The sequence below is a fragment of the Tetrao urogallus genome (genome assembly GCF_951394365.1).
Source record: "Tetrao urogallus genome assembly, chromosome: Z".
Taxonomy (NCBI): Eukaryota; Metazoa; Chordata; class Aves; order Galliformes; family Phasianidae; genus Tetrao; species Tetrao urogallus.
This window is the reverse complement of record NC_136816.1, coordinates 10153591-10297769: the sequence shown is the minus strand read 5'-3', so window position 1 is coordinate 10297769 and position 144179 is coordinate 10153591. Positions and strand designations below refer to the sequence as shown.

General features: G+C 40.7%; 3 protein-coding genes across 4 annotated transcripts; 1 reads left to right on the top strand and 2 right to left on the bottom strand.

Annotated features, from left to right (window-relative positions):
• Positions 1 to 28171: 28171 nt before the first annotated feature.
• FEM1C (fem-1 homolog C) lies at positions 28172 to 40904 on the bottom strand (the record flags this gene model as incomplete). The annotated part of the gene is made up of 2 exons (XM_079549015.1): positions 28172 to 29481; positions 40361 to 40904. The coding sequence occupies 2 exons, from the start codon at positions 40902 to 40904 to the stop codon at positions 28172 to 28174; spliced, it is 1854 nt and encodes a 617-aa protein (XP_079405141.1).
• A 20108-nt stretch (positions 40905 to 61012) lies between these two features.
• Positions 61013 to 78748, top strand: ALDH7A1 (aldehyde dehydrogenase 7 family member A1; the record flags this gene model as incomplete). Of its 2 annotated transcripts, XM_079548933.1 has the most annotated exons (18): positions 61013 to 61198; positions 61321 to 61374; positions 61570 to 61635; positions 63028 to 63108; positions 64747 to 64870; positions 65422 to 65554; positions 66196 to 66240; positions 68997 to 69074; positions 69769 to 69866; positions 70817 to 70858; positions 73487 to 73581; positions 74407 to 74491; positions 74769 to 74875; positions 76181 to 76297; positions 76711 to 76808; positions 76972 to 77045; positions 77992 to 78067; positions 78694 to 78748. In XM_079548933.1, the coding sequence occupies 18 exons, from the start codon at positions 61013 to 61015 to the stop codon at positions 78746 to 78748; spliced, it is 1614 nt and encodes a 537-aa protein (XP_079405059.1). The 2 variants fall into 2 exon arrangements, with proteins under 2 accessions (XP_079405059.1, XP_079405060.1); XM_079548934.1 differs by lacking the exons at positions 74407 to 74491; positions 74769 to 74875 and having other exon boundaries at positions 61088 to 61198.
• A 14293-nt stretch (positions 78749 to 93041) lies between these two features.
• Positions 93042 to 124527, bottom strand: GRAMD2B (GRAM domain containing 2B; the record flags this gene model as incomplete). Its single annotated transcript, XM_079548485.1, has 14 exons — positions 93042 to 93083; positions 96352 to 96445; positions 98213 to 98314; positions 98717 to 98804; positions 98994 to 99116; positions 100241 to 100352; positions 101004 to 101084; positions 101205 to 101276; positions 102367 to 102462; positions 106519 to 106622; positions 107282 to 107348; positions 107640 to 107727; positions 109328 to 109450; positions 124436 to 124527. The coding sequence occupies 14 exons, from the start codon at positions 124525 to 124527 to the stop codon at positions 93042 to 93044; spliced, it is 1284 nt and encodes a 427-aa protein (XP_079404611.1).
• Positions 124528 to 144179: the final 19652 nt, after the last annotated feature.

Here is a 144179-nt window from a genome sequence, read left to right as displayed (position 1 = left end):
GCTGTAATGAGAAGCAGAAGGCATATCAGTACAGAGCTGGCAAAGTTCAGCCCTCTGCAAATTGGGGTTACTGACTGATCCCCAACCTGCAGCCATCCTGCCCACGCAGATCTCTTGGGTGGTGGTTCTGCCTTTCTAAGGGACAGTGACTTGCTTCATCTCATGCCTTGCCAGGAGATGGAGGGAGACGTCTGCCCCAGGGCTGCAGTGGGGGGAAGCCCAGCCCAGTCTTTCTGTTGAGGATACCCCAGCAAGGGTGAAGGGCTTCTACAGCAGCCTCTTGGGTTTTTTACTTACCAGCTGGTAGCTCTGCTATAGTGAAAAGGCACCAAAATGACTAAGGTACTATTAAATGTAATAGTTGTGTTGTGGAACATGTAGCAATAAGGCTATGAATTGTCAATATACACATATTCTGAGTCACTGCCTTTAGAGAAAGGAAAGAATTTGGGTCATAGTAAGGCAGAAAAATATATATATATTTTTTCCCCGTGATGTCTGAAACTAGTTGAATGCACACACATGCAAAAAAGAACTCTTCTCAATTAAGGAACCAACTGAACTCACTTTCCCACATCACTAAGAAATGAAGACCTTCACCCTTACTGGGTGTCATACTCCCTGTGTCTTCCCTCTTTGCTGTTGATTCCTTGCTCTTGCTGTCTCTTGTTTTCTTTCCTAGCTTTCCTCCCCCCTCAAGCTTTCTCCATTGCTCAGAGATGCAGGCAGCAAACACCTCCATCCTTACCAGGTGTGGCTGCTGCTTTTCCCATTCACCTGTCCCAGTTTCATCTCATGCTGAGCTACTGGCAAGAAGAGACGTCAATCTTGGAGACAGAAACAGTGCAAGGAATTGAATTGGCAGCCCTTCCCTGGAGCAACCATACCTGTGTGATGTATCTTCTCAATACATGTTGCTGATGGCTATAAGAGGAAAGAAAAACACCTATTGTTTCCCTTTCTTGCTCTCTACTTTCCCAGTGATATTTACTTACTGTGGCTTTTATCCACCTTCAGTAACAGTTCACAGGGAGGGCTCTTCATATAGGAGTCTGGGAAGAACTGTTTAAACATATCAGCTGCAGGCTTGAATGTGTTACATACCAGAAAAAGTCAGCTAGGCATTATTTTTCCACACTGAAGCAATCAGTAATTCCTGGCAAATACTTCTCTTGCATGGTGCATATAAAACAATCTCAGACATTATAACTATGAAACAGCAACGTGTGCCTTTCCTTTTCAAAAAGCTCTTCACACTCCTTGTCTGTCTTCTCAAAATCTGAAACTGACAACCAAACCTTGGAAATGTGAAAACAAAGGTCCAGGATAATAAAAGTTGAATGGGCATAAGCAATACCCCCGACCCTGGGGTGTTCAAGGAGAGACTGGATGTTGTGTTGAGGGACATGGTTTAGTGGGAGCTATTGGTAATAAGTGAACGGTTGGACTGGATGATCTTTTAGGTCTTTTCCAACCTTGGTGATTCTATGATTCTATGATTCTATGAATACCAAAGGTGTCACTTATCAGCTTTGGATAGGAGTACATTTGGACCCAATTGACTACGGTTTACTAAAACTCTGTAGTAGATTCTCAGCAAAAAGAGATTGAGAAATACAAGCAACACACACATCATAGAATCACAGAATGTTTTGGGTTGGAGGAGACTGTTAAGATCACTTAGTTCCAATCCCCTGCTGTAGGCAGGGATACCTCCCTCTAGACCAGGTTGCTCACAGCCCCTTACAGCCTGGTCTTGAGTGCTTCCTTGAAGGGGGCATCCACAACCCCTCTAGACGATCTGTTCCAGTGTCTCACCACCCTCACAGTAACGATTTTCTTCCTAATATCTAGTCTAAATCTACCCTCTTCCAGTTTAAAACCATTTCTCCCTATTCTGTCACTAAATGTCCTTATAAAAAGTCCCTCCCCAGCTTTCCTGTAGGGTCCCTTCATGTACTGGAAGGCTGCTATGACGTCCCCTGGAGCCTTCTCTTCTGCAGGCTGAGATATCTGTGATACTACTTAATAAAAATGTCAGAACAGGCACTTTTTAAGTGGAGAACATTCATTTTTCAATGCTGTCATTCTGTGTTTTTTATTCGGACAGAGTTTTGGCATCTTTCCTGGGTTCTACTGATGCAGCAAATGTCTGCTGTAGAGAAGAACTGGTTTTTTTTGGCCACCAGGGTCCTAGCTGTGGGCTGCTTTGGTGTAGATGGCAGCAATGATAGCAAGGCCTATCTGTGAGATAGGACGCAGCACTTGCAGAGGTGCAGACACTGAAGCTGCAGATGACCTCACTTAAGGGTTCGCAGAAAGGCAGGCAGCCCTAATCCCCCCTGGGAACACCGGGCTGAGAATAGCAGCATGGGCACTGAACCCAAGCACTGCCTGGGGTGCTCAGCTCCTCCCAGCTGCCTGTTTTTCAGAATCTTGTAAGGTATATTTGATTCCAAAGCATTAATCAGCTACAAGAGGTGCCATTTTGTGGCTAACATTCGCTGGTTGGGATACACCAGGCTACTTGCAGGGCAAACTGCACTGCGTTGGGTGCAGGGTCTACTGCTGGCATTGTCCTTCGATTTGGTTAGCTAGATTTTTAACACTGCATCAGCCAGTCAATGAGTAAAGAAAAGAAATGCACTTGATGTTAGGTTAACAACATCAGTCCATTTTCTCCTTCCTCCAATTAACACATTATTTTTATCTCCCTGACGCATGCATAGTTCTCTTGTTTGGGAGGAATTAGTTGGTGAACATAAGTGCTACATTTCTTCAGTTATGCTAGGCTTGTTTTGTGAAGTCCTTTGCTATTGCTTGACATAAAATGCCTATTGCCATGTTATTATGGAAAACTGCAGAACAAAACGGGTATCTCTCTAATGCTATTACCCTTCGTGTCATTGCCTGTAGACCCCATGGTAGGAAATAAATCTCTGACTTGAGGTGAAGTGCTTTGTATAGTGGTTTCAAAACTGGATAAACAAGTTTTATGAGCATTCTCTTCTTAACTCATTTGGCATTACGCACAAAATTAAGTTCACCTTTTGCTAATTCAGTGACTTTAATAATGCCAAAGGTACTTTTCTTTCAGATAAAGCGTTGCATGTACAAATATGTGCATGTGTATCTATCATCTGTACACAGTACAAATGTACTACAGCTCAGGTTTCCCATTCCATACGTCTGAGATGATCGCTTTCTTCAGATGAAAAACATCTATCAGTGTGTATCCAATTAGACACAGGCACAAAAATCTTCTGAGCTTTTGGTCACATCAGCTGTTCTCTGAGCATTAATTTCTCTCCCAAGAAGAACTACTAAAATGCATACAACTCTATGTTCACTTTAGATTACATGAAACCAGATGGTTCAACTCTCCTGTCCTGTCCAGAAACATACCTGTATCCTTGTGGAGAGTAGGGGCATCTCCTTGATGTTGAACTTGAGTTTGAGAGAGGTAGAGGATTTTTAAAAGGGCACAGGCTTTTTCTGGTCACAGGATGCCACAACAACATCACCAACAGGGGCTGGGGAAGGTTTTGTTTGGCAAGGATCATAGAATCATAAAATGGCCTGGGTTAAAAATGACCACAATGATCAAATAGTTCCAACCCCTTGCCATGTGCAGGGTCACCAACCAGCAGACCAGGCTGCCCAGAGCCACATCCAGCCTGGCCTTGAATGCCTTCAGGGATGGGGCATCCACAGCCTCCTCGGGCAACCTGTTCCAGTGCCTCACCACCCTCTGTGTGAAAAAAAATTCCTCCTAACTGGATCTAGTGGATGGCTGGGGCCATGCACAAGGGCTTAAAAGCCACAATCACAACTGATCTCAGGTTAAAGCATCACCACCACCTCTCCAACTGTAGCTCGGGTGATATCCCATGGGAAGACACAGCAATTGCCAGTGTATTGCAGCAAATGAACTGCAGAGCATATCTGTGAAGGAATGGCACTTCTTCAGCTGGTCTTGCTGTTTTTCTGTCTCTGCTTTGCTAAAGATGGTGGTTTCTTTAGGTTTCTTCATGCTCCTGGGAGGGGGAGAAGCAGATAAACAGTGAAATGAAATGCTAGGCTAGTCAGTAGTGAGTAACAAGTCATTGCATCACCCACAGGAAGAGCACTTTCAGGCAGGTATATTAGATATACTTGACACCCATCTGCAAGTATACCCACAGTTATGAAATGATACGTTATGTTTAACAACGGCTGCATATCCATGCACAGGAGTGCTCTGCATGCTAGATGGGCTATTACACCAGAGAGCTTCATTGAGCATGAAGGTGAGGAATGTTTTTCCTTTTTCAAACTGTGTTGTAATCAAATTCTAGGTAGAAGGGGGATTGATTTTTTCCCTTTCTGTAACGAAAGAGATAGGAGATAGATCTGAGAAACAAGTGGGACTACTTTATTTTGAGAAAGCTTCACTTTGGTAGGACTAAGTCTGCTTCAGTTGCTCTATTAAATTCCATCCCAAATTTGAGCAAACAGGGATGTACAGTTAACAGAGCAATGGAAGATTCGTTTTGCTTGAAGCATGGCAGTGTACTTATGGAAAATGATGAAATAAAGATGCAGGAGAAAGCTTGTCATGAAAAGCAGCAACAAGAGAGCATGGTGGGCAGTGTGGTACAGGCAACATTTCGTGGAAGAGCCGGAATGACTTTTGCTTGGATTACTGCAGTTTGTCATGTACGTGGCTTATGGTGGCCATGTTAGAGGAGGTTTTGCAGACCACAGTTCTCTGGAAACTGTTGAAATAAAGTGTTCGTGACTCCCACGGAGGGAGACAGAAAAAATGTACAATTTCAGTATGCAGAACCGTCAACATGCTTTTATTTATTCTGTTGTTTACTCAAAGGCAACTTCATTCGTGATGCCAAGTTGAGCACTTTGGAGGCCCATCCTGGCAGCTGGCAACCTGTTTACTTCAGCTATAATGGTGAGATATTTTTAAACATAGCAGAAGGAACAGTGCAGTGACCTTGCCTTGGATCAGCACTGCATTTTCAGAAGATCAGGAAAGTATTTTTGCCCTTGGAAGGGGAATATTAGAAATCATCTTTTCCAGTACAAGTATCTTGAAGTAACAGAGATACAATATCTTGCTTGGTTTCCATAAAGAAGCTGCAGCTGAGAGCACACTGTTCAGAAAGCCCAAGAGACCTTGGCTTCCTTCCTCCCACTCCTTAAAGTTTCCTGTGTCTTCTGGCCAACTGACTATTTCTGTGATCCTGGATTCTTTGTCTATCAGTAAAATGACAGTATTTCTCCTGAGGATGTTTTGTGACTTAAATAATTTGCTTTAAGACTCTTGGATGAAAGGCTCCAAAAAGTCTGGTGATAAATACATACAGCCAAGACTGCAATTCAATTAAAGCATTCCAATTATTCATGGAAAGAGGAAATGTAAACCAGAAGCTGCCAGATGTCCTCTGCACTCCTTCCAAAATCTTCCTATCAATAATACAGCATGATTTTGTGCTGCAGAGATTCTTCATGCATTCATCATTGGAAAGAAATCTCAATCGGAGCACTACCAGCTCTGTGATAGTTCTCTGCAGATCTATAATCCTCTATAGTAGATATTGGCATCAAGAAAATATCTACTGATGTTTAGCCTGGGAAAAACATCACCATTTGTTACTCAGCCCAGATCAGGTGCGAGGGTGTATTTACACACTTTCCTTAAAAATTCAACCTAGTCGTGGAGATAAGTGTGTGCCACAGGAATGGAAGCGAGAACATGCATCCACATTGGAAGAAGTTAAATAAACATTTGTGAATAGCAGTGTGCTTGATGATCTGTTCTTCCATGTATGCTGCTTCCACGAACTGCTGCAGCATTGCAGCCCTGAAAGTTGTGATGCTGGGCTGTGGAGATCTCAGCACAGGGTGAATGCAAAGCATGCATCCCCTGTGCCGCCTGGAGTTTGAGGTGGTCTGCTTCTGGCCCTTGGGGTCACCACCAAAAGTCAATCAAAGCAATGTCAAGGCTGGAATTTGCTCCCCAGTCCTGGTGCAGATGTTATGCAGCTAGCAGCTGTCACAGCAACTGTCCTGGGCTGCCTGTACACTGCTCTTGCAGTGTATTTCCTTTGCAGGTGACAAGTCATATAGTTAGGAAGGTATGGCCAAAATCTCCAGTAGTGACCATGCATCAAAGAGAGCCCTAAGAAATGCTGCCTTACATAAAAAGAACAGGTGGTTATTTTCCCAGCAAAGATTGGCTTGGAAGAGAAGCAAAGGCAAATAGCCAGGAAACGATCGTGTTTCACTTTGGGAGATCTTTCTAGCTGGCTTACGTGTTATGGATAACAACCAGGAGGCTGGAATTAGACTGCTAGGATACATGCAAACCTTTCATTATAAATTCCAGCCTATTAATGATAGTTTAATTTATTTTGGTGAGGCTCTTGGCTACCTTTGGAAATTCCTACGTAGTTTCCACAGGGCAAAGACTCTGAAGTGTCCATGTGTCCTGCTAGTCTGAGAATGCAATGGTGTGTGCAAGATGAGGAGCTTCCTTTCGGAGAGACAGGGTCTATCCACTTGATAATCTATTGATTTCAAACTTAGAAAATAAGTAATAAGTAGCAATCTCTGTTTTTTCCCACCCGCTCTTAAGAAAAATAATTTGGAGCAACAATGGGTTCAACAGACCTGCTGCTTAGGAAGCCCAGAAGCCCTGACAGCTCACGTCACCCTGAGTCTGCTCAGCTTTATACTTGCACAGTGCAGTAAGGACATTTTATCTCTGTGATCATGCACGTTCCAGGTTTCACATGTGGAGATCAGTACAAAACACTTCTGCTGTGCGGCGTCCCACTCCTACACCTTCAGTTCACCGAGCCAAGGTCTTCAACAGCAAAGATCTCAGTGACTTAACACAGAGTTTACTCGAAGCCCAGCTCACCTTGTCACTGCAGCCCTTGCCATCTGCAGTTCAGGTACTAAACAAGATCCAAGGTTCAGGCCTCAAATATCTGGAGAAAAACTCTCCCAAGAACAGAATCCAACCTTTGGACTTTTTTCCAAGGAAGTTCTGCTTGTGCTACAGTGCGGTTATCACTGCCTCAAAGTGCATCACATGTCCCATAAGGGCAAATGATACGCAATAAAATCCACGTACAGATCCACGTACATATTGTTACATATTACATAACATTACATAAGAGGGGAACACCACTTAACAAATCCCTCCCTTTTCTCACAGACTGCTCCATCACAGCTCTGTGTGTTACTTACACTGGCAGAGGTGTTCACCATGAAGTGGGACGGGGGAAGGCTCTTCTAACAAACCAAGTCTGGATGATTCTCCCTTGACCTTTATTCAGCATTTTTACTGACAGATTTTTAAAGGCAGTCTAAGACCTTCATGTGCTGTTTTGAAATTCTGTGTAGGAGGCTTACTTACTGCTTCAGTTACTTCTATTTCCAAGCCCTTTTCCTTATTTGCGTGCATACTCTAGACAGGAAAGTCTGAAAGTGACCTTCAACAGGTCACTGCAGCTCCCTCTGCTCACTGCCTTGCAACTCTTTACATGGGATTTCATTAGTACCTAGTAACTCAATTTGCATGGCCAAAGTAGGTCATTCCAAATTTAGTCACTGCCCTCTTTTTGTACAGACCCAACCTCTTTACGTTCCTGCAGCTATACCATGCTCTGCTCACTGTGAGGCACAGCTGTGGGACCCTGACCTTCCACCCCATATCAATGTGAGCTCTGTACAAACAGAATAACAGAATCACAGAATCACAAACCTTGTGGGAAGCTGAGGCCACTGCCAACAAGGCCTTAAGATCTAAATAAACAGCACAAGAATGAGAGGTGGTCTTCATTTTACCATTGGAAAAATGAGGCAGTAAGGGATACCCAAGCCCGTGGCAGAGTTCGGAGCATTCACCAGACCTGTCCCAGTACTGTAGCACTTTCTATCATGATTTCCTAATACAGGTTTTGATTTTCCAGCCAGCTCTCCAGTCACTTAAAATATACTTGTTCTTTCTGTGCACTCACTTTGCTCTGGAGACCCCTGTCTTGGGCTGCCTGACCATTGCAGGGGAAGGATCCAGGCAGGGAGCTGTTGAAATCTGTTGGAAAGGTGAAAGGGTCAGAAACAGCATCCTACACTGGATATCATGCTCAGGTGCTACATGACTGATTATTGTAGGGATGAGATGAAATGAACTCAATTGCTGGAATAAGAACTTCACTAATTGCTCATCTTGGGGCTTCTGTCCACCTTTCATAGCTTTCAGACATTGGTTGTAGCAGGAGGGAATGGTCTAGATTTGGGGAGTATGTGCAGGGCAATCCAGGCTCTGATTTGACATAAAGAACATAGAAGAGAAAGCCCTTTCTCAGGCACAGAGCCATTGCTGAACAGTACTGGCACAGATGAGGCCCTGAATTATCAATTTAATTCATCTAATCCCATTCTGGACCCAGTTGTACTTTTAGTCCCTCAGCACTGTGGCAAAGTAGCACAGGTAGCACTGATGTCCAGCACTGCTGCTGCTGATGTTTACTTCTGACTGCTTCATCTCCAGCAATGATGCAGCTTCACTAACAGCTTCAGAGTCCTCTTTCCCTGCCTGGAGCTTCAGTCGCCTTCATCTGAGTGCCAGCAAGGAAATACTGCTTTTAAATTATTCAAGAGAAGCATTCCTCTTCCTGGAAAGCTTCCAACTCCCAAGTCCACTGGAATAGAGAGCAGGTTTCTCACACTGAACTGGGGAATTTATACTCATAAAAGCGTCTTTCAACAATATAACCTTCAGACTAGTTTGTTCTGAAGCTCATGAATTGCTTGACTTAGTAAATAATGCTCTCTTCTGACCGCTAGTTGGTGTCAAATAGGGCAAAACATTAATTCCAGCTGATGTATTGAATGCATTTATTTATTATTGCTTCACCTAATCAAGTTGTTAACAAATTCATTTCCAGAAGGTAGCAATGAAGTGCCATACTTCCCAGTATAATCATAGAATCACAGAATGGCCTGGGTTAAAAAGGACCACAGTGCTCATCCAGTTCCAACCCCCTGCCATGTGCAGGATCACCACCCAGCAGACCAGGCTGCCCAGAGCCACATCCAGCCTGGCCTTGAATGCCTCCAGGGATGGGGCATCCACAGCCTCCTTGTGCAACCTGTTCCAGTGCTTCACCACTCTCTGAGTGAAAAACTTCCTCCTAATATCTAACCTAACCCTCCCTTTCCCCCTTGTCCTATCACTATCCACCCTCTTAAACAGCCATTCCCAATCCTGTTCGTATGCTGCCTTCAAGTACTGGAAGCCCACAGTGAGGTCTCCCAAGAGGCTATGTGCTGGGCTGTTCTTGTCATTTTACATTACAGCAGGAATCACATTCAGAAGCTTTGTTCATGGAAATCTAGGAACATGCTCTAGAGGTATTTCAACTGTTTTTCTAGATCAATTGATTTTTGTGCCTGATCTAACACCCACACTGCTGTTAATAAGGCTATCTTCCTCTACGTTCATACCACCCATTTTTAGCTGAGGACAGAGTGGAAAATTTCAACCTAAAAAGCAAATCTTGTGCTTTCTATCAGGTCAAATATTGTCAAAAGTTTAAGAAATGCTTGGGAAAAGGTGCCACAATGCAATTGAAGCATAAACTAATCAATTTCCTAGCATCCTGAGAAGTGAACATGCATAGCTATCGCTCTGTGTCGTAGTTATTGAGAAAATAGAACCAGCAGTGGAGAACTGACCCCAAAGATGTGCGAGTTTCTTTCTATTTTGCTTTTATGTTCCATTTCTGAAGGATCGTTGTGCACACATGGCACAAGATTAGCAACAAGATTCACTCCCCAGCAACATTCCATGTACAAACAACCAGCAGTCAGAATTGTTAATAATTTACATAATAATATATATTACATGATATATGTGGTGATACATATGATAATATTCTGTATATCCATAACAGCTTGCACATGTCTGTCCAGGTGCCCAAGCCTGCCTGAGTTCTGTGCCCTTACAGAGTGGGGTGCAGACAGATGGAACAAGCAGGCAATGGAAGCTATGAAAGCTGCAAGAACAGCAACGTGCTCCTGAGCCTCTGTAGCACAAATACCAGAGCCTGCTCCTTTGCCACACTTTGCAGAACATCATATGTGTGCTGACTGCAGGATTTTCCCTTTCAAGGAAAGCTTTTGAAAGATAAACAAATCACGTTTTCTCCACTGCATTATTCCCTTCTGGACCATCTAAGAAGCACTGGTACTGTGGAAATAAAAGCAGACATGCAGGAATAGTAAAGAAAGGATCGCACTAAAATTGAAAATACAAGTCTAGTGCTGTTGTAATTTCTGCTGCAACTCACACTGAACTATTTTCATTTTAAAAGTCTGCTTTTTATAGGGAATGCTGATCCCAAGCCCTCAGCACTACCAATAAGGAAACACATCAAGAGGTAGCAAAATGGGTTTTTTTAATCACTAATATCTTTAAGTCTTTTCACCCACTCTGTTCATCACTCCCACGGATGTCTTTCATCCCCTCTGCCCAGCCTGCAGTATCCCAGAGCTCTGCTTGCCCAGCCTTGCTTCCCACTGACGTTTTTGGAGTGTTTCACTTTTCCAAACTAGGGGTGCATGAACTGAGGCAAACAAAATAGGGAGATACATTTGATATTAATGGACTTGTCTAACTGACCAGAAGTCAGCAGGTTCAGGTGCGAGATGACCAGCTCTAGACAGCAGAGTCCCTGGCCTTACCCACTGCCCTGCTGCAGTGAGGGAGGCATGTGAGAAGCCCACCACAGCCTGTGTGGATGCACCTGTAAACCAGAATGCTGCTGGAAGCATCATCCTGGTAGGTGGGAGAGTCAGGAGGCACAACCAAGCAGCTGTTCCATCAGAAGTTCAGATTTATCTTTGCTCCTTTATAATCTCCCACTATGGCACCAAGCACTGACTGTGCTGGTGCTTACGAAAGGCATTCTAAGAAGTGATCTTAAAAGTGAAAGTGTAAATGCAAGATGTACCATCATCTATCTCACAAATTCATCTTTCTGCAGCAGTCTTGTAAAACTGCCATGTCCATTCCAGTTAATACCTGGTAGTAATCTTTTGAATTCAGAGTTTCTTCCTTCCTTGTGTCGCACTGCTTTCACATCACACATGCAGTGTACTGGGGCGCATGTCCTGCTCTTATTGAGGAGGAATGGGGAGCAACAAAGAAATCTTTCACTTTCAAACATCTCTACACTCAAGTAACTTCTGTTTTATAAAATGCAAATATGCTAAAACACACTATGGCAACACTGGGGTGTGACATCACTGAAGAATTACACACTCCTTGCTTCTTTTGTTACAAAAATCACAGTGCCATGACCATGCAAGCCAGCATCCAGCTTTCCTACTAGTGCCAATGCATTTTAGTGTGTAAGTGCTCTTAAGTGACTCCACAGTGCTTTTTCACTAATGTTCCTAGGATAAATTTCAGCATTACTGTTTACTCCTTCCAGCTATTCATACCACTTGTGGCCACTCATTCTCCACAGTAGCTCACTGCTATCAGCAAAGGCGAGGTGAAAAGCTGTTTTTGCTCAGTTGCTTCGCTCTAGTATTTGTCTAGCCTTGTAGCAACAAAAAACGCACTCTAGGTCGCTTTAAAGCACCTTAAGACCACTGGGTTCTGAAGGTTGCAGCTCCTGTGCAAAGGGCAGAATTGAGTACCTCACAGCAGTCCGGAACGAAGCTCCCCTGCTGGTTCACCAGCAACACATCCTGCTGATCACAAAGGTGTTTGTAGGACACAGGCAAAGTTGTAACTACATCCTAAGCCCCCACCTGCAGCAGGCTCCACTGGCATCCTGAGCAGAGATGTTGCTGTCAGAGTCTCAGAGATTTTAGGAGTGAGTTTATGTCCCTCGTGACGAACGACCCTAGTTTGCTTCACTAAGCTAAATTTTGCATGACCGACTGCTAAGGTTAAGTCTTACAGATGCTGGAGCATTGCTCCCAGAGGGAAAAGTGGCCAAGGATGTAACTTTATTCTGTTTTCAGTCACACAGTTTTGCACCTTGTATATTTTACATGCACTCAAAATTCTGGAAGATATTGTTTGGTTTTTTTCCTTCCAACAGTTTTTCGGGCAGCTTGGTTGCCCAGGAAGCACTGTGGGGACCACACATGCAGTGCTGACTGTACTGCAAAGTACTGCAGAGGCTACACCACATTGCAGCCCAGGGGCAGCAGCACGGGTTGCTGGGTGACCTGTCACCAAACAGATGCAGTCACTTGGGTATTTAAAGCACAGCCCCTCGTCAGAGACCCGTGGTTTTGCTGAGACACCTGTTACTTGCATGTTTGAAATTTCTGCCCTGAACTGACAGGCTCAATATCACGCTCTAGCTAGTTAGTGCTTTTTATAAGGAGATCGTGCAAGATGTGTGCAGTCCTCCCTGACCTGTGATACACCACTGTTACTTAAATCAGACTCAATGTGCACACTACCAAATGGACTGCAGGAGCAGTCTGTCCCTTCCCAAATGAATGGCAGTTTATGCATCTGTTTGTGTTTCCCAGTGCTTGGTGGGAACTGAAGGTGAGCTGCATGCTTCCTACCAAAATACACCATTCAGTAGCAGGAGAACAAATGCTTGTTTGTCCTTGTTTGCAGTATCTGAAGGAGAACATTTTCTACCAAGATGGGCAGAAATTGTACTGCAGCATCAAAACACTCTAACTACTAGCGATAGAGCTGACAGCTGAATTCCCCCACCTGCTCTGTGTGCTCTCTGCCCCATAAAGGCCTCATCTCATGTGTTGTGGATGGAAACTAAGTGACAGATCAAAGGGATGAACTGAAGGTACGGGGCAGCCAATGCAAGCTCCAGAAGCAGAAGATTCCAATTACGAAATCAAAAGCCTCACAGGAAACCTTACTTCAGTTCTTCTGATTATGCACTTGATGGGAACCGAGGTGGTGACCACTTCTGCTGGAAGACTGGGGCCATGAGAATGATTCCTCTGGTTTAGACATGGAAAGTGAGAAGCAGGAGGGCAGAAAGGAGGACTGACCCTGGAGGCAAGCATCGAGGGCTCTACAGCACCAACAGCTCCCACACAGAACAGCAGTCACATTTTTCAGTATGCTACCCTGACTCACATTCAAAATCACATCTGCTCAATGCACAGATGCAAGGGGACAAATTCAGCTCAGATAATGCTCCCAGTTTGTGCATTCTTGGAGCTTACTCTGCAGAGGCTACTGCACTGAGCCAGCCAAGACAAAGCAGAATTCCACATACCACATCCTGACTTGGGTAAAGCACATACGTGACTATACTAAGATCAGAACTGAGGAGTTTTTTTTTTTCACCAGACACTCAGCAGAGGGTTAAGATGTAAGATTCACATACCACCCAAATTTGCAGGACCCAACTGGGTGCAGCCTGAGGCAACCTGGCCTGACTTAATAGCTGACCATGCTTTCAGTTAGAGGTTGAACAAGAAAGATCTCAAGCTCCCTTCCAAGCTGGGCTATCACAGAAAAGACACCGAATGGAACCAACAGCTAGAAAACATGCAGTGTCTGATGAACACTTAGCATCTGGCTGAGAGTCAAACATAAAGTACATCTCCAGTCTCCTTGGCAGCAGCAGGGCTATTCACAGGAAAAAGCTGAGCAGAATCACACTCAGCTATCAGCCTGGTACAAACAGAACCGGATGGGCTGTGGTAATGTAAAACACACTGTCCCAAGGCTACTCCAATCTCTAAGCTTCCAACAGTATTACAAGGATGAAAGTTATCCATGAAGCCATCAAAGACAGTAGTCTGCCAAGGAAAGACAAGAATGTTTATGCTGCAAATACATTTTGAAAGGTTTTTGTGTGCTTGAAAACACAACTGGGGCTTTATTATACATTCCACGTCCTCTTTGACAACATAGATTTTATGTTATTAAAAGGCTGATCATGCCGATGCCTGGAAAAATACAGCTTTGCACAGTGCTTTACTTATTCCTATCTCTGTATGAACAATTTAATCCTGCTTTGAAGGATTGATGAGTGCCCTGATAAGGATTGAGCACACCAGCAGCTAAGCATCTTGCCTCATCCCTTGCAGCTGCAGTGGTCACCCAGGAGTGAGAGGGGAGGAAGGCAATCCCACAGCCTCTCCCCTGCCTATCTTACAGGTGCCCTGGAGGGACCACGAGAACCATTATAGGAAGCATCCTCCTCAGAAACTTCTCCCCCATGTCTGCTGGCATGCTGTTCCTGACTCCCCCTTTTGCTGGGCATCTGCTCTCTACCACATCGGGTGCAGGAATGTAATCAGAAAAAAGCAATCCAGCCACTTCTGGCCCTTCTGACTTATTAACCTTGCAGGGGAGCTGTGCCAAACTGCTAAGCACAAGGGTTCCCCCATGGTTTGTGAAGCCTTAAGCCCACCAGTAGAAGAGAGACATACTGCTGCAGAGCTGCCACATCCCCTTCCCTCCCCAACTTCACTGCATTGTTATTGTCTTGTGTGTTTACTCTCCTTGGCAAAATCTCTTGGCCAGCAAGGATAGAGTGGTGATTGTCCCCCTCTACTCAGCTCTTATGAGGCCCCATCTGGAGTACAGGAAAGACATGGAGATCTTAGAGGAGGTTCAGAGGAAGGCCACTAAGATGATAAGGGGCTGGAGTACCTGTCCTATGAAGAAAGGTTGAGGGAATTGGGATTGTTTAGCTTGGGAAAGTGAAGGCTTCAGGGAGACCTTACTGTGGCCTTCCAATTCTTGAAGGGAGTATATAAACAGGAGGGAGAAAAACTGTTTATAAGGGTGGTTACAAGGTAGTGATAGGACAAGGGGGAATTGTTTTAAATTGAGACAGGAGAGGTTTGGGTTGGATATTAGGAAGAAGTTTTTCACTCAGAGAGTGGTGACGCACTGGAACAGGTTGCACAAGGAGGCTGTGGATGCCCCATCCCTGGAGGCATTCAAGGCCAGGCTGGATGTGGCTCTGGGCAGTCTGGCCTGCTGGTTGGTGACCCTGCACATGGCAGGGGTTTGGAACTGGATGAGCATTGTGGTCCTTTTCAACGCAGGCCATTCTGTGATTCTGTGATTTGTCTCCAGAATACTCTGAAGCAGTAAGAAATAACCTGAACTCCTGGAGGACAGGGAACATGCCATCAACCTGCTGCTGAAGTACCAAGTATTTTGATGGCAATAACTTCCCTTTGTTGGCAAGCCCTTACACAATGTGGATGTTCTTTCACAACAGTCTTCACCTCAGATGACAGTAAAGGAGAGACTTTAGAGAGCACTGCACATTGTCAGCAAGCAGTCAGTGATGTTTGTGGCAGAAAGAAGCACACAGCACAGATGTCTTTCGAAAGGATGTCACCCTTCCAGAGCAAGCAGAAACAAGCCCCCAGGGAATGCACCTCACCCAAATGCAGACTTTTGGGAGACCCCCTTTGGAATGTGTCCACAGCACCAGGACAGCAGGAATTAGGCAAGATAAGAATGATAGTGCTCTGCTAATTTTGAATGACTGCTGGAAGCCAACAGTATTAATAATCCTGATGCTTCTTTGCCTTTTGTAGTTACTTGGACTGGCATCTAACTTGAAAACTAGGTAAATATAATATTACTGTGAGCTTTCACAATTGTCACACTTGAGAGATGGCTGAAAAACAACTCAGTTTTGAATGCTGAAGCTCCAGACAGTCTGCAAACATGAGATTTGTAGTTTAATGCTGGTTCACTTCCGAATGCAAGTGTCACATCCACAAACATTAACATCTTCATCCAATTTTATAAAACAAAAGTCTAAAATTAGGGATCAGGGGCACGAGAGAGAGGTGCTTGTTCTGAAAGCTTCCCACTGCTAACTCCTACATGTGTAATTTGCCTTCTTTCAGAGGTGTCAAGCACAAGTTCTGCAGCATAAAACAAAGCTAGGAACATATCTGAGTAACAGTAATTGTGTACTGAGGTGAATCCTAACTAAACCACACTCTCTCTCTGCTACCACTTTCCATTGAGCAGGGTGGGGAATTATTGCGCTCTGGATGCTCTCATATCCCTGAGATGAGCCAGAAAGATTTCTAATGCTCTAGACAAGTTCTCAATTGAGTTCTGTAAGTTTAGTTTTGCAAGTGAACTGTCAGATTTCATACAGGACCTCTCTCTACTGAGGGAGCAGTCAAAGCGCGTGCGCTGGCATGTGAAATGCTCACAGCAGGAAAGGAAACAAAGGTAGGCATGGATTACTTTTCCTCTAAATATTAAGTTATCACACACACAACCACACCAAAACAGAAAAATAGTGTCTATCTATCTATATACACGGTTGCATCAAATGTCCGAGTGCATAAAACCAAGGAATCTCATGAAAATCAGTTTTTTGCTCAGTGAATAACTCTGTCCACTCACAGTTGTTTTGGTTTGTTTTTTTTTCAGCAGCATCAAAGACAAAAGCTGCAACAGAGACATTTTTACATTTCTTCTTCTCTTAGTGCCTCAGCTTAGCTAGCTGTGATCTCTGAGTTTGCCACTTCAAGATTTAAAAGTGGCTTTTCTTGCTACTTACTGCAAATTCAAGGAGATGCATTAAAATCATCGTTAATTACTCAGGAAAGTTCACAGCTCCTGCAACAGTTTGCTTCCCTATTTGTAGGGGCATGCCTAGGCACTGTCCATCACACCAAATACGCACATGCATATTTATGCAATGAGCTATACAAAAATTTTTACTTAAGGCAGGCGCACTTGCTGCCTTGCGTTTTTAATGGCAAAGGAATGTTTTCAGCATGTTTCAAGCTGTTTTTCAGCACCCGCCTTCCTCCATCCCCAGTTGCTAAGTGCTGGAGCTTCAGGACACATTGCAGCAGGTGGGAGAACTTACATGCTCAGATTGGAGAGAGAGACTACCATTTCTAGGAAAATTTTTGATTTGTAAGTCTATCTGGCGCTATTGATTAATAAAAATCCCACTTCCACATGGAAGCTGCCCATCTCCCTGATTTAGTTAGCAACAGCAACATTCCCAGAATTCATCAGCCTAATTGGACAGTTATTGAACAGTATTCCACTGAACGCCAAAAGCACTTTCTGGAAGAAGCACCATAAATCATCTTCCAGAGAACATACAATAAAATATCTGAACAATCTCAGCTATCATTCTTCTGGAGGTCTCTAGCCAATTTTTACAGATGATGGAAATGTTTTTTTGTTTTTTTTTTTTCCAGCTGCTAATCATTAAAATAATGATGTGCTTTTATCTCTGAATTGGAGACATATGGGTTCAAAAGGTGGATTATTTGGTTGATAAGGAATTGGTTGGAAGGTCACAGCTGGAGAGCTGTGGTCAGTGGCTCTGTGTCCAGGTGGAGGCCAGTCATGAGCGCTGTCCTCCAAGCTCTGTCTTGGGACCAGTACTCTTTTCTACCTTTGTCAGAGTCCTGGGTGATGGCACTGAGTGCACCCTCAGCAAGTTTGCAGGTGGCACTGAGTTGAGTGGTGCAGTTGACACGACAGAAGGAAGGGATGCCATCGAGAGGGACCTGAACAGCCTTGCGTCCATGTAAAGCTCATGATGTTCACTGAGGCCAAGTGCACTTGGCTCAGCGCCGTCCCAGCTATGAGTAGAGACTGGGAGAGGAGCTCCTTGAGAGTTGACCGGCTGAGAAGGACCTGGGGGTCCTGGCAGATGACAAACCACATGAGCCAGCAGTGTGTGCTTGCAGCTGGAAAGCCAACGCTCTCCCAGGATGCATTAAAAGAGTGGCCAGGAGGGCAGTGGAGGCAATTGTCCCTCTGTGCTCTGCTCTTGTAAGGCCCGACTGATGGAAAAGTTTCAAGAGCAGCAGCTGTTTGCTGATGGATCTACAGTATGTAGTACAAATAGCTTTGTGGATCCTACTCTAAAAGCCAGCAAAATATTTAATCATTGAAGCACTTGTGAGTCCAGTATTACTAATGTATTTTGTCTTTAGCCCTGACAGATGACAAACAACATGAGCCAGCAGTGTGTGCTTGCAGCCTGGAAAACCAACAGCGTCTCAGGCTGAATCAGAAGAGTGGCCAGGAGGACAATGGAGGTGATCATCTTTCTATACTCTGCCTTTTTCAGGCACCATCCAGAGTACTGTGCCTAATTGTGGTGCCTGCAACACAGAAAAGGTGTGGAGCTTTTGGAAAGGGTCTGGAGGAGGCCCACAAAGAGGGCTGGACTTCTACAGACACACTGAGAGAGTTGGTCTGGTTTATCTTGGCGTTCTGGAGAGATCTCACTGTGGCCTTCCAGTACTTCAAGAGAGCTTATAAACAGTAGGGGTCTGACAGTGATAAGAGAACGGGGAATGGCTTTAAACTAAAAGAGTGGAGATTTAGTTTAGATGTTAAAAGAAATTTTTTACTCAGACAGTGGTGAGTAACTGAAACAAATTGTCCAGAGAAGCTGTTGATGCACCATTCCTGGAGGCATTCAAGGTCTGATTGGATGGAAGCTGGGCAGCCTCATCTGATCACTTGTAACCCTGCCCACGGCAAGGGAGTTGAAACTAGATTTAAGATGCCCTCCAGCATAAGCCATTCTGTTGTACACCCAGAGAAGCCGTCAATGCTCTCCATTTCTGGAGGTGTTCAATGTGAGGCTGGGTGGGAGCTCTTGGCAAACTGATCTAGAGCTTGATCTAGCTGTTGGCAACCCTTCCCATGGCAGGGCTTAGGTCTAGGTGAACTTTGTGGTCTTTCCAACTCAAGCCATTCTATGATTCTATGTATGTTTCTTTCTACCTTCTGAACAATAATTTATTCAGCATTGAGTTGCTTGCAGGAACAAAGTTTGTACTGAGTGGTCCATTACAGAAAACACTACAGTGATTTAGCATCTGTTGTGGTGGAGATTTTAGCACCATACCAGAGAATGGTTTGATGACTACGCATAAAATCTTAGTTGCTAGAGAAGACAAAGCTAGATTTGCACTTACATCTTTTTTGGTTTTGAAGCTTGCTAAAATTACTGCAATAATTTCTAGCCTGGCAGTTTACTGTATGTGAACAGAGACACCAGTACTCTATCTATAGTAGCTGCCTTGTGTTGCTTTTTGCCACTGGTACAGTAATGACACTTCATTTTCCCACCGATCGTTTTTCCAGCATCCTCTCACAGCTGAAATAAAACATACAACTGCCTGCTAAACCAGCCTGGTTTGAGGTAGCTGCATGCTCTTCATTCACTTTCCTTCTGTTCATGTACAACCATGTTGCACGGTTGAAGACTAAGTCAGCTGGGTATAGAAAAGAGTAGCACCCCTCCAGTTTGTCTCAATACTATTACAGAAAGACCAACACTTTCAGGCACCCTGACTATTACTGCATCCCAGCTTAGATGATGGCCCAGCTCAAAGTGGAGAGCTACCTGTGCCAGCACACTGTTTCCACAGCATCTGCTTCAACAGCAGAAAAGCAAGGCTGTTGCGTGCATGAGATGAAAGGAGTGCTGGCCACAGCAGCAAGAGCTGAAGTGTGCCTCTTGGCCTTGTCCCTTGCTCACAGTGCAGTAGAATCAAGCCCAGAGCTTTGCCCAACAGCATGAAAGATGACAAGGAAAGACTACTCCAAGGAGCTGATGAACAAGGGCTGACAATAGGCATCTGTCCATCTAATTCCCTAATTCACGTATAGCCTCTGAAAGTCCAACTGCCCAGCACATCCTCCTCCTTCCTAAAAGCTCTTTCTAAGTCCTTCTTCCTTCCCCTATTCTAAAACACAGCTGTCTACCAGTCTGAGATCGGATTTTCTTTTGCCTGCTTTACTGAGGAGCCTTTGGGAGGTCTGTGCAATCAGTGCTATTTACTGTACAGCCAGAGATGTTATTATCCAGCCAGAATGAAGCTGGCAATAAGCAATGGTGTGAGCATGTTCAGGGCTCAGACAAAAGTGCATTTATATGCTTCTCCAGACCCACCAGCAGGTGCCTGTATCTTGGGTTAAGGCGCAATCACTGCACACACAGTGCTTCACTTCCTGCAAGCATGCCCAGCTGTCTTTTTTTCCCTCCTTTGGATGTAGAGAAAATAGTTCCATATTTAATTCCAGTATGGGAAACCACAAACTGCAGAATCAGCAAGTTTGAAAACATAGGACTGGCTGTTTCAACAGAGGGCAAAATTTTATATACCTGCATGGGAAGAAATCCAATGCTACTGACTCTGGAATGAGATTTGCTTACAGAATCACCACAGCTTACACCATCAACAACTGCTCTGTATGCAAGCAGTCTCACACAAGGCATAACACATCGTGTGAAGAAACAATCAACAGTCAGAGGGTCTCATTTTGTCCATCTCAGCCAACTTTTGTGTTTGTTCTTCACCATCATGAAATTAAGAGAAATCGAACTATAACCCCATTGGTCAGATAGCTCCACCTGGATGAGCAAGTGGAAGGATTATGTGACATGTGGCGTAACAAATATACAAACTGCCCTGACCAGCAACTGCAGCTGCTGCTGTCTAATAACAAGTGGGATACCAAAGGCTTCTCCTGTGGTTGTGAGTAATCTAGCCCTATCTGGATGGTCTCACACTTAGTAACAGCCGAGCTTGTGCCAGTTCTACAGTGGAAACTGCTGTCAGGATCTCTGCCTTCTGTGCAGCCTACTGAGAAAATTACTGACACTTTCAAGGCTGTCTTATTTCTGCTGAATATACTAAACTGGCTGAACATGTTAGAAAACTATTAAGGATAGACATGTACAGTACGACGATGCGGTGGTATCAGCCTCACTTCCCTAAGAAGTGAATCTAAAGAAACAGATGAGAACTTTTTATTTTTCCTCAGAGTCTCTGTATGTGAAATCACCAAGGCCATAACATACCAGCTGCAAAGGGTCTCAAAAGTAACATTCCCAGAGCCGGATAAACTGAGCACTTGCTACAGGCAAGCTTCCCAGGGTCATTTTGAGAGAGCTCTGAACCCGTGCCTTGGTTTCTGCATTTCTGTAATAGGGCACATACTTCTTAATATCACACTGGCAGCATTTGCATTAAGGTCAATCATGCTGTCAGGCACGTACAGTACGGCTGATTCATTTTCCAACAGCTAATGATGTGGTAGGTCTACCATAGCAATCAAGCACATTATCTCATTTTCCAGTTCAAACCATTGCACAAATTACAGGGTGTTATGTTGGAAATGCAGTAACCACTTAAAAGGAAGAGGAAAAAACACCAAACAATGTGTCAACCTGCATTTAAGGCAGGAAGAGAAACAAAATTATGACTATGTTTGTGTTAGGAAGGAGTAGATCTGCAGAACAGAGCTGGTGCCAAGAACCAGAAGTTATACAGCACACTTCTGGGGTAAAGAAGGGAAAAATGAGAGGAAAAAGTGCTCATTTCAGAACGACTTAGCATCTAACCCCACAAACTGAACACCCCATTAGTGCTAAGTGCCTGTTATGTGAGCTTGCAAAAGAACATTTTTCAGCTTAGCTTCATTTAAAAGGAATCCAGGACAGGGAATAAAACAACCATGTGATGTGAACAAAAGCACAGAAAGAGAAGGCAAATGGCAAAGTTGCTTCAGAAGCATGCTCACTCAGCATGGGCCAGCTATGCTGCAGGACAACTTGCCCTTTGGCTCCATGGTTAACATGAGTTGGGACTGAAATAAGCCATATGCTGGTTTAGCAACTGGCTGACTATCTCCCTCAGTGAGAATTTTAATATTTAACAGGTCCCGATTTACTTATTTTCGGCTCCTTGAAGTTTATACTAAATGTGATGAAACAAAAGCATGATGAATGAAGCCAGAAAGCAGCACACAGATAGTTTAGAACTTAATTATACAGGTTAGCAAATAGAGAATTGCCAGACTACAGCTAGCAAACCTGCAGAGAAATTTAAAAGAGACAGTGCAATTCTGATAGTCAGAGGTGCACGAGGAGAGCAAAGCAGAAAAACAAGTTTGCTATTCTGAAACTATGGGAGGACAACACAAAATAATTTGTCTCACACAGTATATTTAGCCTCTTTTTTCAGTTAGGCTAATGCAGTACTTGAAAGGAAGTATCCAACAAGAACGGAAACAGGACAATAAAAGCTACACTACCTCAAGAGAAAATAATTCAGTATTGCAACTGTGCTTGCAGCCCAGAAGGCCAGCTGTACCTGGGCTGCATCAAGAGAAGCGTGACCAGCAGGTCAAGGGAGGTGAAAAAAAGGAGGAACCAAGCCATCAAAAGGTTGGTTTTACTGACTGGATGACGCTGTTTGCTCAGTTCAGAAAGTTTGATTTGAGCATTTTTGCTGCCTTTCACTTGAACACTGGGAGGTTAACTCTCTGCATCAAGGACAAAGAAGCATGAAACTACTGAACATAAGTAACTATGGAAAAAAGTAAACATTGGAGGGGAATTAAGTTCACTGAAGGACTGAAGTGCCAAACAGATCAAGGAAGAAAAATTTGGCAAGGAAATTACAACTAGATAAAACTTCAAGAGATGCAATGGAAGGAATCCTTAGAATTTCAGACAGCAACCCATGTTTCTTTCAGCCTTCAGGGAGTCAAGGCTACTGCTTACATCACAGCCTCATACTTGAAACAGGCACTTGTAGGAGTCAGAAAGCAATTCTGTCTTTTCCTCCTTTATGCACATCTGTAACTTTTGTGCTTCCATGTCCACTCTTATCAACTTTATTCCTTCGTGTCAGAAAAGACAGTAAGGTAAGGAGACGAGAGAGGTGTGACCTTGTTTTCCACTGTTCATGTAAGTGGCTCTTGAAAAATTATGTGAAGGAGGAAAAAAAACCGCAAGTGCACTGACTTTGACAGAGTAGCCTACCATTCACTTGGCCTCTTTTGCTCTCTCCATGTGGGACTGTGAATTTTCATCTTCAACTCATAGCCAGCATTCGTTATTGCCAAAAAGCACTTTGCATGGGTATACAGCTCAGGTGGACACTCCTAAATGAAACAGCTACCATCATCTGCAACTGCAGAGAAATGAAAAACAATGTAAATTATCATTTCTGGTTTTTCCCTTTCCTAGTTGAGTGAATCCATGTTCAGATTATTAAGCCATCTGTTTAACAAGAGTGTGAAAGCTCTGAATCGGATTATCTCATCCAGAACATCATTTTTTGATGCACGTGTTTCTGACTAGGCCTAAAACTAACACTTCAGCTCTCTGAATTGGACACTACCTCATGGGATTATGACTACCATGTCTATCTACAGAGATATTTTACAATTATGATAGCAATGCTTGTCAAATCTTCCATTCTGCAGTTCTTTTTAAGAAAGATATCTTAGTTTTTTTTCTCCTACCTTTGTAGAACTTTTTTTTTTTTTTTTTAAATGATGCAAGCAATGTGGGGAAGAATTGAAAAACTTTAAGAAAATTAATCTGTACAACTTTCTTAAATAGCCGTTGTTCATTTATTACAAGGTCTTTTAAATTTCTTTTGTGCTATAAGCTAGCAATATGCTTAGATAGCATGACTAATTGCATTACCTAGCAACTGGCCTAGACAACCTCTACAGACATCATCTAGAAATAATCTCGCAGTTTAAGCCTTTTCCTAACCCTAGCCCATTACCAGAATACAATGGTTTGAGCAGACCACCATTTCACAGCGAGAAAGGGAATGAAACACACTGCATTTTGTTTAAGGTACAATTCTTAATGACATGAAAATGAAAGTCTAATGCTCCATCGCTGACATTAGTTACCTTCAACTCCAAGGCGTATCAACCATCACTGGTATAACCTTAAAGAAAAGGGATATTATAGACTCAGACAGGTATTCTCCAAAACATATTTTTAATGTAATCTGCATCTGGAGCCTCCAGAGAATGTAAGCACAGAATTATGCTTGTAATTCTTCTTCTTTTTTTTTTTATTTTTTTTTTAAACATTGATGCTAAAGCTAATTACTTCACGTAAAAAAGAAACTGCAATGTTTCCATACATGAAGCTCACCCTGCACAGGAATTCTTTATGGTAGAATGGAACAAATACAAAATCAGTTAAAACCAAACAAACAATACCTTTTCATTCTGCCCTCACTGAGGGTTCAACAAGTACATTCATACTCGAAGCCAAGAGTTACGGACAGTCTAGTAGGTCTCCCATTGATTTCCTCATAGTTACTTTGAAACATCAAATACCACTTGACTTTATTGCAGTCACAGAAAATAGAAATTAGCATTAATTCTACATGGACACATCCGTCAACACATTCCAGAGTATAACATGCATTCCACTCTGTATATTCCAAAGCTTGAGGAAGATCTTTCAACAGTAGTCATGTTCTGTCACCATCACCTTGCAGTCGATATAAAACTGAGGAGAGGCACATTTTTATCCCCTTTTAAAATACTTTTGTAAAGATTTTGCTATGGCATTCTATTCCTTTTTTTTTTTTTTTTTTTTCCCTTTTTTAAGTTTTTTTTTTTTTTTTTTTTTTTTTTTTTTTTTTTTTTTTACATTTTAAGTGTTTTATAAAAAAAAAAATTGAAAGTTTAATTTCAATGAGCTGCAAAACATTTATTAAGAGAGAACTTTTTGAGGACTTCAGAAATACACAAAATAGCTTCCTAGCCAGGGACTGCTGCAGAGTACAAACGGAAAACGAATTGTTGCCTTGCATTTCAGAAAGTGCATGCATATTGCACTTAAAAAGAACACAGACATCACAGACAGCTGGAACCTTGTTACCAGTATGATACAAGAGCAGGAACATAATCTTAGAGTTTGATAAGAACAGCATCTTACTTTTTACTACAGTACTGTTCCTCTACCTGGCTGAAGTATTTCTGTTGAAGCCCAAGAAGAATAGAAGAAAAACGCCAATGAGAATTTCTATCCCTGCTCCCTCCTCATAATCCCCAAAATACACCTTAAAGAGGTCTTAACAAGCAAGGAGGTATCTTTGCACTTGTAAACTGCTTAATCAGTTTTAAAACCTGTGTCACCCTTGCTGAGCATTGCAATTTTTTTTCCACAGTGTTCTCAACATTTTTTGTGCTGGTAGCTCTGGAACTGCACACTTCACCAGAGAGAAGCTCAGCTATGACAAGAATAGTTACAGTTACAACAAAAAACTGTATTCTGAATGCTCGTTAGTTCATTGCCCTGAACACATCAAGTTCAGCTAGTTGTACTATTGCATATAACATCAATAGGCTTCACTAAAATCACTTTACTGCCACCTCTGAATGAGTAATAAGACTTAAAAACAAAACAAAACCTTTTGTCCAGAAGGTTGATATCTAGATTGCAGTGGAGACAACACTGGCCTGAACCAGGAGCTGAAAGAAAATCTGTTACTTCCCATCAGCATTGGCCACAACAGTACGAGCATATATGACAAGGCCTGCCATGCCTCTCCTGATCAAAAAATCCTGAAATTAATCCATAATGTATCATCTGACACAGGCCCTGTACTGACTTCTTTTTTTTTTTTAAATGAAGCAAAAATTAAAGAGTAATGTAAACATACAGGTCAAGAAGGAAATGGAAAAGACAATTAAATGCATCAAGTATCTGGCAAAAATCACAACACTGAGTTCAGCAGATAGCCTCAACATCATGAAAAATTGACTTCTGAATGGAGCTGATGCGCTTCAGAATTGACATATCAACAGGTATTTAGACAGAACTGTACACAATAAATCAGTACTTTATCACGTAAGACAGTTTTTAAAATTAAAGCAAGTAGTTCACAGAATAGGCCTTCCCTGAAAACTTAGTCTCCACTGGATTTACATATATTTAATGACCATCTGCTTTCCAACCATTTTGGAAATGTCTTCCACTCAATAGAACAAATATTGTTTGCTAACAGTAAACTTTTTTGAGATTGTATTTCTAGGCTAACCATGTCCAAATAACTCATTTTAAACTGGTTATTAGAAAATTATGAAGACAAATTTAAACAAAGAACGCCAAGTTAGATTCCAGAGTATTAAAAAATCCCAAAGATGTTAAAATCTGTCTACTTATAGAACCAATAAATTGTAACCTATAGAAAGAGAAGTACGTTTATGACTTGGTATAATAATGTGGATTATTTGTACTGTGGCATCATTTCTTGATTGCCTCTACTTACAAAGTAGTAGAGAATCATAAAAAATAAAAATAAGGAATATAAAAGTCAAGCTGTTGTTCTCAAAAAGGACAATTTGGGTGGCACACGTTTTAATCATCAGAAACCAGAAAAAGCCAGCTAATTCAATTGTTTACCTTCCAAATACATTCTATTATCTGGATTTCTTTATTCCCAGACTTTGAAAAGTGTACATGTGGTGTGGGATAAACAGGTGAAAGTCACTTTTAGTAAACCCTAAAAGTGGCAATACACCAATGGCACTTTCAACATATCTTCGTTTAAAAACACTCCAGTATTTTTTTCAAGAATGACCAAGCTAGTAGTGTACACTTTAAAAAGAACCCCAAAAATGTCAGAAAGCAATGAAGAACTATGCTAACATTCCCTCAAGATACATTCTTACTCAACTTAATGACAAAGATGTTCCAACATAAGGTTAGAAAATAAAAAATTACTCTTCTATAATAGCTTTATCTACTTAATTTGGCCTTTAAATTTCTACAAATCTGTTGAAAGCCATAAGCCAACTTACTGAAACTCTGGAGCAAGAAGCCCATAGGTATGCTTACTACCCACCAGTGGAATGAAGCCTTAACAATATCCAATATGCTAGGCTAAGAAACTTACAAGCGTATTCTACTCAACAGAACTGAATTTCACTTCAAGACATTCGCAGGGCTAATGTGCCATAATATAATCTACTATTAATCAACAGTAAAGTGCTGAATTATATTAATAACCTGAATTGCACATTTATGATCTCCATTTATAGATTTAACAAGTCAAAAGAGCCCTTTCTGTTGTAAAAGCTAAGCTGTTGTGCAAATATTATAAAAATAGGTACTTTCATCAGGAGCTTTATACACAACAGAACCTCTGCTTTTTTTTTTTTTTTTAAAGTATAGCTGACACACTAGAGAAAAGAACATGCAAATATTTATAAAGATATTCCAAATGAAAAAAAAGGGACACTTCTACAGAACTTCCAATACCTTGCCGTACAGCCACACAGTCAAAATAATGTTAAGTGACGTCTAGACCTGGACTGATAAGCGTCATGCCACCAACATGCTTTAGTTTCTTTTGTAGCTAAAGTTGATTTGTAAATTTAAACTACAGCATTCATTTGATCTACTTCTCATTAAAGTGTATTGTTAAGTCTGCAGTTAAACTTTGAACAAACTTCACATCTAGTCACATAACCAGCACAAGCAAGACATGACTGCAAAGGGGAAGGTGTCACTTGTATATAATGAAGACCCTTCCCCTAACTGTATGATGCAACAGAATGATTTTCAGATTTAAAGTTCAGGGAAATTATCACGTGAAAGAGTTTCTTCTCCTAAACTTAGCTCAAATCTCCTAAGGATCAAGAGGAAAGAAACCTCAGTTACAGCACTCAGAGAAGTAAAATCTAAGTGTGGAGAACTGATAATTAGTTTCAAAATGTGTCATACTATGAAGCCAGCATTCTCACAAAATCTCCAAACAAACTGCAAAATGAAATGTACATTTAGTTCAAAATTGGCCAAGTGCTGCATAGAGGTATGCTCACACGCAACAGTCGTAACTCAACTAGTGCATAGAAAAGATAAAAGCACTTATGGTAGTTGCAAATGTTAACAAGTCCATCCAACTTAAACAGTTTTACAGTGAGTCCATAAAAAAGAAGAGAGTAGAAATGCTCAAGAAAAAAAAAAAAGATGACCTTCCAAGTGTATAAAATCCATACGACAGTTATAGTATAAGACTTCCGTGGAAAACACTCAACTCAGTTCCAAACAGCCATCAGGCAATTAAGACCAAAATAGACAAGCCTTTGGCAAACAGTTTTAAGTCTAAATATGGCATTTCTTTTCTAATTAACTCACAAAATATAATATATGGCATACATTAAATACCAGGTAACCAACTCTGCCAAACTGATGCTAACAATGCTTTAGCTAATGAAAGCAAGATGGAGCAAGCTAAGAGAATGCTGGTGTATCACAACATTGTTCAAAGCAAAACATTGTCACCTAGTCGTGCTTAAGAGAAAACAGTGCTCTGGCATTTCATACTATCATCTATGGAGCAAAATAAAGTTCTCTAGTTTTTCAGGGATGTGGCCTGTGTAGCGTATGTTACGATTCACTACGACACGAGCAGCAAGACACTGCAGTGTAATATGATTTATGGGCTGGATTAAGTTTTTGGCTATTTCTTTATCATCCAGCAAATCACTAGCAGTTTTTCTATGTGAGTTTGTGGCATCAAAGTGTGAACCTGAATTAATGAGAAAATTCATTATGTCTGGATGATTGTTGAGTGCAGCAATGTGCAATGGACTATTGTTATCAGAGTCTCTGACATTTACATCAGCACCACATTCCACCAAGATAGCAGTTACTTGTAGAGAAGGGAATTTACAAACTGGGTAGCGACCCACACATGTAGTACTATTGTCAACAGCAAGGTGAAGTGGACTGAAGTTATTCTTCCCTCTAGGCTGAAGCTTAAGAAACTTATAAATAGTCTGTTTCTTAAAATACTCCTGTTCTGAACTGCAAGGTACCTTCTCCAACAAGCAAATTAAATGCAAAATGATGGCAAGGGCTTTGTTCAGTTGTATTGGATCAGGAGGACACTGGGTTTGTTTCATGGCCCGCTCTATTTCAAGAACACTTTTGCACAGTATACCCATCAGATCCTCAAATGTAACAGTAGTGCCTAGTAGGCCTTTCGCCCTATCCTGCAGCATGAAGGAGAAAAGCTCAGCAAATGACAGTAAACTGCTGGATGTCATAGGGCTCAGAGGATCTAGGTTGCTCTGCTGCATGTCCAACGCGTATTTCCACAAGTTGATGCAACGCTTAAAGTTCCCAGAGTCCGCATAGACAGCACCTCTGTATCTAATATAGTAGGATGTATCTGGGTGAGATGGGCCCAGAATACGTTCTCTAATTAACAAAGCTTGCATTCTCATCTCATCAGGGTCAGCGATAAGATTTTCTAGCTCTTCCGAGCTGTTTACCTCTTTAGCATAAGCATAGGCCATAATTAGTGTTTGTGGCACTGGTTTGCTCAGGATATTAGTTCTATCACTGTATCTCATTTCCATAGCTCGCTTCCAGTACTTCAAAGCACCAAGAAGATCTCTCTTTTTGTCAACAAACGTTGCTCCTAGAAGTTCCAGAGCATTTATGCATTCAGCCTTACTGGTTTGCACATGCTGGGTCAGAAAGTCCACAATATTTGTGTGGCCTGTCACACTAGCTGACAGAAGTGGAGTCATTCCATAACCATCCTTTTCCATTTTGGCACAATACTTGAGAAGCATCTTCATGATCTCCAAACTGCCAGATTCTGCACAATCATGTAGTGCGGTGTTTCCTACACAAGAGAAGAAAATCAGTTACACAAACAATCAAATTATAGGCTAAATCCTACTGCTTTAACCGTTTTAAAAGGTCTGTTTTGACATTTATGCAACATGAAAGGCTTTGCAGGCAGTTAAAATATTTTTAAGATCTGACTAAAACATCGAGATTACAAAGGCAGTTAAAGGAATCAGAATGCTTGATATTACTGACGGAATTAGGCAAATCTTACGGGCCTTTCTGTCTCATTCATAAAGAGAAAATTAAAACAGACTTCCCCACTACACATGAGATTTTTCTTCTAGATTTGCTTCTAAAGAGGAAGCAAAAAACTCTGAAGTTTGTTATCTTCATGCTTTCTTTTTCCTTCTTCACCTGTCAAGTTTTCTTCCTCCCTATCTTCACCAATGATTAAAAATAACGTTATCTGTATGAAAGCTGAAGGTGAGCTAACACAGTAAGAAAATTCCTTCAACACAGCACACAGAATCTTATTTACATTCAGATTATTTTTCTATGCCTGCCACTGCATAGTTTGTAAGTTAAGAGGGCTCTAGTCTTAAAATTACAGAGAAAGCTGTTGCATGCACTAGTACCATTTGATTAAAAATAACATACTAAGCTAATTAGAAATAACATTAGACACAACAGTTAAATATTGAACTATTACGTTTCAAATAACTTTGCCCAGTTTCACACACAAATACATCACTGAGAAGTGACTGAGGTGGATAAGCTTTCCTGATCCCCTCCACCAGTACACAACCTCACACTGTGGAATTCAGAAACAATCACAAGTAAAACCCACACTGTATTATGAATACTACAGATTCTGACTTAACTTTTCAGCCTCCCACTAAGCAATACGAAAATAATTAACAGAAAGCTCATGTAACTTGTTCCTATTGCTTCCATTAGGTTTTGTTTTGTTTTTTTATATTATTAGCACTGTGAAATCCTAATTAACTGATTGCCAGATCATCCATCTCTATTACACAGTCAGTAAGTTTCCACACTCCCAACCAAGATCTTTTCCAAGATCACTGTCACTGGATTTTGCTTTTAAAAAAATGAGCGAGAAATTTCACAGAACTGTCTCATTTACATTTCTGTTAGGCTTTTGTATGCCAACAAGACAGCAATTTGCAGCAGGCTTTGTTGTACCCCTAGGCCCTCATGAGACTGACAGCAGGTTAGGAAACAAAGCAACAGTCTTGAAATTTTAATGCAATGTTTGGAAAAGCACACATTTAGCTTAGCTTTTGTTGGTTTTTTTTTCTTAACTTTTTTTTCTTCTCCTGAGAGATGATTTGTAAGAAAAAGGAATGAACTGAATATTTTAACTAATGAAATGTTAATCTGGACATCTAAGAGCTGAAGTCTGTATATAAGCAAACTAAGTTGAGCTTTTATCTCCATTCTACTTTCTCCTGTTTTAAATACAGTAAATTGAGACACAAAACGTATGAAGTTGGCATTGTGTATGTCTCTACATACATGAAAAAATGATTCACGCTTACAAATTACATTTCAGAAATAAAAATAATCTTTCCCTTTATTACTACCCTTCTGAGAATTCATGTAGATCTCCACAAATTTAAATCTCCCAGCTTTTCAGAATATGATTTAAGAGCATTTACTTCCTAAAAAGAAAATAACGGATACAAAATTGAAGTATGAAGAAAAACCCTACAGAAGCAAAATTCACAATTATTTGCGAAGACTGTGATAACTTCCTCTAAATTCATGCCTACCTATCACCAGCAGAACCAGATGATCTAGATCCACAGTGCAAAGCAGTCGCTATACATCAAGTAACAGTTTATTGTGTGGTAGTATGCTTTTACATGTTGGTACACTGCTGAGACAAGGAAATATTCATCCAACACTTCTACGGCTGTTGGCAGATAGCAAATCCGTAGATTCATGGTCTGTTTAGACAAAGATGTTATAAAGGACACAGAGCCTTCTATCCTGATTCCTCCATAACGACCTCAATCACTGCCCCTTCTCACTCTCACTTCTCAAAGCTTCACTTGAAAATTAGTTTGCTGCTTCTTCCTCAAATCGGCTTGCAAACCATCCGACAGCACTTTCAATACGTCATTCTTGCTTTCATTTCTAACAGACAGGAAAATAAAGGAAAGGACAAATGGCTGCTTTTCAGGACTAACAATCTCAACTCAAGCACGCCAAATAACAACAAAAATAAATTGCTGCCATCCTAATCAAATTCATACAGAGAAGCACAAACAACTCTTTTCAAATGCTAAACCTTAAAAGTTCAAAAAGCTGCAATTGCAGCAGAAAAATAGCTATGGATGTATTTTGCCCATCAACCAGTATTTTAAGTACAAGTTCCAAACAAGAGACAGTATCTGATTTCAGACAGCGAACTTGCAAAGTGTTCTTTTCCAAATAAATTTTCCAATGGTGGACAATTACTTCACTGTCATCTACTGAGAAGTAAAACAAGTAAGCAGATAAAGACATCCAACTCGAAATGGTGCCCGAAATTATCTATTAGATCAAGACTTCTGAAGCTAAATCCAGCTCACACACTGACAAGTGATTTTCAAGCTTTAATACCGTAGTCAATTATTGTCAGTAATGGAGAGTGCTATTAAGACCAACAAATTTTCCAACTACAAGAAGAGATTTTCCCAAATTCAGGCAGATTATAAGTCTGGCAAGCATAGTTAATCAAATTTAATTCCCTCTCTCTGTATTTTGGTAACTCAATAGGTATAGGAGCATCTGACCTCTAAACTCCTAAGACGGCATGGAGTAAAAAAGTAGAGAAAATTAGTGAAACTAGCCAACACATGCATTATGTATGTTGTCTGGCTATGCCAGTGAAAATCTATTTAAAAATGCAATTACATCATTCAAACCATAACTACAGACTGGCTGATTCCTAAAGCCATCTGCACTTACTGATGAAAGCAAAACCAGATGCATCTGGGTGCTGCCTGAATCATCGGTTAATACAGCCACTTCAAGCCCAGGTCCCCACTCAAAGCAGTGCTCAGGAACTCTGGAATTTGCGTCTGCTTCCTACCTTCAGGTCAACATTTTAGGCTATGACATTTTTTTCCTCTTAACTATACCAAAGACAAAATACATTAGTAATACTGGACTCACAAGTGCTTCAATGATTAAATATTTTGCTGGCTTTTAGAGTAGGATCCACAAAGCTATTTGTACTACATACTGTAGATCCATCAGCAAACAGCTGCTGCTCTTGAAACTTTTCCATCAGTCGGGCCTTACAAGAGCAGAGCACAGAGGGACAATTGCCTCCACTGCCCTCCTGGCCACTCTTTTAATGCATCCTGGGAGAGCGTTGGCTTTCCAGCTGCAAGCACACACTGCTGGCTCATGTGGTTTGTCATCTGCCAGGACCCCCAGGTCCTTCTCAGCCGGTCAACTCTCAAGGAGCTCCTCTCCCAGTCTCTACTCATAGCTGGGACGGCGCTGAGCCAAGTGCACTTGGCCTCAGTGAACATCATGAGCTTTACATGGACGCAAGGCTGTTCAGGTCCCTCTCGATGGCATCCCTTCCTTCTGTCGTGTCAACTGCACCACTCAACTCAGTGCCACCTGCAAACTTGCTGAGGGTGCACTCAGTGCCATCACCCAGGACTCTGACAAAGGTAGAAAAGAGTACTGGTCCCAAGACAGAGCTTGGAGGACAGCGCTCATGACTGGCCTCCACCTGGACACAGAGCCACTGACCACAGCTCTCCAGCTCAGTAGCTCTCTTACTACTGCGAACTTCCAGCTAATTCCTTATCAACTGAATAGTGCAACCTTTAAACCTGTATCTTCAATTTAGAAATAAGGACGTTGTGCAGGACCTAACACTGGTTACTATTAGCATTATCAGAATGAGGGTAACTTTTTAGCTACCTATACTGTAGTAGGGCTTGAAGACCACAATGTGTAGGCTAATAAAGGAAGATCATTACCATCAATTTTTAATATCCACATCTCACTTACTATCACTAGATAGTAGAAGTGCAATAATGAGAAGGAAGCACTGAAATAATTAAAAGACATTGTGACAGCAACATTAAAGATATCAAGCCTATATCCTACATACTGTATAGGAAACAGAATTTCTCTGCTATGAAGGCAGGTGGAGGGAGCTGGGCTTGTTCAGCCTGGAGAAGAGAAGGCTGCAAGAAGATCTTACTGCAGCCTTTCAGGTTTTAAAAGAAAATTAAAAAAAAAAAAAAAAAAAAAAAAAAAAAAAAGGAGGAGAATCAACATTTATCACATAGTGGTAGAACAAGGGAGAATGGTTTTAAGCTCAAGGAGGAAAGGTTCAGATTGGATGTCAAGAGGAAGTGCTTCCCTATGAGAGTGGTGAGGTGCTGGAACAGCTGCCCAGAGAGGCTGCAGATGCCCCATCCCTGGAGGTGTTCAAGGCCAGGTTGGATGGGGTCCTGGGCAGCCTGGGCTGGTATTAAATGGGGAGGTTGGTGGCCCTGTGTGTGGCAGAAGGCCTGGAACTTGATGATTCTTGGGGTACTTTCCAGCCCAGGCCATTCTGTGATTCTATGAACAGTTCAAATAAGTGTGATAAACCATTATTCTGACTTTAAAAATTCCATCCATTTCAAAAATACTGCACCATCTCCAGTGACAGGAATAAGTGTTATCTATGCATTTCAAAAGCTAACCAGTCCAACACCTGTAACATTATTTATTTAGCAATTAACTAAAATAAATGTATCTACTGCTGTATTAAAAAGACTTAAAGAAAGGCATTGAAAGTCATACTTTGGTAAGCAACTTTCTAAGTGGCAAAACTTGAATTTGAAATATTTTTTTGCATGTTTGGGTATTTTTGTTGTTTCTCTTGAAGTTGTGGATGATATTTCAAATGATATATTACTAAACGCTGCTAGTCTATTTTCAATTTTGAAATCATTTGCAGGAATTTAATCACATATAGAAGACAGCAGATGTTACAAGAACATGGGAGGCTCATCATTTTTGCACAGGAAGAAAACGGAACTGGCAGTGTTATGGTATGCTGGGTAGTTCTTTGTTAGAGATCTACTGCTGGGACACTGCATTGCTAATACAACTTTCTGTCTGTAATAAGAAAAAATTACTCTTACACTACCTAATAACTTATTCTAATTAAAAACCATAACAAAATGAAAAGTAAGTAACTCCCACCTCTGGTCTTCCCAAACCTTGCGAGAAAAGATTAGGGAAAAATCTAGTCATTTCTCATCATAACTGCCTGCTTTTTTCTTTTGATACTTTTTTAACATATCACAAGCATTACAAAAACATCTTCCATACCACAGATCAAATCCCTAGGTCTCCAGTGTTACAAAACACTCATTTGGGTAGGGATTCAAATTTATAATGAGGTCGTCTCTTTCTATGTCAGAAAGAAGTAATTCCCAGAATAGACTTGTGACACAGAAATGAAAAGAAAGCAAGGCAGTGACACAGAAAATTATTAGACTTGATTTGCAACCCATATTAAGTACACTCCCTAACAGGCTGGAAAAAAAAGACCAGATTTCTGGTAGTAAAACTTGTATTAAAATGTTTTACCAATCTGACTTCATATCCAGGATCTGTTTGTGAAAATGGATACTAAGCTGCTGAACATTACACATTGTAGAAAAAAAGATTTAATTAGAATGATTGACTAGTGTGGAAAACTAGCCATGTGTATCTACTCAAGCATCCTTACAGATTAAGTTAATCAGTTTTTTTGAAATGAAATTGTTTGTGTAACACTGATTTTCAATACAGCACTGGAAGCAATTAAATCCTTCAGCAGCTGTACTGTTTGGTTTTTTTAATTAAAAAAAGATATACAGCACTGTAACATACAAATAAGGTAAACTTTCACATTATTTACACACAGTATGCGTAACAAAGAAAAGCTCCAGGTAGGTCTTCCTTGTAAAAAGAAATCAAGGGCAAATTGCAAAGAACTGCTAAGCTTAATAAGTTTTAGTGGATTCTTGATATTCTATAACAAGAATAACTGTGTCCCTTGCTCACAAATGTATTTCAGGATAACTTCTATTGTCAAGATTAACAATACAAAGCAGTTGTTAACCATTTAATTTCACTATAATCTCCTCTTTATTTGGAACTGATGATTTATTTCTTTGATTTGTATCTTCCTTATTTTACTCACAGTCATTTCCGCTGAGGTTCACATCGCATCACACACAGAATACCCAAAAATGCAGCGCTCAGCCAAAACAAGGAGAAACAAAAAAGCTAAAACAATAATTAAAGATTTTTCCATTCCCAACAGTTTTGAGCATTACACTTTCCAGGCTCCCACACAAAAAATGGAACTGAAATAGAGTACTACTGTTTGAATACTCTTGATAAAGAACTTGTAGTGACTGAGGTCTGCATACTTCCATAGCTTTCAAAATAAGCAAGCCAAGTAAACAATACTCATCCTTCATGTTATTTTATAAGGTCATCCCAATCAAATTCTGTGCTATGGCTAGAACAACCTAGGGAGAGCAAGATTTTTAGTTGTACTCTGAAAATGCAAAGATAACACTACACTATTCCCTCCCATTACTATAGCAGAACTAAAGCAGACTGCAATTGTGTGCTTAACTCGTGTGTTTAACTTGTTAGTTTCAAACAAGCAAATGAATTTATATTATTGCACCAGGCCCGGATGGGGGAAATAAAGAATAATGCAGAGTATCAGAGCACGTATAACTGATCCTTGCAATGCAAGATTACATGTTTTGTCTGGAGTTCCAACTACAAGATTTGCTTAAAAACAGTCAGAGGGCAAAATAATTACACAAAATACTTGATTTAAATATAAAACCCAATTCCAATAAACACAACTCCAGACCTATCACCAAGAGAATCCAAATCAGTAATCACAAGGTACAGCAAACACAGCTATCACTTCAAGTGCATCAGTAGCCATTTTCCTCCCTGTATTGACCAACTAAAAGAAATTCACCAGTGAAAGATGTATTCAAGAAACTACAAGACTATTCTTAACATGGCAAAAGAGCACTGCCTCTTAACTACAGATCATTTGCAGAATTCCCAATACAGACAAACAGGAAACTTCATGCAGCCAAAATATGGAAGGTTCCTCCTCAACCGACCAGCAGTCAAACTTCTCACAAGAAAACCCAGATCTGCTTCTGATCTTCTTGTTAACAAGCATGGGGAGCATCTTTAGATTATGAGAGATTTATGATTATGAGAGCTTTTCTTTGGAAAAAAAATAAAGAAAAAATAAACAGATTAGTAGCTGCGCAAGACTTTTTATACACTGAAACTTTAATATGTAGATTGCTCCAAAAGTAATGCTTCCTGTTTACTTCCAAGGAAATTACAACAGATACAAAGAGCACAGTAATGCTATTTGATAGTGCAAACTCTCTCCTACAGAATGCTGCTTTTCAAGATAGCTGCCACCATTAGCTATGCATTTTTGCCCAGAGTGAAATACAGCCTGCAAGCCACATTGAAAGTCTGTGCTAGAAGAAGTGACCCACTATCACCACTGCTGAAACACACCTCTCACCACCTCACTGTGCTGACACCCACTGTTAAGTCCCCACTGACATTTAGCAAGCATTCATGAATGTCAACAGGTGCCATTTTTTTTTCTGCATGGAGGAATTCAGCTCCACACCTTTGCTTCACACACACTTCCATGTCAGATGCCATTTTTTATACTGTCCCTTCACTGCTATCTGTTGCACAGCAACAAAATTCAATGGAATAGAGGTTGAGTCTTCCTGACAGTACTGCCATACCACCACCATGCACCTCTGATATTCTGGACCAACAGCATAAAACAGGAGGCATTACTTTTAGAGCAGCACTCATTTCTGTTCATTTTACTCTGTAGCTTCTCAAGACAGGAATAGTGCGTTGGAAATGCCTATGAACTAGGCAAACACTCCAGCTTTCCATCTGAATATATTTCATTTCCTCCCTGGAACAGCCAACACAGATGCCTTCACATTTCTCCCTAGATGTTCAGAGTTTTGAAAATGTGAATAAAATCCTATCTTACAACATAAAATTCTGTTGGAGAAATACAATGGTTAGATCAAGCACTTTAACCCTACTCCCTTCTGGTTTGGAGAATAGTATATGTAAGAAAATATGTAATAAACTCCCACAGTCAGCAATTCTCCAGGTCTACATCTAGAGAAGCTGCACCACTTTGGTTTTATAGACAACTTGGTAATTCTAAGTGCTACAAAGTTTACATTAAATACAGCTTTCACATCTTTCACAGAACAGCAGGCTTCCCCATTAATGGCCCAGGAAGGGGGCTATCTAAAAGGAGAGCTCAGGTACAGGAACAAGTTCTACTATTCAAGAGCAGAACACTCAAGTCTTCCATCTTTCTACTATCCTAGCCTTACATTCTGCCAATTATTTAATACACAGCTGGGAGGAGAAACAGAAAAAATAATGAAAAGGTGGAATATGACAATGTAGCACAAATCCTGCTGGAAACAGGAAAATACACTTTGATGGAGTGAGGGAGGAAGTTTTTCACTCAGAGGGTGGTGAGGCACTGGAACAGGTTGCACAAGGAGGTTGTGGATGCCCCATCCCTGCAGGCATTCAAGGCCAGGCTGGATGTGGCTCTGGGCAGCCTGGTCTGGTGGTTGGTGACCCTGCACATAGCAGGGGGTTGGAACTCGATGAGCATTGTGGTCCTTTTCAGGACCATTTCAGGCCATTGGCTCATTTTCAGGACCAATGGCTTATTTCAGGCCATTCCACCATTCTGTGGCTCTAATAGTCACTTTGAAATTAACCGCAGTTGAATATCATTGCAAAAGAAAGTTCTGAAGGTTACTTTGTTGAGCCTCAGCCACTGCAACACTCATACTGCTACATACTACTCAGTTTTACTCAGCTCTGTTCTCTCATCTTTCAAGTTCAGGTTTTACAGCACTTACTCTCTCGCTATACCTTGTCACTGCTTACTGAATAACTTCACAGATCTGACCACCTTAAGATGCCAAAACGCATGCTCATGTCACATAAGAGAGAACTTTTAAAAACAAAAAGGCAAGCCACACCTGGCCAAGAGATATTATCCACACAGAATCATTCCGATGTACTGCAGCTCAAGGTACTGAATTATTACAACCTAAATCATATCCAATCCAACTTTTTTATCAACAGGGAGCAGTTACACCTTAGTAACTTTTGCTTATGTGCCTAAGGTATGAATCACACCAGAAACCAAAGGACATAAACAGAGCAAGGAATGAAGACAGAAATGAAGAGTAAGGAGAGAACTCTCAGGAGTGCCCTTCAGCTGTTTAAGCAAACAAAAAACCCTAACAGAGTAGAAAAGTAAGATAAGAACAAGCAGCAAATCAAAGTCTACTTCACCAACGTGAAGGGAATGAGACTCAGATTTCCTCCTCCTGCCCCCCCTCTCCCCCCCACCCCATTACATCAGATACTTAACAGCTCTGTTCTGCCCTTACCTATTGTGAAAAGGAACACGTTCTGTTCAAAACCAAGAAGGATGCACATTTTATGCTCAATGTGTTGTTCTGAGAACACTCTGAGGAAAAATGACATTTTTGTCCTAACACATGTCCAAGATGATTCATAAGTAAGCTTAAATCCTTAAAAAGGAGGATTTATTTTTCTCTGCCTACACTTATGACAAATCTGTGTTATCTTGCTTTACATTAGCCCTCACATGTCTGCATGATTTGCTGAAATAGAGTATAGTTGCTTAACAGCTTTTTCAAATACATTAATTGCATGCTTGGCATTTACCAGTACAATATGATAATCCAGGTACAAAGTAAATTTTGACAGAATCAACCATTAACTGTATTATTTTCCAACAGATACAATTTAACCAGAAACAGGCAGTGGAAGTGTTACTCAAAAAAAAAAAAAAAAAAACTTTTGAATTTAGCAAAAAAAAAAAAATATATATATATATATATATATGTATATATATATATATATATATATATATATATACACACACACACACACAGAGAAAAAAATACATAAAATAAACCACTGAAACACAATAAACACACAATCCTGGGTCAGTGAGATAAAAATTAACTGCAGCCTGGAATACTTGACATGCTTTTTTAGGCCAATATCACAACCACATAAAACTCTGATGTATAGCAAAACATAGCAGTGGTTCAGCCAAGCAGGCTATGCAATTCCTACTGAAGCCAAAATGTCAGATTTTCACTTTGAGTCTGTAACAGCAGGACTGCCAATGGTGTGAATTGTGAAGGGCATAACTTTGCTTCTATTTCATAGATATCCTGATGTTATTGCTCAGTCACCTGAAACAACTTTTCTTTCTTTAAACCTAACGTACACTTTTGTTTACTAACATTTAAAAAAATAAAGTCCCAAAAAGATGCAAAAATTTGAAGGGAGAGGAGGGGGAAGAGTAAAGTTCTCATTTCTTTACAGAATAGGAAAGATTCTTTTCTCTTTTCTTACATCTTCCTCTATTCTAGTTTTAGTGGCACAAGTCAATTTTAAGTACAGCTTTTTTTTTTTTAAGAAACAGCATTAAAAAACTAGAAATACATGCTTACACACTCGAGTACTTGACTCTATTAACCAACAGTCGTTCTCAGCAGAAGTTTGTGCGCTTTTTGCACGTGCATAGGTGTCAGTTCATATGTCACTTTAAGAATGTGAGGCTTAATATTAATCAGTCTAGAAATAAATTGTCTGGTCAGTGTTAACAGTGTACACTGAAGAAACAGTAACGACATAGCTGAGTACAGTTCATCTCTTCCTCATCTACATGAGACTATTTTTGGATTCTCACAGTCTCCTAAAGGTGTAATTCTATCTACGAACATAAAACAACTTACCTTTAACACTTTTTCTGTTAACATCAGCTCCTTTTTCAAGTAAATACTGAGCAATTTCTTTGTGGCCTTTATAACAGGAAATCATCAAGCACGTGTGTCCATGGCGGTTTGATACTTCCAGGTCTGCTTTGTGCTCCACAAGGTACTTTACTATCTCCAGGTGGCCATCGAAACAGGCAGCTCTGAGGGGCGTTGAATTTGTCAGAGTTGTGTTGTTGACAGAAGCACCACGATCCAACAGGGACTGAACCACGTTCAAGTGGCCGGCAGCGGACGCTGCCCAGAGCGGTGGAGCTCCCTCAATGGTCTCACCGTCAAAACTCACGGAACCGCCAACTTCTATGGATGCAGAGCAATGGTCCAACAAGTACTCCACCATGTCAAGGTGACCATAACGGGCTGCCACCAGAAGTGGTGTGGCACCATCGGTTTTTTCTGACATCAGTAAGGCCACCTCTTCTTTTGTTTTGCTTGCCAGTAACTTGGAAAGGAGCCGCAGCTTGCCTTCACGAGCTGCATTGAACACCGCTGTCTTTAGATCCATCTAGCCTGCACCTCTCCAGCTGCGGGCAGATGCACGCCTGCTTCTTTTCTTTCAGTCACGAGCACGAACCTCCCGGCAGCACAACCGCTCAACAGCAAGCCCCCAAATTTCTCTCGGGTCGGTTTCACCTAGACGGGACAACATGGAGTCCGTGAGCGAGGTCCAGACCAATCACCGCCTCTCCTTGACAGATCTGCAAGAAAAACAATCCAGAATGCTTCCACCCTTCCCGCAGACACCCAGCACGAGCCCACCCAGCGGCCTCTCGCGGACCCTCCCGGCGCCGTGCAGCGCCGCCCCAGGACGGCGGCCGGACCGAACCCTGCCCGCAGCAGCACAACCGCAACCGCCCTGCCCGGACCAAGGGTTACCTTCCCGCGGGGCCGCCGCTTTCAGTCGGACGCTCCCGCAGCCCGCCGCCCCCGTTCCAGCGCCTCCATGACAGACCGCGGCCCGCCGCCGACGCTCAGCCGCGGCCGCACACCAGGACGCAGCGTACCCTGGCAGGCAGAACCGCCGCCAATGAAGAACCCGCGCGGGCGCCCGGCAGCCACTGCGGGCGGACTGAGGGAGGGACTGCGCAGCCGCGGGAGAGCGGCAAGGCGGGCGACGGAGGGCGAAAGGGGCGGGTCTCCGCGTGGCGCGGGACGCAGGGAGCGGTGTGGGGCCCCGCCTGGAGGTGGCGGCTGTTAGTGTGGGTTGTGGGGTCAGGGGAAAGGCAAAAGCGTGTAAATGGGAGCTATAAAGGGGTAGGGAAGCTTTGGGAGGTACGCGGATGGAACTGAGGAGTGATTGAAGGCTTACAAGTTTTAATCAGCGATGTGTGGGGGGAATGTGAACAGAGGGAAGTGCGTGCTGAGAGTCGAAAATAATATCCTGGTAGGAAGGTGCTGTTAGGATGGAATCGTTTGTGGAGTTCTGGAAGCGCTCTCACCGTCGTTTACAATGGGATTGGACTGTGTATATAACACAGTGTTACATAATATATATAATATATAACATATACACACAGTGTATATAAGTAGCGCGCTAGGGGGAAGGGAGCAGGTCTGCCCTTTAGGGAATAGGGAAGTGATAAACCAATAGATCTAAACAGAAATAAATTGTTAAATAAAACGTAGCAGCAGTTATGCTGGGAGTTACTGAAAAACATTTGAAAGTGCAGTAGTTGGTGACAGCCAATGTGGCTTCACACAGGGAGGTCCTGCTTAACTAATTTAATCTGCTTTTATGACAAGGTCACCCATCTAGATGACCAAGAGAAGACCATGAATGTAATATTTTTGCATTTCAGCAAAACTTCCACTTCTGTTTCTCACAGTATCCTTCTGGACAAAATATCCAGTCTACAGCTCGACAAAAACATACTGTGATGGGTGAACAATTAGCAGATGTCTCATGCTTAAAGTGTTTAGTAAATGGAATTGGATGAGGCTGGCAGCCAGTCACGAGGGGTTCTGCAAGGCTCCATTTTACAGACTGTTCTCTTCAGTGTTCTCATCAGTGACTTGGATTCAGGACTTGGAGACATACTAAGTTTGTGGACAACACTAAATTGGGAGGAGATGTTGGCTCCCTTGATGGCTGAGGAGCCTTGTAGAGAGTTCCTGACAAAACATGGGCCTGGCAGCCACCAGCCATGTGAAGTTTAAGAGCAAGTGATGGATTCTGCACCTGGGTGGGGCAGCCATGATTATATCTACTGACTGGGAGATGAGAGGCTGGAAATCAGCTCCACAGGAAGGGATCTGGAGGTTCTGTTTGATTGCATGCTGAAGCTGAGTCAGCAGTGTGCCCTGGCAGCCAAAGAGCCTGTTGTACCCTGGGGTGCACAGACTCAGTACTGCCAGTGAGAGAGGGACTGTCCCTGTACTGCTGCGGCCTCACCTCAGGCACTGTGTGTGGCTTTGGGCACCATGATATAAGAAGGATGCAAAGCTATTGGGGAATGCCAAAGGAGGGCTACGAAGATGGGGAAGGATCTGGAGAGGAAGATGTATGAGGAGAAGCTGAGGTCCCTTGGTTTGTTCAGCCCAGAGAGGAGACTGAGGGGAGGCCTCATGGCAACCTGCAGCTTCTTCATGAAGGAGCCGTATCTCAGCTCTCAGTGTAGACACTAAAAGTCTTTATTAACATGGAGATCCCTTGAAATTTTTTATCCCACTTTTCATCACAGGCCATGGAGTACCCCCCAGCATGACTACACTTCTGCTAGATACTGAGCTAATTCCAACATTTCTGTGCTGCATTTTGCAAGGCAGATGTGTGCTCCAGCTGTTCTTCATCATTTACATATCTCATGTCCTATCTCAAGAAGTACTCAGTTACCCAGGCTGGTCTGGCCAAAAGTTAAATCAGGAAGAATGTATAGGACTGTGTCATGTGAGCTGGCCAGGGGATGTAAACCTGTGCCCCAAAGCTGGAGGGAAGGCTTGAGAAACTTCTGACCCCTCCCCAGCCTGCATATATCCTGAGTAGTGTTTGTGCTTGGTGCATGGTAGAAAGCCCTTCTCTGCTTCAACTCTGCAAGTTGTTAGCTTTCCTTCTCCCTGGGCCATTAATTCACAACGGTGAATTACATTCTGTAGCTCACGCGTGGACACAGGCCAAGAGGGACAGGTCTGGTCCTTTAATTCCTCACTTCAGCAGGTGAATGAGCACCTCTGCCCATGTGCTCTGGAGAGAAAAGATGAAACTTTGCCTCCAACAATGTCAGCTGAGCTAGGATTTTACCTCACTGAAAGCCACGTTTGTCTCGCTAATTTTCTATAGTTGTACTAAGAAATTGGAGAGATAAATAAGGAAATAGTAATCAATCTAGTTACAGTATAGTTACAATAGTGCATGTAAAAAACATGCACTAATCACGCCAATTTTGCAGGCTTTTAAATTATTTATATGCATATATGTACACATATACATGTATATACATGTATAATGGAAAGTGATTTATTGATTCACTTCCCTAAATGTGCACAGTGGTCTACTAATTGAAAGTGTACAAGTGCTATTCCAAACAGTAAAACTAGTGAATTTAATACAGCATAATTTAAATTTAAACTGCCAAAATTAAAATTCTTTCTTTAAGCACTATTTGCCACTTATAAAATATTCCCAGATTGATTGGTATGGTTGTTTCAAGACAGCAGTTGACTGAACTGTAGATAGCAAACACATTAAAAATTAGTCTGCTCTACTTTAACCATTAGACATAGGTGGTAGTTCTCATGGTGCTACCCAGGCCGGAGCAGGGCATGCTGTGCCCTGATGGGATCCACCACCACAGAGGCACTGGTTGTGTGTGGTGGCTTTGCATGCAGTGAGCTGGTGTGACTAATCCCTTGATTTACTAGAATCCAGGTCAAGACCTTTTGACACCAAAAGCCTCTTACATCCTGCAGGCTATACCTGTTCTGGTTTATTACACAAGTGAAATCCTGGGGGAGGTTGCTCACAGTCTCTGTCCTGCCCTTCTTTACCCCATCCATATTATCCTCCTGCTCTTTTCCCTTCTTTGCTCACAGGCCAAGGCAAAGACAGGCCTGACAGCTTTGATACAGATAAATGGAATTGTAGGTATGAAACTGAAAAGATCTCCTCAGTGAGTAGAACAAAAAATAACCTTTGTTTTCTAAATATAGTACAAGTATTTCACCTACCATGGTGCCTATTAGGCTAGCTGTGATATTTGATAATATGCATCCCTCCACTGATTGATTAGATCACATTCAGAAAAAGCAGGGAGCAGATCATCTGAAATGAAACAGAGCTCAAGAAGGCTTTAGGGGGTCCAAAGCATTGGAAGCAAGCATCTCTGTGGTAAAAAGCTGCTTTCCCTCAAGTAGACTCAGTAGAACAGGAGCAGTTGGAAACCAGAGAAATGCTGCATTTGCTGTAAGCAGCGCTAGCGCAGAGGATAGACACAATACAACATGAATGCTAGGCAACAGGCAGGACTGCAACACTGCATGGCATGGCCTGGCACAGCATGAAGCAGCTGCAGCAGAAGCTGTGGGATGGCTGGGAATGTTCTGCTATCCTCCAGCCCTAGGCTTTGATGTGTGGCCCTGCATTCAGACATCTGCAGCTGTAGCTGTCCCTGGAAGTGTGCAGCAGCAGCAACATGCAGTTTGAATGAGTGTTGTCTTCCTGAATATAACCAGAAACCTGCAGGCCAGTGCGCTGTCTGTGTGTGTAGGGGTGTCTGCAGGTAAGAAGGGGCTTCTCATTTTCTGCCTTCAGAACATTTGCAGTGGCAGCTGGTCAGACACAAATATGCTGCCCCTCATCTTTGGGAGCTGTTTCTCATTAGATTGCAAGTTGTGACTTTTCTGTTGGTCTACTTTGACCACTGTTCCCAACTTACTGCTGAGAAATATTGGTATTGGCTGGTCAGAAAGCTATTTTAAAGCCTGGCTTCACTCTAGGCTAGCAGGCTTATTGCATCACAAGGCTCCGCTCTCAATATTTCCAGTTCCCTTGCATGGGAATGTCTCCTCTGCCTGTCTGCCTGGTGGCTTTTTGCAAAGAAAGACTGGACTTCTGGGGGACAGTTCTCCTTATGGAGCTGCTTGCTCCTGGCCACAGCCACCGTTGGCCACCTTATCTGCCTGCGTAACCCCCTCAGCAGCAACCCTTAGTTTGCCTTTCTGAGCAAATCTCCAGCAGATACACGGCAGCCAGTTCCCTCGTTATCAGGCCTCCCGGTTCCATTGCTGCAATATATGAGCATCTACTCTCTCCTTTTTTTTTTTTTTTTTTTTTTTTTTTTTTTTTTTTTTTTGCACAGATTATTTTACTGTAGTAGGGCTTCTCACAAACACTCCTCAGAAGAGGTTTCTGGAGCAGATTGGAGCTGTTTGCTTGTTAGTTTTTTTTTTTTTACACTGATGACACTGAGCTTATTAAACCTGTTCTTCACAGATGGCCTTAGTTTATTTAAGATTTATAGATCCCTTGAATTTATGCTAGCAATACCTTGGATACATAGCCACAGTCCTCTCCTTAGGTACCCCCAGCTCTGACTGCCAGCCAAGATGCTCAGGAAAACCATCCCTGGCACTGAAATTTGAGAAGGCGTGGGAAGGCTGAATGGCTGTGTTTTGATAGCCTTTTGTCCCTCCTAGCAGTTATGCTGAATGAGAATTTCTGTCTTCTGAGAAGAAGAGCTTCTAGTTCAACTTAACCCTGCCCTTTCTCTATGGGATGAATAGGTGACATGGCACCTGTGCTTCATGTTTGCCACATGACAAGTTGATTGGGCTAGAAATTTTGCAACAGGAATATACTTTTTAGTGAGATAAAAAAGAGCATATGTCTTATTCCAGTTAATAAATTTTGGCAAATAAAATACAGATAGCAACATATGGATTGCTATCCTTGCTTACAGCTGTAAGTAATAAGGCACAGAGGTTGCTGTTGTGCCTTCAGAGGCCATTCAGCACCTAACCCACCAGACACGTTGCAGAACAATTTTCCAGTGTGCTTCCTGAGCTGTTCAATACCCAGGCACCAGGAAGGTGTCTCCATCCTCATGCAAGTTGCCCCAGAGTGCAAGTGCTTGGAGCAGCCCTTAGCCTCACCACCACTGATTTCCAAATCCGGGACCTTCATAGGGAAGAGGTGATGTCAGGGCTGTCTGTTGCAGTGTGCTCTGGGATGCAAGGAAGAATCTACAAATGTTATTGTCATGGCAACTGCGCTCCATATTCTGCAGAGGGGAAATTCAGCCTCAGACTTAATTTCATATCTGCAGTGTATTGTGCTCTGTTGCTCACTTGGTGGTATGCTCACAAATTCTTTTACCATATTGCTGATGGGGTAAGGTGACCCAGCTAGCTTCTCCATTGCTCACATCACAAGCATGAGAGCAAGGGCAGATCATAGCTGGATGACATTACACATTTCTCAGGCTTCTCTTAGTGCATGATACAAATTTCATCTCATAATAGTTCCACACATTCTTTTAAGCACTGGAAAATACATACTCTGAGAACACTGCAGACAGCCCAAACACAGCCAACTTACAAGAGGCACATAGAAGCAGCAGTCAACAGAGAGTGCAGTCTGAATCTTGTGACAGGAGCTTTGCTTAGCTGAGGTCTGCAACTCTCTGGCAGGCTCTCAATGGCTGGGCAGCTGGCTGCTGCTGGGTAGCACACTAAGCAGCCCAGTAAGTCCAGCAGTGCTCAGCTACAGGCACATATCATACAATGGGAAAGGTAAAGATTTCTGAAACAGAGGTTGGGCATGGCACCAGTAATGACAAGCTGTATTTGTCGATACTAAAATGAGATGATAATTTTTACTGGCAGGCATCTAGCATGCAGAATAGCTGTAAGTGTGGTTCTTGCAGGGAGTATGCAGCAGCATCAGCAGGTAGTATTACACTGCGGGAACATTTTTCATTTGAAATGGCTCATGAAAGAGAACAGCATTTAGACATGCATGACCTGGAGACTTTTGCTCCCAGGCGTTGCCTGGAAGCAGGACAGTAGGATATTGCTTGCAAGTATTGGTGTCTTACTGCAGAGCTACTGATGTCTCCTGGGAGCAGCCAGAAGAAATGACTTTATAGAAATGGAAAGAACAACTAACAGCGGTGTACTGACTTGGTAGCTAAGGAGCAGGAGCCTGAGAATAAGCTTCCCTTTTTGGAAATATTTGGCTGCATAATAGCTGGGGATTCACCTCTCTCCTCCCTTTCCTCTGAGATTTTTCCAACTCTCCTTTCCTTTTATTTTCTGCCTATTGTGCATAATCTTCCCAGAAGTGTGGTTTTATATACTGTACACTATAGATGGGCTGTCTTACATTTACCAATTTAAGTATTACAGGAAAATCTAAATTTTCCTGTAAAAAACCTGTCTAAAAACCAGACAGAAGAAAAAGATACTGTAAGAAAAGTTAAGACAATCAACACCAGCAGAGGAACTCAGAAATACACCCACAGTTGGAACCTTCCTTGTGGCTCTGCTCCAGCAGCTCCAGCAGTGCCAGTGGGATGAGAGATTCAGGGACGCAGCATATCACCTCCACTTATGGTGAAGTGTGCCTCTGTCTGAAGGCAGCTGCCTGTCCACGTGGGCAGTGCACCTGACACCTGGGGCTTGGTGGGTCAGGGCTGCCCCAGCACGTCCCCGGATCTGTGCATTCCTCTCCCATGGCACAGGAGTATGACCTGCAGGTGGTTGGAGCATTGGAGCACTTTGTGTGTTTGTAAATGGTTCTTGCCCCAGCTTTGGGGCAGAAATACACAGCTAATATTCTCCTTTCTTGCAAAGTAGAACAGAGGCAGAATGCAAAACCGTATGTCCAAAATCATGCTGCAATGCAGGCAGTGGTACAAGTACCATGGTGGCTGCCTCCCCACTACTACAGCGTCAGTACAGATCCCAACATTGGAGCCCCTCTCACAGTCTTTTCTCTTCAGCAAAGCACAGTTTTGGCCGGAGATGAATTGCTATCCTTGCTTACAGCTGTAAGAGATGACTGCCCTCACGTTCAGAATATGTTTTGGTTTTTTTTTTTGTTCTTCAGAAAATAATAATCTGCTATGCTTTGATTGCATTTCCTCCAGGAAAAAAAAAAAAAAAAACAACAAAACAAACAAACAAAAAACCACTAAGATTTCCAACATTCTTTTAGCAGTTGCAGTCTATACCAGCAATACCCAACTATTCTGAAAACTAAGGTAAGGTGGATTACTGAATTACAGGTGGCAGTTTTATCAAACACAGGAGGAAAAAGCACCACTGAAGGTTTTTCTTAACTCTGTCCATAATGGCTAAAGAGCCTAGATATTTGGAAACAAAAATAAAAGTGATTCAAAACAATGCAAGTTCTGTGGGTCTTCCCACTTCAGCTCATAACAGTTACCCTGAAGACCATTATCTCCACCACAGTTGTCTGATTTTTTCTTTTAAAAAACATACCTAATGTAAATGAGCCAGAATGTTTCCACTGAAATAACAAAGCACAACTGAAAATGATTTTGTATATAAAAACATCACGAATGCAACAAAGTCAAAATATCTACATACCTATTTCTCAAAGTAGCAGCTCTGATTTCAATAGATTTACCATGCAGATTATCAGTTAACGTAGAGTCTCTCTGGCCTGTATTCTGGTTGCTAGCCTCTCTCAGCTGTCTGGTGAGGGAGGTTTGTTTGGGCTTAGAACTGCCTATTACAATAGTCATGCTCTGGAAAGGTTTGCTGATGTGACTAGCATCTGTTGTCTCCCCTCTGAAAACAAACGAACAAACAAAAAAAGAAATAAGAAAGCAAAAAAGCTACAAAGTGTTAGGGCAATGCTGAAGAAGAATTCTCTGTCTTTTTAAAATGCCACATACCGGTTAGTTTGAAGGAAGCTGTCATGCAATGAAAGAAAAATTGAGAGAAAAGCCACACTTCCAGTTCAATACTTGCCAGCCCTCTTCCTTGTTGAATGAGATGCTGAGCCCTCTGTCACTCATGAATAGGTCTGATGTATCATGTGGATACACACCTGTCACCATAGATGGAGCCTGTCCTGTGAAGGGAGATGCTTTGCTGAGAGTGCAGGCTGGAGGGTTATCCATCCCTCTGTGCTCTGCTCCAGATAAAGTTGATGAGGTGGAGGACACACTGGAAAACTCACACAAACAGCCTTTGAGCTATCTCATTCCTGTTTATTCCTTTAATTGTTGTTTATATGGCTGAAACTAAACATATAGGGGCATCCTCCCCTTGTGCAAATAAGCTGGAAGAGCAGGGATGCTTAATACCACGGACGCATTTTACAGACATGAGCAAATCCACAGGTAAATCCACCATGGATGTCCTCCCTTACCAGGCTGAGGCTTCTTAAGCAAGCACCCTAGGTCTGGGTGTGCTGATGGTGGACTAGGTGCTGTCCTGCCCTACCTGCTCTGAGACATCTATCAAGAGCACTCTCAGCTACTTCCTGTGTCAAGTCTGTCTTCCAGCTTTTCCTTCCTTGGACACAAGATTAAGTTACATAAATTCATTCAGGTCCAAGTATAGGACCTGTGACAGGAATCACCTACTATACTGTGCTGTCCCATGGTTCTAAATCCTTTCAGTTCTGTATGGAGTGTTGGGTCCTGGTTTCTGCTCCTTCCGTCACTAAATGTTAGCTCTGCTTTACCACTACAGCCTCAGGTGTTCCCCACAGCTGTGTGAAGTACTATTATCTTTATTTGGCACTGGAGGAGCAGGGCTTGGGCAGCCACAGTGCATGTGTCGTGCAGCAGGAAAAGGCCTGTTGTGGAGTAAGTGTCCACTACTGGAATGTGGCACTTCCCTGTCAGTGAGGGCCTACAGTGAATATGATGCTCTGATCTTGAGATCTTGAAAGTACAAGCTGCCCCAGCTGAATTGCTTTTGTGCCTGAAACATGTTCAGCCTTGATATGTACAGCATCTGATGCACGAGCTCAGACGTGAACAATCCAAATAATTTATTACAAGTTCTCACATCACGTATATGGTTTAGTGGGAGCTATTGGGAATAGGTGAACGGTTGGACTGGATGATCTTTTAGGTCTTTTCCAACCTTAGTGATTCTATGATTCTATATATCTTCACAAGTTTTCTTTTTCTAGCTTTCCCATCCGCCCCTACATCTTTCCCATCCACCTTTACATGTCAACAGAGCATTCTACAAACACTCTTCAACTGTTCATGCAGGTGCTTATCTAATCAGAGCCGTGAGATGTTTTTTCTTCTTCTAGAGGTGTCCTTGGTTCTCAGACTGTTTATCTTGTTCCACAGCTGCTGCTCTGAACAGTTTTTCTTGTATTCCCACAGATATGGTCAACAGATGCTAGAATAAAATGTCTTTAATAACACGTGCTGATCTGGTTGTGCAGCCTTGAACAGGAGAGAGATGGCTCTAAAATTACAACAGTGATGGATTTCAGAAAAAGTGCTACCTGCTGCAGAGCAAGACAGCATACTATCTGTAAAAGTTTGCAATGGGAAGGTTACAGCATGAACAGTTAAGACATCTTACACATGGAAATGAAGACAGAACTTAGCTTTATGTGTCCTTGTTGATTAATTATATGCTGTTAGTACCCTGTGAGCTGCAGGAGTGGGAATGCAGGGTGGAATCTGTTCCTTCTGCACTGACTCCAGAGCAGCCTTTAGTGCATCTGGTTGTGCTTTCACATTGCAGCAATTGTTTTCAAATGATTCAGCAAATGTTTTGGCTCATTTCTTTTGTTCGAGAGAAAACACAAAGAAAAAGAAACAAACCAAAGGCTTGTTTTGGAGTAGGAATGAGTTGGCAGCAAGTTAAATGCTTCAAACATAATTACGGTGAGATGCAAAGTTCTGTTCTAATGATCCCTTGGAATAAATTCACATATAACCTATTGTAGCACCAGGCATGTGGTTTCTGTGTTTGTTTGCTGCCCTCTCTTGGAAGCAATGTCCATATACAGGAAAGGAAACAGCATTTTCTCAGGAGTAAGACAAGCAGCACTTTCATTTCAAGAAGATGGAAGCATTCTGTACAAAAGAAAAAAAATTATTAGTTTCCTTGACTGTAAAAAAAAAAAAAAGGAAATGCCTGTACGCATCTGCTTTCTTTTCTAAGGCAAGGTTCAAAATACATGTGAGAGAGAGTTGGTCGGAGTAATGAAAGTGTATGTCACAGATAAAGATGATTTATATAGTTATCCCTTCTTTTACATTGGTGCTATTTTCTAAAAGCAGAGTGATTTTTACTATTCAGTTCCCACAGGAATATTTGAGCAAATTCTCAAGGAATTGCATCACTTGCCTTCTGCAAAGATTTCTGTCTGTAATGTCATAACGGCTGAAAGAAAGCTGCATTGTGTGAGTAAAGGTAATCCTTTGCAAAAATAAGACCTCCGCTTTTCAGCTTGTCTCCTTTCAACTTCAAGAAGTGAAATCAGTGGCGTTCAAGATCCTGTATACCTGATAAGGAAATGCATCTCATGTCAGAGCTTACCATCAGCTCTGCACACACTTAAGCAGCTTACTCTCAGCAGGTGCGCTCACTGGCAGTGAACACAGGACATCTATACTTCATGAGGCTGCAAACAAGCAGCAGTACTCAAAGTAGAATGCTTTTCCAAATGCAAGCCATCTATGTCTGTCCTATTCAATATGTGTAGAAAAACACTGATTACCTTTTCCGTCTAGACATATCTAACACCTAGTTTATGCTGCTACATAGATTTTTTTATTCAGTGGTATAAGGACTGGGTCTGCTTGCAGTGACTTCGGAGGCCGCACCTATGGGGCAGATGCACCACCATAAAACTTTCCAATTGCCAGAATAGGTTTTCCAGTTCCTTGCTGCAACCGGAGCACCCCAGCAACTGGATCAGGCTGATGGTAAATTATTAGGGCAATTGGTAAAGTATTTTCCAATCACTTAATCACTGTATTCTTAATCACTGTGTCACTTAATCACTATATTCATATAGTAATGAATAGATTTGCTTATTTTCTTTACTGTTAACCTTATCTTTTAACTATATGCACTGCTTCATTTTAGTATTATTTTTAAACAGACTGTAAAATAGGCCTATCTGTTTTGTTGGTGTCTGTGTCTTTCCTGTTGGCCATGTCAATTGGTAAAGCAGCTTCCAGCCCCTACAGTTCTGTGACTTTGTGACTTTGTAATTAGTTTCAAAAAATCACAAAAAAAAAAGATGTCATAGAATCACAGACACATAGAATGGCCCAGGTTGGAAGGCACCTCAGGATCATGAATCTCCAACCCTGTGCCACATGCCACAAACCTCCACATTTAATACCAGACCAGGCTGCCCAGGGCCCCATCCAACCTGGCCTTGAACACCTCCATGGATCCACAGCCTCTCTGGGCAGCCTGTTCCAGCACCTCACCACTCTCTCTGTAAAGAACTTCCCCTGACATCCAATCTAAATCTTCCCTCCCTCAACTTAAAGCTATTTCCCCTTGTCCTGCTGTTATCTACCCTTTCAAAGAGTTGACTCACCTCCTGTTTCTAGGTTCCCTTTAGGTAATGGAAGGCTGCAATCAGGTCACCCTGCAGCCTTCTTTTCTCCAGGCAAATATCCCACTACTTTTATGGTCTTGTTGTTCTCTTTTTTAAAAAATGTTTTAATAAAAAATATTAAACATTAAAATAAGTCATTACTTATATACATTAACTATATTATATGTATTATGAGAGTTGCTCCAAAAGTAATGCTCCCTACTTTATGATGTTAGCCCATGACATCAGTCAGTGGCTGATGTTGGTGATACATCAGTAGAGGTTGAAACTTCCCACCAGTATTCCTTTACATTTTGTTGCAATGTGAGAGACAGCAGCAGAGGGACAGTCAGACAAAATGGCATTTGACATGGAAGTATAGGTGGAGCAATGGTGTGGAATTGAATTTCTCCATGGGGAAAAAATTGCACCCAGACATTCATTGATGCTTGCTGAACATTTATGCAGACTAAACGGTGGATGTCAGCACAGTGAGGCTATGAGTGCTGTTTCAACAGTGGCAACAGCATGAGTGATCACCTCAGCTGGCACAGATTTTCATAAGCATGCCATGCAGGCTCTTCATTGCTGTCAAAAATGGGTGGCTAATGGTTGTGACTATGTTGAAAAGATAAGGTTTTGTAGCTGAGAATTCGGTCTATCAAATATTATTACTGTGCTCTTTGTATCTGTTGTAGTTTCCCTGGAAATAATTAAGAAGCCATTATTTTCAGAATTACCTATGTATATGTGTCCCAAGACTATTACTCTTCACTCAGCGTGGCTCAGGCAAGCCAAAATTTGGACACCCATGGCACAGCTTGGATAGCTGCCCTCAGGTTCAAAAAACATAACAGGTTATCCATGCTCCAAGTTAGCTGAGTCTTCCACTGACAGAGCTTGGAAGTGGAACTGGTACTTACTTACTGAAGATCTGGTGACCTAAACGGATTTCATCTCTACTGCAGCCCTGTCTACCCTGGCAGGAGGTCCCTGGTTGCCTTTGGGATGCCAGCCTGCATGCACTGCTCATTCTTCACTCATTCACAAATGTTCTGTCCTTCTACAAAATCTCTAGACATGGTGGTGGCCACAGAGATCTGTATGTCCCAAAGAATTTTGCAAGTACATTAATTTTATTGGCAATATTGTTATCATGACTAAACCCACATCAGAACAGAAACCCACCTCATGATAACTAATACAAGATTTGCATCATCTCAGGGAGTTCTCAAGACAAGTTTTCTCTCCTTTGACCTTTTCAGACTATGATTTTGGAGAAATTCAGCAAAGCCTCAGTTAATTCAGATGATAAGCACAGGGCTTGGGCCTAGAATATCATGTCCCAATTAGTTCAGAAATCTAGGCACTTCATACCCTATGGGAAGAATTTTGTGTTCTCATTTTTGATGGTGCAGGAGGATCTTCAGGTGGTCTTTAGTGAAATACTTAACTTGGCAAGAGATGTTAAAGACAAGAAGAGATTCTACATGTACAAAGGTCAGAAGAGATAGGCCAGAGGGAGCGTACCTGCTCTGCTAAAAGGGAAAGGAGGACTGGCTACAACAGATACAGAGAATGCTCTCTATATTCAGTGAGTTCTTTGCCTCTGTCTTTATTGTCATCCAAGATTCTTACATCCCTGAACCTGGACCTCCAAGTGGGAACCGGGAGAGCAAACACCCCCAAACAGTAAGGGCAAGTCCAAGATGGACTCATGAAACTGAATGTGTACAAGTCTATGGGGCTGGATGATGTGCATCCCAGAGTCCTAAAGGAGCAGTCTGAGGTGGCTGCTGAAATGCTTTCCATCATATTTGAAAAGTCAAGTGCAGTCCCTGGGTGTTGGAAAAATTTATAAGAAAGGAAGGAAGAGGACTTGGGGAAGTACAATCTGGTGATCCTCACTTCTGTCTGTGATGGGAAGATCATGGAACAGATCCTCCTGGGAGACATGTTAAGGTACACGAGGGATGAGCAGAGGGTCTGAGACAGCCAGCACAGCTTCACCAAGGGCAAATCATGCCTGACCAGTCTGGTGGCCTTCTACAATTCTACGAGTGACGATATTGGTGGAAAAAGGGAAGGCAACAAATATCATCTACCTGGACTTCCACAAAGCCTTTGACATGGTCCCCCACCATTTCATTATCTCTGAATTAGAGAGGTATGGAAGGATGGACTATCTGGTGGATAAAGAATTGGTTAGAAGGTCACAGTCAGTGCAGCCTGGAAGGCCAGTATATCCTGGGCTCCATTAGAAGATGAGTGACTAACAGGGACAAGGAGGTGATTGTCCCCTACTATTGGCCCTGGGCAATCTGATCTAGTACCTGATCTAGCAGCTAGCAGCACTGCCTGTGTCAGGGGGGTTGGAACTTGATGATTCTTGGGGTCTCTACCAACCCAAGCCATTCTATGACTTTATGACTCATGATCATGTTGTATCAGATGGAAAATTACAAAGGAAGAAAAAAAAGTCAAATCGACAGAGATCAGCAAAAGAATTTGCTACAGGCAAAGACCATATGAGTTGCACTTGGAGCAACTTGCATTGAGAAAGAAGTAAATAAAAGAGAATAAGTGGGGATGCAGAACAGAGACTCTCATAAAGTAGAAGAAGCAGCTGCTATTCCACCCTGATGACAGAAAAAGGGAATCACCAGTGATGCCTGTCAAGTTCTTGGCGCTGGACCATCCTCTAGAATGTTGTCCATCAATTGAAACACAGTGAGCATGGGGAAAATTTTCTCCTGCACATGTTGCATGCATTCAGTCGGTATACTCTTCCTGCTGGACTATAACTGTCACCACTTCTAGATAAACACGTACATACCTCACTCTTTCCTCTCATTTCCATTCCATTAACATTCCTCATTGTGATGAAATTTTCCTCCCTGACAAAAGTACCAATCAATCATTAAATATTACAGTGCGTTTGTTTGCCTCATATGCTGATCAGTGGAATTTTACTGGGGACTTTGGTATTGTATGTGCTTGGGTAAGCAAACTAAAAGGGCACAAGCACATTGCCCTGGAGATACAGACTTTGCTACTCATATGACCAGAGTAGTAGAGACTTACAAGCAAAACAACCAAGGTAGTGCTAGCATCTTAGCCCTCTCTTGAAATCCAGCCCAGCTCATCATTGTCTGACATCATAAGTATCTGTTACAAAATAAGTAATAGTTGAGTTTGCTAATTTTTACTGTGAGTGGAAATCATTAGTCTGTGTTAATTAGTGACTGGCTAATTTATATTATACCTGAAAGATATAAAATCTGTGTAAAAGACACTCAGAATGTCCCAATATAGCCAGATCACTTCATGCACAAGAATAAATATTTATATTTAATACTTCTACTTTGTGTCCTAATCTCTCTTCTTGATCAGCACAGGTTAGATGCAAGTTTTTGGACAAAATAGTGTTACAGACAACTATATCAGAAATCCAGACATTATCATCCTTTTCTTCTGAACTATTTTTGCAACCACAAAGTTCTAATTGCAGCCAAGAATTCTAAGTGAATATTGCTCAAGAAATCAATCTAGAGAACTGCATGATCATGTTTAATGACACATAACTTTTGGTGATTTCATACAATACTATTTGGGAACCATTTTCACACAGCATGCAGTATACTTTTTTACTGTACTCCCTGCCAAGATACTGCACAAGCCTGCATATTATCTTCCTATGTCATGTGCTTGTGTGCCTGTGCTTAGAATAGAATCACCAAGGTTGGAAAAGACTTCTAAGATCATCTAATCCAACCATCCATCTACCTCCACTATTTCCCACTAAAGCATGTCCCTCAGTACAACATCTAAATGTTTCTTGAACACCTCCAGGCGTAGTGACTCCACCACCTCCCTGGACAGCCCTTTCCAGTGCCTGAACATTCTCTTGGAGAAGTATTTCCTAATGTCCAGACTGCACCTCTGCTGATGCAATTTGAGGCCATTCTCTCTCATCCTGTTGCTAGCTACGTGGGAGAACAGGCAACCCCCACCTCACCACAACAACCCTTCAGGTAGTTGTAGAGAATGGTAAAGTCACCCCTGAGCCTCCTCTTCTCCAGACTGAACAATCCCAGTTCTCTCAGCCACTCCTCATAAGACTTGTGCTCCAGACCCCTCACAGCTTCATTGCCATTCTCTGAACGCTCTCCAGGGCCTCAATGTCTTCCTTGTAGTGAGGGGCACAAAACTGAACACCATACTCATAGTGCAACCTCAGCATGACTGAGTACAGAGGGACAATCACTTCCCTGCTCCTGCTGCTGGCAACAATATTTCCAGGTTGCCATTGGCTTTCTTGGCCACCTGGGCACACTCTTGACTCATGTTCAGCTGAACATGACCAACATGCCCAGGTCCATTTATTCTACTCTGCCCCAAGCCTGTAGCATTGCCTGAGGTTGTTGTGGCCATATTGCAGGACACGACACTTAGTCTTGTTGAACTTAATCCCACTGACCTCAGCCCAGCTATCTAGTCTGTCCAGATCCCTTCCACCTGGGTGCTACCTGCAAATTTACTCAGTCCCCTTCCCCAGGTCATCAATAAAGAAATTAAACAGGACAAACCCCAGTACTGACCTCTGTTGGAAGCCTACTTGCATTTTACCCTTTGCAGTGTCCTAAGACAGGGCTGTTCATCTGCCTGTGCCACACCATGATAGCAGGTGTCAATCTCTCTATCCAATTGCAGGATTCATCTCAGCCTGGTGACTTCCTCTCACAGCCTGATCAGCTGCTCAAAAAGCTCAGCAAGCTGGGCAAACCTGTACTCACAACACCCTCCACCTAACTCAGTACCTTGGATTTCTTCCAGATTCTAGAGCTCCAGACCACCAAAGGTCTGGGCAGCTCTTATGCTCCCTAGGAAGTCCATCTGCATGCACACATCAGCCCAAAAAGATTGTGGGCCCCTCATCTGGGTTTCTATCTCAGCCTGTCTGTTGCACAGCTCACTGTTGCACATTTTTACTGTATCCTTTTACTATGTGCCCCATCTTTTGGCTTGCTTGGGTTGCACCTAGTGAAGAGAAATTGCTTTGAGATGCATATATGTAGGTACTTTAGAAAGGAATACCTCCTGATTATGCCCATGGAGACTACAAGAGATACAAAGAGCACAGTAACACTATTTGATAGAAGAAATTCTCAGTGAGGCCTCAAGGTGCTCATCAGAGATTTCTGATGAAATTTTGTTCTTCCTGTACTTCAACCTGGAAAAGAGCTGTTCACAAATGTGTGTAGTGCCCAAAAGTAATAACATGAATTAGGCATGATTGAGAAGGGAAGCAATATAGAAGCAATCCAGATCTTATGGAAGCCTAGTGAAGCCATAATCAATCTTTTTTTTTTTTTTTTTTTGAGTTGAATATTAGATTTAGATGTGGACTTTGGCACATCTGGTTCACTACAGCAGGTGGTCCAAAAAACCAATGTAATACTCAAGCTGTAACACATATTTGGCATATTTGATCACGACCACAATGTTGCAGAGTAGTGTGACCATGTTCCTCCTGAAAGGATTTTGGCAACAACTGTTACAGCGACAGTGTGAACTGTTGGGACATTCTTTAGCAAAAAAGAAGAGGTCCAAGTGAGGCATAGTGCCAGGGTTTCCATTTTCTTTCAGCTTGACCAATAGCTGCTATACCAATAGACATTTGTAGTCATAGCTGAAGAAACTGCTGAAGAAAATGCTCACTTTCTCTTATGGAGAAAGAGAAAGTGCATGCAGGAGCTAGAAAGTAGAAACTTCTTGCTTGAAACCACAGCTACTGACCTAAACATTTCAATCCCACTTTTTTTTTCCCTCCCATTTTTTCCATTTTTTCCCTTTGTTTTATTTTTCTCCTGTAGAGCCCAATCCCTGGGATGGGCACTTTGTAGGTGTTACTGTGAAATACACATTCAAGCATATATATTATGCAAAAAAATAGGTGAAATTCCAGACAGTGAAATACATCAGTAATTACCACCTTACAAAGATCATTGTGAAAAAACAGCCCCAGCAAGGCCTCTTGCTCCCCAGGAAGCCAGAGGGAATAGTGCAGCTAGCAGGACAGGGGTCACCACCCAAAGTTGTGGTGAAGGCCAAAACACTATAAAGTGGTGACAAGGCAGGTCCAAGGTCAAGACGGGAAGTCAGTGTGTCACTGACTTAGCTGGCAGCTGACAGTGATGGACAGAGGTCAGCAGCCCCAGGTCTGGTTCACTGGGTTACCTGGCCAGGCAGCAGCATGGCCACAACCATAGCTCAGCACAACTCAGGCAGAGAGGATCCAAGGACTGAACTGGTACCTGGTCTGATAGAGTCTGTATGAGTGGGAGTGAGGATTGGAGGCTTGTGTGAGGCTGGCTAGAGCTATTAAGGCCTGTTAATGCTGTCAGGTATTTAATACTGAAGATGTCGGTATTTAATACCAAAGAAAGCCTGCATCCTTATGCTACTGTATTTCTCCTGTCTATTATTATCCCTTTGGGAGGTACCAAAGCCTCAGAGATGATTTTACGGGGGTCATCTCTGAGAAGTTTCAGTAGAGTAACTGGAATCTGTACTTTCCACAAAGTTTCTTGACAACTTCAAACATAAAGCAGAGGGCTTCTGTTCTGCTGGTGGTTTATCATACAGGATGAATAATATGCAATGACAGTTATGCCCACAAAAGCCTGTCAATTAAGTGAGCCAGATACTCCTTCAAAAGCCTATTGTTCCCTGAGGCCTATGAGGAACTGCTGAAGTTCCAAGTGCATAAAGCTGTTCAGAAAAATGGAACCTATTTCATGTGTATATTTGATCTATACTAATTTAACGTTTTGAGAAGGTGATAGTTTGTGCTATGACTAACAGTAATCAGGAGGCAGAGCAGCTCGAAGGATGCTTTACACCTCTGGATCACTAGATCAGAACTAACTCACCCCAGGTCAAGTGTGAAACTGAAACTTACCTGACGTGTTTTGGTGGCCAACGTGAAAGGAGCAGAAGGTGTTCCAGCTCTGACCAGGGCCCTCTTGGTTGGCTCTGCAGGCCAAACAGTGAGCAATCAGCTCTTGATTTGTTGTCCCATCCTCAGGATAATTTCTTGAGGTCAAGTTTGCAAAAGCACAGTGTCAAAGCAGGGGAATAAATCTGCTGTTCTGTTATTCTTTTGACTGTGATCTTTAACCAGACAAATGTAAGATTTCATCCTCTTTCTGAAAGAGAGCTTTATTTTTCAGATATACCAACTTCCATTTCAAGATGCTTTTGTTCGATGTCCTTTATATACTTCCTTTAGAAGTGAATGCACTGATCTCTCCTACAAGTTTTAAAGTTTCCAAAGCCAGTTTTCTTGTACAAGTGAAGCTTCAATATTGCATGTACTAAAGCCAGTGTCGTACACAAGTCTTAAACTGTGACAGACTACTTTAAAATAATCACCCAAATATGCCTTTCATTTGAAAAAACTACTTGAATAATTTTTTCTCAAGGAGTGAATTACTTACAGTGCCACTAACAGTAAGCAGTTGTGGGAATCAAAAATTAATTACAGCAGTCCTGTGATTTGTGGATTTGGATCTGTGGTCCTTTTAGGAAGTGATCAGGCATTTAGATGCTAGTATCAGCATTTATTCCCAATTGATTCAGCTATTCCGAAAATATTACACCCCCGAAACCAAATGGTATTTCATGATAATCATCGAAGAATCAATAGAAAGGCCTGGGCTGAGAAGGATGTCAAGGGTCATCTAGTTTCAAACGCCCTGCTGTCTACGTTTCAGAAGCCTGTCAGAGGAAGCTACGGATTAAAAGCATGGGTTAAAAATCACTTGCAGTTTTGCAAGAGGAATGTGTACCAAGTGCAGTAATTGCGCTAGTCGGTATACACGAAATTAGGATCAGCAGGGGCGGCGGGCGGCGCTTTTGAGGACGGCCGGGGGCGGCAGGGGCTGCGCGGCTGGCACACCGCCGACCGACAGGGGGCGCCGCCAAGAGGGGTCGCCGCCTGTCGGGGGGCGCCGCCGCGCCCCCACCAATCGGCGCGGGCTGCGTGAGGGCGGGCCCGGCGGCCATCGCGGCGTCGCCCCCCCACCCGCGCGCGGCTGCCGGCGATGCTGGGTTGGCGCTGCGCTGCCGTCTCGCTGCTGCCGCTGCTGAATCGGGCCGGGTGGCGGCGGTCCGCGGCCGCCATGTCCTCACTGCTGGTCGGCCAGCCGCAGTACGCCTGGCTGCGGGAGCTGGGCCTGCAGGAAGACAACCCGGGCGTGTACAATGGGCGCTGGGGCGGCGGCGGCCAGGTAAGGCCAGGGAAAGGGTGGGCAGCGTGGGAGGGAGAGGAGAGCGGGGCTGCTGGGCGGATGTCTGCCCGGATCGGTGTGCGGCCTCTTGTCTGTCGGCTGACGCTGTCCTTCTGCTCTAGGTGGTGACCACGTACTGTCCTGCGAACAACCAGCCCATCGCCAGAGTGCGGCAGGTAGGAGAGCAGACTGTGTCCGCTTGTGTCCGTCTGTGTCCTGTGAGAGGATATAAATCTCTGGGAGCGATCTTTCGGAGTGCGGCCTTTCCATGAAGTGCCCTGTGCTCGAGCTGGGCACAAAGGCTTTTCTGTGGAGTTTGCTTTGGGGTTTCAGTATTCCTAACTTTCTCTTTGACTTGCTTCTTCGTGCAGGCTAGTTTGGAGGATTATGAAGAAACAGTGAGGAAGGCTAAGGAGGCATGGAAAGTCTGGGCTGATGTAAGTTATCAGTTACATGGCCTTTGTGTTTTTAATTGTGTCTCTGGCAGTTAGAGGCTGTTACATTGCCCTGTTGGTTGGAGATGTAAAAGTGTGATCGTGCCACATATGTTTCAGAAAAGCAAAGATCTGTAGTGAGGGCCAGCCTCAAATGTAGACCTGCACAGCTGTCATTCATAACCACTAAGCACAAAAATAAGCATGTTGACTTCTGAGAAATGCTTGTTTTAAAAAACCTGGCGTGTTTACCCAAGTTAGTGCCCGTAAGCTATCGCCAGCAGGTCTGCTGAAGTTCTGAAATAATATGAAATTATAAGCAAGGAATTACCCTCTATATGTATATTGAAGATCACATTTAGTATGCTTTCTCCCGTGAGAGTTCTGCAGGGTATTTGGATTTCGAACTCCTGGAGATAACCTTGCTTTTGTGGTGTGAGTAAACCTGCTGGTTTTGACTGTGTGTTTTTGACCATACATTGAATCCTGATTATTCACAGAACTGCTATTATTCCAAAACTTTTCTGTTACGTTGCTGTATCAGTCTGCTGTTTCCCCATAGGAAGCTTTAGTTGTCTTGCCCCTGTGCAAGCATCTGTTTTTTGCTTGTTTTTACAGACACTGGACATTTCTTTGATATAACTGAATTTGTAAGGTGTCAAGCATTCTGTTGTATTCCTAACCTGAAGAGAACAAAAACTTGGGAAATACCACAGCTTCTTTGAGATATCTTAAAACATTATTTTGTTACAATTTGTAATATTAGTGAATAGGTGCCATCTTATAATCTGAAAGCAATTTAATGCATAAAATAAAAACCAACAGACCTAGGGCTTTGAAATCTCATCTCAAAGCAGTCTTCTAGTTTGTGGATTATGTTGGTCTTAATGAGCTTATCTGAAAGATTTTGCCTGTCAGTACATACTCTTGTTCACTGAAGGATTCCTCACTTTCTAGCTGTCTCTTCACTAGCACTTTCTAATCCTATATATGTTGTTGCATGAATATGGCTTATTATTGATCCTAACTTTTAATTCCTATCTAATGTACTAACACCACATTAAAAAGAAAATTGTTACATGAATCTACTTTTTCTATGATTGGAACTTCTGGACAGAAGCAGTAAAACAAAGAGAACTACCAATCTGAACTTTTCTGCATATTCACTGGAAAGTTTTGAACAGATACAGATGTGTGCAGTATTGTTGATCTCTGTGAGGTAGGAAGAAACTTGTCATAAAACTGTGTGATAAAAATGAACAAGTTAGCATGTCTTGGGAAGAGAGTGAAAAATTACTACAATCAGTGATCTCTTGCTGCAGGCATAGAAAGTGAACATAATATAAAAGAAGTTACAGATGTTCAATTTCAAATGTATTCTTTTTTTTTTTCTAGATCCCCGCACCTAAGCGTGGAGAAATAGTACGACAGATTGGTGATGCCCTGAGACAAAAAATCAAAGTTCTTGGAAGCTTGGTAAAGTATTTTAGGAAGCAGGGGTGTAAAGTGGTCAAAACTCTTTTGCGATGGTCTTAACATACTCTGCATTACTAATCGTAATGGCTGTTAAAATGCTGTTAGTTCTGTTAACTTGCTTAAAAGATTTTATATGTAATGTGTAAAAAAGCATTCTAACATTGTATACTGAAAATGAAAATGATTTTTCGCATTTGTAGTGGGGATAAAAAAAAAAGTGTAATTCATTTTGAGCCTGTACACGGGAAGGGAAGAATGTTATAACTGCTGCCATGCTGTTTTCTCATTGTACCTGATCTGTTGCTCCCTGTTGTGTACTAAAAATGTCCTGAAAAAGACTTCCCTCTGATACGGAGCTTCTAACCTTGAGCTCTTTTCTGGTGATCTGTAGGGTTTTGAGAATTGAGATGTGGAGGTATAAGGCTTCAGAAGGTGATGTAGTCTTAATGAGATCTTCTTCCACTGCTGTGTCAGATAGAAAGGTAGAAGGACCATTCCTTTAAGACACTATTTGCTGGCTAGGGAAGAAAAGAGTCCAAGGGGGGACCTTGCTGCTATCCTTTTACAGTTCTCACCTATATGTGCTGCTGTTCAGAAACGGCTGTCCTTGAATAACTTCATGTAGGTAAGCTCATATTGTTAGCCCACAGGCTTTTCCTTCTATCTTGAGCTGTCCAGACATCCTGTTCTGAGTTTGCTCGAATTCTAAACAGCTTTCCAGCAAATGTGTTACATGAGCTCGTGTCCTCACTTCTTTAATGGCTCCCTGTTCTTTAGGTTGAAGCAGAAGTCAGATGTGGAGTTTCCCTGTGAGCAGAGTAGCCTAGCAAGTCTTTGGGACAACAGGCACCGTAGAAATACCTATGAATGTGTTTAGTCAGCTCTGTCTTAATCTTTGCTTTTTCAAAGTAGAATCCTCAGCTTCAAGTGGTAGGTGATATTTGTGTAAAGTTGCTTGTATTGTAATATCACTGTAAAATGAAATGGGAGTGAACAGGGGACTTCTCAGTTCATGCGAGTGAATTTCAGATATCAGCATACTCATTGGCAGTCTGGTTGCTGTGTACATACAGCATGTTTTTAACAGAGGGCCATAGTTTAGGAAAAGATATTAAACAGGTTGCTGAAAGACTGAAGATGTGCATTCATTTTCAGCAGTGTTTGAAAACTGAATCTTGCATAGGTGCTTTGAGATGCTGTAAAAATGAGTCGTTTGCTCATGAAAAATTTAAATGACTGTGTTGTTGTGGGGTAGTTATCCCTCTTTTCCAATTTACTCCACATTGTATTAAAAAATGTATGCAAATGTCCTGACTGAAAAGAAATGTTCTTTAACCCCAAGCTGCGAGATTCATTACTGTTGAATAATTCTCTCATTAGATTTCTTTTTTTAAAAATTTTCTTTATTATTTTCCTTTATTAATTTCCTCCTACTGTATGAGAGTGACTCCTTTATCTGTTGTGTTGTTTCTTTAAGCTTTGAATAACTCAGGTAGAATTGAATGTCTTATATTGAAAAAGTCCATATTGAATTTTACTTGGTATGCATATATGCCTGGTAGTAGTAGGAGAGAAAATGTGTTGGAAATTGATGTGTATTAAAAATATACATATATATCTTGTTATTGATATTTTCAGGTCTCATTGGAAATGGGAAAGATTTACGTTGAGGGTGTTGGGGAAGTGCAGGAGTACGTTGATGTCTGCGACTATGCTGTTGGTTTGTCCCGAATGATTGGTGGACCTGTTTTGCCTTCAGAAAGTATGTGTTCTGGTTTTTTCTTCACCCTTGTTTCAACTTCTGGTTTTCATGTTAGTGGAAGGATGAGGATGTACTGCACTGAAATCTCTGTGCTTGAGTTATTTATCAAGCATGTTGCCTATAAGTAGATGTGCACAGTAGTGCCACCTAATGAAGTATCTGTCCTATGGCATGCATCAGGAGAGCCAATTTTTCCTCCATGAAGCATTATATTCTCTCTGCCATCTCTGTAGTAGAAGTGCTGGAGGAAAGCATGTAAAAATTTTGTCAGTATGCTTAAAAATGTGAAGCCTTTTGTCAGCTGTTACTTACTGAGCAACCAACATTCTATTAACTGAGTAGTTAAAATGACAAATTTTCTCACTATCCTTAGTTTTTTTCCCCACTATCTAGCTAATCTTGCTGCAGTAAGCTGCAGAGCCCTTGTAATACAGCTCTCTACAAGCTAGTGCTCTGATAGACAGAGGAATAGTGACAGGCCCCCTCCTCACAGCATCTTATGCATTCATTGAATGGATACAAATCATGGTATGTTCTGTCTTTTCCTTCAGGATCTGGTCATGCTCTTATAGAGCAGTGGAATCCTGTTGGGTTAGTGGGAATCATCACAGCCTTTAACTTCCCTGTGGCAGTGTATGGGTGGAACAGTGCAATTGCAATGATCTGTGGAAATGCTTGTCTCTGGTAAGGCACAGCTGCCCAGCATGATGTAGCAGTATTTTAAAATTGCAGAACTGTTTTCTCATGCACGTAACTGTTATCATATTTCAAGTGTTTCGACATATTTGATTCTATTTCATGTAGGGCTAATTTCTGTCTTTTGTAAGGTATGTGAGTCAAAAAGGGCAATTTTTTTTTTTTTTTTTTTTTTTTTTGGTAACCTTGTTAATGTCTTTCATGAGGTTTTGAGTTCCAGGCCCATTCAGGATTTAGTCAAATGGCAAATTGGTGAAAACGTAAATTGAGGTTTAGCAACATTGATAGTAACAGAAAATCAGTATTTTTCAGAACAGGTAAAGATAAAATTAAGGATCTTAATAATAACTTTGCTTTCTCCCCACTCCTGCTTCTCTTCCATCTGTCTGCTTCGTTATAATGTCTGGCAACGTCTCCAGTTCACACTGAGCTCATCAGCTCTAAATGCTCAGTGCTGTACAGAAGCATTTGAGTTCTTGCCCTAACATGCGTCTGACAACCTGCTTAAGCATGCTGTATTTGACAGACTGTAATGACTGCATAATTAAACTATTTTTCATTTGAAAAATTGAAAACAATGTCTTTTTTTCTTTTTTTCTTTTTTTTTTCTTTTTTTTTTTTTTCTCCAGGAAAGGTGCTCCCACAACATCTCTCACAAGCGTAGCTGTTACAAAGTGAGTTCTGGTTCCTTGCTTTCTGTTTTCCTTTTTAAACAAACTGTTTTATGGGTGAGATAGTGCTTAGTGTGAGAACTTCTTTTCCCTTGTAACATATAATGTAATAATACGCAGTGTATATTGCTTGTTACCTATACTGTTGCCTTTTTTTTTTTTTTTCTGGGTCTAGTTTTGTGCTTCCTCTGAGGAACATCTAGCTGTGGTGTTTGCTTTGCTGTAGAAGATGAATAGCTTGTAAAATTCAGCTATCCTATCCTTAATCTCTCATATTTCTGAATCATCCATTTCTTTTGAAGCCCAACATCAGCACTTGGTTATGGGTTTTTTCATTTTTTGAGGGTGGCAAATTCTTTTGGTTGGCTCTATAGACAGACCTATCTCCTGAGGATATGTTTGCACAGTCGTTATTATCCAGAACTAGTAACATCATAGCATGGCTTTCCAGGGTTCAGAACTCATTCCTGATAGAAAGGAGAACCCTGACAAATAAATGTCATAGTGATACTTGCTCTAGAGTTATTGCTACTTTCCTTGCTATGCTGGCATTTTAACTGTGCATCTGCTGCGTGATGCAAAGAAGTTTTATGCAAAATATAAATGACTCCTTTAAAATGACTAACTTTATAGTCTTGTAACTTTAATGTGGACCTAAGAACATGGCTCCAGACTAGTTGCAAGTATTATATCTGACTAGGGTGATCAAGAAAAACAAGAAGGGCTTCTTTAAGTATATTAATAACAAAAGGAAGTCTAGGGAAAATGTGGGTGTGTGGGTGTGATGCTGAATAAGATGGGTGCCTCAGTAGTGGAGGACACATAGAAGGCAGTTCCTAAATGCCTCCTTGCTTCAGTGTTGTTATATTGTTATTGTTAAGACTGACCCACAGTAATCTCAGATTTTGGGGGTAAGAGAGAGAACCTGAAGAAGGGAAGACTTCCCCTTGGTGGAGCAGGATTTGGTCAGAGATCATCCAGGCAAACTCAACGTGTATACATCCTTGTGCCATGATGGGATGCACCTATTGGTGATGAGAGAGCTGGCAGAAGTGATCACTGAACCAATTTCTATCATCTTTGAAAGGTCATGGAGAACAGGAGAGGTGTGAGGACTGAAACAGCCAATGTCTCTCCAGCCTTCATAAAGGGCAAAAGGAAAGACTCTGGAAACTACAGACCACTCAGCTTCATCTCTGTCTCTGGGAAAGTGATGGAACAATTTATTATGGATATCATCTCCAAGCAAGTGGAAGAAAATAAGGTTTTCAGGAGTAGTCAGCACTAAGGGGAAATCATGCTTGACCAACCTGGTGGAATTCTGTGGGTAGATGAGGGGAAAGCAGTGGATGCTGTTAACCTTGACATAAGCAAGGCTTTTGACCCTGTCTCCTGTAACATCCTTGTAGGTAAGCTTAGGAAGTGTGAGATCTATGAGTATACAGTGAGGGTAGACTGAGATCTGGGTGACTCGGAGGGTTGTAATGAGTGGTGCAGAATCTGTTTAGAGGCGTGTAGCTAGCAGAGTGTTCTCCAGGGATCGGTACTGCATCTGATCTTTAACATCTTCGTCAGTGACCTGAAGAAAGGGATAGAGTGCACCCTCAGCAAGCTTGCTGACGTTGCAAAGCAGAGTAGTGGCTGGCACACCAGAAGGCAGTGCTGCTATTCAGCAAGACCTGGACAGGCTGGAGAGTTGGGCAGAGAGGAACCTGATGAAATTGAATAAGGTCAAATGTAGAATCCTACATCTGGGGAGAATATACTCATGCATGAGTATAGGTTAGGGGCTGACTTTCTGGAAGGGTGCTCTATGGAGAAGGATCTGTGTGTTCTGGTGGACAACAGGTTGGCTGTGAGCCAGTGGTGTGCCTTTGTGGCTAAGAAGTCCAGTGGTATCCTGAGAGGATAAAAAGGAGGATGGGCAGCAGGTCTGGCGAGGTGATTCCTTCCCCTCTATTCTGCTTTTGGTGAGGCCACATCTGGAGTACTATGTCCAGTTGCAGGCTCCTCAGCTCAAGAAAGATGGGGAGCTACCAGAGAGATTGCAATGGAGAGCCACAAAGATGATTAGGAGCCAGGAATTTTTCCCCTGTGCAAAAAGTCTGAGATACCTGGGACTGTTTAGCTTGGAGAAGACTGAGGGAAGATGTTATCAATGCTTATGAATATGTAAAAGGTAGAAGTCGAGTGGATGGGGCCAGGCTCTTTTTGGTGGTGCCCAGTGAGAGGACCAGGCTTAAACTGGAACAGAGGAGGTTTTATATGAAGTTGAGAAAAAAAAATTCTTTACTGTGGGGCTGACAGAGCACTGGAGAGATTGTGGAGCCTCATTCTCTAGAGACATTCGAGACCCACCTGGACTCTTTCTTGTGTAGCCTACTCTGAGCGGTAGACTAGATGATCTCCAGAGGCACTTTCCAGCTCCAGTAATTCTATGATTTTTAAGTAACTTCTTGAAGTTATGTAAACATCTCTTTCTAATGGTGAAAGATTGTAGGGACAAGGTTTTTATACAATGCTCTAATGCTTCTCTGTGCCAGTTATGTGGATGCATAGGGAATGTATTTTCAGGTGTTTTTTTGCCTGAACAATGATTGTAACATGCTTGAGTATTTATTGTATAAACTGTCTGCAAGACTGTTGCTTTAAAAAAAGAAAATAATGATAATCTGAGGCTCTCTCGTGTGTCTTTAATAGCTCATTGCCTATTATATGCACCCATTGGATAACTGAATTTTTTATGTTTTTGATTTTAGGATAATTGCCAAGGTCTTGGAGGATAACAAGATGCCTGGAGCTGTCTGTTCTTTGGTCTGTGGTGGAGCAGACATTGGGTAGGTAATGTTTCTTGTGTTTTGTGAGTATGTATCTAATGTAAACATACTATGTATTCCAGCTTGCTATCGTGACATTAGCTACTAACAAGTAACTTACCAGACATTCAAGTTAAGTGAAGAAATGAAGAGATGTGAATCAGTTTCCGTTCTACTGCATGTGGTTACACCCAAAAATATGGCCTACATAAAATTTCACTCATCTTACTCTTTTTTGGTTTATTTTTTTTAGTCCATCAGTTTTTCAGACCATTTGTAGAGAAGAATGATTCCCCATGTTCCATGCTTACACTAAGCTGCGCAGCTGTGCATGGATGTGTAACATTGCTTGGAGGCCCTGAAATGTATAAATTTCTCCTACGAGTGCATAGCTCAGCATTTCAAGAGAAGTGATATCAAAATAGATGATGGCTATTAAAGTTGTAGAGATGCTTGTCTTCTTCTTAGGGAACGGAACAATTGAAACTGATCTCACTGTGTTCTTTGGCATGTATTTAATTGTACAGGTGATGCACTTATTATGTGGCATGAAGCAGGGCAGGGAAGCAGTCTTGTCCCTCTTCTCTGAGAGATAAGAAGCTTTCCTGATGGCTTTTCAGTCGTTTACGAAATGTTTGGTTTACGTGGGAGGTGTGAGCAGCTTTTCCAGCAGTTTACTCTTTCTGTAAATGTGGTGGCATGTCCTGTTGTGCAGGACAGCAATGGCGAGAGATGGGAGAATGGACCTGCTGTCTTTCACTGGCAGCACGGAAGTGGGCAAGCAGGTAGCGCTCATGGTTCAGGAGAGATTCGGTGAGTGGGAGTCTTTTCTTTCTCTTTTTGTGGTTGGGAAAGGTAGGGTAAACCTCGTAGGATTTTAAAATACAACTTGTTTCACCTATCTCCTGTTTTAACATTTTTTCATCTTGATGAAGGTAAGATGAGGAGGCACCTCAGATGTAGCTACTGCTTTTTCTTCTGCTTCAGTCACAATTCAGTTGTTGCTTTTTTTCCCCCAAGATTTCCACAAACCCATTTTACTGTAGTTAATTTGGAATAAGTTCTTGTGACTGTCTTACAGAGACTGACAGATGACAGTTTTTGGCAAATCCATTCATGAAAAAATATCCCTTCACCTCTACTCCTAATAAATATAGGAGAAAATGTAGGACCTTTGAGATATGTCGTCAAATACCTACAATAAAAATTGCATAGGTGTGAAACCATGCACAGTTGCAGGGTTCTAAGTTTTTAGTTTTAAAAAGAATATATTGTGGACAAGATTATCCTAAGTGCCAAAAAGAATTCAGAATAGATTGCAAACTTTCATTCATAAGTAGATGGCAATTCCTTCTTTTAGTTTTGAGATAAAGCAGTTGCTAGGGAAATAATTAAGACTGCTGAAGTGTTAATTTATTTATTTTTGTATGCACAGCACCTCCTAATCTTCATCTGCCTCGTATTATTTATTCTGCAGCTTGTTTTGCTTTTTTCTTTTCCTTTCTAGTGCTATTTTACCTCATTTTTTTAAGCTTTTTTCTTCTCCAGCTGTTCTCCAGGTTGTCATCCTTCACAGTCTGTCATAGATGCAGTATCCAATGTAATTTACTCCTCTGGCTAGTGCAATTTGTTGACAGTGATGCCTAAAAATTTCTGTCCAGAAAATAAAGTGGAATGAAATCTAAATTCAGTTACTGATGACTTTGCTGAAATGCATACTGAATAGATGTAAGACTCATGTAATTTTTGTATGTCTTTATTAGGCCGAAGTCTGCTGGAACTGGGAGGAAACAATGCCATCATTGGTAATATACAGTGTAGAAATTTAGTCCCATGGACATTATTTGAAACTTAGTATACATATGTTTGTAACAAATTGTTCTTTTTTTTCTTTTTTTCTTTCAGTGGAGCTTAAAAAGTGCTCAGTAGAACATTTTTGTGTGTTTTTATAATCTTCTTCTGTCTTAGGTGTTGCTGAGGGGGCAGTGATTCAGGATAAAATTGAGAGTTCAAGATGTTATTAGTTTTGTATTGAATGGCACGGGATTGTGAACAGTGCTGCTGATGAAATTTGACTTTAGGATCTGAACACTTGGGCGCAGTTTTTAGCACTGCAGAGTAAAAGAACGTGTGCATGCTTATGCACAGACCTGTGAATGACACCGATGATAGTATTTGACCACTTAAAGTCTTTGGAAGTAGAGCACATAGGTATTCATTTCAATAGCCTGTTTCACAGGTTTAAGTGATTTAGATCATGTTCTGATTAACAGGCAAAAATAAAATAAATACTGTAAAAATGAACATTAGAAAGAGAGAAAGTAGAAACCACCTGAATACCTAAATTGCCGTTCATATTTTTTATTAATGCCTTTTCCTTCACCTTTCTTGTGATTTGAACCAATATAATTGCCTGTCTAGAATATTAAGCACTTTCAAAAATCCAGTTTGAGTAGTCTATTTTTTTTTTTCTTGTATAGAATAGCATGAACTTTCTGTACAATTAGTGAAGAATGTTTATTTTTTTCATATAAAAGTCCATTTTTTTCTGAAGTTGACTTTGAATGAAGGCTTAAACTTTACTTGCTTGGACTTTGAGTCAGATTTGTCTCCCCCAAATTCTGTGGGTCTAGTTAAACTGAGTGATATTTTCGGAATCCTCTGGGTCTTACGCTTACTTGCCTTAGTTTAAGTTTCCATGTCTTCTAACCACAGATTTCTTCATCTTATTTTCATCTCACATTTACATTGGGTAGCTGTGCATTGTAGCTACTATTTTCTTGTGTACCACCTGCGTACACTTCTCTTCATGCTACTAGACTTCTCATGGAGGGAGGGTGGAGAAGTGGAGAAGGGCAAGAAATTAATTGTCCTTTATTAAGTTAAAATGAAGCTGAGTTTGTTTGCAAGCTTTGTCGTGAAAGACTCTGTACAGTAGTTCAGAGATCTGTTTATGTCCAATTTTATGTGTCTTTAATTCAGGTGTGTAAGGATGGAAATTTTGAGGTGTTTTTGTACATAAGTCATTTTGAAAGCAATGCCTCATACTTATGTCCATGGAAACTGTAACAAAGAGCTCAGTAACACTATTTGGTAGAGCAGATTCTCAGGTACAACATAGACAACACCATTAGCTATGCATTTTTGCCAGCAATGAACAGGTGCCTGCATGCCATGCTCATACAGATGTGCACCAGTGGAGGTGAGCCCGTTTCTCAGCTGTTCTGACTGCACAGCTGCTAGGAAGATGTTGCTCATGCAGTTTCTTTCATCTGCCCAATCAAATGGAAGTCAGAAGACATGAAATCCAGACTGTGCAGGGGGTGTGAGAGGACAGTCCAGCTGAGTGTCATTTGGCTCCGTGGGGCCTGGCATTGACATGTCATTGACATGTTTCTGGAGAAGGGTTGTCTTCTCTGCTCTATCTGTAGAAGTTTGAGGTGTCCTCCTAGTGTTGTGTTGTAGCAGTCACAGTGGATGATTTGATAGTGTTCCAAGAAATCCAGGAGGATCACTTTTTTTCTGACCCAAAAGATAGTCTGAACACATTACCCACTGAGGGCTGTATCTTGAACTTTGATGGGGAATTCATGCTTCACTATTTTGTGGACTTCCATTTTGACTATGGTCTGTAGTGGTGAAACTACATTTGGTCTCTTGTAGTGATGTGATCCAGGAAGTTGTTACCATCAGCTTTGCATTGGTTCAGTAGATCCTGACAAACCTGCGTATCTTGTTCCTCCTGTTCCTGTTATTTGTGGCATCCCCCTGGTGCAAACATTGTGATATTCATTTCCAACACACTGAAGCTGATACTCAGCTCTGTACACAACTCCCTGATTGTAATTCACTGATTGGTGCAAATGAGGTGTTTGAGATGCTCTTCATTTTGTGGTGTGACAGCCGTGCACGACTGTCCTGTACATGGTGTGTCTTGGCACTGTCTCCACTGCTGAAACACACCACCCACTGCCTCACTGTGGTAACATCTGCTGTTTGGTCTCCATGAATGTTCAGCAAGTGTTGAGTGTCACTGGGTGCAATTTTTACCTCACAGAGGGATTCAGTTACACATTTGTTTTGTATTCACTTCCATATCAGGTGCTGTTTTATCCAACTGCCCCTCTGCTGCCATCTGCCTCATGGCAACAAGATGTAGTGGACTTACTGTGGGAAGGTTCAGTCTCTACTGCCATACCACTGCCAACATGGGTCAACGTAGCGAAATAAGAGACATTACTTTCTGAGCAGCTTTTGTGTGCACTCATGTGCTGTGCTGTCGCTGCTATTCTTCATACTTCTGGAGTGGCTTGCTAGAATTTATTGCATGCCATTTAGTGTCTTAAATCTAGCAAATTTAGGGAGCCTTCAGCACTTAAACACCATTTTGCACCTTTTCTTTATTAACATACTGATGTTTAACTTCTGTTAAGTGTTTGAAGATGCAGACCTGAACCTAGTCATCCCCTCTACTCTGTTTGCTGCTGTGGGAACAGCGGGTCAGCGATGCACAACTGCCAGAAGACTGGTGTGTAAATCTTAACTGAACTGGTTTGGATAGATCTGACTTCAAAAATTAATTCTAAATTAGCTCAGGAAATTCCTGTTGGTGACTTATATTATGAAGAATAAGAAATATTTGCTAGGTGTTTTTTATTCTCTCTGATATCAGTGTGGTGATAGAAAAAGAAGATATCTGTGGTTTGTCACTGTAATTCTAGCGCCAGAGGGCTTCTGTGAATGTGTTTCTCACATGGTCCTAAAACTCAGAAAAATAATGCTCATGTTTTCTTTGTTTCCACTTTTGATGCCAGAACTTAAATTCGATTGTGGCTGGTTCAGGTTTTTGTTTGTGGCATTTCGGAAGAGCAAGGATGCATGTGTCTCGTGATGTTTTTTTCCCAATTTTTCAAACCGGCCATTTTGAAGAAGTGTAGAAGTATTACAATGTCAGCATGCATCTGCATAGTCTTTTCATAATTGTGTTGATCAGATTCATTTTTGTCATAAAGGCTGTAGCTTTACTTTATTGCTGTAATTTGAGGAATGACTGCAAATTTGTCCACTTACGATAAAACATTATGATTACTCTGTGGAATAATCATGGATCTCCAGTGGAGTTACTTTAAAATGGGTTTTTGCACCTTTGTTTCTTTTAAATCTTCACTATTTGCTTTCTTGGTGGTGCTCCTGTTTTCAAACTTTCTACTGTATTCATTTAAGCTCAGTATTTGCCAAATATGAGCAGCACTACCTCTACACTTCCTTTGGCAGTCTTCAAAGTGCAGTAGTAGTTCAAAAGGAATGACATAGGCTTTGCTGGCTTACAGTCTTCTTACCACGTTTTGTTTAGTTCCTCCATGAAAGCATCCACGATGAGGTGGTGGAGAAGCTTGCGAAGGCCTACGCCCAGGTCCGCATCGGTGATCCGTGGGACTGTAAGTAGCAGTTTCCAACTCATGGGTTTAGGAGACATTTGAGTTTGCACCTTTCTGTTTAAGTTCTAAAGTATAGGTCAAAGATACCTAATTTTAGCAGTTTACCAGAGAATGGATATAGCTAGTTTTGTGCAGAATACAAGCCCTGAAGGGGAGATAAAGAATCCTGTCATCACTGTTCATCTGGGGCAGATTAAATAGTTACTCATCAAATTTTGTAAGAATGTTATTAAAAGTTCCAGTTTTCCTGAAATAATGTATTTGGGTTTTTCTTTAGCTGACACTCTGTACGGTCCCCTTCATACTAAAGAAGCAGTGAAAATGTTTCTTGATGCAGTAGAACAAGCGAAACAACAAGGTGGCTCTGTGGTCTATGGCGGAAAGGTGAGTTACTTTTATTCTCCTTTCTGCAGTTAATTTTCTAGGGAAAAACAATACACTAGCATTGTGGCTTAGGCCAAGATTGTGTTTTCAGTTTATGTCATCAATTATGGGATGTCAGTCAGTCACGAAATGTCCAAATTGGAGTCCTGTGCTTACAGTAAAGATAGGCTTATATAGAATACCAAGAAATGGCTATGAGTTTTCAGCAGTTCCCTGCACTACTCTTCCATCTCAGAGGATGGTGAAAATACTGACAGCAATGTAAATGGTGACTGTGGGGCACATAACAAAGAAAAATTGCTCTTCTTGAACAGTGAATTGGGTTCAGTGTATCAAACTTTGAGAAATGTTGAAGATTCAAAGAAGTCTCTGACACATCTTCATTATTTGCCTGAAGTTGCTTCCTGTTTATTTCCGTGGGAATGACAACAAATACAAAGAACAGACTAACACTGTTTGATAGATCAAACTCTCACCTACAAAACCCTATTTTTCTACATATTCAACACCATTATCTATGCATTTTCATCAGTGATGAACAAGAGCCTGCGTGCAACACCTGTTGAAGTCTGCACCAGCAGAGGTGACTTGCTGTCACCACTGCTAAAATGCACCACCTACTGCCTCACTATGCTGACATTCACCGCTTGGTCAATATAAGCATTCAGCAAGTGTTAATGAATGTTGTGGGTGCCATTTTTTTCTGCAAGGAGAAATTCAGTTCCACAGTTTTTCTTCATATACATTTCCATGTCAGACTGTTTCATCAGTCTGCCCCCTCCCCCCCCACTGCCGTCTGTCTCATGGCAACAAAACATACTGTAATACTGGCGGGAAGGTTCAGTATCTACTGCCATATCACTGTCATCCACCTTTGATGTTGTGTACCAACATTATAAAATAGGAGGCATTACTTTCAGTGCAGATTTCATATGTGATGTTTATTTCTCCAGGACTTAATTGATTAAGAATTGTTGTTTTTACAGACAACTCATGGTTCCTGCTGCCTTTAAATTTCTAGTTGACTCACTGATCAGCTTTAAAGTGAGAGAAAGTAACTTCTTTTTTCAGTTGGTAGACTTGGAGATTTAAATACTTATTTAGCAAACTAAGTTATACTTCTGTATATTAAACATGTAAATAAGTAAATTCCAGGTTATCTACTCAGATGATCTGAACTGCAAGCTCTGATTGAGAGGTACAAGTACAGTAATAAAACTATGAAGGATTCCCTTCCTACGCAAGTACTAGGCGGGATGCTAGATTGGCTGCACTTACTCAGTTCTTTTCTTTTGTAATTTGAAGGTTATAAATCGCCCTGGAAACTATGTTGAACCAACCATTGTGATTGGCCTTGCCCATAACGCACCCATTGTCCACACGGAGACATTTGCTCCCATACTGTATGTGCTGAAATTTAAGGTAAAATAGCAAAGTGATTTGTGCCCGGTGTCAGGGATTTCAGGAGAGCATTTTCTGATGCATGTTGTCTATATGCAGTTTTCTTGACAGTTGGAGAAGCTGTTGTTCTGCACTGTAATGGCATATCTCATCACATAGCTACATTTATGCATGTTCTGTGAAGAGCACTGATATTGAGCTAAGTCTGTGCAGGAACAGATCTTCTCATTTATGTCAGCCTGCTTTATAGCAAGTTCTGTCTTTCTCTGAAGTGGTGAGGGTGTCCTATCCTTGATTTGTTACACATGTATTTGCAAAGTGGTATTCTGTTTATTTGCATTACACCTGTAATATACTGGAATTTTCTTAACACTGCTTTTTTTTTAATTACTTTAAATAGATGTGCTTCAACTATTGTCATTCCTTCTTTCTAGGAGGAAGAGGAGGTTTTTGCTTGGAATAATGAAGTAAAACAAGGTCTTTCCAGCAGCATCTTTACCAGGGATTTGGGAAGGATTTTTCGCTGGCTTGGGTATAATTCAGAATAATTTTTTATGTTATTAAAACTTAAGATTACTGTATTTTGTTTTGTTTTTATACCTACATATGCTGCTAGCTGAACATTGCTTAGCTCTTATCTTATGGAGCGAGTCTTTGCTGATCCTGATCAGTGGCTGCCTTATCTTTGTCCACAGACCAAAGGGATCTGACTGTGGCATTGTGAATGTCAACATCCCAACGAGTGGGGCAGAGATCGGTGGTGCTTTCGGTACGTTACTTTCAGTGTATGCTTCTTCTTTCTTTAAGCAGTGAAATCTCTAGTGCCAGATCTAGTGATTTGATATTATTATTGAGGTCTCATTTTTCAGTGACTCTTCATTTATCTAATTATTAGCTTTTCGTGAAAAGAAAAGCTTCAGCTAGAGACCAAATTAAAGCATTTAAAGTAAAACTAGTGTAACTTGGATCTCATCTTATTTTTTCAAGGCTTTAATCAATCCATCTAAATAACTAATCTGAAGAAAGGAATGAAGTGAATTTGAATTGCAATGCTGTAGCCAAAAATGAGAAAAATGACTAGAGGTAGTTGGGGTCCATCTTGTAAAAATATCTGTGTTTGATTTTTGAGTACTGCACTTATCTTTGTTTCTTTCATTAGGGAATAGGAACTCAGAGGTATGCTCAAAACGTGTTTAGGGACATGGCTGAGTGGAAAACTGTCTAAATCTAAGTTTTATTTAAAACAGTCTTGAACACATTTTTTGCATATGTTTGCATATGCACACAAAAACTAAAGCATAGAGTGCTTTGTGAGAACTTCCCAGGATTTTTGTCTCATTTATTTTTTGGTATACTAAAGAAAGTGGAGGAAGGAAGAAGAGATATTCAACTGATCATTTGAACAGTATAAGAACTAGCACATTCTGGTGCAATCGCCTCATGTTTAAAGAAAATATCTTTAAAACAACATCCTCTGTCACCAGCATGGTGAGATTTTCAATTTCAAGCAGGTGGTTTTTGAGTCAAGAAGGGAAGAGAGAACTAACTGTGTGAGTTGTATGTAGTGGTGACTTGGTAATTTATTTCAGGCTTAGAACAAAGGATAGGGAAGTTTATTCCATGAGTTTGTACAGTTGTTGATCCTCCTTGAGTTAATCCAGGTTCCTATGCTCAAAAAAAATGTTGTGTTTGCATTTATAACCTTTTTCCTACAGGTGGTGAGAAGCATACTGGTGGAGGAAGAGAATCTGGAAGTGATTCTTGGAAGCTTTATATGAAAAGGTCAACATGGTAAAACACATTTTTCTTTTCAAACAAATATAAAATTACGTACAGACTTTGCTAAAGCCCAAAACAGTTCTCTGACTACAGGATGTTCTTTTCACTAAATGTGAGAAAAATTGCACTTTTACATGATTATCTTTCTTATCATGTAAGAAATTATGTCTGTGTTCCCAATAGAGAATGATTTCATTAAAGACATTTCTTCATTCACTATTCCTTAAGATGAACATGTCCTTTTACAGAGTAGGATGGTTTATGTGATCTGGAAACATAAATTACTCTTTAAACATTGTTTTTTGCTTTATAATGTTCTTTCTTTTACCTCCTGCCTGATGTTAATGTTAGCAAAAAATGAGATAACTGAAACTTTTCAGAAAATACATGAAGAGGAACCATGGAGAGAGGGGCCAGTTTTGCCTGTGTGTGTGTGACTTATTGAAGTGTTGGATATCTCTCTATGAATCTTGTGAAGGGTATCTTCTAGCAGTCAGGCATTGCTGTTCCTTCTTGCTATTTCCTGCCTTTCCTGTGCTGACTTGGTTACCATGCAGCTTGGTCAGAAGCTGTGTACATAGGAAGGAGGCTGCATAACCCATCTCACTGATCTCTCTAAATAATTGTTTCTCTTCCAGTACAATCAACTACAGCAAGGATTTACCTTTGGCTCAAGGAATCAAGTTTCAGTAACAACCTTGTGAATGCTGTGCCAGGAACTCTCCTAACATTTCAAAACCATGTACCTTCTAATACTCATGGTGAGAAAAATGATCTGAAATTCAGCTACTACAGTGCTAATTCTGTCAGAAAATCAGATACTCTAAAAAAATGTATAACTTCTGATGTTTGAAATCACTACTTCATCTTCAAATATGGAATACAGAATGTTTGGGAAGAAGGGGAAGTGACTGGAGTTAATAAACTTGAATTGAGGTGGCCTAGATAATCTTCTGTTGCCTTATCACTGTCCTTCAATGTCTCTCTCCCTTGCCTCCTTACTATTTCCTGTTATTTTTCCATTTGGTAGATCTGTGCTTCTAACTACATATTGAGTTTTGTACAGATAAGTAGTGCTGGGGGGGTGGGCAGTACGGGGCTGTTTCTCAATGCATAAATAAACTTACATTTTGTGAAATCTCTTGGGCTACTAAGTGTTTTTGCTTCTTGTTTTGGAGCAGGAGCATTCAGCAGGCTGGCCATTTTCACACACTGAGCTGACAGTTAGGAGAAGTGTCGCTAGGCTAAATGAACCACTTCAGTTTTCCTGCCTCCTTCAGAAAGAGAACTTTAGCTCCATACGTTGGGAGATTACAGATAGGATCAAGAATTACTGCAGCCTTTTCTAACCATCCCTACAGCTAGAAGAATTCAGAGTTGGTTGTCAGGGCCCTTGTGACACCCTGGGGTCAAACAAACCGAAGAACCTGATACGCAGTGAGGAGGGAATACTCTTTGAGCAGGGACTCTCTGGGGAAATGTTTATGTCATGTTTCAAATTATTTTTCTCATGGAGACTGAAAGTTATGCCCATGGGGAACTCAGCTGGGAACTTTGGTTTGGAATGCAAGACAAGGAGAGCCATAGCACTTCTAGGCTGATTCTTTCCACTGAGTAACTTCAGAGATATTTTTATGTGTTACTTCTGGAAAAAAAAATTTTTTTCCACTTTGTGGAAACTTGCTGTGACAGACTATCTGTAAACAAGAAAAAACATGTATTTTGGACTCAAATTCTAGAACTTCTAATTGGGCTTCAGATTTACCTCGATTCTAGAATCTGACAGCAGCAATGTCCAAACTCTCCAAAAGAACCAACACACCCAACACTGCCCGGTCTTTCACATCACAATAGCTACTGTTTTAAAACAGCATTTTGAATTTTATAAGCTGTGTTACAGAAAGTTTTGAATAGCATTTCTTGAAGAATTAGAGAGTAGGCAAAGTTCTTTTTCTCACTGCTGTGGTTTATCTAGGCAGGTGGCTGAGCAGCGCAGTCAGTCGCTCACTGCCCCCGTTCCCAAGGGGTGAGAGAATTGGGGAAAAAAATAAGTAGAACTTGTAGATTGAGATAAAACTATTTACGATAGGAAAAAAAGGAAAAGGGTAACAGTTAGGACTATATGTGTGTATGTGGGCCTATGAATGTGTTTAACAAGTGATGCACAAGCAATTGACCACCACTCCCCAACAATGCCCAGCTAGTACTTGAGCAATGGAAGAGAAAAAGATGAATTCCCACCCCCTTCAAAACTCCTTCCCCATGGTGTCATATGGTATGGAATATCCCTTTGGCCAGTGTAAGTCAGCTGTCCCAGCTCTGTTCCCTCCCAGCTCCTTTAGCCCTTTGCTATGTATGGCCTTGGCTCTGCATGACACTGCTTAGCAGCGACTATAAACACTGCTCTGTTGCCAAAATTGTTGATAAAGCATTGCATCATACCAGATATTCTCAAGAAAGCAATTCTGTCTCAGCTGAAACTAAGATACCTACTGAAGTTCACAAGTCTCTTACAGCTGGATGAAAAGATCTGCAGTTATTTGGGCTTGGACGTTTAACTATGAGACAAATTTCAAAAAAAGAATGTTATGTATTTGCACATATGAAAAGCTGACAGATCATCAGCAGACAAAACTCAAAAGACACAGTTTGATTTCCAATTTTAATTTCTCTAAAAATAGCACAAATTGTACAAGCTGTATTCTTTAACGCATTCTGCGGCAGTGGAAGTCTCAATGAAAATGTCTTAACAACAGAGATTTAGATTGGATGTCAGGGGGAAGTTCTTTACAGAGAGTGGTGAGGTGCTGGAACAGCTGCCCAGAGAGGTTGTGGATGCCCGGTCCCTGGAGGTGTTCAAGGCCAGGTTGGATGGGGCCCTGGGCAGCCTGGGCTGGTATTAAATGGGGAGGTTGGTGGCCCTGTGTCTGGCAGGGGGTTGGAGATTCATGAGGTGCCTTGAGGTGCCTTCCAACCCTGGCCATTCTGTGATTCTGTGATTAGATTCTAAAAATAAAAATGAATGCAAAAAACCACCACAGGAACGTGATCATGAGGGTGACTGAGCGTTACAGCAATCATGCTAAATTATTTTCAAAGTATAATTTGAAGTTTTGATCTAACGATTCTTAATAAAACCATATTTTGAATAGCTTTGCAGAGGACTCTCAGCTTCAAATACTTTTTTAAGTACTTCTGCATATCATAAATAACCCCACTGTGTGCACTTTATGTGGACAGATAACAGATTCTCTCTGTAGGTAGGTTGTGATTTCAGACTAACTTGTGCTGAGTGTACAAATTACGATTCCATAGACCATGATACCTGTATTGACATTTGACTTCTACTATGGCAGTGCAACCGATAATGGTAACATTTAATCTGCTCTCCAAGCAATTTATGTCTTGGAGCTACTGCATGCAACATAATAGAACTTGCAGTTATAATACAAATTCTCCATGGTTGCAAAAAGTTAATTACCATTTTAGTGTGTAACACCAGTGAATAACGAGTGTTAAATGACACACGATCAATAATTTATTCATTAGCACAGTATTGCTTACTGTGCAATTATATTGATGGAACATTGTTGCAAGTAACTTTCTTTTTGCAATATTATTTTTAACTGAAGAAAAACACAAACTGCAATTTTTATTTTTACTTTTGAACATACACAGCAGCTGCCTATTTTAGTGAATGTTAAAAACTCGGAACTGCAGGCTTTGAACTGCTGCTTCTCCTCTGTTTTATTGCATCCTATCACGGTTTCTAAAAGCAGAGGAAGCAGCGGATTGCTGGCACTGGAACCAGGTAATGCTATTTGTCAATAGCAGACTGCTAATTGGATTTTGCAAATAGCAGCTGAATGTGTTATTTACAGCAGTGTGATACACACTTGTGTTCTCTATGTGGAAGAGAACACAAATTTTTAAGACTTACCTATGAGCAAGTGACTTAATCACAAAAAGTAAAACGTTTGAATAGAAGTCATGGAAGGGCAAGAACTTTTAAAATGCCTTGTATTTGGTATTTCCTACCTGAGGAAAGCATGCTGTAACTTGCTATATGTCTAAGGTTTGTAAACAACTGGATTGATTGCAATCTTTCACGAAGTTCTTTGGCCACCGAAGTGCTTTTTTATATGGAAAACACAATCCTGTTCTTCTGAAGGTCCAGCACAACTGTAACTATTCATTCTTTGTTGGGATTTAAATCCACTTTATTCTGTAAAAGCCTTAGCTGGTTAATACAATTCTAATACAACAGTTTAATTCCAAAAGACAAAAATAATACTGTTTCAGCCAAGTACTCACCTCCTGGGGATAGCAGATTATTTAAGAAATACATTGGTTGCTTTGAAAGTAGTGCCTTCTATTAATTTCCATAGAAACTGCAACAGATACAAAGAGTTTAATAGCTAATCTCTAGCTAATGGCTAGAGATGTGAAAGAAAGCAGGTGGCGTTGGTTATTCAAAAGGCCACTCACCCCTGTGGTGAAGGGCATGACTCACATTACTGGCAATAAAATCCCAGGTTAGCAACTCCCATCTCATTAGTGATCCTCAGGAAAGAAATTGGCTGGTTGCATAACATCGAGGGGAACTTGAAAATCCACTGATTCTGCAACAGAGGTGTGAATGGACACCTTTTGTTCTGCTCACGTTTTTCCATTAGAAGTGCCCTTACTAAGCCAACTAGACTTTATTAGTAAAATTATTGCCTTTTTTTTTTTCATCAAGTAATCATTAATGATAGGAGCATGCTGGCAGCAGATTGAATAGTGCTGCTTCTCCAGTGTTGCAATTTGCACTGCTGCCAGAAGGCCCTGAGCCAGAAGCCATGATTTGCTCAGACCTCTGTGCCAGGCCATGCCCACCCGGCACAGCAATTCATGCTTTAATTGCACTACAGTATGTTACGTAATCAGGCAAAGCATAGAGATGTGCCCTTACAGCCCAAAGACCATCACCCTGTAGAGACTTGTAGTTTTGACCGCTTCTTGGGTATTAAGAGATGAGAACCCAGACTGCTGCTATTAACTTATTGCTGAAGTAGTTTTCTAGCCACTTTCTTAATAAGGCTGCTATTTATTTATTTATTTAGTTATTTATTTTGAGACAAATGCTGGGGGAAACATCAAAACTATTTCAGATAATGAAAGATTGGTGTTTTCTTCCCAAATGGCATCTTCTGCAATGATGCCAAAACTTTTGCAGCACCGTTCACGTTTAGTCCTGGCAAGATTTGTAAGAATACTGTAGTTTTCCATCATCAGGCATTGTTAGGAGTGTACAAGCTCATTTACTTAGGCAACTAATGTGCCTGGTTCAATTTAAAGAGAAATGGGTCTCCTCTTTGAGGTTTCCCACTGATGGGACCAGCAACCAATGGGAATGCACCCTCTCATTGAACAGCAGTGGTACAAAGCTTTAGGTGGCAGTGTCCCCAGAAGTAGCAACTATCAGAATTGGTGAAATTGCTGAAGATTTAAAATTTTCCAAGTCAAGGGAAGAAGTCTGGGGGAAATGAGAGTACAACTGGGGGCCATTTCCCCTGTGGAGCCAGGAGCGGGCTGATTATGCAGTAGTGAAAATCCTGTGCAGCTTAAAATTTTCCAAGTTCAGCCACCTTCCTTGGATGGCCCAGGACACCACATGGTAATAACAGTAGCAGTAACACCCTTACATGCGCACAGAAACGCTCAGGTTGTTCAGCAAAATGTTTTTCTTAGAAAGCAGTCCAGGGAGCTGGAAGTGTTTTGGGCCTCTCACTACAAAAGGATATTGAGTTGCTGAAATGCTTCCAGAGAAGGGCAAAGAAACTGGTGAAGGGACTAGAAAATATAACTTATTAGGAGTGGCTGAGGGAACTGAGGCTGTTTAATGTCGAGGAGGCTCAGGAGAGATCCCATTGCTTTCTACAACTACCTAAAAGTAGTTCACGTAGGACAGTGTTGGTCCTTTTCCTCAGGTCACAAGTGGTAGAGCATGAGGAACTGGCCTCAAGTTGTACCAGGACAGGTTTAGCTTGGCCGTGAGGAATAGTTTCTTCATGGAGAAGGTGGTCAAACTCTGGAAGGGGCTGCACAGGGCGTTCCCCATTGAAGAGTAAAAGATGGTTCACAGAAACAAAGGGTAAAAGATAGTTTGCAGAAGAAAATATGCAGAGGCTGCTAAAAGAATGGGGATGGCAACAAACTGGGATTAGGATAGTGTGTGAGGGGTGAAGGACATACAGATAAGAGTTTTGAGAACAGCTCGAGGACATTTAGTGAGTAAGTGATAAGATGTCCACAAGGCAAATTAGAACTGGTGCAGGGTCAAGAGTTAACAGCAAGGAAGACTACGCGCCTTTGCGAGGAAGATGATGAGCCTTCATCCCACGACCACCAGGAGGAGACCCCCACTGCTCACGACGCACGCATGAGGGGAAGGGACCGTATGCTAGGGGTTCTCAGCAATATAATGAGTATGTATGTGAATTCTGGGAAAATCACTGATTATGTTTAAGTTCGGCATATATCTGTACCAAGATTTTGCTCTACCGTGCACAAGTTAGGTGGATCTATCTCCCCTGCATGCAGTGTTTTCATTCTTATTTACCTTTTCTCTTGCTGGATCTTCTGTGTTCAGTTAAAAAATTAAAAAGGATCTTGTATCCAAATACTCTGTGCATGATATCTTAGCAGTATGTATAGAATTCAGTCTTTAATCTCTGACTTTTTGGGTTTTTTTTAGACTTTGATGAATTTTCTTGTACATTCAAGGCAGTGGTAGTTTCATGAAGAGGCCCATCTTGGTATGCAGAAGCCAGGAGGTAGCTGTCTTCCTGAAGGTGGTCTTGGATCCGTTCCTCCCTCAACCATAACCACAAAGGGACCATCATATGGCATTAAAAAAAGCACTGCCAGCCCCACAGCCAGCAGCACATGCCTCACCACATTCTTACTTCCCCAGAAGAAGGAGGATGGACCCTCTGGACACACAGGATCAACAGTAGTGCCTTGCTTTCTTCTCCTTTTTCCTCTCTCTCCTTTTCTTCTCTTTTCTTTATCCTCCCTTGATCACCTGTCTTTTAATAAATAAAGGCACACTCTTGCTTGATCAGCACCTTGATTCCGTTCCAAGCTTTAATTTGGAAAGACTGGGATCCAAATAATGAATTGCAAGACATATTTGCTTTGCTTATCTAGTATCAAAGATATTATTTAAAACAAACAAACAAACAAAAGAGTATGTAAATAAGTTGACTTCAATATCAATTCTGTGAACATTTTATATTAATTATATTTAAGGTGATGAAAATGTTAACAGTGACAAACTAAAAATTAAATATCCTGTAGGACACTAGGTACTTTTCTGTATAGTTGTTATGTATTACCCTAGTGCAAAGAGAATCACAAAATGAGATGCATAAATGGAATTCCTAGAATTAGCTTAAAGAGATTATTTATTTTAAATATTAAGAAAAAACTCATGACATGCTGGATCTGCTTCTTACAAAAAGGTTGCTGTTAATTCATGAAATAGAAGTGAATACAAAAAGCAAACTGACTAAGAAATGAGGGAGATGATAACTTCTTCTTGGTGTTGCTGCCGAGAGGTTAATTTCACTACTAAAGCCATGGAGGAAAGCTAATGAAATGTGTCAGCAAGTAACTTTGCTTTTGCAGGAGAAAAGTGAATATGGGACTTAGTTGACGCTCCACCTTCTCCTGGAACACACGTGCTATGACAGACATGACAGAAAATTCCAACTTCAGTATTAAAGGTTGGAACAACTTTAAAAAAAAGTCATATTTCTGTAGAATGGAAAAAGCACTTGTTGAGCTGTGTCACTCTATGTGCTTCCTGAGGGAACACAAACCAAAAGAATCGTTACAGGATAAATACATTATTACTGATCATCTTCCATACAAATAGAAGATTTTCCTCTGATGCTAATAGAGCAACCAGAGCTGCTTGGAAGCCTAACTAATCTCTGCTGATGCATTTGGTCCATCTCACCCATCTATGCCAAGGAGTTTTGGGGAAGCAGAGAGTTGCAGGGCAGCAGGGCAGATGTACAGAGATACTGCTCAAAATATTCTTGTGCTTTTCAATTTTTTTTTTTTTTTTTTTTTTTTTTTTTCCATGGAATAATGTTACAGTAAACTATACAGAAAGAAAGTAATGGCAGTAAATCTCCTAGATTTCTGGCATTGCTGAATGGGCATTCATTCTTTTGCTATTGGACTGTCTTACAGAATCTTCTTTGTATTCATATATCTGTTGGAAAGTTAACTATGTTTTTTGTATGAGTTATTATTTACCAGATCAACTTATGGATGCAGGTTATATGACAGAATCACAGAATGGCCCGGGTTGGAAGGGACCTCAAGGATCTGAATCTCCAACCCCCCTGCCACATGCTGGGCTACCAACCTCCACATTTAATAGTAGACCAGGCTGCCCAGGGCCCCATCCAACCTGGCCCTGAACACCTCCAGGGACGGGGCATCCATAACCTCTGGGCAGCAGTTCCAGCACCTCACCACTCCCATAGTAGAGAACTTCTCCCTGACATCCAACCTAATCTTCCATCCCTCAACTTAAGACCATTTCCCCTTGTCCTGCAGTTATCGACCCTTTCAAAGAGTTGATTCCCCTCCTGTTTGCAGGCTCCTTTTAGGTACTGAAGGCTGCAGTGAGGTCACCCCGCAGCCTTCTTTTCTCCACGCTGAACAAGCGCAGCTCCCTCAGCCTGTCCTCGTAGGGGAGGTGCTCCAGTTTGTTATCTTTGTGGCTCTCCTCTGGACCCTCTCCAGCAGCTCTCTGTCTTTCTTGTACTGGGGGCTCCAGACCTGGGCACAGTACTGCAGATGGGACCTCACAAGAGCAGAGCAGAGGGGGACAATCACCTCCCTGTCCCTGCTGGCCACCCCTCTGCTGATGGAGCCCAGGATACCATTTGCTTTTCGAGCTGCAGGAGCACACTGCTGGCTCATGGTAAGTTTTTCATCTATCAGGACCCCCAGGTCCTTCTCTGCAGGGCTGCTCTCAAGGACCGCTCCCTCCAGACTGTATAGATGTATGGGATTCCTCTGGCCCAAGCGCAAAACCATCAAAAATATCAGACAGCTCAGGAAGGAAAGTAGAGGTAGAGGAGGGAATAATCAACTGAGTTCTCAATAGCTGGCTCTGAACACTCTAGTTTCTTTACTTCTAACCCAAATACAACAGCCTTGGTTTCATTAATTAGACTTCAAGCCACAAACTGGTTTCATGGATGGAGCTACTGTGATGGCCAAAGAGAGATTGCAGAAGCAGAAATGCGCCAGAGGACATTGAAGAGAAGCCTGGAAGATGCATTTTCCACAGTCAAGAATTTGAAGTTTTTTAGATGAGCAAATCGCAATTATCACTGACCTGAAAGAGTGTCTGTCCATCTCCAAGTCAGCTGACATCGATTTTTTTTTCTTGCATGTTAGTTGTATCACTTAGAATTATTTTATGGGAAAGCAAATAAGGACTTATCTTCATGCTAGTATCATAAACCAATATCACAAAGCAATTATTATTCACATGATTAATCTGTGAGAGAGGGTTCATGGTTCACTAGGTACATACAGGCTGATTTTTTTCTCACCTTGCTTCTTCACCAGCATGCAGCCACGTGTGTGCATTGCCACACTAGCAAGCTGAAAGCCCTAGGAAGATTCAGAGCTATGTACTGCTCTGTATGGCAGGTCCAGCATGTAGGGGAATAACTGAGTTACTCATTAGCTTTTCTTCTTGGAAGGACTTCTTCCTTATTTGTGTGAAGATAGTGTGAAGAGTTGGGTTTTAATTTTGTACTTGAGAGCACATATAAGTGATTTTCCTTTAATCTCTTGCTCATTACTGCTAAAATGCCTGCTCAGCGGAAAATTACCTTCACAATATCATTAAGTAAGCAATTAACAGAGGCCTTTCTTGTATGGTGCTGAAAACTAACAAATGCTTGTTACTAAGCTCAATATATCACACTTTCAGAACAGGATGCTCCTTGTATATCACCATGCATGAGCTTGTTTGTTAAATAATCATGGAAAAATATATCTTTCAACTGTAAGAACATAATATACTTCTAAGCACCAGCCAAATAAAGTCAGTACAGAAACCGGCATGGCAAGCACGTTACACACATAATAAAAATACATTGGCACATACTCTGTGCTCAAAGGATAAAAGGAAAAAATGTGGGGGGAAAAAAACATGTCTACACTGTGTTCAGAGGCTGGCAGCCAGCAAGCATAACGAACATGATATGTATTTGGAGGGCAATGATTTCTAAGGCATTCTTCAAGGAGGTAGTTCTTTCCAACTATATTTTAACTGCAATGCCTATTCAGTAAGCAGCCAGCCAACCTCTGGTTACTCCTTTGGGAACAGTTACCCTGTTGCAAAAGTTTTTGGCTTCTCTTCCAGGGGAGGGAAGTTTTTTGGCACAAAAATCTGCACATTGTGGCACAAAATTTGAAGTGATTTTTGCAAAGCAAATGTCACCTTAACAGTGGATATCTGAAATGTTATTCTATGATTTGTATCAGACAATTTAGGGAAGGCTTTGCTAACATACAGGTGCCTTGAATTCCATCAACCTTAAGGGTCTTTCCAACCTAAACAATTGCATGATTCCGTGCTTCTAAATAGAAACTTGAGGGTCAATAGAAGCAGAAAGTCAAAATAGCAACCAAGTACGTATCCCTGAAAGTCTATATTTTGGGTGGGAATAGTTACGATAGGCATATTAGCATCATAATACTTTGTGAAGCTTGGGGATTAAAAGCCTGTTAGGTGCTACTGAGTTAGTGAACATACTGTACATTGCTTTATTTTATGCATTTGATTTTTAGTCAAAATCCAACAATGCCACTGATTAATAGAATAATCTAAGAGACATCTAAATGAAATTTACTGGCACATGCCTTGTTGTGGTTGTTCACTTAGCCATAGGCTACTGTGAAACGTCATAATTATAAAAGGGGGATCATATCAAATTTATAACTTAAGACAGCAAAACAAACAATCATAAATTGAGATTTGCCAAAAAAGATTAGTCCATTTTTCTCCTTGAGCAAATCTGCATGTCAGGCTCCGACAGCCTCACCAGGCAAACTGAAAAATCCTGCCAAAATCTTTTCAAACAATATTATTCCTCTACTGCTCACAAAAATCACACACACTGAGCATGAAAGAAACTATTTGCTCAGTGTTCTGCATGAATAACCAGCTTTTTCATTATATTTACTGCACATCACACCTGCTCTGTAAAGGAAAAACCTCATGTATCCTTGGGCATAGCACCTCACAGGCAGCTGCAGGTGAATCAGCTGAGCCATCACCTTAAAAGGTCTGTAAAGCATCAACCCAGAGATGTATTTAATGTTGATCAGCTGACTGTCAGCACAAAGTCAGGAAATGAAAGAGCAGGTGTAAAAGAAAGCTGGGAGCAATACTATATAACTGCATAAACAGTCAGGTGAAAGCAGTGATGGTATGAACATCAAACACACACACACAAAACCATCTGTACTCTTTGCAAATGTTAGTCAAGCTGCTACTGTTGGTGTTCCGCTGAGAAGGGCAACATTTGTTTTCCTTGGAGAGCAAACTTCACATGAGCAGTAGCATACATGAGATATCCCTCAGTCCTAGCAGTTCAGGCAAGTAACGTGGCAGAAAATGAATTCTACAACCCCTCAACCACCCAGCCTCTCCAAACGCACACTACTTCACTTTCCCATTCCTATTCCTTTCTGTGGAAATGAACAATAGTTGGGAGTATGGCAGAGGGAATAAAGGAAAGGAAAGACTCTTCCTCTTGGTGGTAGTCTGCAGTTAGATGAATTCAGAAATACCAAAAGACCATGTTGATAACATATTCCATTCCTCAGTTATTTGGTCCAAGTCCATACCCGTAAAGTGGAGAAAACCATGCTGCAAGGGCTTTTATTTGCTGGATATTGCCAGAATGAAGCGTGGAAAAGTCAGGTCTTGTCTAGCTCTCCCACCCACAATCACCAAAGTGCTTTGGCACTTTCTTCAAACACCATTTCTGAGAAAGAAAACAATGTTTTTTTCCCCCCTTACAGTAAGAACTCACAAGAACTGAAGCAGGTTGGGCTGGGATTAGTAGGGAAAAATAATTGGCTCAGCAACTACAAGTAGGAAATACATTACTAATGCACCCTTGTTGCCTTCCACACATCTCCAGTTTCCTAGCAGCTTGACAGAGCCCAGCACTACCTATAACTACACGCCTCACAGCTACTGGGACTTAGTCCTCATTTTTTTCTGCCTCTAAGTTGTGAATTATTTCATAATTGAAATAACAAGAAAAAAGAAAGTGGGAAGGAAGATAAACAGGATGATTTTTTTAAAATAAACCTATTTATTATCGCCATTAACAATCCATGCTGAATATTTATTGATTTCTGACTGTCCCCAGCGAGCTCATTTCCTGCTTATTTCTGCACAACCAGTACATCCTATTTGCAGACCAGCATGAAATCCTTGAGGCATCCTCATCCTACCTCTGGAAAAATAAGGAGTAAGATTACAAACCGAAGAGCTGAGGGAAGGCTACCACATATAAAGACCTGGTGAGCTGAAGTGACCACAGTCAAAAACTCTAACTGCTGCTTCTTCCCCCTATGAGAAACTGCTGCACACCTTTGTCCAGACTCACCTCCCCTGGCATGCAGCCATACAGGCTAAAGGACACCCTCTACCCTGGATTATTCTTTCACCTCTACAGTTATTCTGTTTGCTTATGGCTGGTGATAAGCCTGCCTACAGGTTTAGCCTGTCTGCTTTATGTAATACTCTCTCTTGTTTTTATATAGCAAAGCACATCTTTGCTGATCTAAAGGAGTAATAAACTAATTCAGACCAGCTGATGGATATAATTAAACTACCCAGATGCTCCTTTGACAAAAGTGACTTGTGACCTCAATTTTAAAGCATCACAAATAGAACTACAGCCTTTATACTGAAACAGACAGAAAAGGTAAGTAAATAGAAAAGTGAAAATGTGAGGAAAGAGCACAAAACTGCATAAACAGTGGAACTGTGGAAGAAGAGAAAAGTAGGGAAAAGGAAGGATGGAAGGATAGAAAAAATAGCTTTTTCAACAGTTTTCTTGCAAAAACAGGTTTTCCAATAATCCTGTGCTGGCTGAGAAAGGAAAGATAGGGATTGTAATAGGGAGAACAGTCGATCTCACAGATTTCTAACCAAACACACTTAGATGAAAACTTGTGCTAAGCAGCCATCTTACAAGGCATGAATGTATCTCTCAGCTGCCTCAATATCCCTTATCCCTCAAGGAGGAAACATCTGAGAAAAGATGGCCGAATGGAGGCCAAAAAGATGAAATTTGATCGTACTGTTTTGCCTTTCTCCTCTGAGTATTAATGAGCAAGTGGAAACACACAGGCAGGATGCAGTTCCATTGCACTGTGTAGAATAAGCCTATTCAAGATCATGAGTATCATGTTTGATTAAAATCGATGGATGGGAGCAGGATGATCCAAATCACAGAATCACAGAATCATGGGATCATAGAATGGCCTGGGTTGAAAAGAACCACAATGATCACCCAGTTTCAACCTCCCTGCTATGTGCAGGGTCACCAACCACCAGACCAGGCTGCCCAAAGCCACATCCAGCCTGGCCTTGAATGCCTCCAGAGATGGGGCACCCACAGCCTCCTTGGGCAACCTGTTCTAGTGTGTCACCACCCTCCAAGTGAAAAACTTCCTCATAAATCATAGTACTGAGTTGCTTGTTTCAAAAAAGTTTATTTAAACAAAGTAAGGTGCATTTCACAGAAATGGTTATAAAATGCAGAGCATATATAAACAGTAATATTGCATACACAAGTTGTCATTATCCTAAATATTGTTTTTTAGATGAACCAGTCTGATCTGTGAATCAGAAAGCTAAAAAAAATCCAAAACAGTTATCCTACTAGGTAAGGTGAAAAAATATTGTGATATAACAAAGCAGATGTCCACCTTTTCTTTCAGTTAAGAACGTGGCAATAAAAATAATTTCAGTAATTTGTCAGTTTCTATTATTTGGAAATATCTGTTCCATATCAGGACTAGACTTATATAAATTGGAATATGAAATGTACTTGCTTGGCTAACCAAGGCTCTATGCAGCTCTAAGGAAAGCTAGCTGAGATCTTCACACTGATGAATTAACTTAAAGGACAGAGACAGAGCAGATAGAAAAAACAGTTGGTTTTCCAGACAGATATGTCATACCCATAATGCTATTCACAAGCAATTTAATGGTGAGTTGGCAAGTTCACACATATTTCAAGCTCGATTTTGACGTAAAATGAATCCCCAGTAGAAATGGACTTCATGCTCAGCAGTGATCCAGTGCCACAGAACATGGAATCGAGACTTTTTACAGCACCTGAGAGCTTAAGCACACATTAAACATTCAGTACTCCACAGAATCAAACACAGAGGTGTTTGGTTTTAATCTTTGGGATGATAGGACAGAAAGTAAAAAGCACAGCCCTGATCCATAGCCACAGCTGTGAGACACACACCAGCTCATTCACGCAACATGTCAGCATATGAATCGTGTCTGAAATGCTTACTTACAAGTACATGAAGAGAGGCAGAAAAGGAAGGCTGAGGTAAAAGGAGTTGCTTCAGGTTTGCACTGGTGTAAGGAAAGCTAAAATCAAACAAACTGTAAAATCCATTAATTACTTCACACACAATAAAGAAGGAAAAAAAAAACCCTTATTTTCAAAACATGCAGACAAACACAGTTAAACAATAACATGACTTTCTGAGTTGTGACATGAGCATCACCAGTTTAACCTTGGCTTGGACTGAAAATAAAGAAGCTTGAACTCCGTCCAGCAGAGCTCCTTTGAATCTGTTTGTCAAGCAAGATGAATGAAGTCTGAAGCAGTCCAAGAACATAGACATTTCATTCACCATCTTCAAGCAGTTTCTGTAAGTTATTCTGTATCTTAGAAAAAGAGATAAAAATGATTGGGAAACAGAAAATGTTGTACTACATTTTTAAGAAAATCAAGACATTCTTCAATATATTCTCTGTGTGCTTCTTAATTCTGTCACTGCTATTTATACCAGTGGTATTTGTACTAAGTGAGAGTATTCATATTAAATGACAAGAGTCAAAGAAGCATCCAGATATGATCAGTCAGCAGAATGCTTAGCTGAGCAACTGAAACCAAGCCGATATCGCTTACAGGTGTCTCCTGCAAACTCCCATGGGTTCTTTTCTTCATCAGATAGGAGACAGGAGAACGAAACTAGAGCTAGAAATAAATTTTCAATAAATCCAAAATTTGTAACTCAATCAAAACAAAATACAAGCTCTGGACGTAAAAGTCACAGCTCCTAGGTTTCAGTAATTCAAATAGTTTTAGAACAGCTTCAACTACAGAGGCTTCTGATGTATGCAGCAAAATAAGCTCATCTAACCACAAGCAGGTATGTGTCCCTATGCCCATGTATTGATTATACTACTGTATACTGTAATTCCTGCTCAGGGACATCACCTCTCAAACCCTCCTCACTGAACTGCTGTCCCAGATGTCTTTTTCAAGAACAGTGAAAAACAGTTTTGTAAGACCCTTACACATGTGTTTCCATTTAACAAGCTATGTTAGAATAAAGAAATGAGTAAAATCAGGCCACAATTTTTTTCAGCCACTTGTAACACTTTGTCTTAATACACGGTGCGTTCTGATGGCATGTTAAAAATATTTAAAAGCCAAAGCACAATTCTGCTAGGTCATGGGAATTTCTGGACTCCAAGTATGAAGTAGGTCACTTGAAAAATCATGGCAGAATACTTCTGCGCTAAACATTTACTAACTGAAGAGTAATTTTTCATTTTTAACTTAGACAGTTTCTGTGAAGCAGTTTATAGTGCTGCAGCCTCACAAGAAGGGGGGAAGAGATGACAGTTTGCACTGAAACTTCTGCATTAGTTTTGCTGTTGAAGCCAGCTGAAGTCAATTACTAGCACTTTTCACTAAGACATATAAAGCAGTTAAACAACTGCAGTAACTTGAGTGTATAACTTATAGATTTCTGCCAATTTTGCAGCAGTCAAACAACGTTCTAACTACTGGTTGTGGCAGCTACATGCAGTTCTCATTTAACTTGAGAAGCAGCTGACAGAGTTGTGACTGTTTTGCAATGACAAGTGTTCAATTCTATAGATGCTAAATGAGAGAAGTACATGACTTAAGACTCTAATTCAGGACCAAGGGTCACTTCTTGGGAACAGCTCCAACATCCAGCTGCCTTTTACTGTATTTCCTGGCAGAGACAATGAAAGAGACTGTGCCTGCCTAGTCCTGTTGTTTTGCAGGCTTCCCACTGAAACAAAGCAAGGTCTTCCAATCTTGCCATTTGAAGACTTGTCCCAGACAGCTGGAAGGTAATAACTTCTTAGATGGACTAATTTGGCTAACGATTGTAACTTAGTAATCATCTGGTAAGATTTCTTCTCTGGTGTTCATATGTTATCATCAAGAGCATGCAGAGATAAGTATGGAGGGAAATATTTTTGGAAGAGACTCTCTTGATCCACTGTCACATGGGTAATAGTAATATTACATAACCTTCATGCTAATTGAGAAACCTACTTTGAGGGGAAAAAAAAAAGTCACTGAATAACCTTGGCAAAAAAGCCAGTTTTAGAAAACTGGCTTTTTTAGAAAACAGGCAAAAAACCCCATCTGGTTTAATCACACAGGAATGTCAGTAACTTCTGTTTTCACTCCACTTATTTATTTATTTATTTATTTATTTATTTATTTATTTATTTATTTATTTTCCCCATGCTTAGCCAGTTGATTCTGACATCTCCCCAACACACCCGTTCCATCTGCTTAGTAGCAGGTAGAGGTGTAAAAGATTCGGTGGTGGGGTGGGCTATGAGCTGATGCTGGGGCTGCCCAGTGCCAAGCACAGCTTGTTCCAGCAGGCTTCAATGGATCCTCATACACAGCAGAGCCCAGCAGCCATGGTAGTGGCGCATCTGGGAAGGTGCACTGAATACAAAGCAAAAACATCAGATGGAGAGAGAAGAGAAAAACAGAAACTGCATAGGGAACATCAAGGCCAAGGAGGAGACAGGAGAAGAGGAGGGGTGAAGGTGTCCCATGGAGGCTACGGAGAGGCCATGCATGCCTGAACAGGTGGAAGCTTCCTGAAGTACTTCTGCCTTTGCAGGAGCCCACATCAGTGCAGGATAAAATGCAACTGGAGCAGAAGAGAAATGAAAGGAAGCAGTGGCAGACTGAAAACTGATATTTAGTGACAATAATCCTTACACTGAACCCCAAGAGAATAGTTTGGTGCCAGGAAAGGAAAAGTCAGGAGAGAAGATGAGCCTGAGAGAAAGGCAAGGAAAGGTATTGTTCTAACATTTGTCTTTGTTTCTCATCACCAAACGAAAATATACTGATTTTTCCCAAGCTGACTGTGTTTTGCTTCTAATAGTAACTGATAAGCAATTTCTTTGCATTTATCTTGATCCCAATCCTTTTCATCCTATTTTCTTCCCCTGTTCTGCTGAGGAGTGAGAGAGCTGCTGAGCTGGTAGGTCTGACTGTAGGCCAAGGCAAACTCACCACAGTTCATAAAGTAGAAATAAGTTCTCCCCATCCGCTCATGTTCTGCACAGATTTCCTATTCCAGCAAGTGCATTTAGGCTTGCAATTATTGGATAGAGAAGAGCAAAGGTATAGGCAAAGCTCAGGGACTTAGACAGCTGGTGCAGCAGCAGCATTTGTGTTACAGAAGAGAGATGGATTCCAGCCATTTTGTATGAAGAGGATGCCTCCATATGAACGCCAGCACAGCTTTTCTTAACCAGAAAACCAAAACCCAAACAAAGGCCCCAGACAAGGAATTCCTGCTAAGGAAATTTCCTGTTAACTTTAGAATCCTTAACTCTGATGGACAGAATTAAAAAAAAAATCAAGATAATTAAATATAATTATCACCCCTGGCCTGATTGGTCTAGTAGTATTTTTGGTGTTGAGCCTCAGCTCAAGACAAAACAGCTACACAGACCAGTGCTTATACACTGGCTAACTTACAGCCCAAGAAAACAGTGCATCCTCTAGTAAAACATGCTAGTTTGTAACATGAAATCTGTGAGTGCCTTGGTACCTTCAAAAAAACAGACCAAAGAAATTCAAGAAGAACCTAATGAGCATTACTGGCATGTGCATCATATCATACAAAGTTACCTTTTCCAATTTCATAAGATTAGTAGTTAACTCATCGCAGAAGGCATCAGCATTAACTTGCAAGTGAGATTCCAAACGCTGGCGCACTGGATGTCTGTCAAACAGAATGAAGAAATTCGTGTGATGGGAATGAGAAAATGGAAAGCAGAGCTGAAAGCCACATTCAGATACGAATTATTTGAATGGCAGCATTGTGAACTGTACTTGTTTACAGAAACAAAGCCCTAAGTCACTTCTGTACTTCTGACTACATTCCTTACGTTATTTCACTCTCCAGATGTAGAGTGGAAATAGCTGTGAAGTTTTCCATCTAGTAATAAGCTGGAGAGCTGCATAAATTCTGTGTCTTGTGACTTGGAGAAAACCAAAAAGCACAGCCCCTTGGCACAGTACAAGTGCACATTAGGCCATCCTGTACCCCTGCTTTAGTATCAGAACAACAGAAAATAGGACCTTTCTGTGTAAGAGTGCTTCAGATGATCCTGTTAGTCAAAATATGCAAAAAGTGGGAAAATGGCTTTCCATATTGCCTACTACTATGTAAGTTTACGCTTCTTCCCATACTACTGATAAAATATAAATGCAAGCCTGTTTAAGATAAATCACCATTTCCTTCCTCTTAAGAACCTAGCTTTGTCATATACGCAACTCAGCTTTCAGCTGTGTTCTGTGGATCCTAAGCAGCACACTCATTGTTCAGAATGACAATATGACTAAGTCTGAAACACTTTGCAGAAAGCTCCATTCCACCTGGGTACAGCTGTCTGGAATTTTGTTTTCTCCTGTTTTTCAGGTGGTGCTTCTTTAGCTGCCAGGATTGCTAACTGCACCATGTCACAGCAGACTTTGCAGTGAGGTTTAGAAATGACTGAGTCACGTTTTTCAGAGAAGCTCAGAAAAATTAAGTCGTGAGAGGGAGAGAAGAGTTAACGCAAAATTTGATACTAAATAAAGTCATCGTATTTTCAGTATCCAGCTGAACTACCTTCCGTCCTAAGTTCACTGAGGATGCCCATATGACATACTGCTGCATCTCCCTTTGAATTTGCAGATTTTCTGTTCATGCAACAGAGGGACTGAAAAAAAGGAGGGGAAGATCATATCCATGACTTAAGCTCTTCCACAGTTATAGAATGAAACTACTAAATAATTGCTAGGAGACTAAAGATCTGCAGTCCTACACTTCTTCTTCACTGGACTTGCCACAAACTAATGGCATGTTTTCTAATTTTATATAGTTTGAATACTCCATAAGTGCAACCAGGAAATATGATTTAGTTATTTTCTAGCCTTCTACTCCATACTGAGAGCAGTCATAGACACCTTTTCTTATGATGCATTTTTTGCCAGTTCTCTTCAAAGACATGAAGAACTAGTTGTAGTTTCTATTTTTTTGTTGTTGTTGTTATTATTTATTTTTGCAAGACATGGTGTCAGTCTCTAAAGAGGAGTTGGGCAGCTCAAGACTCTTAAAAACACCCTAAAAGTAAGTCAGATGTATTAGCCTAAAGACTACAAAATACCTTCTGTCATGGCAGGTTAATCAAATGACACTAAGACTGAAGGCATAACTTTTTTCACAGAATCATTATCTGGAAAGAAGCTCATTTCAGCAGTTTACACTACCATTATTTACAGTTATCTGAAACATCCTGAAAGCAATACTACATCATGCCATTTGCTTGCATTAAAAGTCTTGAAAGGAAAACCACGAGATGAGGCTTGTGCAGACACAAGAACTACATTAAGTTTCATGAGGGCACAACAGTAACACAGGAGTTTCTGAGAAGACTGGATTAGCATGAGATACTGGAGAAGTATTTTTTATTTTTAATTGAAATAGTTATAGAGTTCATCTTACTCCTTAAAATGTGAATCAAAAGATGCAATGGAGATAAGACGTTCTTCCAGGACATTGATTTTGTATCTCATGTAGAAGGTAGAAAATATTAAAACACAGACACTGTAAGAGAAAAAAGTAAGATATATCAGTTATGTTTATATGGACATGGGAATGTCAGAGACATCTCACAAATGCAACATTAAAAGACATTTAAATCAGTATTTGTACATGCTGTACAGGTACTGGTAGCATTCAGATAGTTTTGAAAGTCTGAACCTTGAGTATGGCTTTGCTAAGTGCAAGTAGGTAAACTCTCCAACAATTCCTGAGCCAAAAAATCCTTGGCTTTTAGAAGTAAAAGGCCTGTTAAATAGGTCTATCCTGGCATTTCTAGTTCTGAAAAGATATAAAGGCCAAAGTTTTCATCAATTTCCTCTTTTTCAAGCAAAGCTGAGATAATATTAATCTACATTAAAAAAAAACAGAGTTGCTCAACAATCTTGACATTAATTGTTTACTTACAGAACTGCATAAAATATAAGTATGTGGTTCAGAGATAAGAGCTTCTGTAACTTATCCTTGTGAAAGAATCTGAAAGGTTCAGAATGACCTGCTAGGGAAAGAACACATGTTGTTTTGATCAGGAAACACCAAAGACACAATGGTGTTTTAAAGCATGCAACAGATAATACGAACAGAGAGATGAACAGGAAGAAATCTTCCATATTACATGAACTGATGTAACTACATGAATTGGACTCAACTAACTTCAGCTGAGGATCTGCCCTTAATTTCCTACCATTTCGAAGGCAGTTTCTGGCTTTTCCTTCAGGTGCCCATTTACTGCGTGCATCGGAACGGACAGACTTTGTTTCAGTCTTTGAAACTTTCAAGTGAGTCTGTGTCTCAACAACGCGATAATCTGTCAAAAGCAAGATTTTTAATAAAGCTGAAATATGAGGTCAAAGGAAACCATTTGTAGCTTAAGTTAGCCAAGGAATATGGTAACAGAAGGGTTTTAAGAGACGTACTTTGAACATAGATAGAAAGCAGCTGTTATTTTACAGGACTTAAAATAATCCATGTAATAACTGCACATAATGACAAAGGAGAAGAAAAGCATGTGGACTGAAGGGGATTGTGTATGGTACGTTTACATTTCCAGGTTATTCAAGAGAAGGCAACCCATTTAAGTTCCACAGATAATCACTGAATTTCCAGACTGAAGATTAAACAGACAAAAAAGCAATCGCTCAAAAGGACTGAATATGCTACAGAGATGATGGGGCCCTGGGCAGCCTGGTCTAGTACTAAATGGGGAGGCTGGTGGCCCTGCTCACCTCCCTGCTGGTGGCAGGGAGGTTGGAGATTCATGATCCTTGACATCCCTTCCAACTCAGGCCATTCTGTGATTCTGTGACACCTACACAGCATTCTTGCTAACAAGGTGAAATACTTGAAGTAAGAATGAACAATGGATGATATCTTCAGGAGCCTTGATGACCACAAAGAACAGAATTAAGGTTCATAAAACAGAAACATAAAATCATACGAAATAGTTTTGATTACTAAAATCTACCACAGTACATAATATTTATTTGCACTGATTAGAAGACAGTTTTTTTATAACTTGAGCTATTTTATAATAGTTTTTTTAAATTAAAAATGAAAAAGAAAGGGGAAAGTGTCAAGGAAAGAGAAAGAGAAAAATAGAGAGAAAGAGGAAGAGAAAGGAAGCATGAATGTTTGCTAAGCTATATCTGTGACAGTATAATTGATAAGGGGCATATGAAACAGATGGTGAATGCAATTGGAGTCAGTAGTGATAAATCAAGCCTGATGGTGATGAAGTCATTATTTAATTCTGGATTACAAAGCGCAACATAACAGGGGAAATTCAGCTCTCGCAACCTCGAGGAAGACTGTACCTAAGTAGTTTGCAGGACTGTGGAGAACACAGATCCACTTCTACATCGGAAGGAATTACAGAAGCAAAACATAGAACTAATCTGTTCCATCTTCTTGGAGCTCCATGATCCTACTCACCTTGGAAGCGTTCCAGCTCTGGGGTCTGTGAGCCTGTGCTGCTGGACTCCTCCATCTCTTGTCTCTGCTCCTGTACTATTCCATCCAGATCAGAATAGTCTTCATTGAAATCCTGGTAGGGAAACAGTCATAGCAAGTCTAATTAACCTTATTTCCTCTGACTTCCATGTAGAAACTGAACTAACAATTACATATTTAAAACTGCCTGAACAGAAGTAATTTTTGATAACACAAGATGTTGAAATCTGGTTAGCAAAATAAGCAGACTACATACAACCACCAGAATTTAAGCATCATTCCCTGCCTTAGTTCAACTGAGAAGATTAAGTATGCCTGCAAAAGAAAGATTGCTAGATGAACAAGCAGGCATTTCTAGAGTCAGAATCTGGTCTTCACATGTGGAGACACAGCTCTTTCAGCTTTCTGAACTGGCTCACAATGGAAGGACTGTAAAAGAAATACTCTGAAAATAGCCAATGTCAGAGGAAGCAGCGACTGTTAAGTAAGTAAACAGAGCAGTGATATCTGACAGCAAGAGAAATATGTAGGGCATACACACCCTGTAATATTTCTAAGACATACACAATATATATCTAATTAATCAAGCTAGACCTATGCTATCACTGCTTCTTAATGTTAAAAAGTTCATGGAATTTTTACAAACAGATGTCATAATTTTCTTTGGTCTCCTTCCTTCAGACATTACAAGGATTTGCAATGAACAGAGCAGCGCGACTAAAGAACAAACATCGAAGCCATTTACCAGGGACAGAGTTGTAGGACGATCAGCCCTGAAGCTATTTTCAACAGAAGATGGATTGGGACTGTTGCCCATACTCGTATCCTGAAAAAAAAGGCAGCAGCTTTAACAAGAAACACTCCTAGCAATTGCCCAGCAGTTAAAAGTGGTAAAGCAGTAATAACAAACATAAATCTGCATTTCTTCATTCCCTTTAGTACTTACCTCAAGATGTCTACATATAGATTTTAATAGCTTGTAGGTTGTATCTCTGGAGAGTAAGGAGACAAACATATACTGAAAAACAAAAGTTCCAAAATCATTTGATAAAAGACACACAGCACAAGCTTCCTTTCATCTTACTTAAACTGACAGCTATCTAATCAGCAAAACCACCTATTTTCAAGAACCTTCATGTAGCAAGGAAAACCTCCACTCCTTCTGAGATTAAGAACTGAGGTTAAACACAGAACAGGCACATAAAATTTGCCATGTTCTACTGCAGAAAACAGCATAGTCCAGATCTATAATTTTAATTTCTTGGTTTGTTTGTCTTAAAAACTTTGCATGATATGTTTTCATAGAATCCTAGAATGGTCTGGGTTGAAAAGGACTACAATGATCATCTGGTTTCAGCCCCCCTACTATGTGCAGGGTCACCAATCAGCAGACCAGGCTGCCCAGAGCCACATCCAGCCTGGCCTTGAATGCCTCCAGGAATGGAGTATCTACAACCTCCTTGGACAACCTGTTCCAGTGCCTCACCACCCCCTGAGTGGAAAAAAATAATAATTTCCTACTCTTAAAAAAAAATGCCCGAGTTCAAAAACATTTCTGCAGAGAAAATGGTTTTGTTTTTGTTTTTTCTTAGGATAATCACATTTTCTACTAATTGATGCAATTACTACTGAGATTGTAGGGAGAAACTGCATTTTGCTGCATCTAAGGTATTGCTGATCGGGTGAGAGACCCAAAAAAAATGCCTGAACATTGTGAAGAGCTGCCAGCAAGGCAGAGAACGCTCCCTGCACACACTTCCTGGGGTGTCACTACACAGAAGTCTTGGAGAACGAGGAATGATAGCTTACAGGCAACAGCTGACAACAAGAGGTTGCATTTCTTATTTTCTCATCAAGTTCTACATAGCCCTTGTCTGACACTTGAGGAGGCAGAAGTAGCTCAAATTATCTGGTAAGAAACCAGACCCTGTGGGATTCTAAATCTAAATGACTACACGTGACCAATTTCTCTACCTGCTTAAATGACCAGCTGGCACCTTCAAGAATCTCTCATGATATGAGTGCCAGTAAGTAGGGAGGACAAAAGATGTTGAAAAATGAAAAGGAGAACAGGCAGGGTTCAATAGCATTGTCCTCTATGTACTTACTCTGTCTGTGACTGTTGCTATGATCAGAGCATTTGGCACAAGAAGGGCAGTCTTGGTTTTCTTCAGAAGTGTCACTGAGAGCACGGGTATGCTGATCTACAACAAGACCATTGCAGTATTAGTCTCAGTACATGCATACAAACCTGCATGCTGTTCCACAAGTAGCCAGTCTACCAGCTGTGATAAGCCAGACTTTCAATGCTCTCCACGTAAGGATTTCTCCTCTGTGTCCTTGATTACTAACAATTCATATGGAACAGGTGTGGTTTCAGATTAATATTATTTCTTAACTATTTTTATTTCTATTTTCATCAGATGCTCTTAAAAGACTGGAAGCTTTGTTCACTGTAGATCGCCAGAAGCAAGTAGTCTTAAAGCTAGGCATTTCACTGAGGAACAAAACAAATCAGACAACAGGGTATTGAAGAATAAAAAATAGCTCTTTTCACTACTTACAGATCCTTTCATTTGCACTTAACAGCTGAGTAAACAGCTTGTCCATGAGTATCACTGAAAGATCCAGTAACCACACGACCTCTGACTTATTTATACCCATTCCTGTGTGCCACCCAAACTGGCTACATTTACACTGAAAAGTTCCCAAATTTCCCTCCTGCTTATTATTTTTATCCAACCCCTTCAGTAATATGCGTGGTGCTATATTTCAGAGTATTTCAGTTAAAATGTTATGCGTGGGTTCTTTCTGTAAACCTTGTATTACAAAGGACTGAATAGCTGGTTTGACTTGCAGTTGAAAAGCTTTGGGCTTAGAAAGTTAGGCAAATAAAATAATCCAAGATATACATGGACAGGCTACAGCTACTGTTGAGAACACCTGCCTCAATAGTTTGAGAAATTTCAAACTAAGATTAAAAGTGTCCAGAGATTGAGCACTGAGCGATCAGAGCACAGAATTAAAAACACATTAATGCAGGAGAACAAGGTTTCTCTGTGCAATTTCATAAACCTTCATTAACTTTTGTTCAGAGCAATAAGTGCAAAGCAACACCAAGCCATTAAAAATATATATATTTTTTGGAACTAACAAGAAGTGTGCTTCATCTGGATGCAAGATAACCAGCCACTGCTTAAGCATGGCTAGCTATTCCTCTGTCATCTGCAGGCTAGAAAGTCATTTGTTCATTCATTCATTCAGTACTCAGTTTTATTAAAAAATATGTGAAAGAAGAAAAAAAAAAAAAAAAAAGGAAAGAAAAAGAAGAAAGAAAAAAGAAAAGAGAAAAAAGCACAACCACAAAGAACAGCCAATGCCTGTAACTATATATTTTTGTTAGGCCTATGCCTGAGTCTAAGAATCTCTAAGTCTGAACACAATTTTTAATCTGGACACTGATTATTCTATCTAATTCTATTTTATATCAATTATTTATCTTATCTAAACACGCCAATTCTATTTGTTGGCTTCAGACGCCAAGTCTTTTGCAAACAGGCTAATTCAATAGATTCTCCATTATACTTTTCCTGAACTGAATGTTTTCTTGATCCAAAAAGATTCTGCAACTCTTCTGTTCAAAAAAGGCTGCTTCTTGAGTGGAAAGAAGGGAGTAGATATGATGCTTGTTTGACAGGAAGACAGAACAGAATTGTCATGTAGTCAGAATACAGTTTGCGTTGCTGAAAAAAACCAACAACAACCATAACAACCACCACCAAGAAAATAAATGAAACCTACCACTCCCAAAGATTTATCAGCAGAAAATCTGCAAATAGCAGTGATAAAAAAAACGCAGCTTAGAAGTTCTCTAGTTGGTTCAGTCCACCTCAAGGCACTTTAAGTAAGAGATGTTAATGGCATTCTGCTGCATGCAATTTTGATGGATAACATTACTGTAATCAAGACTAAAGAATACTTAAGTGGGATTAAGTACTTGCTTATTGCATTCTTACTTAAGCATTAGATTAGAATGGGAAAATCACTGCTAGTATTTTATTTCTATCTGGAGTAATAATTATTTCAGGAAACAAGTTTACATGCAGGCATCTTGAAAAGCAACTAGGATGATGCTTAGCTCCAGAGAAGACTGGAGGTCAATACATACAGCCAAAAGAGAACAACCTGGAAAGACAGCAAAGTCTTTCAAAGCCTGTTAAATCCTGCAGAAGGAGTCTTTTATTTCTGAACACACAAAGTGTTTACATTGCAGGTTCAAATCTCCTTATTTTCATGACTATTTCACCCACCAAAGATTTTAAAAGAAGAAAATCTGTAGGTAGAAGAACTTGTCCTGATAAATGTAATAGAACATGTAGACCTGCTACTTCTCTCAGCAGATGGGTTACAGCTAAGTTTAAACTGTTTCAAGCAATAGAGGTTTTGCATCTTGGCAACTCTGTCAATATATGTGGCATCTATGAAAACGATTCTTCCTGTCAAGCCTGATTTCCTCCTCCCTTACTACACGATTCTTCATTATACGGCCAATTTCCCTGTTGTTTTGTTGATGATATGTCTAAAAATCTATGCCTGCTATATGGGACTGAATCAAGTGTATGTGTTATGGAGGCAGGGAAGACAACTGGAACTACATGACCAGGCCTCTCTCTTTTTTCATTCTCATTTTCGTTTTTCTCCCCTCTCAATGTTTTCCAAAACAGGGACCCAGGACTGACTGCTTGGAATATCACTACAGGCACATTCTGAAAACTTATCTACTTTATCTCCTGTTTCCCTTTGCATCATTTATATGAATATATACATACACTCACACTGCTGACATTTTACTAATATCATTTGCCAGTTCTAAATGATTATCATTTAGCAGCTTTTATTCCACATCTTTCTCTTCAACTTGGCAGGTTTTTTATTAGATTTTAATCATGTATTAATCATGTAAAATTCAAGCTAAGCTTGAATTTTAGAAAGCTGCCCCGCAGTTTGGAGTAGGTCAAGGCACATTCATTTGTGCTGTGCAGGACACAGACAGCAACCTCAATTTTAATGAAACTACCTGACAAGGTAGATGCTATGAACTTAAATGATGGCATCCAATCCTTCATTAATTTTGATTTCTTTGTCTGGCTTTCAGTGACATGCACACCAACATCATACATATTAATATATTACTTACACTTAATTAATATAATGCATCAACTAGGAAACAATAGTCCAGTTTCTTGGCCCAAGCAATAATATGTATTAAGTTATAGAGCCAGTCTCAGTAATGCGTCATTAATAATTTTAATCATTTTTAAGAAACATATTCTACCTTCTTAAAGTCCCTGTCAAAGATATACTGTGTTCCAGCACAAGAGCTGACAGAACAGAAAGAATGTATTGTGAACTCCCTAAACTGGTGTCAGCACCACTGAGAAAGTGTCTTGATGTAAAAAGCAAGCAATTCAATGAAGTACTTGTGAAAGAAAGAAGCCAAAAAAATCCTTACTGCAAATCATGCTTCTTCCCAATAAAAGATCAAAGACAGAGAAAAGTTTATTTTGACAAAGACCCCAAAACTTCCAAATCAACAAAACAGAACATGCATATTTTTGGGTGCAGTGCAATTTTAACTATATGCATAATGTTCATCAAAGGGGGATAAAACGTTATGCAGGTCATATCTGTACTGAGAAAAGAGTAATTAAGATCGTCCCAGCTGTTCAAGTTTGTTCTCTTCTTTACACTAGGCTCACAAGTGAAAGCCTACTAGACTTTCTCTGTTCATGTAGAACAGAAGGAACAGGTAGAAGAATCCCCTCAGGCCTTTGCAAGTTCACTCTGGAGTCAGTTTTAGTGTTTTTTTTTTTTTTTTTTATTTAACTGTTAATGAGTGTGCTTGATCCTTCCCACCATTTCCCCAACTAGCCCTTATACTTTGCACCCTGCCTCCTCCTTCTCTTTTCCAAAGTTAACCCAAGAGAGCCAGTTTCATACAATTACAGCTGTGTGAGTTTGGCAGCCTTTGTAATTCCATGTCAAGTTATTTTCTTATGTATTTTTTCAGACAGGAAATCCTTAAAGCGATGACTGGTTCTTTAATACTAATAGTACTCCTGTTTTAGAGAGACTTTTGGGCATAGTCATTCTTTTCAGTAACACTTGAAGGTATTAGAAGTTTTCTAGCCTTGCATAATAAAGCAAATTTCAAGTGATGACAAGATTTCTAAGGAACTGTACTACGATTTTGTACTAACCTTAGTGTCTTTACCAAAAACCTTGGAATGGAAACAAATCCAGTTTTCAGAAAGGAACAGCTTTCCTTGATAAAGAATTTCTTTCTGGAGAGCACAGGTAAAACCTAAAGTATAAAGATATTCTGTAACTTTTAGTGTACACACAACACACACTGGCATTTTTTTTTGCTTTTTATTTATTTATTTTTTTTACCCATTACCTGTTTGGGTATGTATCTTTTAGCAAACAATGTCAAACCATCCCTGATCATTGCAGGGGATTTGAACTAGGCAACCTTTAAAGGCCTCTCCCAACTCAAACGATTCTGTCACTCTAAACCTTGATATACTGAAAAAGTTTTACAAGTATAGAAAAGCTCAGAAGATTTCACAAGCTTTAATTCAAAATAGATGAAGAATAAAGATTGAAATGTGTAATATGCAACAGGGTCTCAGATGCCAATACACTTTTTCGACAGAGTACCACCTAGATTCCTACAAAGCTTTAGACCAGTTTTCAAAACATTGCTCAAGGTTACTCTGTTAAGAAGTACAAAGTGAGCTACAACACCAAAAGATGCTAAACACACGAAGAACAAAGAAATACACATTTTACAAGACTGTAACAGAAACACCCCTGCATGCAAATGAAGCCTTGCAGCTCCAGGCAGCTGGAGTTAAAGTTTTTTAAAATTGGGGGAGTGCTTTTTTTATGCCACCAGAGTTGGCAGATATTAACGGTATTTTGATCCACAGCCAGCAATATAAAGGTCTTAATACTCACTTTGTTTCAGTGGCTCATCAATGGAAACATCCAGAAACAGCTTATGAAAGTGTGCATTTGCCTTCAGCTAAAAAACAAAAAAGCCCACCATGAAAGACACATGCCTTATTAGATATTCTTACAATTAAGTGACTCATATCACTTCCTATACTCCCATTTTCTTCTCCTTCTGCCTATTTGTTTTACAGCAAATCATCATTTTTGCTATATGCCTATTAACTTGTTCTGATCTAAGATGAAAAAAGGGACCTACATCCTTACACAACCAGGAAATAGAATACTAGTAAACAAGGGTGCTCTTCCAGTTCAGTATTTGCTCTTACCAGTCATCAACAAAAAAAGTCCATCTTCTCCCTACCTGATTTGAGATATGTTTTTTCCTTTCAATTTTGGAATCATTCTTGCTTTCCACTGTCAGGAGGGGGCTTTCTGTACTGCTCTTTGTCCTGAAAATAATAATTAAAAAAAAAAGCATGCCATGTAAGATTATTGACCTCATTTAATTTGCCTTTTAAGTTATCAACAGGACACTTTTTTTTCCTGTGAGACACGTTAATCTTTCAACTGCTACAACCTGATTTTTGAAGTAGTACATAGCAATGTATAGGAATCTGTCTTAATCTTGAATTAGGCCAGTCCTCCGAGAGGTCTATTTTTAACTTAGAAGGAATATTTTAGACCACTAGTTGTAAGGAAAAAAAATGTTCAAAGCATTTTTATAGGTTTAATGGATCATCATTGTGCCTTGCTCCATGTTTGTTTCCAAGCAACATAAGAAACATTAAGCAATTCACTTGGTAATGTAATAAAAGTCAAACCTTAGTAGCAGAGAGTTCAAGCTAGTGCAGTCGAAGCTATGAACTTATACTAGAAGAAGGGAGGTTGTTTGGGAAGTGCAACAGAGAAAACAAGGATGTACATTCAGAGAATGGCTACAAACACCAGTGTATGGAAATCAATGAGACAACCAGCAATTCTGGAAGTGAAGTTTCCAATAAATCAAAAAGGACTATGAATGCTCTTTTTATAGGAAGCCGTTGTACCTGTACACCCTTAGCAATTCATACTGAAAGAAAAAAGCAACAACAACATAAAAAAGCCAAACAGCTCAGAAGTAGAAAGAGCACAGAGGAAAATCTCTGAGGATGATAGGAAAATAAATTCTGCTTATTTCAGGGCTAAGAGTGAGAGGAACCTTAAATTAGGGGTATAAATAAATTTAGGAAAGAGATTATACAGCAGGGGGACTGGCTGTGTTTCTCAGGTGGTCCCTCACAGAAGAAGCCTCCAATATACATCTGTAGGCATATTCACGTTTCTGTACAATGTACCAGTCAAACTGAATAGCTAGCTTTGCCTTATGCCAATCCTTCCATATAGCATAGAGTCAAACTGTATGAGAGGGATTAAACTGGAAAGAAGTTTTACATAAAAAGTTGTCACATATTTCTCTCAAAGATGCTTCAAAAATTTAAGTGCTGCTTTGTAACTACCTGCCCTGTGACCACAACCACTGTCAGGTTGACCACTGACTTCTGCATTAGCTGCCCAGTTGAAAGTGAAAGGAATGCAAAATTTGCCCTTCAGAAGTTGCTTTTTTTTTTTTTTAAATTATTACTTCAGTTTCTTTAAGAGAGACTGCAGTCATCTGATACAATATAAAGTGCAGAGTCCAAAAATATTTTTTGGTTATAGCTTTATAGTGGATAAGCACACTAGCAAGAAAGTATTCTACGAATAACCCAGGACTCAAACTGCAGCTCAGTTAGACTGCATCAACCTGGCTGTGAAAAGGACGTAACCAGCAGTGGTTACAGTGCAGTGCATTTTTCCCTACAAGAGGAAAGCTAATCCAACCCAAGAGTTCATACTACCACTCTTCTGACTGCTGCTGCCATGGCAGCCTCAGGATGTAGGCTCCCTGCTTACCTGCTTAGGGTGCAAGCTAACCCACAAATGGGGTATCTGATAAATCTCATTTCTCAGCTCAGCTTCCCATTCTGATTTTTTAATTAGCAGAAACCTGATAATATTCCTGACCATTACCTAGCAAAATCAACTTTCTTTCCATCATCAAAATGTTCCACTTCACTGGTAGGAGTTTGCAGCAAAACAGGAGGTGATTTTCCTGGCTTTCTTCTTTCACTCGTTCCATTTTCTACATCAGAACTGCAGGGGGGAAAAAAAAAAAAAACAATGTGTATTGCAGGATTCATATCAATGCCAAATGCCACTTTGCCATATTGTCACTATTGAACAAAATGAAAAACGAAATTATGACATCCTTTACACTAAGGTCCTGAAAAGTCTGCATCTATTAACTTGTCAGTATTACGTCAGGACTTTATATTCATTAGAAAGATGTTGAAGTGTTCAGAAGCACAAGTAGTGTTCTCCTGGTTCTTCTTGACTGGAGACTGGGACCCAGGCAGAAAAAGAGCAACAGACCAGTAGAAGAAACTGGATATATGGATGATGTAGCACTCAGGAAGAGCAAGGAAAAGTAATTGTTCCCCTCCACTCTGCCTTAAAAGGCCCCATCTGGAGTAGTGCATCCAGGCTGAGGCCCCAGCACAAGAAAGATATGGAGCTGTTGGAGCATGTACAGAGAAGAGCCATGAAGACCACAGAACTGGAGCACCTCTCTTATGACAATTGAGGGAGCTGTGCTTGTTTAGCCTGAAGAGGTTTCAGTGAGACCTAATTGTGGCATTCCAGTACTTGAAGGGAGCTTACAAGCAGGAGGGGGACAGACTTTTTACGTGATCTGATAGTGACAGAACAAGGGACAATGGCTTTAAACTAAAAGAGAGGAGATTTAGCTTAGATCATAGGAAGAAATGTTTTACTCAGAGGATGGTCAAGCCCTGGAATAGGCTGCCCAGAGAAGTTGTGGACGCCCCATCCTTGGAAGCATTCAAAGCCAGGTTGGACAGATGCTCCAGGCAGCACATCTAGTTGGATGATAACACTACTCATGGCAAGAGGGTTGAAATAGGTGGTTTTAAGGTCCCTTCCAACCTAAGCCATTCTATGATTATACATCTCAACAGTTAAGAGTGCTGGAATTTCAGTAATGAGGAGAGGTAAACTGAAATCTTGCCACAGATGTTACAGTGCTCATGACATTTGCAGCTCTGGTTTCCTTTCCAAATGTACAGTCTCATTTTGGAAAAATGCATTTCACTTTTAGCACTTAGATATGATGACTAACGGAAGTTACTTTGATTGGCAGGTTGAGAGATAAACATTATGCATGGTAACACCTAACTCTTAACAGAGTATTTGTTGCTCACTGTTGTATGAGGACATTGGATTGTATTTTGCCTCACTTACCTTTTCCACAAGACTTGATCTGCACAAAACTAACAAATGAAGGGCCCACTCCATGTGTCGAAAGTGCTATTTCTTTCTGCAGAACTGTCACAGTGCACTGTCCTTTCATAGCACATAGCACTGTTTCAGAAATGCACACTGAAGAATCAGCAATAAGCAATATGTTAAAGCCCTTCCCTCATCATTTTCTCACCTCAGAAAATTTAGAGGAAAATGCCATTACAAATAGCAAGGTCTGAAGAATGTTAATGCTTTAAAATAAGACATGACAAGTAGATACAACCTATAAACACACCCTTTTATGGAAGACTAAAGTTTCCACGTGAAAGAAAAACAAATTGTGCTGCCTGTAATCTAAATGCCTGAACACAGATGAGAGCATTTACAGAAATTTTTCTTTACAATGTTTAATTTCTACAATTCTATGATGACAACATAGCCACTGCCATCAAGTGAGACTGTTGTATCAATAGGAAGTTTATTTTTCCTACTAAGGTAACAGCTTTGCTGACAGAGATTCCCAGACTAATCCCACTTGCTTTTAGTAAGAGCATAATATTTTCAGCTTTGATTATGCTTTGGTAAATAAGATCAGAAGATACAGCTCACAATGTCTTACTGAAGATATAATGAATTTAATAGTGTTCTAATTCACAGCTAAATTAGGGTTAAAGCCATGAAGTTTTGCCTTGCTGATTCTGAGATTTGTTCTCAAAAAGTCTTATGTTTCCATACAGCAATTATCCCCCTTTCTAATTCCTCCCCATCACTTAACAGTCTTCACCACAGGGGCACTGAGTTGACACTTGCTAAGTCAGTTCACACTTTGCATTTACTTTAAAAGGGTCACAGCGCTAAAGAAGTTTATAAGGAAAAAATAAATTGTTTCCGAGTTTTGTTCTTGGACTGGCTCTGCCCGACCACAAGGCACTGGCTTTTACTTTCGGCCTACATACATTAGAATGAAATGATCTGATTTAGCTGGAGCTCAATCTTTTGAATGAAAAACCCAAATAAGCAATTTTATATTGTTAAACACTTTATGAGGATAGAACTGTCAAACTAAGGTGCTCCCCACAGTTACAGGAGCGCCTTTATTCTGAAAGCCTGCAAATCCTGCAAGTATGAGGCTGGACAGCCTGCTTATTCTGACAAGGCAATACTACTGGCAGATCAAAGCAGCCCGAGTCAACAACCACACTTACTACAAAAAGCTTGTTGCGAAAAAGAACATATGCCCTGGGGTTTAGTATTCCCTTACGCTCACAAGTATAGTAAGATGTTTTGTTACTCCTAAACACATTATTACTTACCACTCATACTCCCTTTTCCCCACCCATAAATTATTCCCTGTTCCTTTCCCTGGTTGCCTCTCCAAAGAGGGGTCGGATGGGACTTCAGGTGATCATCAAGTACAAGCTTCCCTTGCTAATGCATGCTCCCTACAGCAGGTTGCACAGGAAAGTATCCAGGCTGATGCTGAATATCCGTGATTGTCTCCTTCAGTTGAGAACAGAAGGGATGTGCCTTGGCAATAACTGGCTTCAAAACATCTCAAGAGAGAGGAGATGTCCTCATACGCGCGTCCTACTGAAAGCAGTGATAGGGTATGCTCCTCCCAGCCACCACAGTCTTGCTTACTTACACCCCCTTCACACTGACCTTTCACATAATTAAACACTACACAAGAATTTGTCCTTGTACTTCTGGTATTTGTAGCTCTGTATAGTGGCTAATTTCCTAATAATTATCTTCAAAATGTCAGAAGGAATCTTATTTTAGTTGACCTTCCAGAGAAGGAAAGATCATGGTATGACCTAAAAACAGCATTTATCAGGTCAAAAGTAAATTAAAGTGCTCCTTACATTTTCAAGTCTAAATCAGGATTCACAAATACTTTGTAAAAAGATCACAAGACTCAGCAACCCATGCAAAACAAACAAAAGATCAAGAGCATCACAGAAACAATATTATCCTTACTAATACTGTTAACAACAGTTGCATTTAAATGAATGATATTTGCAAGCATTAGAGCAAAGAATGTAAACTTTGAAACAGCACCTTGTTGATTGGAAAATAAACATTTTTAACATTGAACATAGTGCACTTGGTACTATTACTAAGCTGATATAAAATAACTGCTAAGAGAAAAAAAAAAGTCTCTAAAATCCATCAATAAATAAAGCGTAGTTATAAGCAGTATAGGTAAACTTCTTGTAAAAATGTTTGTTTTTAAAATATGCACAAATAACAAGATGTGAGTACTGTAAGATTAAATCACATAAAAGGAAAAATGAAAGGAATACATTAATCATAGCAAATAGACAAAGTTTCACTGTAATGAAGAATTCAGAGTTGTATTATCAGTAATGTATATCAAAAGTCAGAGGAACTTCATCTCTTCTAATTTGAATGGTTTCTGTGACATAAATGCTTTCTGACAGACACCTTTGTTGAGCTGCTTGTATGGCACGAAGCTTTTGGACTTTCAACAGTTTTCCTGTTCGAAGCTAATCTTCTGCAGCACCTGGAAAATGCAGACTGCCTGTGAAAATAAGTTGTGTCCTATTAACTCAGCGGGATCCTTTCATAGAAAAAAGAATTCTAAAACGTATATTTTTTTTTCCCAGTTCCCTTCCGAACTTGTTTAAATGAGAAACGCTGAACAAAAGTAATATACCAGAGATGTGCTAACAGGCCACAGTTTGGAAAGCAAGCCTTGAAGAATGGCCAGCTTGTAATAGATACAGTCTTGCAGACACAAACACGTCTCAGACAAGAACTTCAGAACCAGATAAGGTCTGCTGTCTTCTGACAGCACACACAGACTTTACTACAAAGCTTCGTAAAGACATTCAAAGGAAACCCAGGCTACTTGTTCTGTGTCAATAATCAAAGGTGCTAGTTGCAACTTCAGCTGTTTGCCGAGCACAGTGAAAATAAAATTTTTTAGGGTTTAACAGGGGTCAGCATTGCTATAACATACCCTTTGTGGACAAAGGATTATTGTGTTATATTAGAAGTCCTGCAGCCCTTCTTCATCACTTCTATCCAACAAAGATTAATTTTGCAGCTGCAGTTAGAAAGATGCTGTATTGGAAAAGATCAACCAAAGTAGTGAGGAATATCACAGGAACAGGATGGCCTAGGTTGGAAAGCATCTTAAAGACCATCAAGTTTCAAGCCCCCTTCTGGGGACTGGTTGCCAACCACAAGGTCAGATTGCCTGGGCCCCATCCAACCTGGCCTTGAATGTCTTCAGCGATGGGGCACCTACAACTTCTCCAGGCAAGCTGTTCCAGTGCCTCACCACCCTGTGAGTAAAGAATTTCTTCTTAACATCTCACCTAAATCTCCCCTTTTATTTTAAAAGACATTCTCCCTTGTCCTGTCACTATCAGACTGTGTAAAAAGTCACTTCCACTCCTACTGAAGTATTGGAATGCTGCAGTGAGGTTTTCCTGAAATCTCTCTTCTCCACACTGAACAAGCCCAGTAACTTCTTTACTGTCCTCAAGTGGGCTTGGTACAACTTATATGGACGTATTTATCACAAATATAATGACATCTTGTATCTTTCAGCTCATTTATTGCATTTACTTGACAACTACAAGCAGACCAAAGGGATTTGTCAAAGAAACTGAACCTGTGCACAAGGCCAAAACATTAATAGATCGTGTTACTTAAGCTATTCTTACTTGCAGATGAGAATAAATTCAGATGAACTGTTTATTCTTTCAAAAGCTAAAAATGAAAGGGAGAAGCTCAAAATGTAGCAGAGACAGCCTTCAGGCAAAGATGACTGCAAGGCTGTATGATGAAATATGCTAATGTTTGAAAGGACACTGCAAAGTGTGCTGCAGTCAGAGGCTACTGCCTTAGCACAGATATCCCTTGATTTACCATTCCCCTATGGAACAATCTTCTCAGCATTCCTTTCACTCGGCCTAAACTTGCTTGAGTTGTAAATCTTCTTTCAGAAGGTATGTCCTGTTATTCCATTAAAACTCTTTTCTACCCCAAGCCAGCCTGAACAAACCTTTTTTGGTCATGTAACTGCACTCTGAAGTATTTCATCTCATAGGTTTGCATTCATACCTTATATAGTTGAATTATTTCTCCCAAGACTGAATAAAATACTTTCTTTTCTTTGTAAACTATCCTTCTGTCCTCTTCATAGCAAATTAAAGCAGTACTGGATAAATCATCAACAGTGCTCAAGGATTTTAGAGCTGTATGTTTCTACACAGATTGGTCACTTGAGGGCAAAATGCCCACAGACTCTAGTATCTGTTCAGCCACAGTACAGTGCTATGTGGCACAAGCACTGCTAATGGGGGAAAGAAGTACATCCCCTAAAGAAATATGCCACTGAATATTGTTATAGAATCATAGAATCACTCTGGTTGGAAAAGACCTTAAAGATCATCAAGTCCAGCCACTATCTAACTATACTACCCTAACTCTAAATGTTATGTTCTTACCTATTTCTAAGACCAAGTACTTCTACTGTGCAACTGGAAAGATAAGCATTGATTGTCTTTGAGACTCCTGAACTATCAAAAAAGACAGAAAATGAATGTGAGTCCCCCTAATCACAGAGCGACAATGAACTCATTAACAGCTGCTATATTAAGAACAGACATAATGTATCCCAGCAGAACGTATTCGATATTTGCATGTTTTGACATACTCAGCAAGTACCCCACACTTAAAGCAGAAAAGTAAATGGGTAAAACCATGGGTGTCCAACCTTTCGGCTTGTCTGGGCTGTGTTGAGTCAATAGAAATTGTCTTGGGCTGCATATATGTAGGGAGTTCCGAAAGAAATGCCTCCTATTTACTACCTGTTTATTACCATGGAAACCATAACCACAGAGACACATGACCAATTTTTCTTTGAGTTGAACACCTGACTGCAACTCAGTACATTCCATATCAGCAGGTAATTTATTTATGTTGGCTGAAAATAGAGTTGCAAATTGTCAAAAAAGATAATTTTTTTTTTGTTTATCTTGAAACTAGTTCTCAACTTCCTTTATCAGAAAATAAAGCAAGGATGCATGTTCTTCCCTATTCACAGGACTGTGTTTAGGCAACGTATGAATGCACGTGACTATCTGCCATAACTTTATTAAGCACTGCACCCTTCCTGTGTCCTAGTTTCAGGACAGACAGTGCAAACTGCACACTAATGTGTCCTTGTTGGTGTGCAATGGGTGCATGCACAGGGCTGGGCTGAGCTGCTCAGTGGGGAAGGGCTTCACCATGATGGTGTGGGGTAGGGGGTGGCCACAGCACAGATTCAGCTGGGCCAGGTGCAGCCTGCAGGCCATGGGTTGGATGTGTTTGGTGTAAACCCAGCTGAGTTCCAACTATTTCAAGTTGTTCAAGGAGCAGACTAATTTTATTCTTAATAAACTATAGTCAAATATGGAATAACGGAGACAACATTATATAGTGGTATGCTAACTGAATATCATACAGACATTGATGGGTGCATAATAACATATAACACATGTTACTCTAGGCATATCTTTGATGTAATACATCTGTAGGCATAAGTGGGAACCTGATATCAGTTAAAACTGATTATTAGCAGTCGAAGACATTCTTATAGTGTTCTATATGTCAAGCTATTTCACTTCAGATTTATTTAATGTGCTGTATTTCACAGCTATCTCTAGGAACACAACTGCATGTGTTTCAAGTGTCCGTATTTCTGTGTATTTATTAAAAGGATGAATGAAATTTTTGAGTTAATCTTGAAAAGAAACTTTGTTAACAAAGAGCAGGAGGAGTCAGTTTTTTTTCTCACCTGAACAGACATTTCACATAATAACCAGATCAACTTTCACACTTGGACATCAGAAAGATCACTGTGACACCGCAGACGTCATCAGCAAGTATGTAAATTCTCTGCTCCAAATACCATCTATTATTAACTGGCAGTATTCTCTGTCTAATCAAAACCAGACTGCTATCAAGTTCCATGGGGAAAAAAAAAAAAAAAAAAAAAAAAAAAGAAACAACACAGAAGAATTCCCAGTGCTCTGAAACGTGAAACATTATAACAAGATATTTTATTAGGTTAACGTTAGAACAGGAACATAAGCCATTTAGCTTTCTTGTCTTGTCAAGAGTTTCCATTTCAGATATGGACTTTAAAAGGAAAAGCCTTCTTGCACATGTGTTTGCTCAACTCCACAAGATTTTTGAGATGCGATTTTCAAAGAAGTCACAGCAGGGTGCCCAACAACTATTCATCTGAATATAGAGATGGCCAAGACCAACACATGACACAGATCTTCCTGATAGGCATATTTATGAGGAAAAAAAAAAAAGAAAAATGCAGAAGCCCTTGAGGCAGGCATGCAACTTGAGGACAAGCACCGCAGATACAACGTGTCCAAATTAAACAAAAACAGGGTTGAATCACTACCAGTTCCAGGAGCTTCTTAAGTATGTGCCAGCATTTGAAGATTAAAAATGGCTTACAGATTTAGCATTCCTGGTGGATTTGGCTACTCTTTTTTGTGAATCAAACATGCATCTTCAAAGTGAAAGTCAACTTTGCTATACCACACTTCAAACCACAACATTGTTTGAAGTAAAATTACGGAAAGCTTACAGTACAGCAAAAAATTTTATGCATTTTGATGTGCTGGCTAAACACAGACCTGCGTATTTAGTGAGAAATATGCAGCCCTGCTTTCCATTTTGATAAAGGAATTTGAGAATAACTTTGAAGACTGTCAAAAAAATTCATCAATTGTTTTGGTATATTTGTGTCTCCATTTTCAGTTGACATAAATATATTATCATCAAAACTTCAAACTGAATGTAAAGAGTTGCAATCAGACATCCAACTGAAGGAAAAATTTGATCATGTCTCTTTAATGGACTTTCACATGACCTATCTTATGAGAAAAAAATATTCCTTGTGTCTCAATTACATTTTATTCATGTCATCGCTTTTTGGACATATGTACATTTGTGAACAACTGTTTTTAAGGATGAAGCACAGGAAGAGTAAAATTTTATCAAAAACCTCTGATGAACACTTGAGAACTTACAAGAAGCACAACCACTTCTACTAAACCAAACAGTGATGCACTAGTTTCACAAAAATATGGCCACACACTGGTTTTATCTTTTTGTTGCTATTCTTTGTTTTATTAAAAATATCTATATTAGAAAAACATTTTGTTACTTATATATTTTAATTATATTGTATATTTTATATGCAGCCCAAGACAATTCCTCTTCACTCAGTGCTGCCCAGACAAGCAGAAAGGTTGGCCACTCATGCCTTAGGGAAAGATGTTCGTTCATATTTGGACTGGAGCATGCATTCTTTTCATTCCCCACTTGGCTGGCAGCCTTAAGGTGGGAAGTTTTTTCTGATTACTAGCTCTGCCCTACCTAGCACAAGAGAGAATCCCAGAATCATAGTTTCTATTGAAGAAAAAGTATGCAGCCTTAGATTATGCCACGTTGTTATCCTTAGCTTCCAGAGGTCATAGGAAGAAGGGATCAGAAAGTAGAATTTTTTTACCTATGATTTGTTCAGGATGTAGAAAACAGGATAAAGGTGCTTACGTGTCTACCAGTTCAATCTGCTGTATAATTCAGGCAAAAACAGCATAAATTTCTCTCTAGAACAGCACAAACATCCTTATAAATGAGGCATGATCACCAGAGCAGAAGTGCAAAGGTTTGGCCTCACTCTCCGAAGCTACATCTTTGCCTTGGAGAAAAAGCACAAACATGCCTCTACATGATATGAGACTTGGCTGCCAGCATTAACCGTGTTTTTGGAAAAAGAAAATGTCTACAGTTATATCAGACTGCATCAGGATTTAAATAAACAAATAGTCAAGCAAACAAAACCCAAGGCATAAGCAACTATATTAGTGACTGCTATTAAGAAGGCAAAAGTGTAATGGATTGAAGAAGTTTGGAAGCAAACCTACGTATACCTTATTTCCTTCCCCTGTCCTCACAGGTATAAACTAAGGCTGCCAGGAATCACTTGATCACTTCTGGTTCTTCACTCTTTTTACATAATAATGCTATATGCTGCACACAAACTGCTTTAATAAATGCAAAGCCAAAAAAAAAAACCAACCAAAAATAATTGGTTCTTTGGTTTTTCAATCAGGATATTCACAAATAGAAGTATGATGGGGGTTTATCATGTAGCAGTTTCTTTGATTGCTGGTGTTGACAGCAGGTAATCTACAAGCATTAACGAGGTTTCTCTGCACAAAAGGCAACTAGTTGTGCACAAAAAAACTTAAAGGAGTTACTTAAAGGAGTGTCCAACTACAACATCTGGTTTTGTAGGTTTTCCAACAAGAAATGTACACAACAAAGACTAATGTCCAATTGAAATGAAAATAATTATCTAATTGTGTCCATGTAACCTGTTTCATCATACTTTACATTAAGGATGGAAACTGATTGAAGTGAAGTAACTACTAGAGGCTCCCTGCTCTCCAAGGGTCTAACAATGTATATTTTCTCATAATTATCTCTGCAATCTATAATTCATGTATTCACAGAAAAGGACAATATAAATTTATCTAATACAAAAGTCACTGTTTCTTAGTAGGAAATACTGTTAACAATGGTTCTACCCAGCATTAATCACAGCAGCAACTTTGACTGTAACACAGCATATAAAGAATCATTTTTCTTTCACAGTCTTGAAAAATATATTATTAGAATCAAATGTAATAAATAGTGACCAGATCTCTTTTGTGCTAGGCTGTCTTTCTATTTTCTGCATCACAGGACACTGAGTCTGTAAATCTTCATTTTACTGAGCTTCTTCATGGTCTACATGCCATTCTGGAGGGCAATAATCAGTCCTTCCTATGCTGGGCTTAGCAAATTTACATGGACTCTAAGATTTCTGAATATCTAAAGGACAAATATAAAATTTCATTACACTTTAGATTTTCATACTATAACATTGCTTCTTGTCCAGAGGAAAGCCAAACAAAACTTCAACTAGTGCAGAATAAGTTGTAATTACAAAATTGTCCTCAAGAACTACAGGTGGTCTGTTTAATAGACAGGCTAAACTAAAAAAAAAAAACAAAAACGAGAAGTCAAAAGAATGTATTAGTAACCTAGCAAGGAAGAGAGAAGCAGAAACTAGGCCTCCAAACAAGTCTAATGAGGCACGCATTAATAAGATTTCCTTTCCAATTGTGTTAAAAATCACACATTAAGGAAAAAGGGTGCCAGAGCAGCTTTCCCAAGAAGAGAATATGCGGGTTTACCAATGTATAACTGTAGCAATTTGTCTGCCAATATTTGCACCAGTTGTCTCAAACTTAGCATTTCTTCCATGCCAAGATTGCCAGACAGCTCAATCACTGAACTGCCCATAGGAATGGATGTCTACAGTATACCTAGGAGGGACTGACTCTTGGGGGTTATCAGGAACTACTGTTTCACAGTGAAATATCCAGACATTTTCTACCTGAGAGGAGGAACGCTTCATTCTATCTGTACATCCTCTGTGCCGCTGAGTTTCCCTGCTGCCCACCTGTAACTTCCACATTATTTCCTGCTAGTTTTTCTGGAAGCTTACTAACCGTCCTCACCTTAGCATGTTATTTTTCAAGGACAGAAGCTGAAGAATGTCTGTTCCAGGTAAAATTTTATTTGAGGGCTGAAGGTTTTATCATCTGCTTCAAGACACAGTGAAAACACAGAACTAGCTCTAACACTGCAAGTCTACTTCTTTTATCCCAGTCTAGTTGAGATGATGTGGGTATAAGTTTTCCAGTTAACCAGTGTAGTATACAGTTGTGGCAACTACCATGTACAGAACATGGAGACTATTGGTCCCAGCAGTGGTATCAGTAAGCATGGTATCACCTGTCAAACACCAGCAATCAATCCCAGTGCCTAATGCTTATCTGCAAAGAGTATTAAGTGGCCAAGAAGCAGTTCTCATAGACCACAAATAAAGAGTAAAGGGCAGCATATTTGGGAGCATTTCAGGCTGATCAGTGATGCACTTTGGTACAAAGAAAACATCAGTTCAGATTCATGAGATACTTAAACATGCACACAAGTTAAATGCACTTAAACATGGCACTTGTTTGTTGTTTGATTGTTTTTTTAAAGAAAAGTTGCCTTGTAACTTTAGCATGTATATACATGAACAAAATAATAATAGGAAAAAAAAAAGGACCAATTAAAAACAATTATGAACAAATAAATATTGTCCAGACCAGAAAACTCTATTATGTCACACCTGAAATTGAAATGTTTCACTTTACAGTCGTAACCTTATTTTCAGGTCACACAATGCAAACGATACTACAAAGAATAAGAAAGAACTAACAGGGAAGAATTAAAAAAAAAAGATGCATTGTACCATTTAGTGTAGAACATGTATGTAGGCACACACCTACAGTGCCCTGCAGTCCTTGAAAAACAACCAACCAATAATAATAATAAAAAGACCGCATATAACAAACACATAGTAGGAGTTTAACTGCTGGAAAGGATCCGGATCAGAGCTTACAACTTCTAATGAGTACTAAGCAATCATCACTTACCTCTGTCCTTTTTATACTTGAAGTAATGTAGTTAAAGACAAAGGTTAATGAGTTGTGTTTATGCACAGGTCAACCAATAAAAAAACTTTTCACTTATCAGTTGGTAAGTAGTTTTGAGCTAAATCTGTTATTGCAGCACAATACAGAGAAAAGCACCATAAAAATCACATTCTCTCTTTTCCGAGAAGTACATAATTTGAGCATAAGCATTTTCCACTGCTTTCAGTAGTACATGTTCCTCAGGACCCTATTCTGTTCAAAGAAAAAAAAAAGGAAAAGTTTCCAAATCTTTCAGTGTTGTAAGTCTCAGCTCCTCATTTGCTTAAGTTATACTCAGTAGCCGGATGCCACCTTGTGCCTGCAACATCGCTCCATTTAACGTTAGCAACACCTTACCATTCAGTAATTCAGTGCACTGCCTTAAGTGCAGACAGATTTAATGCTCTCAGGATAAATACTGCTTGTGGAATCCAAAAATTTCTGTCCTGACACAACATAAACAAATACATGTGAAAAAACAAAGATGCTGACACTGAATATGCACCACATGTCAGTACATCGCTGCCATTTCTCTGTCATGCATGGCCCCGTTTCCTGTGACACAACTTCTGTTTCAACAGCAATCCATGCAGTGAGGCTTCCAGCCTCTTAGAGCAACATCACAAGTGTCCCAAGAATACACCCCACCTGCAAGTCAGAGAAACAAACCTCTATTCTATACAATGCAACAGTTAATTCCTTTCTGGTGCTGGACCACATACCAGCTATCCATGTTAGGATACAACAGGTACTAGTGACTGCTTGGAAGTGTTTTCTGCCCAGCAACTTACAGTTCACTTGCAAAGATTCCTACTTAACAAGAAAGTTTTTGCACAACACTACTCTGTGTGTGAATAACAGCATACATCTTCTGTCCAGTGAAACCACCGGTGTATTTTACCCTGCAAGTGTCATGCAAGCTTTGTGGAGACTATGAGCCTATTTCTGGATATGCCAGAGAATCCCATTTCCTAAATCAGTTGAAACATGTTCAAATTTTCCTGTGCAAAGTTTCCTGAATCACGGAGCAGATTAATATAATCTCAGATTAAATCTTTAAATCAGTTAACTAAAATAAAAACTTCTACAGCTTCAATCCAACAGGAGTACCCGGGAAACCACTATGGCTGCAGAAGCATTTTGAGCTATAAAGTCCATCTCTAAACAGAACAATATTTCAAGCATACCTTCAGGAAGTACAGGAATCCATGCACATAAATCTCTTGTGCTTTGGAAAATGTTAAGATTCCGTGGTCCTCAGCCACTCCAATGGAATTTTTTTCAAGGAGAAGCCAGCACCAGCCCTGCTGGTAGCACACTGTTCCCTGGCCTTACATGAAGTGAAAGAACACTCCCTCCATCCCAACACGCATGTGCTTATTTATGGTTTTTTTTTTTGTTGTTTGTTTTTTTAAAGAAACAAATCTTCAGCAATTCAATTTTCTGCTAGCTCACCTCTGAGAGAATCAAGACCAAGATTCTGTCTTTGTTCTTCAGCTGAACAATCGCCTCATAGTTGCACTTCAGTCAAACCAATGTTACTTTGCTTTTGACATTAACTCAGAGCCAAACTAACACAGCACTTCTTCGGGGATTCACTTATCAGTTAAAATAGGATTGGTAAATACATTCCAACTTTGATTCCAGTCACTACATACTAACACAATTTTCTAATTTAGTATTTCAACATTTTCTGCTACCTCAATACTTTCATTCTCCTGTTGCCCAGGCCAGCATTACTGAACATTCTGTAGCCTGCAGAACAAAAAAACAAGATGCTACTTTCTAGGTGTAGGTACAAAAACTGATGGCTAGGAATCACAGAATTGCAGGGGTTGGAAGGGACCTCAAGAGATCACTGAATCCAACCTCCCTGCTAAAGCAGGTTCCCTACAATAGGTTGCACAGGTGGGTGTTCAGAGAGCTCTTAAATATCTCCGTAGAAGGAGACTCCACAACCTCTCTGGGCAGCCCATTCCAGTGCTCTGTCACCCTTACTGTAAAAAAAGCTCCTGTGCACGTTAGTATGGAAAACCCTATGTTCAAGTTTTAGGCCATTGTTCCTCGTCCTATTGCTGGGGACCACAGAGAAGAGCCTGACCTTATCCAATTGCCTCTGGCCTCCCTTTAGGTATTTATAAACATCAATCAGATCCTCTCTGTCTTTTTTTTTTTCCCAGAACCATATCCAGGTTACTCGATCTTTCCTCATACCAGAGATGTTAAACAGGAGTTTTCAACATTTATCACGCTGGTTAAGACTTACCTCTGAAACTACACTAGATTCACCTCTCAAAGATGGGACAAAACAGAGCATCGTGTAGCAGCTCTGACATTACCTTTTTTTCTATGCTGTCTGGTGCACCTGGCCCTAAGTGCAGAATCAGACACAAATTTTGAATGCCTGAATAACTTCATGAGGTTGCCATATTTCCGTGTGGGGATAAGGACACAAGACTGGAAGTCAAAAGGTTCTAGAGGCCATGGAGCTACACCTCCCGTGTGAAGTCACTAATGTGGCCACACAGGACATTGGACACTTAGAATAAGCTCTGAATATTGCTGCTCTCTGATAGGCAAGTTATTTTTTGCAACTGTGATAGAAACTTTGGGAATACAACTACTCAAAGAGTGGGGATACAGCTGCCAACAAAAAAAACACAGAACTTTGCAGACTTTCCCTCTAGAAAGGGAAGTTGTTGCTAGTAATTTGTTCCCTTTTTCTTTCTTTTTTTTCTTTTTTCTTTTTTTTTTTTTCCAGGAGATTACAACTGTTTGAAGAAAAATACTTAGGGGGGAAGAATATTAGGAGCAAGTAATGATTTCTTCCCTCATTCTCTCACTCTTCCTCTTGAAAAAGCTTCCTCTTTTACGAAAAAGCTGCGGCCCCTGGACTCCCCGCCTCGCGCAGCTCGGTGCCCTTCGACAGCCAGCCCGTTCTCCCTCCCCCCCGGAGCACTTTTGCTGGGTTCAAGCCCGGCCCCGCTCGCCACGAGCACTTTTTGGCCGAGTTGAAGGCTTCCGGAGGAGCGGAGCACAACTCCGCGATCTGCCGGAAACCGCCGCGGATAGCGGCCGCGCTTCGGCGCGACGCTCTTCACCACTTTCTTCTCAACTTCGCACCACAGCCAACGCGCACGAACCCCCAGCCCCCCGGCCGCCCCTCCGGGTCCGCGCGCCTGGCCCTACTCACAGATGCAGGGCGCTCCTGTGCTCCCGCCGGCCGGCCGGCCGCCCAGCCTTCCACTCCTCCGCATCGCAGCGCTGCTCCGGCATGAGCACCATCGGCACCGCACTGCGCGACCCTCCGCCGCCGCGGCGGGACGGGACGGACCGCGCCGCTGCTGCTCCCGCCCCGGGGCGGGCCCCGCCGCCGTGGAGCCGGAGCGCGGAGCCGGGGGCGGAGCGCGAAGGAAGCTTTGCTTAAAACGGTTCCCCCTGCGCCTAGTGGTGAAGCTGGTCGCGGAGCCTCTGTGGCCTCGGTTGTGTGGCGGGACGCTGCAGCGCGAGGTGCTGCTCGGACAAAAGAGCGCCTTTATGCGAGGGCAGCAGAGAAGCGTCTTTGCACGCAGCGGAGGTTGGAAGCTCTCGTACGTGGGCTCTGTCATTCACTTGCCATCCCCGCCACCCCAATGGGGGCTTCGCTGGCCGTGAGCCCCGTCCACCTTTCCGGGGCTTTGGAGGATTTTCTGCACTCTTTCTCTTCTGCACCACCCCGGGCTGGTTGGTCATCAGTGGGAAAGTGGGCTACAATAGAAGAAATCTAACGTGTTCCTGCACTCGGTGCTTGCCAGGTTGTAAGGGAATCTTTGCACAGACACAGCTGCCAACTGGCAGCATTTTGGTGCAAAATACTTTGCATGACGAGCACAAAACATGAGTGTACATGTAAGGGAAATGCTCTCATTACGTGATGAACGGTTGGGTGGCTGTTCAGTGTGGGGGGATGCTAGTCTCATGAAACATCATCACGCAGAAAGAGCCTGTGGTTTTAGGAGAGTGACCTCAGAAAGGCCAAAGTAGCACCTCTAAGCTAGGGTCAGTATTAATGACTTAACATCTTAGAATATATCCTTGAGTTAATAATCACTACGAAGTTTTCTTTGTAGCTATCAGACTTCACTGGAATTTATGGGCAAAATATATACATGGCAGTGTTCTCTGTGGATATTAGGATGGGATATAGATGCAAATACGTGTTTCAGTGGCACTACTAAGATTCGTGCATTGCTTGATGTTTGCACAGCATAAAAGAGGAGGAGCTCAGTATTAAGAAATGTTGCCTATATTTGGGAACTCACTAAGGGGAAACAACGGTTAAAGGTTAAAAGGCTCAGGAGTGCTGCAATTGATTGGGTGCACAGAGCCTGCAGAAAATGAGATTGAACGGTCTTAGCTAGACTGGATGTGTTTTATCTCCAGTCTAATCAGCTGTAAAGAATACGTGACAAGTGTGCAGAAAGGAAGGAACTTAAAATAGGTTATTTTCTGGGATAAATCATTAACTAATATTTTTGCATTATTCAGTGTAAAAATCAAGGCCTATGTGGAAAGCAATGACCTGTATGTTGTAGAAAACATCATCCACACCTGTTACGTCCTGTACCTGTGAAACTGCCTCATGCTGTCCTACTCAGAACCTGAGCAAACTTAGCACTGCCTGCAGAGCTTTGCAGAGCTGAGTCCCATTCATGGAAAGGATGACAGAATAGGTCTCACTTCAGCCATTTGGGCAACAAATAGAGCAGGAACTTACTTATAAATAGGGTTGTCTTCCCACATCTGCTAGAACCCAAGATCCTTTGCTTGGGTTCAGCAGCCTGTGTGAGGCCTTGAGTTCCCTGGGAATAGTCCTCACTAAGTGTGTGCTACCATGGTGTACACGGTATGTCTGGAATCAGTAGGAAAAGTGACTGCCTGCCCTCTTGTCTTGTTTTTGAAGGCTTTTCATTACTGGGATGCACTAAAAATGCATCAGTTGCTATTTTAGTCCTCTTGTGTTGTTCTGCTCCCTCCAGCAGTATAATGCTGATTTACACTGTTGTGAGAATCTGACATCCAAATATTTGAATAAAAAGAAATCAGTCACCTTCTGAGTGCTTTGATTTTCAATCTCTGACAGATTTAGCTGCGTTAGAGAAATGCTACTGCTGCCTGTTTTGCTCATTCCAGAGACTAATTCCTCAACATGGTGACATAAGAAAAGGAAGAAATCTCTTGTCTCCTGGAGCTTTGTCTCTGCTCCAGTTTTGACCGGCTCTGTTACTGAGGTATGCAAAGCATTCTGTATTGAATAGCCAAGGTATTTCCTGTGAAAAGAAAGTTACATTGAAATAAATGGATGCGTGCTGCCTAGGCATTAGAAATGAATAATACTTGGTGGCACATAATGATATCTTTACTCTTGTCAGAGCCTTGGTTCTGGCATAGTTTCAATTCTTTAGTGTCTCTTTCCTATTACCTTCTGTTAATGTCAGTGGAAGTAATAAGGGCTGCTCTAGCTTGTTCTTTTTCGAGGGTTTGAAAAAGTGGCCAAGCTTCATCAAAATGTGCGTGGTGCAGCAACTCCAGAACAAAATAATGCATTCCAGTGTAACAAGATTCTGAATGTGTTATATTAAACAATATTGAATAGTGTGCAGCTCTTTATGTGGGTGGAATATGATCAAGAATGTTGTTTTTATTTAGTAAGGCACAGTGAATCTTACATATGCAAAAAAAACCTGTGAAGGATCTTTTACTGTTCCTGCCCTGAAAAGTCTATATTAAAGGGTGAAATAACGAAGATGAAAAGGGCGAAACAATGAAGGATGAAAAAGTAGAGTTGAGGTAGTATGAAAAGCTGTTGTTGTACAAAAATAACTTAAGTTACACACGAAATCACAGAGAAACAAATTGCTGGATCACCATTCATTCTCCCAATTACAATGTTTTCTTTTTCCAAGGGTATCCAACCTTTCGGCTTGCATGGGCCACATTGCTTAGAGGGAATTAATCTTGAGTTGCATATACAAAGGTCGTTCCAAAAGTAATGCCTTTTACTTATGTCCATGGAAATGAGATTAGATACGAAGAGCAAAATAACAGTTTGATAGAGCAAATTCTCAGCTACAAGACACTATGTTTTCCTCAGTCAACATTAGCTATGCATTTTCACCAGCAATGAACAGAAATTTCCATGCCATCCTGATAAAGATCTGCACCAGTGGAGCTGATCCCCACTGTCAGTGTCACCACTGCTGAAATGCCCAACTCATGCTCACATCCATTGTTTGGTCTCCATAATTGTTCAGCAAGCTTTGAGAAATACCAATAGATGCAATTTTTTCTATGTGGAGGAATTCAGTGACACACCTTTACTTTACCCACACTTCATTTTGGACGCTATTTTACCAGACCAGCTCTTTGTGTCCTATGGCAACAGAATGTAACAGAATGTTGGAGGGACGGTTAACCCTTGACTGCCATATCAACAACATCCTCCTCTAACATCATGGTCCAATATAATAAAACAGGAGGGATTATTTTCAGAGCAGCCCTCATAAAAAATGTAATTAATGTCTATATGTAACAAAATTATTTTAATGTTCAATATTTTCAATTAAAACAAATGGAAAAAGGGCAACAAACTCACAAAACTCATGGAGTATATGACCTTATTTTTTGTGAAAGTGATGTATTGGTCTGGTTTAATGGTAGTGATTGCAGTTCCTAGGGAATTCTCAGACTGTTCGTCAGATACTGGTGATGAAATTTTACTCTTCCTCTACTTCATCCTTGAAAACAGTTGTTCATGAATGTGCATACTGCCAAAAAACAATGACAAGAATAGGGTGTGACTGTGAAGTGAGGGATATTTCTCTCTCATAAGAGAGGTCTTATAAAAGTCCAGCAAAGAAACATGATCAACTTTTTGATTGCAATTCTATACATTCCATTTGAAAATTCTGAGGTAAGGTATGTATGCTGATAGAAAATAAATTCGCTTGTAATAAATCAAGGTTCTAAATATTAGAAGATTGCTAGTGCCAGAATAGTGAGCTCTGCAATTCTGTAAAGAACGAAAAGCTGTTTTGACCACCTGACCACTCTGTTCCCTACCTGGATTAGTATTTTAGCAATTTATTCATTTTTAGAAGGGTGAGAATGCTTTATAGAGACCTAAACCAGATGATAGGTTTCACCTTATCTTTCTGCTAGAATTCCATCTACTTATCTTTTTTCTGTTTCTGTTGTTGTTGAAAGGAGCCTATCTTACTGCAGAGGTTGTATTACCCTTTCGACATAGAGGTGGATGTATAAGGTTGTAAGATATTATTTAATAAAAGAACCCCCTCTCTCTCCTATAAATTGGAGCGAGACAAGGGCATGTAAAGTAGACTGGATTCATAGATGGAGAATTTCTCATCACAAACTGTGTGAGGAGTGCTGAGGCTGTTGTGACTGAATTCTGAGGCAAATGAATGCAACAGACTACACTGCGATTATACACTGTAGCATCCAGAAAGAAAAGGAGAGAGATTCTCTCACAAAATTTATGGAGTGTTAATGATGTGGTGCCAGCCTCCCTCATAGTGAATATGTGACACATTTTACATGTACTCCATCAACACATTTATTTCCATTGTGATTCCCATGCCCTTCACACAACAGACTGTGAAGAGCGGCAGGATATACACTGCATACGTACACAATGCAAGAAAGGAAAGTGCATTAAGTGTATTAATGCACCATCATGGAAGTGACTCTTCCCCAGTTAGCAGCCTGGCCTGACCCCAGGCATGCACCCACTGCTCAGAAACTGTCACATCAGTGTGTGATTGGTATGGCCTGAAATCAGGACATGGGGATGGTGCAATGCAACAATAAATTTATGGCAACTGTGCATTCTGATAATTGCCTAAATACAGTTCTGTAAACAGGGGAGAGTATTCAGTCTTGCTTTCTGTTTTGACAAAGGAGTTTGAAAATAAGCTTTAAGACTGCTGTATATATGTATGTAGTATACTTGTCAACATAAATAATCAACTTTTTTAGTCAACATAAATATCTTACCTGTGAATTTTCAAATGGAATGCAAAGAATTGGTATCAGATATTCAACTCAAGAATTGATCATGTGTCTTCACCAAATCTTTGTAAGACCTCTCTTAGAGAAGAGTAATATACCTCACTTCACAATCATAACTTATTCATGCCATTGCTTTTTGGCAGTATGTACACTTGTGAACAATAGTTCTCAAGGATGAAGTACTGGAAGAGTAAAATTTCATCAAAAATCTTTACTTGTGCCTTGAGAACCTACTCAGAATCGCAATCATTGATGTTAAACGAGACATTGATACATTATTTCAAAAGAATCAAGCTCATGTATCATACTATGTTGAAAAATAATGTTTTGTAGGCAAGAATTTGTTCTATCAAGTAGCATTATTGTGCTCTTTGTATCTGTCGTAGTTTTCATGCACTTAAATGGGAGGCATTACTGCCTCCTGAATGTCATCCAAGTGGCTCTGGGCATAGATTACATGGACAACATTTTCAAACAAAGTACACCAAACAGTTTTCAATCTGAGGCACCAATTTATGTGTCCAATGAATAATCTGATTACATGTATACAACTGAATCAGCGTGTTGTAAAGATATATACACTGATACCTCTTTGAAGGGATATAGATGCGTTTACACATGCATCATTTATGATGTATACATTTTATGTTGCAAGCTGTTAAGCATTTTTTTTCTTATTCTGCAATAGGCAAGTTATTAATGCCCAATCACAGCCAGCAAACACAAGGACAGTGTTTAATTGATTTAATAAGACAACCTACCAGGAGCAATGAGGACACTTTTGACATCCATTTCCATCACTGTGCCCTTAGAAATCTTAGCTTCTCCATGCAATACTTTTTTTTCTTATTTTTCAATGTTGCTGCTCACTAATGCTCACAGAACTTTTTGTCTGTAGTTCTGATAAAACTGATTCTGATTTCCTCATGTTTGATGTGTTTTTTTCAGGGTATTCTGAAGATTGGTCAGCACCACAAGACTTAAAGTTTTTTAAAAAATTTAGAAGATCTGATGCAGGATAGTGGCTTGCACTATAGAGATGGGTTGCAGTGGTTGAGATTTCTTTTTTCTTTCCTTTTTCTGTTCAATGTTTTGTCCTAGAATACTGTGAAGTTTTTTGTTCAGATGTCAGAGCAACTCAGTACATTCATAGTGATAAAATGCTTCATATGTGTGTCAAAATCTCTAAACAATTATGCGTGGGTGACACCTCAGCTACAGCTCCAGAGTCTTAATTTGCTTCTGAAATCAGTTCCTCTCAGTGTCAGAAATAACATGCTGCCATGGTGATAAGCTGTGAGCTTCCCTGTCTGAAATGTTAATAACTTCCTGAATTCAGGCAAATTCATGTTCATCTGCATGGTGCCAATTACAGTGAAGTGAAAAGAGAAGTGTATAAAAACCTTGGTATATAGTCAGTTTGGGGCCTCAGGCATGAATAATTAGGATGAAAAGGAGCAATCATTAATACAGAAAATAGTCTCTGTGGATACATCTTAGTTTTGGGAAATATCTCCTCAGTGAGTAGGATTGTATTGAAAATATCAACTGAAAACCCAAATTTCTTTTTCTGAAGAGTAGTTTCCCTGATTTTTCATGCGCCCTGTCTTGGATAAGCAAATTGTGACTGTGACAAGCACATGAAATGCAAGTTCAGTAAGAACAGTAGAGCTGTTGAACTCACAGTGTACAATCATGCATGTTTCTTATTAGACAGACTTGTATTTACATCCTGTTATTCTGTATTCGCTACTGTTGGAGGTATTGTTTCACACCAGATCCCAACGATTCCTTCTTACTGGAGCAGCGATTGAATAAACTGGATATCTAGGTCTGAATCCTGCCACTTTCTACTTGGAAGACAGCTTGATTACTGAGAAACAGAAGTAAAAGGACTCTGCTCTTTTTATGGATTCATCACATTGTTATCAGAGTACCTATAGCTTTGTATGTTATCTAACGATAAATAAAAAGTGGGTAAGTGTCTGCTTGGCGTTCCATGCTGGAGAGAGGAAAGAGTATAAAATTCTTATTGCCTGAATTGCAAACAGTTTAATAGCACCAACTTGTGTTGATCTCTCCCTCCAGCACTGCATGTACTTATGTTTGATGCCGAATTGCAAGATGAATCTGGAGAGGCATATGAAGAGCCATGTGGATGTTTTTTCAAAAAGCAGGCTTTAATTAATTACTTCTGGGTAAGAGCTCTCAAGACATCCAATTTCTGGTTACTTATTCTTTGTTCAGACTGATGGGCAGTTAGGTTGGAAAGAAAGACATACAGATACAGTCTTAAAAAGTTGCCACAACATTTCACATGATGAAAAAATGAGGCCAACAGACTTATTTTTACTTGTTAGCTAATTAGTAATATGATCCGTGACCCTGCTACAAAGAAATATGATTTAATCACACAGACAGTATCTAGAGGTGATCCCTGCAAATCACATAGGTATGTGCTAGTAATGCTTTGAAACTACATTTCCTCACTTATCCGTGCTGTCAAAAAATATGCATGATTTGTCCAGAAATCTTCCAAGAAATCTTCCTGCCTTACCAAGGGCAGCTGTAAGTCCACAATCAAGCAACTCCACACTTCAAAGAAAAGAGATTTCATCTTGAAACTTTTTTTTGTGATTTTTCTATCATAAAACCCTGTAGCAATCTCACCTTGTGTGAGGTATAGGCCAAAACACACATGAAAACATTTTCTCAATTTGTGTTCTAGCCTAGACTCTGCAGAGGTCATTTTAAGACTTGCGTGTATTAGTGTACTGTACACATTCAAAGCCCTAAATGAGTGTAATAGTTACCCAAAGAGAAAACAACACTGTTCTGTCTTTTCTTACAAATCTCCCATTTACACTCACTATTACTCTCATTTTTCAGCAATGCCAAGTAGTATGATCATCTCTGCATGCATTGCCTTCAAAAATTAACAAGCATTTTAGCCATTGTGTTTGTCTCTTTGTGCCAGTGCCCTGCTGTGCTGCTGCACTCTCCATCCCAGCATCTGGTATGCATAGAGCAGTAAAAAATGTCTGAATTTACCTTAGAAATACTGATCCAGAACACTCCATAGGGCTGGCTGGAGGGCTGCTGCTTGACTTTCCGAAGCCGCTCTGCATTTCAAAAATGGAATCATCTAGAGAATTCCCTTTTCTCATCATTTTAATGGAGCTAACTGCAGAGTCAGGCAACTTCTGGTTGGTATGTAGTGATCCTTCAAATGCACAGCCTTTCACTGCAGTGGGAAATGCACTTCTGGTCTGATTACAGCTCTGGCTGGAGTTTAAAATCAGTTAATAAGTGACAAATTCATGTGACATGATAAGCTAGTTTTCTCTTTTATCTGGAGCACTTCATAAGTTTATTTTGTAATAAATCTCATCTAGTCTGGGTGTAGCATGTCAGCATTAATAGCAATAAATTGTTTTGATGAGTTAATAAAAAGAATATAAAGCAACTTCTGATTCAGATGATGGCTCATTGACAGACTTTTACCAAAAGCGTTAACATCGTCTCAGGAATTCTGCTCTGTCCCTTATTATCCAAGTTTAAGCAATATAACAGTATATATTTAAAAGTGACTATACCCACCTGTTCTGACATGACAAAATTATTAGATTGCACTCCTGCAGTAATTTATTTTTGCAAATGCCTGCATGTAGCTGCCATAAAATAAAGCCAATGCCGTTAATCTGAAATACAGATAAGCTTTTAAACTTCAATGCATGAAACACCTACTGGACAAAACCAGATTGCTCAATATTTTTTTAATTGGCAAATATTAATTGCAAATTTGCATGGATTGCTGTTTGTTGAAGATGATGATAAGGTTAATAAGTGATAAGGTTAGTTGAAGAAACAATAAGCACAATATAATATTGAGTTAACATTGCAAGGACTCCAGAACTTCTGCTAATCTTCATTTCAGCTCTGCATGGTAATAAGCATCTGCAGTGAGACTGAACAAACGCATGAAATGTAGCTCTGTTCTCAACCCACATGAAATGTAGCCCTCTCAGACCTTCTTTTCTCAGCATCTATAAAGAAATGGTGAAGCAGTATGTTTGCGTTTGGAATGTTCTCATGTTTTATTGGTGAGCTGAAGGAAATCTTGTCAAACTCTGATGTCAACCTGGATATTTCTCTCTGTTTTGTTTGTTTGTTTGTTTTTGTTTTTTTTCCCACTATTAAAAACTTCAGTCTTTTTTTTTAGTATAAATTTTATCTTGTGATCATTACTAAGCAAATCATAATGATATCTACAAATGGCAGAAACAAGAGAAACACTGACTGTTAAAACTCAGAAATATCATTAGAGTCAAGAAGCACACATAAACGTGAAACAGCAATCTTCTCCAAAGTGAACATTTCAAATAAGTGGGTTTTTTTTTCTTGAAAGAAAAAAAGGAAAGAAAAGAATTAAATACATACTCTTGATCCTTTTAGATGTCTTCTGTGAGATGGAACAAATCAAGCCTCTTGTATTTAGGAGCAGTGCTCAAGCTGCTTAAAATTTTACTGAATTAAATTTTCAGAATGTCTACCTTTTTCAGTAGCTGTGCTGTATGTATTTGGGTCCTGCCATCTGGGTCTTTTTGTGATTCAGGTTTTACCTGATGCTGCTTGATTACAGATTATAGATGCAGGGCTGGTGAACAATGTAATATTTCTCAATTTATTCCTATGTATTCCTACTCTATTATAAACTTCAACAAATATATCAAAGGAAACTCTTTTCCTCTTCTAGGAAGGAGAGAATCAGCCTTGGCTCCATTGTTTTGCTGACATCCTCCCACTTGTGATAACAAGTCCTTCTAAAAGAAACAAACATCATTATAACTGATTAGAAAGCCAAAGTGATATAGTGAATTTGTGAATCATTAATGAGAAATATTTATATTTGAAAACTAACTATTTAAATGTGAAAGTGTAATGAAACCCTTTCATAAAAAGTCAGCAAGACAAATGTGCTCCCCCTGGCCATTAGGAGGCAAGTACAGAAAAAGGGCAATTGATTTTTTCTATGACTAGATAACTGCAGGATTTTTTTTCAGCAAGGAGCCACTGTGGCTTTATTTCTGTTCCTTGAAGTTTACGCACCCACACTGCTGTCCACAAAACAGGTAACTTCTCTTACCGAGCACCCTGACTCTTTCAAAACTGCTGTTTTCTGTCATGTTGCTACCATAGGGTGGGTGTGTGCTTTTCAGCCTTCAATAACATGACTATGTTGAATATGCTTACAGAATTACATTTGGGTAAGAAAAAAATGTTAAAGCCTGTTTACTTCCAACCCCCTGCCATGAGCAGGGTTGCCACCGTCAGACACCACCATGCTGCCCAAGGTGTCATCCAACCTTGCCTTGAACACCTTCAGGGATCCTGCGGGGCATCCACAGCTTCTCTGAGCTGTTCCAGATCCACACCATCCCTCCTGTAAAGAAGGTGGATTGCAGTTCAGAGTTTACAAGGCTATGTATGAGATGAAACCTGAATTCATGCAATTTTTATTAGAAGACATTCTCAACAGCAAGGTCAGCAGGCAGAATGCCCTGCTGTGATACATGTATGTCATGTACTGTACTTCGTAAGCATGGTGCCACTTCTTGCAGCAGCTGCTCTCATTCTGTAGGGGAGTTTTAGGTTGCTACACACTTTACACTTGCAAGAGCTACTCTGAAAATAATGCCTCCTATATTATTATGTTGGTCCACGATGTCACAGGCGGATATTGGTAGTATGGCAGTAGAGGGTGAACCTTCCCACCAGTATTTTATTACATTTTCTTGCTGTGCAACAGGTGGCAGCAGAGGAGCACTGTGACAGAATGGCATCTGACATGGAAGTGCATATGAAGCAAAGGTGTGGAGCTGAATTCCTCCATGTGGAAAAAATGGCACCCACTGAAATTCTCTGACGCTTTTTGAGTAATTATTGAGACCAAACAAGGATGTCAGCACAGTGAGGGGGTGGGTGGTATCTCTCAGCAGCTGAAGCTGTGACACTGAGTCACCTGCGGATGGTGACCTCACTGGAGTGGATTTTTACATGTGGCATTCAGGATCTTGCTCTGGCAAAAGTATAGAGCTAATGGTGATGACTGTGTTGGAATATAGTGTTTTGTAACTAAGAATTTGATCTATCAAGTAGTATTATTGTACTCTTTGTATCTGCTGTAATTTCCATTCTAAGACTCATTACTTACAACCTACATATATAGGCATGTGGCAGAGACAGTGCTTTGTTGAGCTCTTTCAGATCTCTTAGCAGTAGTTAATGGACACAAATTTTGTCAGTGTATCTTTCCTTGTTCTGCAGCAATGGATTAGGTGTAGTGAGAAGTTTATACTCCTGATGGTGTAGCTATCTGCTGTGCATTCATTTCTTCCCAGAGAATTGTTTTCCATGTTCTCAAGAGATTGGTAGCTCAGTGGTGTGTAAGCTTGAATACATTGTTTGATTTTTTCTTCGAGGCCTGCGTCACAAAAACTTTTTCTCTCTTTATTGTTTTTCTTCTTCTAATCTACTTTTTCAACACTTTACTTTGCCAAGCAGATGTATATTTTCCTCACTCATTGAACAACGTCCTTTAATTCTGACCTTTGCCATTCGGTAATGCTCTCCTGCTGGACTGTATATTGTGGAGTCTAGTGCTGTTGCAATTGCTTCTGATAGGTAGACAGGAAAAAAATAAGTCACTTGTGTCTTTGAACCTCATACAGTTGTATTCCATCTGTGCAGACACTACTGAAAGGTTACTATTTCTCCTGAAAATTTTACAACTCTCTTTTATTTTCTATCCTCTTATGGTGGGAATTTTTTTCAGAGAAAGTTAATCCAGTAATAGAAATGGTGGTTTACTTTTGTTTTCTCAGTTCCACAAGTATTTATTCTGGGTAAAGACATACCATGAAATACATGAGCAACTGTAATTGTGTTACATTTATTCTAAGTCACTGTGTGATGATGAAATAATCTCATGTTATCAGATAGGAGGAAAAAAAAGTAGTGAAATCTGGGTATTCTGAGTGAGAACTTTGTTTATGCTGAGAAGGAAATAACTGCCTAAAAACTACAGGTTAAAGTGATGGTAAAAGAAGATTTCATTAGACAAAAAAAGAAAAGGAGATGTCTGAAATTCCATTCTGAAGAAAAGACTCAATTTTACTACTATCCCAGAATAAATTTGAACAAGAAACCAACTGCTGTATTCGTGGCAGGATGTCATACTAGTGATTTGACATGGTAGCAAATGCTTTTATGTACAACTTTAAGATAGTTTGTGTCTTGGTTGGAGTGTAGCAACAAAACTTTATAGATTTTACAAAAAAGAGCAGAAGAATTGATGACGGGGTGTCTTATCAGCTTGCCCTAGATCGTAATTTGTGGGCCCTAAATGTGTGGGCCCTAAAATGAATATCCTTGTGCATAATTAATCTGTTTTCATCCCTAGAATCATGGGGGTCAGCAGAAAGGTGCACAGAGCTACAGTTACCTAATGGCAATTCGCTTTGGCTGAAGCTGTGCAAAGCTAGCCATTTTTCTTTGATTTTTACATTAAAAAGTGCACCTTTCTTTTTATTCTTTGTATGGTGACTGTGAGGATTATAGCCTGCAGTAAAATGCTGCTGAGAATTGAGAAGAGGCTTTATCTCACCAGGGTGGCAACTGCTGAGGTGAATGACATAGGTTCAATGAAATGCTGAAAATTTCATCCTACCCATAGGGTTGTAATCATATCTAAGGTATAAGCATAGCTTATGCTGGCTATCATCCATTTAGGCTCTCCTTTATGGAACACTGCTATTTATAAATGAGGTACTGGTCTGCACAGTGTGCAGTGCTGTCACTGGCTGTGCACTGGCACCCTCTTTTGAGGGCTATATGACTCAACATAGTGAATAAAATATTAAAATTCCATCAGTGTTTATCCAGTGTGGCAGCACCAGGAGTGCATGAGCCAATAACAACATATGAGACACATAATGAGATAACAGCTGTTAATATAGCTTTCAGAAAAACAGCAACAAGATTAGAACAGGAATAAAACTCTAGCAAGGCCAGCCCTAGAATGTCAGTAAAGCAAATTGTTAAAATAAGATGAGATTTTGAGGCATTTCATAGAATTCCACTCAGGTAAACAAAAACTTTGCATGTTTCATCAGTCAGACCATTGTCAGATAATCCTCTGATGCAACAGTAAGCCTAATAGGAGAAATGTGAAATGGAAAAAACTCAACTGATAGGCAATTTCCCACAGTTTGAATGAATCATAGATTTGATTGCTTTGACTTTCTCAGAAAATGATCAGACTGGTCCACGAGAAAAATAAATATACGGGAAATTTAGACCTGTCTTTCTGCTCTATCAGAAAGATGGCAGCTTACTACTCTGATGGCTGGCTGTCCTGTCATCATATGAGCCCCACTGTTAGATTTCCATACAACCTCTACTGTGTGTTTTTATTATGCCTAACACAAAAAAGAATGAGGGAGACTGACTTAATCTTATATGATTATACAGCAGACTGTCTCCTAAATGTGAAATAAAGTTACATTTGAAAAACAATAAAAAACATTTTCCTTTGAGCATCTTTTCAGAAATAAATTTCAGCCCCTGCATATGAGAAGATCAACTTTAATCTGCTATCTTTCCTTGTGCAATTCTGTTAAAGGCAACACATTTTTTCTTTTTCTAAACTGTGATTAGAAGATAACTTACTGGAGCAGAAGAGGAAGAAGATGGAGGTATGGCTCTTTTCCCTTGAAGATTTTATTATATTTAGCTATGTACAGGATTTAAATTACTTAAGCCCATTCTTGGGAAAAAGATACTTAAGCATCCTTCTTGAGAGCAAGGATAACCTTAGAAAGTGTACTGCCCTGAAGAGAACTATTTCAGAAGCAAACATTTTATTGGATACAGGATTTTTGTTTTGTTTTGTTTTGTTTTGTTTTGTTTTGAGTAGACTGCATATTCAGATCTCTGGGGCCACTTCCATTCCATTATGTGGGGAAGGCAGCACTGTATCTGTGGAGGGTTCTGCTGGAAGGAGTGGGTTGAGGGGCTGGAGCCCATCACACTGTCAGCAGAGCCCCCTGGCCAGCAGCTCAGGCTGCGTGATGAGGCTGTGTTCTGCAGCACTCTGCTGCTGGTGAGTGAGATGTTTACCATGTTTAGATTTTCTTTTTTTTCTTTTTCTTTTCTTTTTTTTTTTTTTTTCTTTTTTGTTTTTCTTTTTTTTTTTTCCCAGCATAATGGCAAGAATTTCTATGACACCCACTTTTTATCATTTAGAAGAATTTGACCCATTTCGGCTACATGTAATGCAGATGGATTTGTGCAGTGATAGGTAATAGCAATAGTCCCTCATTAGTCAAAAATACCTCTGTGGATGTTCTAATGAGAAGCTTAAAACACTGTACAAACACAAGGTAATGAAGTTAACACCACGTTTGAGAATTGAATAACAGTACCCTGTTGTTACAATTACACTAAGTGAAATTTGAAGATGTGAAGGTATTTGCCAAAGGCTAAGGGAACTCAGCTGATTTTATCTAGTCTCTGTTACCAATTAATGCTGAGTGTTTGAGAAGCCTGTTCAAACTGCATATATCTCTCACTGAAGCAAGGTGGAGGAGGTCTTAGAATTTCTTCTCTTCAGTTTGTCCAATAGTGCACACTGTTACTCTGTATTTGGAAAAATGCCCACTATAGTGCATGAAACACTAGCTAGCTATTTAGAAAGCTAACAGCATAAGAAATGCTATGAGAAGCCTACACTCCCCTGATCAAGGGGAGACTGTTGACGAGGCTTTCTTGCTTCAGATGCAGGAGGCATCATGCTCACAGGCTCTTGTGAGCCTATCACAGTGCTGGTGGGGGGGGACTTCAACCGTCTGGATATCTGTTGCAAAGACCTCACAAGAGGTCCAGGAGGCTCCTGGAATCCACTGATGATAACCTTCTGGTTCAGGTATTGGACAGACTGACCAAGGTGAAGTGCTGCTGGACCTGCTGCTCACCAATGCGGAGGAGATCATTAAAGGTGTTAAGGTTGGAGGCAGCCTGGGCTGCAATGACCATGCCCTGGTTGAGTTCGTGATCTTGAGGAATGTGCACCTGGCAAAGAGTGGGGTCAGAACCTCAAACTGCAGAAGAGCGAACTTTAAGCTGTTCAATGGATTCTTGGCCAAGATCCCCTGGGATGATGTCCTTAAAGACAAAGACATTGAGGAGAGCTGGCTGCTCTTCAAGGATGCCTTCCTGAGAGCACAGGAGCTCTCCAACCCTCAGAGGAGGTAGGAAGCCAGCACAGCTTGGCAAGGACCTGCTGGGCAACACTGAGAGCAAAGAAAGGTGCATGTAAGCTCTGGAAACAAGAGCATGTCACCTGGGAAGAATACAGGGATACCATCCGGACTTGTAGACACAGAATCAGGAAAGCCAAGGCACAGGCAGAATTGAACTTGGCGAGGGATGTGAAAAACAATATGAAGACATTCTATGGGTACATTGGCCAGCAGAGACAGGCCAAAACAAGTGTACCTCCTTTGGTAAATGTAAAAGGAGAACTGGCTTCAATGGACAAAGAGAAGGCTGAGGTACTGAATAAGCTCTTTGCCTCGGTCTTCACTGGCAGCCAGGATTCCAGTATTTCTCATGTCCCTGAGTCCTGCATCCCTAAACCTCTAGGTGGGGACTGGGACAGTAAACCCCCCCACTGTAAGGGCAGAGCAAGTCCGAGACCGCCTCATGAGACTGAATGTGTACAGGTCTATGGGGCTGGATGGTGTGCATGCCAGGGCTCTGAAGGAGCTGGTTGAGGGGGTTGCTGAGCTGCTGTCCACCATATTTGAACAGTCAAGGCGGTCAGTTGAGGTCCTGGATGACTGGAAAAACGGATCACGTCACTCCTATTTATAAGAAGGGGAGCAAGGAGGACCCAGGGAAATGCAGGCCGGTGAGTCTCACCTCTGTGCCTGGGAAGATCATGGAACGGATCCTCCTGAATGTCATGCTTGATCGCACGAGGAATGAGCTGTGATCCGAGACAGCCAGCACGGCTTCACCAGGAGAAGCTCCTGCTTAACCTATCTGGTGGCTTCTATGATGGAATGACGGCACTGGTGGACAAGGGAAAGTGACCAATGTCATCTACCTGGACTTGAGCAAGGCCTTTGACACGGTCCCCCACCACATCGTTATCTCCAAACTGGAGGAATGTAGATTTGATGGGTGGACAACTTGATGGATAAGAAATTGGTTGAAAGGCCACAGACAAAGGCTGGTGATTAATGGTTCTGTGTCAGGTGGAGGCTGGTAATAAGCAGCGTCCCGCAGGGGTCTGTCTTGGGACCAGTGCTCTGTAACATCTTTATCGGTGACAACGATGGTGGAATTGAGTGCACCCTCAGCAAGTTTGCTGATGACATCAAGCTGAGTGGTGTGGTTGACACAGTTGAATGAAGGGATGCCATTCAGAGGGGCCTCAGCAGACTAGAAAAGCGGGCCTGGAAGAATCTAATGAGGTTCAACACGGCAAAGTGTGAGGTTTTGCACTTGGGCTGGAGGAATCCCATACAGACTAGGAGGAGCGGCCCTTGAGAGCAGCCCTGCAGAGAAAGATCTGGGGGTCCTGGTGGATGAAAAACTTACCAGGAGCCAGCAGTGTGCTCTTGCAGCTCAGAAAATAAATGGTATCCTGAGCTCCATCAGCAGAGGGGTGGCCAGCAGGGACAAGGAGGTGATTGTCCCCCTCTGCTCTGCTCTTGGGAGGCCCTATTTTGAGTACTGTGTCCAGGTCTGGAGCCCCCAGTACAAGAAAGACAGAGAGCTGCTGGAGAGGGTCCAGAGGAGAGCCACAAAGATGATCAGGGGACTGGAGCACCTCCCCTACCAAGACAAGCTGAGGGAGCTGGGCTTGTTCAGCATGGAGAAAAGAAGGCTACAGGGTGACCTCATTGCGGTGCCTAAAGGGAGCCTACAAACTGGAGGGATTCAACTCTTGGAAATGGTAGATAACAGCAGGACAAGGGGAAATGGTCTTAAGTTGAGGGAGGGAAGATTTAGGTTGGATGTCAGGGAGAGTTTCTTTACAGAGAGAGTGGTGAGGTGCTGGAACAGCTGCCCAGAGAGGTTGTGGATGTCCCATCCATAGAGATGTTCAAGGCCAGACTGAATGGGGCCCTGGGCAACCTGGTCTAGTATAAAAGGTGGAGTTTGGTGGCCCTGCACGTGGCAGGGGGGTTGGAGGTTCATGATCCTTGAGGTCCCTTCCAACCTGGGCCATTCTTGATACTGTGACTGTGAAGCATATCCTATTCTTAAAAGTATGGTTTTCTATTATATACAAGCATTTTAAATTGTGATTGTAACTTTACACGTGTAAGCTTCCTTCAGCAGATTGTTTTCTGATTTCAGAAAAGCACCAGAACTGTTCTTCACTTAATATTGTCCTTGTTTCAGCTGGTACAGAGTTGTTTTTGTTCATAGTGTCCTGTATGATGCTATGTCTCAGCTTTAGGAAAAAAAAAAACAACAACAACACAGTGCTGATGAAATACCTATGTTTTAGTTGTTGCTGAACAGTGCTGTACAGAGCCAAGGACATTTCAGTTTTCTCAGCTTCCTGTTCTGTCCTGCCAGAGATAGACCTGGGGTACACAAGGAGCTGGGAGGAGGCAGACCCAGGAGAGCTGACCTGAACTGGCCAAAGGGATGTTTCATAATATATTACACCACGTCACATCAAAAACTATTAAACTATGGGGAGTTGGCTGGATTGGAGACAGCTGCTGCTTGGGGACTGGCTGGGCATTGGTTGGCTGGTGGTGAAAAGCTGCTCTGTGCATTACTTATTTAGTAAATATATATATATTATTATCATTACTGTTATTTCTGTTTTTTGACTCAGTAAATAGTTATCTAAGCCTACAGATTCTGCTTTTATTTTTCTGATTCTCTCCCCCATCCCACCAGTCTAGAGGGGAGGGACCCTCTAGCTTTGTGGTGTTTAGCTGCCTAGGATTTATCTTTGTTTCTGAGCTTTCTGTTAGAAACATATAAGTCTAATGGGGCCCAATGGGATTCATTCTAGGGCACCTGAAGAGCTGGCTGATATCATCACAGGACCTCTCTATGGTTTTCAACAATCTTGGGAATCTGGAGAGGTCCCAGTTGACTGGCAGCTGTTTAACTAATTTAATCTCCTTTATGACAGGGTTATCCATCCAGTTAGTAACGGCCAGTCGATGCAATCCTCTTGGATTTTGAAAAGCTTTCAATACTGTTTCTGACAGTATCCTTCTGGACAAAATGTCCAGCCTAAAGCTAAACAAAAACACGATGTAATGTGTGAACAGTTGGCTAATTGTTCAGACTGAAAGGGTTATGTCAGGCAACCAGCCTGATATAATGGAATTCTGCAAGGCTCCATTCCAGGGACAGTTCTCTATAATGCTTTCAACAATGACTTTGACACTAGACTTGAAGGTTTACTGAATAACTTCATGCGCATCATGAAGTTAAGCTGGTCAGAGAGGTCTTGCAGAGAGATCTTGAAAAATTGGAGAGCTGGGCAATCATCATCAACATGAAGTTTAATGAGAGCAGGTGCCAGGCTAGGGTAGCTATAGATACATGTACAGACTGGGGGATGAGAGGCTGGAAATCAGCTCCACAGGAAGGGATCTGGAGGTTCTGTTTGATTGCATGCTGAAGCTGAGTCAGCAGTGTGCCCTGGCAGCCAAAGAGCCTGTTGTACCCTGGGGTGCACAGACTCAGTACTGCCAATGAGAGAGGGACTGTCCCTGTACTGCTGCGGCCTCACCTCAGGCACTGTGTGTGGCTTTGGGCACCATGATATAAGAAGGATGCAAAGCTATTGGGGAATGCCAAAGGAGGGCTACGAAGATGAGGAAGGATCTGGAGAGGAAGATGCATGAGGAGAAGCTGAGGTCCCTTGGTTTGTTCAGCCCAGAGAGGAGACTGAGGGGAGGCCTCATGGCAACCTGCAGCTTCTTCACAGGGAGTGAAGGGGCAGTGCTGGGCTCTGCTCTCCATGACAGCAACAGGACACTTTTCTCCCCATTACCGTTCAGAAAACACACCCACTATACCTCATAGTCCCATATGTGTTCAACTTTTTCTTATGCACAAAACTACTAACTAGCATTTACACCATTTTTTTCTGAAAATGCTATAATTTATTATATTTTTTTTTATTCTTCTGTTTTCTCCGTCTGGCCAAGACATCATCTTCCCTTTCTGATTAGCAACTCTTTTCCCTTCTAGTATTCCCTCAAGATTTATGGACAACATAGACTATTAATTTGAAGTACAGACAAAATACAGTAGGAAGTCTTAAAAAAAAAAAAAAAAAAATCTTTCTAGTGAAGCTGTGGCATTTATCAATGTTTAAATCAACAGAAATGCAGGAAACAAAAAGTCAACTTCTGATACCAACTGTATAGTTTGTTTTTTTGTTTTTACTTACAAGAAAGTTATTATTTTCCAAGTAAACTCTTTTCAAATGTTTCTTTGAGTTAATAAAAGTAAGCATACTTCCTAATGGGATAACATAAGATTCGATTGGATATTAGAAATTATCACCAGAGTAATTTAAGGCATTAATTATTTTAGAGAAGAACCTTTAAAAATGAACTTAAAAAACCTTGATTTCCTAAATAGTAGGATTTTTACCCCATTTTCTCAAGCAAAGATGTGATACAGCCACAGTCACAGAGGTAAGAGGCTGCTGATACAACTTCCCTCTGCAGCTTTATCCTCTTTTCTTGACAGTGAAAATTAAAAGAACAAAAACAAAAACTTCACCAAACCCTTAGCAAATGTTTTTC